The sequence below is a fragment of the Dermochelys coriacea genome, chromosome 4 (genome assembly GCF_009764565.3).
Source record: "Dermochelys coriacea isolate rDerCor1 chromosome 4, rDerCor1.pri.v4, whole genome shotgun sequence".
NCBI lineage: Eukaryota > Metazoa > Chordata > Testudines > Dermochelyidae > Dermochelys > Dermochelys coriacea.
The window spans coordinates 92,327,984-92,460,463 of NC_050071.1; the positions used below are offsets into that span (position 1 = coordinate 92,327,984).

General features: G+C 41.0%; 1 protein-coding gene and 2 long non-coding RNA genes across 7 annotated transcripts; 1 reads left to right on the forward strand and 2 right to left on the reverse strand.

Moving 5' to 3' along the window:
* Nucleotides 1-2,009: 2,009 nt before the first annotated feature.
* LOC122460033 lies at nucleotides 2,010-6,479 on the reverse strand. 2 transcript variants are annotated; one of them, XR_006281076.1, is made up of 3 exons: nucleotides 5,393-6,479; nucleotides 4,404-4,557; nucleotides 2,010-4,147 (listed from the first exon to the last, which is right to left on the reverse strand). It is a non-coding gene; the product is annotated as an uncharacterized LOC122460033 (long non-coding RNA). The 2 variants fall into 2 exon arrangements; XR_006281075.1 differs by lacking the exon at nucleotides 5,393-6,479 and having other exon boundaries at nucleotides 4,404-4,861.
* Nucleotides 6,480-7,070: 591 nt separating this feature from the next.
* CHIC2 (cysteine rich hydrophobic domain 2) lies at nucleotides 7,071-55,349 on the forward strand. Of its 4 annotated transcripts, none has more exons than XM_043513827.1 (7): nucleotides 7,109-7,733; nucleotides 30,115-30,169; nucleotides 30,359-30,514; nucleotides 41,242-41,370; nucleotides 47,850-47,906; nucleotides 48,073-48,132; nucleotides 51,730-55,349. In XM_043513827.1, the coding sequence occupies exons 1-7, from the start codon at nucleotides 7,615-7,617 to the stop codon at nucleotides 51,778-51,780; spliced, it is 627 nt and encodes a 208-aa protein (XP_043369762.1). In that variant the 5' UTR covers nucleotides 7,109-7,614; the 3' UTR covers nucleotides 51,781-55,349. The 4 variants fall into 4 exon arrangements, 3 of the variants coding, with proteins under 3 accessions (XP_038254554.1, XP_043369762.1, XP_038254552.1); XR_006281073.1 differs by lacking the exon at nucleotides 51,730-55,349 and adding an exon at nucleotides 43,101-43,178 and having other exon boundaries at nucleotides 7,302-7,733; XM_038398624.2 differs by having other exon boundaries at nucleotides 7,319-7,733; nucleotides 41,248-41,370.
* Nucleotides 55,350-81,999: 26,650 nt separating this feature from the next.
* LOC119854371 lies at nucleotides 82,000-93,470 on the reverse strand. The gene is made up of 3 exons (XR_006281077.1): nucleotides 93,424-93,470; nucleotides 86,966-89,293; nucleotides 82,000-85,477 (listed from the first exon to the last, which is right to left on the reverse strand). It is a non-coding gene; the product is annotated as an uncharacterized LOC119854371 (long non-coding RNA).
* Between the last annotated feature and the right edge of the window lie 39,010 nt (nucleotides 93,471-132,480).

A 132,480-nucleotide genomic window follows, 5' to 3' on the forward strand; every position in this document is an offset into this window, starting at 1 on the left:
CTGTGCAGTGCATCTAAAGGTTCCAAATCAGCTGATGAACCATATGGGTGTCAACATGATGCCACATGACAGAAGTTCTGTTTTGTTTTTTTTAAAACAGAAGAAATTACACAGAAATTGTGTTAAAAGAACATTAAGTTTGTAAAGTGAAGCATTCAAAAGTTAGGAAATGTCAGAAATGAGGTTGCCTGCCTCATTTGCTCCAGAAGTTGGAAGGTACCTCCATAACCCACTAGTGGAGATGTAGCCTACGGCAAGAAAAGCATTTTTTATGTCAGTGGAAGACCACCACCTCCCCAAATTAAGTTAGCTAAATAGACAAACATTCTTCATTGACACAGCAGCATCTATACTCTGGGCTAGATCAGCATAAATGTGTCAGTCAGAGGCAGGCTTTTTCACACCCTTGACCAACATATCTATGTCGACCTAACTTATAAGTGTAGACCAAGCCTTAGATTCCTTGCTGGTCTTGCATGTGGCCTGTGTTTTGAGCAGTATCTTCTACCATCAAAGCTATATATTCTGTAAAGAAGCTTGATCACTTTTTATATTTACTCTGAATGAAAGGCAGCTGTGTTACACCTACCACTTTACCAAGGTTTCATGCAACCCCAAGAACAACAATATAATCAGGTTTTACAGTAGAACTTATGTCACACCCCAGTGTATCCTTTGGACAGCAGCCAACACATAAAGAACATTTTTTATCAGTGATTATCATAAATGCTGTTGAAAACAGTAGGTGAAATCCACTTTTGTGAGATACAGGCAGCAAACTGGCAATCAATATTCTCAATCAATTCACCCTTTCATGGCAGCCTACTACACAAAGGCTATAGACCCATCACCTAAGCACAGGATCTAAACATTTCTGCACAATAGTTTACTCTGTCCAAACCAAAGATAATTCTCCCTTTCTAAAATGCCATCCTGTTCCCACTAAATCCCACACCAGCACGGTCTATGCTTTGTTGTCACAATAGCCAACATTCTGTTACTAAAAGCCTTATTATATTGCTAGAATTTTGTACCCTTTACATTAACTTCCAATTTTGACAAGTGTTAATGGTGCAAAAAACCAAAAGCTTTTTTTAAAAACAAAAAAACAACAAATGTATAGAGTCCTAAATGTTGTGGGGAATGGGGAAGGTCTTCTAATTGTTTGGGGGGGTTTTTTAAGCACATTATAAATGCAAGTCTTATCACTAGTGTTCTTCCTGGAAGACACTATGTAGTATTGAAGAACTGGTAAGATTATGACATCACCAGTACCAAGAAAGTGAAATCTAAATAACTGAGTATGGAAGAGATTTTCTGTCAAATTGTATTTAGTTTGCTTTTTTTCAGGCAACTATTTAATTCAAAACCTGAGTAAGAAGTTGGGAGAAAGTTTAAAGTTGTTTAATTCATTGTTTAAAGTTGAAGTAGAAGGCTGCTGAATGATGGTTAACAAAGCTCCAGTTCCATTTCTCTGCTCCTCCAACAAGAACTCCAGCAAAACCAGTGAAGGCAAAAAAACGTAATATTTTAAAGGTAAAAAGCAAACAGGAAACCCTCTGCCCTGTTTTATAACTCATAAAGAAGAAAAAGAAGGGTGCAAACTGGGCCATTCACCTTTAAAAGAAAAAATGGTGCTTAAAAAAAGGCCTCTTATCAATGTTGCCTTGTGGATGATGAAATGGTCCCAAGGTTGCTATAGATAGCTAAAGGGCATGGCAGAGGCCGATTAAGATTTACTGGCGCCCTGGGAACAAAAACACCTGAGATCCCTCCACCCCATTAAAAACACAAATGTATCAAAACACATTAATACAAAGATGCATGCCCTTAAAATTTCACATTTCTTTTAAAGAGCTTACGTGTTGGTGTCATTTTGATTCTGTGACTTGTATCCCATCTGTTGAACTGAGAGTAGCTTAGGAAACTAATTACAGCCAGACTTTCATTGCGTATCATTCCCAGTAACATCAGTACATAGCAATGGAAAAAACGTCCTACAAGTAATGTACTATAAATGTCTCTCTTTAATGTACCCATTACATTTACATTTTAATAATACTATCACATTGTGTACCCAAAAATACACATACAAAACATATCATAAGAATGTACAGTCTTTCCTTTTAAATGATTGTTTGCTTCCGAGTTTTGAGGGAAGAAAACAATCATGTATAATGTCAAAGTCCATTTGTCGAACCAGTTCTGACTCAACAGCCATTAGAGACAAGTCATTCAGATGCCTTTGATGCATTGTTGATCTCAGTTCATTTTTTATCCTGGCCATCTTGGAAACCATACGTTCTCCTTCACAATATGTAACTGTAGGGTATGAAAATTCTGAGAGCAAGATACGTCTTAGAGAATGTTGACTGAAGGCCGCTTTGCTTTAAAACTTGCAGCAAATTGGCTGGAGATTTGTCAGACTCATCCTATACAAAGAATTTGAATTGTATGAGTCCATCAGGAAAATTCTGTTCCAAGTCATCAGGGTAAACTGCAGCAAGTTCAGCAGCATGCTTGTGAATGTTAGAAATGTCCAGCAAGTTGTTTTCAAATAGTACTCCAAAGTTGTCATTCAACAACTTACAGGCATCTTGTCGGTGATGAAGATAAGCTACATAAAAAGTCTCTGTGTGAAACTTTTGACTTCCCTCAAGTAAAACCTCAGGACCTTCCAATTCATCTGCTAACTGTTTTTTGTTTTCAGTAACAACTCAGATCAGTTTGATAATTCTATGAAAGAGTCTTGCATGTGTTTGTAGCAGCATTTTCAAAAATTTCGAATTAATCTCATAGAGAAGCTACAAATGATTGTAGTAATTGCAGTAAGTGAACTGCTGTATTCAGGTCGATGTCACCTTTCTGTAACGCAAGCTGGTCACTTTAAACCGTTGAAGAATGAGGTCCCAAAATTGTGCCATAAAGACTGTTTCCAAATGTTCCATTTTGCTCTGAAGTTACTAGTTCATATCTTTTGACATGCTTTCTAGGGCATGCTGAATTGTATTATAGTTCTGATACAGGGCCCTTGTAGAATCTGCCCAACTGCTCCATCATGTGTTAGACAGACTTTTGACTGTCAAGAATGAGTGGCTCCTAGCATCATGGAAAACCTGTTTCTATTGATATGTAGAGGCTGAACAGAAAACAAAGTGACTGCAGAAACCAGAAAAAATTAACTGCATTTAAACAACGGTTGTTAATACTGTTGACTCCCACTAAATTTAAAGAATGAGCAGCACACAGAATGTAGACAATAAGAGGGTTTAGTTGATTTAGATGCGCCTGCAGACCATTATATCATCCCAACATATTGCTGACATTGTCATGTTTGTCCAGGGCAATTAGATTTGTCCAAACGCAAACTGTTTGTCATTGCAAGTACACAATCAGCAAGGCTTGAACCTGTATAAGTCTCTAGCGGCTCAAATCCAATGAATCATTCTACAATTTGTCCCTCTCACTTGACAAATCTGCATACAAAAGTGAGCTGATCAACATGCAACATCAACTGTGTTGAATCCACAATAACTGAAAAATATTTGGCTTGTTGAAGTGCTGCAACTATTTTGTTTTAACTTTCTGGCCCATCAAATCAATGAATTCTTCACAAGTAGTCAATGACAGATAAGAGGTACTGCCTTTACCCTTCTGTCCTAATTTAGCAATATGATCTGCCAAAAATGAATCAAATTGAGCAATTAGCACCAAAATCCCCAAATAATTACCATTATGTGGTGAACCTAACAGCTCATTGTGGCCACAGAATGCGAGTCCACACTCACTTAAGAACTTAATAACTGCTACAACATGCTTAAAGACATCTCTCCAGTACTGATTCTCTGTCTGAAACTGCTGAGCTAGGCCTGGATCAACTCTACCTGTTGCCTTTGCATGCTGTATCCATGCCAGCATACCATTTCAGTGGTCCAAGCTTTTCTCATGTTTAGAAAGACATTCAGGATGTTTCCAATCACTGAATCCTTCAATAAAGGCACGGGTTTTGGTTGAAAGAAGTTTGTAGGCAAAACAGTAAACATTTCGAGAAGATGGTGAATAAATAAGCCAGTGCTCTGTAACACATTCACCTTTGTGCAGCCGAGAAGAGATCTTCAGACAGCAAACACGTCTTCCCTGGAACCACCTGAGCAGAAGCAGATAATTTTTTAATGTTTTTACTTTTAACAAGCAGCTGAATCCATAGCAATCAAAAAACTCCTAAAACTTTCATCAATCTTATTCCACAATGCAGGATCAAGGCTAAATTTATTTGCTTGTATGGCATTTGTCTGATCATCATAACTCAGTCCCAGCTTGTCTGCTTCCCGTAGATCCCAATCTGTACTCTCCTTCTGAAGGCCAAGGCCTACACTACCAACAAGAGTGTCTTCTGAACCAACCTTGTCGTCTTTGTCCGCTGTTTCTCCTTTCTCTCTCTCCTTGAAGTATTGATTTATTGTCAGTATCTTTTGTAGCAAAACAACTTCTTTAACCACCTTTGCTTGTTTCTGCTAGCTCTCTTGCTTAAGTAATGCAGAATCCATATTATGGGTTCTGTAAGCATATACAGCGTCAGTAAGTTGTTTTTTTTTTTTTTTTTTACACTGCCCTGGTCACTTCTGACACTGTTGGTGTCTGACCAGTCATGCAAGTCATTTGCATATTGCAACAGGCATTGTCAGGGGTGGCAGATTTGTAGAAATTTTGGTGGTGCCCAGAACTCCCAGAGCCTGCTCCTCCAAACTCCACCTCCCACCTGCCTAAAGCTCTGGGAGAGAGTTTGGGTGGGGGAGGAGGTCTGGGGTGCAGGCCCTGGGCTGGGGATAGGGGTGCAGGAGGGGTGCAGGCTCTGAGAGGGAGTTTGAATGCAGAAGGGGTGAGAGGTTGGGCTCTGGGAGGGTGTTTGGGTGAGGGGGGAGGTCTGGGGTGCAGGCTCCAGACTGGCACAGGGGGTGCAGGAGGGCGTGAGGGGTGCAGGTTTTGGGGGGGAGTTTGGATGTAGGCTCTAGGAGGGAGTGCAGAGGTGCAGGTTCTGGGAGGGAGTTTGGGGGCAGGAGGGGGTATGTGGGAAAGGGGTGGGGGTGCAAGCTCTGGGAAGTAATTTGGGTGCGGGGTGCAGGCTCCAGGCTGGGACAGAGGGTGGGGGTGCAGAAGGGGGTGAGGGGTGCAGGTTCTGGGAAGAAGTTTCAGTTCAGGCTCTGGACTGGGAGTGGGGGTGAAGGCTTTGGGAGAGAGTGTGGGGGCAGGAGGGGGAGTGTGGGAAAAGGGTGGGGGTGCAGGCTCTGGACTGGGAGTGGGGATGCAGGCTTTGGGAGGGAGTGTGGGGGCAGGAGGGGGAGTGTGGGAAAAGGGTGGGGGTGCAGGCTCTGGGAGGGGGTCTGACACTTACCTGGGCGGGCCAGGGGGGGCCTCTGCGTGCTGCTGTCCCCAGGCACTGTCCCCGCAGTTTCCTATTAGCCATAGGGGTGTTTGGGGCAGGAGCAGCAGACACAGACAGACCCTACCCAGGGGCCGCAGGGAAGGGCCAGCAGCCATGTGGAGCGAGCAGGCAGGAAGCTGCTCAGCTCTGCTGCGCTGCTAGTGGTCAGTGGGGGCTCTGGGCTGTTTTAAATCTCCTGGGGGATGCGGGAGTGCCCGGGAGTGGAAGGCGGGGCCGAGGGAGAGACCTAGCCTCAAACATTGCTGGAGCTGGGCCCCGAGCCAGGAATATTCCTGGTGTCCAGGCACCACGGGCCCATAGAACTTGCTGTTGTTTGAAAGGACACATTTCTGTTAAATGTTCCTGATGTAATTAGTGAGAGAAAGGGATGGCAAGGGTTTCTCTTGGATTTTTTATTTTCTTAGGCTTATTGATGTTATAACATCCTCAGTTGCATCTTCAAAGCATGCTCCACTCTCCCGCATCATGTGGGGACCTGGCATGTTGGAGATGAGTCACAATTTTACCCTATTCATCTTGGTGCAGTGCCAAGAATCTGTATGTTTCTGAGAGCCTGGTGGAAGGAATATCTAAATGGCTATGAACCTTCATGGTTTGGGGCATGAGTCAACCTCCAGCTGTTGACCCCACTTGGGAACCCCATAATTGCACCTTCCTCAAACCAGGGCACAGAAGGGGAATGGTCTGTGGAGCGAGGGGCTTGGGATGTGAAATCAGGGCACAGCAGGGTGGACAGGATTCCCCCCACCTTCCCTCAGCACTGTTCCCCATCTCCAGAGGTGGATTAAGAGGAGGCCCTGGACCCTCCACCTGCCCTGGGTGGGACACCATGGGCTGCTCTTGGGCTCCCCAGTCCCTCGCCCAGGGCAGGTGGAGGGTCTGGGCTCCCCAGTTGCCCAGGCTCCTGGGTGGCTCTTACCATAGCCTAGGACAGTGGTCAAAGTGTGGGGTGTGCCCCCTAGGGGAGCAGAATTTGGAGGGGGGTGTGGCAGGGCCCAAATCAGCCCCCACAAAGGGGGTGGGGAGGGAGCAAGACCCAGCCCTGTTCTGCCCCGAGTCCCACTCTGGCCCAATCCCAGCCCCACCCCCAGCCATGGTTTTGCTCCTGACCCTGCTCCTGGCCACCACCCCACTCCCAGCTCCACAGCAGCCCCTGGCTTCTGGGGGGCAGGGGGAGAGGGGCACAGAGCAGGCAAGGTGGGGACACAACCAAAAAAGTTTGGGGATCCCTGGCTGAGGGTAATCATACCTTCCCTTTTGGCTCCAGATGTCCCAACTTTTTTTGGCAAAACTGGGCATTCGCCTCATTTGCTCTGGCCAGCTGATCACCAGTTGACAAGGGCAAATGGTACAAATGCCCAGTTTTACCAAAAAGGGGCTGGGGAGGGGTGAGAGGTGGGGCTCAGTCCAGCCCTGTGGGGGGGGGACAAGGGGGCTTGGGCGAGTGGCTCAGGCCAGCTCCAGGGGGTGGCAGGGGACGGGAGAGGGGGCTTGTTCCAGCTCCAAACAGAGGATGGGGGGAAGGGAGCGGTGGCTCGGGCCAGCTCCATACGGGGGGAGGGGGGGAGGCAAATCTACTCGCTCTACCACAGGCTCCATCACCTTCCAGCCTGGCTGGGGGCGGAGCCTCAGGAGGAAGAGCGAGGAGGGAGCAGCCCGGGGGCGTGGCCAGAGCGTCAACGCTCCTGAGCAGCCCCCGCACTGGCCGGGCATTAACCCGCCGCTGAGCAAAGGCAACATTTGCCCCGCGGCCCTAATTACCGCCCCCTCCCCCCACCTTTGGCCCCTGACCCCTTCCCGAACTATCGCAGCCAGGAGACACGCCCCTCCGCTTTCCACCCAGCCACTCCCCCGCCCCCTACCTCCGCCCTCCCGCCTTGCTCCTAACCGCCGCCCCCAGCCGCGCGCTCGCGGCCCCCAGGTGAGCCGGGGCCGCGCGCAGGAAGCTCTCGCGAGGTTGCGGCGGCGGCGGCGCTGTTGCCGTGGTTCCCTCGGCTGAGGCGGAGCTAGCGCTGGCTCCGCGGCCCCGGCCCGGATGTTGTTGTTTCTCCCCCTCCCCGGATAATGACGGGCGCTTCCTGCCCCTGAGCCGCAACGACGCCGGCTCAGCCTCGCCGGTGGACTCCGGCCGCCGGCCTGCCCCTTATCCGGACACACAGCGCGGCGCGGCTATGGCGGATTTCGACGAGATCTACGAGGAGGAGGAGGACGAGGAGCGGGCGCTGGAGGAGCAGCTGCTGAAATACTCGCCCGACCCGGTGGTGGTGCGCGGCTCTGGCCATGTCACCGTGTAAGGGCCGCGCCGGGGGGAAGGGAGAGGGGCAGGCCGCGGGCACGCGATGGGGCCGGGGCGCGGGGAGAAGGTGGCGAGCCTGGGCTCCCGCGGGGGCGGGGGCCGAGTTGAGCCCTGTCCAGCCCCTGCTCTGGGAGCTGGATCGGCCCTGGCGGTGCCCCGTGGGGTGTGATGCGATTGGCGGTGCCGGCAGTCTACCATCTGGTTGGAAAGGACCTGGCGGAAAGCTCCGCTGCTGCAAGGAGCCAGCCGGCGAGCGTGGCTTTGAACTTCCAGCCCGAGTCGGGGGAGTGTGGCTCCTCCCTCCCTCCGCGCCGCCGACCGTGGGGGCACCTGTGGCGTTTCCCCTGCGCCGCATCGTGCGTTTTGTCGCGTTGTAAAGCGCTATAGATCGTTTATTGAGACAATAAGGAAATAAAGCTGACCTGGGTTGTGATTAACAGAGGTATGTAAAGTATGAAATCCAGCGATGAGCTGTCAGGAAGTGTGTGTGTGTGTGTGTGTGTGTGTGTGTGTATTTATTTATTTATTTTTACAACTACACGACCTGTAGTCCTTTTATGCTGCTGTTAGTCACACTCTCAGCCTCCTCTTTTATCAAGCCTCAACTTTCTGCTGTGGTCTGAAAAGTCTTAGTAGATGAGAGCAGCCAGCCAGTCTGACAAGCACACCCAAAACAATGTCATTAGCTGTTTGGCATTTGATGAGGGTGACCCACTGTGTTGTGGGGTTTTTTTGTTTTTTTGTTTTTTTGGCCAGGTATCTGAGGATCTGGTGGTGACTCTAAAATAAAAGTGTATTTAAGTTTTCAATAATTTCACAAGCTAGGTTATTTTCTGTGATCTATTCTATTGGGAACTCTGTTTTTAAAAAAAATCACTTAGTGCTCATGAATGGTACTGCACGTTCTTGGAAACTAAAAAAAAATGTGCAAAAGATAGAATAAGGAAAGCACAAGCTTCTTCGTGTTGTATTCACTACTGAACTGGGCTGGATTTGAGGCAGCAGCATAGAAGTTAAAGGCCCTGTATCCTATTATCAGATGTGATGCAGAGCTATCCAAGATATTTGGGTTAATTTTGACAGTAGTCTGGTAACTTTTCATTAATATTGTTTTACTATGTTGTTAAAGTCAGGGAAAGTATCAGTGCAGAAAGAGATTGATTTGCTCTCTGATGAGAAATCAGAAAGCTTCCATATGGCCTAGGTTTTCTTTGAGAGGGATGTTAGGGGCTGAGAAGATGATGAAAGAGAGGGAATGATTTGTTTGTAGGTCAGTTTGAATACAGATCTGGTTTGTAGTTGTTACCATCCAACTGCATATGTGAAATAGTTAATTTCTAGTGGACAGCTAATCATATATTATATTAAAATCATAATAGTCATTGGTCACTAGCTGGCAACCTTTTCACTGTTCTCATTAAAAAGGCAAAGGACTAAAGGAAATTAAGACACTTCTCTTTTCTCTTCCTTGGTTGTGGGTCCAGTGGGCCAAGATCAAGGCCCGTTGGTGGGAAAGCATGGAAAAGCCTTCACACTTGTGGCTCATAGAAGGAATTTGGCTCTGGGCTGCCAATCCTGCCAGTTGTTCATGTCAATTGTTTTAATAACAAAAAAAAAATCATCTCCTAATCTCTAGTACTTGATCTTTTGGATGGCGAAAAGAGTGCCTCCAGCAGTTATTTTGAGTGGTCTTCATCTGGTTTGTGTATCCCACCCTTTATTAAATATGCTCTGAATGTCCTCAGCCCCACCAATTTTCCCTCTCTTCACCTTAAATTACATCTATTTAATGTAATTCCATGACATCAGAGAAGACTTAAAATTCCTATTGAAGTCTTTCATCTCTTTCTTTCTAATGAAATAGCAACCCATTTGTAATTCCTACTTCTGTATCATCACGTTTCCTTAAATGAGGACTTTGAGACTAGAGATAAATTTCAAACATATTTGGGATAAGATCTAAAAGCTATTTTTTCATTTAGATTTTTGTTGTAGAAATTGCATGCAAAGCATCCTTCTTCCTTAATTGAAACATGCATTTTAGAAATCAGGAAAATTTTATCACAGATATAGCAAGCAAAAGGAATACTTATGGTCCTCTCACTAATTCTGCAGTTTAAAACAGTTGCTGACTATTTGTATTTAAATAAAGGCTTTCTCCTTCATAGTCTATTGTCTTATCCTTTCTGATCTTGCATTGAAGTCATAATGTTGAATTTATATTATCAGTCATTTTCATGACTACAGATTAATGTCACAAAGACAGAATTATTACTTGAACATCATCCACCAGGAGGAGAAAATGGCCTATGTGTTAGAGTCCTTAGTTAAAACTATTTTAAAAAATAACAAAGGGAATGCAGGTGAATATTGTGTAAATAAAACGTTTAATGCAGGAGTAATCAATTACTTTTTGTCAAGATCCAAATTTCATGGTCAAAATATAGTCAAGGTCCAGACTCCAGAGAAAATATTGTTGTTGTTTTTGTATTAATCAATAAAAAAAATTTTGTGGTCAAATCAAAAGTGTCTGGTGGTCCAGATTTGGCCTGCAGCCCACCTATTGACTGTCCCTGGTTTAATGTATAAAGACGGTTTTCCAAGTTTGCTTTCTAAACAGAGTTCGCCTTTAAAACAAGCTAGAACTATATGCAGAATGATCCAAATAGAGTAAGAGGTTAAAGTCTCTTGTCATTTTAAAAACTCCCCCCCCCCCATTTAATTCAGGTCTACAACTTTCAGACCACCAGATTCTACTTGGTATGGTACCAAAGTATGTTATCACTCCTACTATTTCATCCTGCTATACTAAGAGTCCCTCTTTTTTAAATATTACATGTTTCTCTAAAGTTCTAATATCTTTAAACTTGACAAATCATAAAAAGTGATTTAAATCGGGGAGTTAACTATTAAAGTACTTATTTTTATATCTGTAGGTCAGCTCGAGTTTTTAGTGGGGAGAGGGTGATAGGGATGACATTGCTAGCAAAATATGCATGCTGGAGCGTCTCACCAACTAGCAGCTGGGTGTTCTCCGTTGGGTATGAAAACTATGTATTTGGAAGAAAGAGGAGAAAAATTTATGTTTTCATTGACAAATTTGCTCAGTGTTCCTATTCTTTGATTATTTGAGGCATTTATAAAGCTCAAAGCTTATACATTATAAAATTGTTTGACTTTTTTTGTAAAATATGTGTTTTCAGGTTGTCTTTCAGTGAATGGATTTCATGTTGTTTGCCTCTTGTTCGTTGTATTTGAAATTGGTGTATATATCAATAACAAAGTATAGATGGTTAGGTGTATTAATTTAAAATGTGATTTAAATCAGCAAAAAAGCTTGATTTTAAACTTACTTTTGTGTTTCCAAAAGAAATGTTGGTTTTCACTGTTGACGAGTCAAAACATTTTCATTATCTATTTCATAGAATCATAGAATTGGAAGGGACCTGGAGAGGTCATCTAGTCCAGTCCCCTGCGCTCAAGGCAAGACTAAGTATTATCTAGACGATCTCTGACAGGTGTTTGTCCAACCTGCTCTTAAAAATCTCCAATGATGGAGATTCCACAACCTCTCTACGTAATTTATTCCAGTGCTTAACCAGTCTGACAGTTAGGAAGTTTTTCCTAATGTCCAACCTAAACCGCCCTTGCTGCAATTTAAGCCCATTGCTTCTTGTCCTATCCTCAGAGGTTAAGAAGAACAATTTTTCTCCCTGCTCCTTGTAACAACCTTTTATGTACTTTAAAACTGTTATCATGTCCCCTCTCAGTCTTCTGTTCTCCAGACTGAAAAAATTGGGTTTGTTTAATCTTCCCTCATAGGTCATGTTTTCTAGACCTTTAATCATTTTTGTTACTCTTCTATGGACTTTCTCCAATTTGTCCACTTCTTTCCTGAAATGTGGCTCCCAGAACTAGACACAACACTCCAGTTGAGGCCTAATCAGCACAGAGTAGAGCAGAAGAATTACTTCTCATGTCTTGATTACAATACTCCCGCTAATATATCCTAGAAGGATGTTTGCTTTTTTTGCAATAGCGTTATACTGTTGACTCATATTTAGCTTGTGATCTACTATGACCCCCAGATCCCTTTCCGCAGTACTCCTTCCTAGGCAGTCATTTCCCAATTTATATGTGTGCAGCTGACTGTTCCTTCCTAAGTGGAGTACTTTGCATTTGTCCTTATTGAATTTCATCCTATGTACTTCAGACCATTTCTCCAGTTTGTCCGGATCATTTTGAATTTTAATTCTGTCCTCCAAAGCACTTGCAACCCCTCCCAGCTTGGTATTGTCTGCAAACTTTGTAAGTGTTCTTCCTGTGCCATTATCTAAATCATTGATGAAGATATTGAACAGAACCAGACTCAGAACCGATCCCTGTGGGACCCCACTCATTATGCCCTTCCAACATGACGACTGAACCACTGATAACTACTCTCTGGGAACAATTTTCCAACCAGTTATGCACCCACCTTATAGTAGCTCCATCTAGGTTGTATTTGCTTAGTTTGTTTATGAGAAGGTCTTGCGAGACAATATCAAAAGCCTTATCAAGATATACCACATCTACCGCTCGCCCCATATCTGCAAGACTTGTTACCCTGTCAAAGAAAGCTATCAGGTTGGTTTGACATGATTTGTTCTTGACAGATCCATGCTTACTGTTATTATCACCTTATTATCTTCTAGGTGTTTGCAAATTGATTGCTTAATTTTGTGCTCCATTATCTTTCTGGGTACAGAAGTTAAGCTGACTGGCTTGTAATTCCCCGGGTTTCCTTTATTTCCCTTTTTATAGATAGGCACTATATTTGCCCTTTTCCAGTCTTCTGGAATGTCTCCCATCTTCCATGACTTTTCAAAGATAATTGCTAATGGCTCAGATATCTCCTCAGTCAGCTCCTTGAGTATTCTAGGATGCATTTCATCAGGCCCTGGTGATTTGAAGATGTATTGGAAGTGTAGGCTTATTCCCTCAAGGCCCCAGTGCTGCCAAGAGAATCGCAGACCTAATTTATTTTCTGTGGGTCTCTGCTTTGGTCTCAAGGGTCACCTGCATGCTTCACTTGGCAAGACAGGGGCCTAAAAGGTGAGAGTTTGTCTGATAATGCTTACATGCCTTGTACAAGCAGTGTCTTGTTTTAATAAATAAATTATATTTCTTCAGAGACTGTTAGTAAAAATTGGGGAATTATATATTTCCCATTTTCTTGAGAATAACTTATTCATGAAACTATTGCATATTTCCATCCCATAACACATTTGGGAATGCACCCAAACAACCTTAATTCTGCCTGTGATGCCAGGCAATAACCATTCAGCAATAATTAATGCAGTTGAATGTTGTGGTCCCAGATTAACTGGAATTGATTTAAAAAGACACCTTAAGGTTGTTGCAGAAGTGGGGGTTCATATTTTCCCCCACCATATCACTACAGGACACTGTAGACTACTTAAGTTCCTTATTTTCATATTTCCATACCTTGATATGTTTGCATTTCTTTTAAGTTTAACTTTAATTCTGAATTTCCTGGGTATTTAATGCTTGTTTTGTAGATAGATACAATATCCTTGTGGTATTAACCCTTAAATTACTGAGACATATGCTCAACTTCAACTTAATTTTAAAGTAGGTTTATTTTTCCCTCTGGAAATGTTAGATGATTTTTTTAATTACAAATAATTAATTTACATATGAACATGAAACAAAAAACCCGTAAAATTTTGCTACAAGGTGATATTTCTAACAATTTGAAAGATGTGTAGTTTTCACTTTCAATAAAAGTTAAAATATTTTTTTTAACGAGGGCCAGATTCAGCAATACATTGTCTGCTTCGAACTGCTCTGAAGCAGCGCAACAGCATTCAAAGTGTACTGGCCAGTTAAACTGGGTTTACAGCTGCTTTGCAAAGCAGCTGGAGTGTACAGCTGAATGTGTCTCTGTGTCCCTGTCTCTCCGACCGCTAGCAACGCCAGCATCCTGCCAGAGATCCCGCCCCAGCACCCAACCGATGGGAATCCTGAGCCACGAGATAGACGGCAGGCCAACCATGCAGGCTTTGAGCCTGCACCAGACGAGGTTGAGAACCATGAGGGCCAGCAGCCAGTGGTGAGGGCTGCCACCCCGTGGCAGACTGCCTGGACCGAGGAGCTGCAAGCGACAGCTTCCTTTGACGACATTGACCTCCTCGTAGACAGGCTCACCCAAGAACTGTCTGCTGAAACTGCTCCCAGGAGAAGTTTGAACCAGGAGAACGCCCCGCCTGCTCACAGAGTGCCTGCTCCAAACCTCAACCCCACCACGAGGGGAGCTAGAAGTAGAGACGCCAGCCGCCGCTACGATTCAGCAGCGGCTTCAAGGATCCAAAAGCTGTACCGGACAAACCGCTCCAAAGCCATGAGGGAGATCCTAGACAGGCCCTCGCCCTACTGCATGATCCCATCTGAGCATCTCTACAACTACTTCAAGGATGTATTCGACCGCATAGCCCAGAATGACGTGTATGCCCAGAGTGTCTCCGCCCCCGCCCCGTGTTGACGAAACACATGTCCTGGAAACTGACTTTACACCCAAGGAAGTGGTGGCCAGACTCTCAAAAACAAAAAACACAGCTCCTGGGAAAGACTGCATCCCCTACAGCCTCCTGAAAAAGCAAGATCCCGGCTGCCTGGTCCTTGCCATGCTCTTCAACCAGTGCAATTCTGCTGGACTCCCAGCTCCTGGAAGAAGGCCATGATGGTACTGGTATACAAGAAGGGTGAGCGGGACGACTCCAGCAACTGGAGGCCCATCTCCCTCTGCTCCACGATGTACAAGCTCTATGCCAGCTGCCTGGTGTCGAGGATCACGGAGTGGTCAGTGAGTGGGGGAGCCATCAGCTCCACCCAGAAGGGCTACATGCCCTGTGAGGGCTGCTATGAACACAACTTTGTCCTCCAAATCACCATTGAAATGGCCAGAAGGGCGCGGAGGTAGTGCACAGTAGCATGGCTCAACCTGGCTAATGCCTTTGGGTCCATGCCCCACCACCACATCTTTGTCACGCTCCAGGAGTTTGGGATGCCAGAGAACTTCCTCCGTGTGATCCGAGAGGTGTACGAGGGATGCAGCACAACCATTCACTCGGTCGAAGGGGAGACCGCCGAGATCCCGACCCGGAGTGGAGTTAAGCAGGGCTGTCCCCTCAGCCCCATCATCTTTAACCTCGCCATGGAGCCGTTGCTGTGAGCGATCTCCAACGACACAGATGGCTTCAACCTCCACGGCGAGATGGTGAGCGTCCTGGCTTATGCGGATGACCTGGTCTTGACCGCAGACGACCCAGAGAACCTCCAATGTATGCTAGATGCCACCAGTTGAGCTGCCGATTTGATGGTGCTTCGCTTCAATGCAAAGAAGTGCGCATCTCTCCACGTTGACGGCAGCAAAAGGGACTTGGTGCAGGCGACAGGGTTCCAGATCCAGGGCGAGCCCATCATCCCCCTGGCAGAGGGGCAGGCATACCGGCACCTCGGCACGCCGACGGGTTTCCATGTCCGACAGACACCCGAGGACACCATCCAGGAGATCTTACAGGATGCCGCCAAGATCGACGCCTCCCTGCTAGCACCGTGGCAGAAGATAAATGCCCTGAACACCTTTCTGATCCTCTGCATCTCTTTCGCTCTAAGGGGATCCGCCGTGGCAAAGGTACCCCTCAACAAGGCAGACAAGATTGTCCAGCAGCTGGTGAAGAAGTGGCTGTTCCTTCCCCAGAGAGCCAGCAACGAGCTGGTCTATATCGCCAACAGGCATGACGGTGCCAATGTCCCCCGCACGGGTGACCTGTGTGACATCGCGGTGATCACCCACCGCCTTCCGCCTGCTGACATGTCCCGACGCCATGGTAAGGAACATCGCAGCAAACGCCCTCCATGACGCAACAAAGAAGTGAATCAGCAGAGCCCCCTCCAACCAAGACACCGCCAGATTCCTGAGCTGTTCTCTGGATGGCAAATTTGGATGGGACAGTGGCAACATCGCTTCACTGTGGTCCCGCGCTCACAATGCCATGCGTCGCCTGGGGAAGCGCATTGGTTGCTGCTGGGAGTGGTGCAAGGAGCGCCAGGAGCTGGGAGTCCTAGTGCTGCAGATCAGGTCTGACGACAACACCATTGTCACCCTGAGCACCAGGGCATGCTGGAGAGGACCCTGAAGGCGGTCATCCACTCGTTGTACATGGAAACCCTGAAGCGTAAATCAGACCAGGGTAAGGTCTTTGAACTTACCAGCAAGTGGGATGCCAGCAACCACTTCCTCACCGGGGGCAGCTTCACCCATTTCGCTGACTGGCGGTTCATCCACCGCGCCCAGCTCAACTGCGTCCCGCTCAACGGAGCCTTCCGCCACGGGAACCGAGACAAGCATTGCAGGAAGTGTCGCTACTCCAACGAGACCCTGCCCCATGTCCTGTGCAGCTGCAAGCCCCACTCCAGAGCCTGGCAGCTGCGCCACATCGCCATCCAGAATCGCCTGGTGAAAGCCATCGCACCGTGCCTGGGGGAGGTCGCCGGGAACTCCACCATCCCTGGGACGGACAGCCAGTTGCGACCTGACGTGGTAGTCACCGAGGAGGACCAGAAAAAGATCATCCTCATCGACATCACGGTCTCTTTGAGAACAGGACCTTGGCCTTCCGTGAATCCCGAGCTCGTAAGCTGGAAAATACGCCCCCCTGGCCGACACCCTGAGAGTGAAGGGCTACGAGGTGCAGATGGATGCCCTGATTGTCGGAGCCCTGGGCGCTTGGGACCCCTGCAACGAGCGTGTGCTGCGGACCTGCGGGATTGGTCGATGGTACGCACGGCTCATGCGGCGCCTCATGGTCTCGGACACAATCTGATGGTCCAGGGACATCTACATTGAACACATCACCGGCCTCCGACAGTACCAGGAGGTGTGAGCCGGTACAACATCATGCATCGACCATGGGAAAGGGACGGAGAGACTTTTTTTTTTTTTTTCCATTGGACCATATGAATTGGAACCATAAACTCACTGAACGTTAAATCCCATCAAATGAGGGTAGATCCATCCTCATCATCGTATCCACTCATTATACTCCACACCTGAACATAGCCATTACATGGACAACATACCCCCATATCTCAATGTCGGTACTTTGGGAGTAAAAGTTTTACGGGTCAATCGGGAAGATTGCAGATTATGTATTCCTTACGCCACCCGCTCCTAAACTGAACTTCGCACCCTTTGATAATCTGTACCTTATTCCCTGATAACCAGAAACTTCTATGCCTAAACTCTGTACCATTTCCTTTTTTACTTCAACATTATCTTAATAAAATTATTAATTATATTGTCTTCTTGGTTTATCTTCTGGGATTCAGGGTAACTTGCAAAAAAATATGTGAGAATTTAACAAGTAAATTTCCAGAATATGAAACTGTTGAATATGACTGTAATGGTTGAAAAGAAATAGCTATTCACTTGAAAAAAATTAAGCTGTGAAAACATGGAAGCTCACTGGGTAGCAAGGGGCATGACGTGGAGGAGAGCAAGACAGTGTGGGAATTACAGAGGGACTGTGATGGGGGATTATGAGGAAATTGGAGGGAGGAAGCATTCAGTGAGGGGTTTCAGTGGAGGAGCAGGACCCAGGGATTCAGGGACAATGTTGAGGGTAGTGAGGACTAGCCAGGTATGTACATGCTCATGGTGGAACCTCTCCCCGACCGCATCCCAGGCAGGGTCTTTCTCAGTACTGTGAGTAACCAGCACTGGCTGGTTGAAGTGAAGGGAGTCTTGGGTGAAGTGAGTCTTGTGCTGAGGCAGGGCCACGGCCCCTCACTGGACTAGCCCCCTGGCCACCTCCCTGTGTGCAGTCATTGTTTCATGCTCTTTGTATTTGTTTTTTGTTTTATTTCATCCTGTGATTACACTGGAGTTTAGTATGGGGCACCCATTGAATCGGGAGGGTACTTCCACCATTATCAGAATGTGAGGTGGTTAGGGGAACAGAGCATGGGTGGGAGCAGAGAGGGAAGCAGGGATGTGTGCAGACCTGCAGGGATGTAGGTTATGTCTATTTAGGCAGGACTGATAGCACCACCTGTTGATAAGGTTACCAGGCACTTCTCATTTTAACACCCTGGTCTCAGTTGCTCATAAGTTTTCCAGACTTTAACCATTTGGGATGAATTTTCCATACTGGATGTTTAACTTTAGGTCTTTTTTTTTTTTTTTTTTTTTTTTTTTTTGAAAAGTTCAGCCAAAATGCTTCTGCCTTTCCAAGAACGAGGACTGGGGGAAAATACACTGTTTTACTGATGCTAAAAGTCTGCCAACCTTTTCTTTTAAAAGCTCTAGTCCCCCTGCTGTGATTTGGAGCAGGGACTTAACATTTGGAAGGCAGGTGACCTTTGAGTCAGGGATGTGCTTTATACCATCCCTGTAAAAATTTTGCCAGTGTCTAAATTTTTGATAAATCTTAATTCACATAGTCTCAGTAGTGACTTGGTATAGATCACAGCTAACTTCTCCTTAAGATTACATTTTCATGGGGCTGAGCAGGACTTCACTCCCAATTCACACTTTTCAAACAAGGGTCAGTCCTTGGGCCGTTTTTGTGATCTGCAGGATGGCATGGATTGCACCCTCAGCAAGTTTGCAGATGATACTAAACTGGGAGGAGAGATAGATATGCTGGATGGTAGGGATAGGATACAGAGGGACCTAGACAAATTAGAGGATTGGGCCAAAAGAAATCTGATGAGGTTCAACAAGGACAAGTGCGGAGTCCTGCACTTAGGACGGAAGAATCCCATGCACCGCTAAGACTAGGGACCGAATGGCTAGGCAGCAGTTCTACAGAAAAGGACCTAGGGGTTACAGTGGATGAGAAGCTGGATATGAGTCAACAGTGTGCCCTTGTTGCCAAGAAAGCCACCGGCATTTTGGGCTGTATAAGTAGGGACATTGCCAGCAGATCGAGGGACGTGATCGTTCCCCTGTATTCAACATTAGTGAGGCCTCATCTGGAGTAATGTGTCCAGTTTTAGGCCCCACACTACAAGAAGGATGTGAAAAAATTGGAAAACATCCAGCGGAGGGCAACAAAAATGATTAAGGGACTGGAACGTATGACTTATGAAGAGAGGCTGAGGGAACTGGGATTGTTTAGTCTGCAGAAGAGAAGAATGAGGGGGGATTTGATAGCTGCTTTCAACTACCTGAAAGGGGTTTCCAAAAAGAATGGATTTAGACTGTTCTCAGTGGTAGCAGATGACAGAACGAGGAGTAATGGTCTCAAGTTGCAGTGGGGGAGGTTTAGGTTGGATATTAGGAAAAACTTTTTCACTAAGAGGGTGGTGAAGCACTGGAATGCGTTACCTAGGAAGGTCGTGGAATCTCCTTCCTTTGAAGTTTTTAAGGTCAGGCTTGACAAAGCCCTGGCTGGGATGATTTAGTTGGGAATTGGTCCTGCTTTGAGCAGGGGATTGGACAAGATGACCTCCTGAGGTCCCTTCCAACCCTGACATTCTATGATTCAATGCATTTGCAGTTCTGAGCTGCTCTGGGCCATGCTGCTTTTGGGCACCTGGACTGAGAGCAGGGAGACTGTGCTCTCAGTGTCCTCCCTGCTGGAACCAGACAGTGCCCATGAGGAAGTTGCCTGATTTGAATGTCAAGAGGATAAGAACTGTACCTGGGTGGGGGAGTATATTGGGACAAGGAGCCTGGAGGTGGGACTGGAGGCTGGAAAACAAGGGAAGGGAAACAGGGACATGGATTCAGGGGAATGGGACTGGCTGGGCAAGAAGACAGGAACTGGGAGTCAAGGAGGGAAATAGGGAATGGGGACTGGCAGCAAGTAGGAGTGGGAGACTGAGATTGGGTGAAGATCAGAGTAGGAGACTGAAACTGGCCTGGGAAGGATACTGGAACTAGGACTCAGTGAGGTGGGGTGAGGGGATGCAGATCTGAGCTACAGTGCTGGGGGAGAAATCCGATTGCTGCACAAGGAAACAGGGACACCCAGCCTGGAGGTGGGGGAACACTGAGATTGGACGAGGAGCCTGGGGAGGGAGATTGAGACTGGGAGCCAGTTGGGATGGGGAATGTGGAGGCTGAACAAACTGTTTGGACAAGGACCAGGAAAATTGGGACTGGGTGGGAAAGGAGTCTGGGGGTAAGGAGTAGGGGGCAGAGGGGATGTGGAATGGCTGGGCAAGGAGACTGCGACTGAGATGAAGAGACGGGATTGGGACTGGCTCAGAGAATTAGACTGGGACAAGGAGCTAAATGTGGAAAAGAGACAGGACTGGGACAGGTTGGAGAGGATGGGGTAGAAGGGATCAAGCTTAAGAGAAATTGGCTGAAGAGAAGTGACTACTAGAGCCTGGAATGGAATGCAAGATTCCTGAGTCTCACCATTCCTTTGCTGTCAACAGCTGTTTGTAAATCCCACTAGCAAAGTGGGTGTCTTATCCACCTTTAGTGCTGGGCATTTAGAGGGTAACTTATTACTGCTATCATTTACTCAGTCTGCTCAAGTAGCAGAGATCTGTACAGTGGAGCTAAAGGTTCCAAACCTGTTGAAGGCAATATGATGTTACATGATGGAATTTCTGGTTTTACAGTTTGCTTTTTAAAAACTTAGGAAATTACACAGAAAAAAACCTACATTTAAAGAACATTAAGGTTGCAAAGTCAAGTGCTCAGAAGTTAGGAAATGCAGAATTAGAGTTGCCCGTATAATGTTAATTCACCCTCCCCCTTTTTGCATATGCACTATGGTACAGTCTCTAATTATATGATCACATACCATTTTTTCCACAGAACCGAGCCTCACTCAGTGCAGATGATGGAGGTAGCTCATCAAATGAGCTGCTATTGAATATTTTGTTCAGTGTGTGGCCATTGTTGGATTGAGGTTGATGTAGGAACACTACCTAACAGTTTTACTACCAATGGTCTAAGGCTACAAGTAAGGTTCCCCTACTCCTAGGGGAGCATATCATACAGGAGGCTTTGGAATTCATTATGCAGTTAGATTATGGTAGGGGAGAGAATCAAGATTACATCTGAGATTCAGAAAGTTCTTCCTTCTTGTAGAATGTCAAGTATTTCAATGCTTAGTAATTGATAGGTACCATCTTTTTGTTTTTTGTTTGTACAGCACCTTGCACCATGACTAGGGCTCCCACGTACTATAGTAATACAAATAATAAATAAGTTGAAAACAGATTGATTTAATTCCGAATATTGTTTCAGAGTTTTATTTTTAATCTTTGAGACTGAAACATAGTTTAGAGGATCTCTTCCTTTTATATGTTTCTTAACATAGGTGCTAAAACGGAATCACCATGCAGCCACTTTAAGGATGGATTATTTAAAAAAAGTGAGTCTAAATGGAATATTTTAGTTTTTAAAAATACATTACATTTGTTGTAAAATTAACTTTAAGGTTAAACTCACTAATTTATAGTTATTTAAATAAATTGAGAATGAAAGCTTAGCGAGTTGAAGTGGATTGATATTTTGTAGTATCTAGATGTAAAAAGAGCATTTTCAAAATTTGAACAAGTTTATTTTAATTTTGAGAAGCTGATCACTATGGGGAAAGCAGGAAAACTAGTTTTTCTTTGCCAATCAGTGAACAAAAAACAGATCTCTCAATCCCAGTTTCTCTGTTTATATAATCAGTTTACCGAAATTTGGTTTTTCTTTTGTTTTATTTGTTTTTTATTATATACCACATCAGCAAGTTTGAGTACAATGAGGTGTTTTGTTTTTAACTGCAGCTAATGAAAATAATATTCTGAGGAAGGCAAAGTCAACTAGTAATGTGTACTGACATGAATGCAGTTTAGTTATAGTTCTTTCATTATAGATGAAAAGAATTAACCATTTAAAAACAAAACAAAAAACAGGCATGTGACAAAGCAAGACTGGAGTATTATGTTGAATAATGTAACTCTAATAAAAGCAAGAAACTTTTTTTGATAGTTGTACCTTTTTGATTTAATATGATGATAAAGCGTCCGTTACAGAGCACCAGTCATGGCTCCATAGTTAAGATTGAATTTAGTTTTGCACTTAAAGGAGGTATTCATACCTCTAGGAAGAATACAGGATATCCTCCCTAAAACACAGCACTTGCTCTTCAACCTTTCCTATTTTCATTCCCAATCAAGTTCATTTGGTATTTGTTTTCCTCTACTAATCTATGAATAAAAATCAAGTGTGAGAGGATGAGGTCTACTAGATCTATAATCTTGTATGTCATAGTGACCAGAAACAATCAGTTCAATACACCAACTACAGCTAATACTGCCTTTGTTTGATAAATCAGTTAGTTTTAAATGCAAAACCTGTTCTGATAAATTTACTTTTTTTCTTGTGTCCAGCACATTTAAAAGAGCTTTATTTCATTAACAAAAAGCAGTTTTAAAATGCTATTTTGTGAATTTAACTGAATTCAAATTTCCATCCAAATGCAGCTTGACGCAAATCAGAAATAAAAAAAAAATTTAGTAAATAAGCAATGTGTAATTCACCATTTTCTAACACAAAAAAGTTGCAAAGTCAAGTGCTCAAAAGTTACGAAAAGCCAAAATTAAGGTTGCCTGTGCAACCTTGATTCAGCCCCCTTGTGTGTATGTATTATGAGAATCTTTAATTACATGATCACAAACTACTTTTTCCACAGGACTCCTATCTCATTCTTTGTACATAATGGACCTGCTTTTGGGATGAATCAGGGTTATGTAGATTAAGAGACTTATTTGTAGGATCCCAGCCTCCTTTATTGCAGAAGTTGGAAAGTGTTTAGTGAATGAGATAGGACTGCAGGAAGAGAGAGGATGAACTCGTGATTAAAACAGTTGAATGCTTCCCTGGATAACTGGATTCTATCCTTGCCTCGGCCACAGTCCCTGTGGGTATGTCTACACTACAGCCTCCATGCCCAGGTAGATACAGTTGCAATAGTGGGGCTTGAGCACACTAAAAACAGCAGTGTGGATGTTGCTACAGCGGCAGAGGCTCAGTCTAGTCATCCAGCTGCAGTGTAGACATACCTTATGTGATGCTAGGAAAGTCGCTGAAACCAAACTTTTCACAAGTGGTCACTAATTGTGGGTATGAGAGAGATGGCAATTTCTGCAAGATCTTTGAAAAACCTTATTGAATTAAATTTAAGTATCTTTGGAGACCACTTTATTAAATGTGCAAATCAGGGTGGATTTGATTTAAATCATGATTTAAATTGCTAGTCAGGAAGACTCGATTTAATCATGGATTTCTACATAAAAGTGCGTGCTTGTTGGTTGTTATGACCTTAGTACATATTCTTCACAACTCAGAGATAGATGTAAGTTTAATTTTTAGAAAGTACACACTATGCATTTTTAAAGTGATTTATTTTGAAAACTTTTCAGATTAGTTTTACAGCTATATCAGAAAATGAATGATTGTTGGTTATTTCATTTACCAAAGGTAATTGAAGCAGATATTTATGATGGCATTGGGAAGTGAACTATCTCCAGTTCAACAGGTTAAATCATTAATATTTGGAGGATTTTCTTGCCATGCTGTATTAGGAGGAGAACATCACCAGAGAGACATTTAAATTGTTGTATTTAACTAAAACAACAACGTTATGTATTCTGGATTTTTTTTCTTCAACAGCAAGCATATAATATTTTAACAAAACAAGCATATGAATTTTTGAATGTAGTTAAACATTCAAGATTTTTAAAATCAGGTTTGTTTTTGTTCAAATTGTTTTTAACTAAAATAGTTAAATGAAATATTTAAAAACAACAACAACAAAAATTAAATTGACTATGTCAACCAGGTCAACATGAGAAACTTAAAATATTGGCTTCTGCAGCTAACTCAGTCGTCTTCACCTTCATTTTCCTGTTTCTTCATAATCTGGAAAAGAAAAACAAGCTTTCCTGCTTTTTCAAGTCCCAAACTATTTCTCAATTTGAAATGAATTAGTCCAAAGGAAGAAAATATTCTTTCTATACTGGCAGAAGAAGCTACTGCTGTTAAAAGTGAGATTATCACTTCAACAGTCTCTGAATCCAAGTGCTTAAGTGACTTTCACCAGTTCACTGGTGTGACTTTCTTTAAAACATCATCAGCAAACACATAGTTTTTGAATGGTTCACCCTTAGATCTGAAGTTTATTATAGTTGTCATTATGGAGGGATGATTGCTGGATGTCCATGTCCTAGCCAGCTCCTCTTCTTCAGCAGTTAAGGTTTGACCCTGGTACTGAGTATTGAGAATATTTGGAAGAAAATGAGCTGGAGATAGTGTTTGTCCCATTTGGTTTTTTTTAATGCTTGTAATTTAACTCTGTCATTGCATATTTCTCTTTTTAAGATCTCTCTCAGTTCCTTCCAAATTTCAACAGCATCAGCAATAAAACAGCTGTTTCCCTGCATTTTGTTCAAGGTTACAGAAATAGGCTTCAGGGTACTCAGCATGTGTTCAACATTTCTCTCTTCTCCAATGTTGAGAACTTTGGCTGTGACAGTGCCATCTTTTTTTTCACGAACTGTCATCAGATTAGGCCAGTTCTTGATCTAGTGCTCAAAACAGTCCACTACTGAGTTCCATTGCACGTGTTGTGGGAGAGTTAGCTTGGTTCCTCCCACTTTTTTCAGAGCAGCTGCTGCAAAGTGGTTGTTACAGAAGTATTTTGCCATTTCAACAACATTAGCCTTTATTTCTGGAACACTGAAGTCTTTGGCTAGGAGGTGCATCAAATGAGCACTGCAGCTGCATGTTGTTAGCTTGGGACTCTCTTCACTCTCTTCTATATAATTTCTTCTCATCTTGGAGACATTTGCAGCATTATCTGTGACCAAGCTGCGTACAAAACATTTGAATTTTTTTTCAGTTTGTTATAGCTTTTATTGTTACTTCTTGTAAGTATTATGGTATGTGTGCATTTCCTGATGTATCAATTTTTTTCTGTAAGGAAGACATTCCCTTTTTCTGTTGTCACACAAGCACATACAACAGTATCATTGCTCCACCCATCAAGACTAAGGTACAGTTTTACCCTCTAGACCTTTTGCACACTGCTCAATTTCTCTTTCATACACTTTATCCAGCAATTTGCCTGCAACATCTGCTCTGTTGCGTGGACTGTATCCTGGTGTTAATGACTGAACCATATTAATGAAGTGTGGGTTCTCAATCATATGGAAAGGAAAGTTTGTTGAATAAACAAATCAGGCAATTTTTTCATCAATTACCTCTTTTTGTATTCTGCTGGTTCTTATCACAAACTTGTCTATGGTTGTTTCTGGATGATGGAGATTTTTTTTTCTTTTTGCTACAGGTGATCTACTGTCGCTATGTGACATTCCTGATATGACTGAAACACTATCATTGGCAGATAACTCTGAAATTATAGAAAATGATGGTGATCTTGAAGGTGGATAGTTTTGAGAATCCTGTATATTGAGGATGGATTCTCTTAAACAAAATAAGTCAATGCAGTTATTTTATTATTATTACCATATTGCTCATTTAGTATTACTCATTGCATTCACTGACATTCACCCGCAGTACTATTTTAAAGGTGAAATTGTACAAGGACGATTTGCCTATTTCCTCTATTTATTTTTTTATCACAATTGCATCTAAAATGATAGTACCATAGAGTAACAACTATATTTTTTGCTCAAACATGAGAATTTAAGAATAGTCCAGAAGGAAGACAGGCAGTCCTTAAGACAGAAGTATGAAATAAAAAAAGTTTACCAACCTGAAGATCCTGCATGTTCAGACATGTTTCTTTCATCATCTTCAGCACAGCTTCCTCCTGAGAAGGAACACTTCTCATGATGTTGTTTCATTCTGGCAGCCATACCTTGCATTTCTTTGTTGCACTGTTTGCATTTTGCACACATGCCTGTCTTACTCACAGGTAGAGGAACTTCATTAAAATATTCCCAAACTGGGTCTCTTTTATGGCATGCTGCCATTATAGGTTTTCCCTTCCAGTGAGAGAATGGTATGGTAGATCTCAAATCAATGAAGGCTACACTAAGACTTCTAGAATATGCTGCTCAAACAGTTTCACTTTTGTTTGTACTGCCTGTCCTTCCCTTCTCACACTTATCTCCAGCCTACTTCTCCTTGTCCAGATCTATTCTGCCCCCAACAATCTTCTATTCATTGAACTTTTTGAAACTTTGCACTTTTAGAGAGAGGTAAGGGATTGACTGTGTACACCAATTTGCAGAGGGACAATAGGGTTGACACCTGTTATTTCTCACTTCTATATATTTCTTTATTTATTTGAAACCATTTTTGCTGTTAACAAGCATGTTATCTCTGGAGACACAAATCCACAGTTTGAGAACTGCAAAACTAAGCATCTCTGATGGTATCTTCTTGACTGAGCACTGAGTCCTGTTGAGTAGATAGAAAGATTAACCTAAATATTCTATACAGAAGCCCCTGGAACCCCATAAAATTGGGCCCCTAATCCATGAACTATTGGAACTCATTTACAAAACTTTTCTTAAACATTACATGAATATATTGTCTCATAGTATAGAATTAGAATTTATAATCCCTGTTCTATGATGAGATATCTTTGAGCTATAATGTATCTTAATTAAAACTATCTTTAGATAGGTTTTTTCCTCAAAAAGCATTTTATCAAAAAAATTCGATTGAAAGAAATCATTGATTTTTATCCACCCTGATCCCAACCAATACCACTGTAGAACAAGAGCCTAGGTTAGAGAACAGCAGACCAAAGGAAATTTTGAGTATGGATTTCCAGCTGGGTTATGTATAGTAAGACTTCTCGATCAAGGTACAGACCTTTTCTTAAGCACCTTGTTCTATTCCAGGGATCTCAAACTCAAATTATCACGAGGGCCACATGAGGACTAGTACATTGGCCCGAGGGTCGCATCACTGACACCGCTCCCCCTGCTGCCCCCGCCCCCACTCCACCCCTTCCATGAGGCCCCACCCCATCCTGGCTCTTCCTACCCCTTCCGTACCCCCATTCCAACCCCTTCCCCAAATCCCCGCCCCTGCCCAGCCTCCTCCTCCCTTCCTCTGGCTCCCCGCTCCTCCCTCTCCCTCCTGGAAACGCTAAGTGCCGCCAAACAGCTGTTTGGTGGCGGGAAGCGCCTGGAGGTAGGCAGAGGAGCGGGGTAGGGGGCGGCGGGGGAGGGGAGCTTGGTGGCTGCAGGAAATAACTCTGGGGGGAGCTTGGTGGGCCGCAGCAAATAGCTCCGCAGGCCATGTGTTTGAGACCCCTATTCTATTCTGTATCTCTTCGTAAACATTTTTTTTTCTGTATTATTTGTGTAATCCTCTGGCCATTTCAATTCGCTTAGTAGGGATGTTAATCATGTGAAGTAGCAGCCATTGAGCAGCTGTACTGTCACAAAGTGACCTCCATAGGGGGATGATTTCTTTAACACCTTCCCTTAATCTCAAACCTCAGGGGAACTTTTCTGCACACAGTCCAACTGCTCAAGCTTTTCCTTGGGGTCAATATTTGTGTCCTGGACAATTTAACTTCAGTTTCAGGCTGTCTGTAGATTCAGTTCAATAATACTATGTAGTTTGGAAGTGTATCATAATTATAAGGGCTAGAAATGTATCTTTATAAAAATAAAAGCTTAAATTCTACACAGGCTTCTGGGAAAGGCCACCATTTGCCAAGTAAAGTTTCCTACAGGATATTGTTGAGTGGATTTGTCAGGTTTTGTATATTATATTCTGGAATTTCTTCTACAACATTACATTATGTACAGTCTTCAGATTTGCCTCAAGTTCACAGGAAATCTGTTTAGAAGTTTAAAGTTGACAAGTTGAAACTTTCCTCATCTAGTTCATATGATCTGTTCAAAGCTAGACTAGTTTACAGTGCTCGACCACCCCATGTCAAACATTAAACATTAATAACTTAAAAACTATCCAGTCAGTTTTCTTTGGAGTTGGCTGGCTTTGTAGAACTCAATGAGGATTAACAATCAACTCAAGAGGGAAGACTTAGGCCTCAGTCCTACAACCGTCCGTGTGGGAGAACACTTCAAAGAGCCAAATGAAGTCTGTAGGGCTCCGTATAGCACAGGGCTTCCCCTACATGGAATAAGTTGCCGAACTTGAACTTTGTATAGTATAGCTATGTGTTCATTTTTAGAATGACAGAACTTTCTAAGAAACACCAATGCAATATTTTTTCCTAAAATATAGCACAGCAGCGCATACCAAGTAGGACATATTAATATGTAATTGTCATATTTATGTATTGCTGTGTAATCTAATTCTGTTGCCAATGCACAGTTGCTCATAAGATGTATTACTGACTTGATTCATGCAGCTTTGGCTGTAATATTTGTGGACTTAGCTTGACTTTACATATTTTGTGGGGGTTTTTTTAAACTTAAGTGTTGACCGTTAAAAGGACACTGTCAACTTTAATTTCTTTCAAATTGACTTTAAAAAAAAAAAGGTTTCTGATAGTGTCCTTTAATTATGTCGTAAAATAATTATTTGAAAAATTAACTCTGGTTTTGCTCCCTTGCTTATGCATAGAACAGTGATGTGGCTGGGCCTCAATATAAAAACCCTGAACGTGCTCCCCTTCCTTTCTTTTCAAGGTGCATCCACACTAGGGGGGAAAAGGATGTTTTTACCACTTGGTATGAAAAGACACTTTTTTTTCTAGTGAAGACAAAGCTTCAGTGCATACAACTGCCTGTTCAGCATCAGTTTTGCCCCAACTGTTACTGGTAAACACCCTGTTGCAGGGTTTGGGAAAGGGTTGGCACTATCAACAAACAGTAAGGTCTTGTCTGCATTTAAAGCCTATACCAGCAAATCTGTCGGTCAGGAGTGTGAAAAATCCCACACCCCGACTTAACATAGCTGTGGCAACAAAACCCCAGTGCAGATGCAGCTGTACCGATATAAAAGTGCACAGGTGCTGACTTTCAGCTTTCCTGGGGGTGCTCCACACCTGCTGTGCCCCGAGGCCCCACTCCCACTCCGCCCCTCCTCCAAGGCTCCACCCTGCCCACCTCTTCTCGACCCTGCCCCGCCCTTCCCCAAGGCTCTGCTCTGCCCTGCCTTTCCCTGCTCCCGCTCCTCCTCCTCTCCCCCCAGCACCTCCCCCCTGCTGCCGAACAGCTAATTGGTAGTGGACGGGAGGCGCTGAAGGGTCCTGCTGAACAACTGATCGTTGTAGCCCACTGAACAGCTGATCGGCGGGGGACTGGTGAGTACTCCTGGAGCACCCACAGAGTCAGTGATTATGTAAGAGTGCTTCTGTTGGCATAACTAATGTGGTTCAGGAAGGTAGTGTTTCTACACCAGCAGAAAAACTCCTGTAGGCGTATGCTGCATCTACACTGGAGGGTTATGCTGACATAGGCTCTGTAGTGTAGACATAGCCAAAAGTACATTACATAAAGCAGTGGTTCTCAAACTTTTTTTTTGTGGACCATTTGAAAATTCCTGAGGATCTCGGCAGACCACTTAATAATCTTTTGAAATGTTGTTTGTACTGTTAGCTAACAATTGTAAAGAGCTTTGGATAAAATCGCTATCTAAAAAAACCCAGTTAATAATAATTGTTTTTTTGTTCTACAAATAAAAGCACACAACTTATATTTTAATATCAGTAGTCTTACCTTTCCAATGTGATGTGCCCTCTCTTCCCTGCCATGGCAGCCCCCCAGCTGGGGCTGGGAAGGAGGGGGGTCTCTCCCTCTCTCTTGCACCACAGCAGCCACAGAGCTGAGGCTAGGAAGGAGGGCCATCTCTCCCTGGCAGCCGCAGCCCTGGAGCTGAGGAAAGTCGCCTCTTTCTCTGGCCGCCAGAGCCATGCATGTCCCAAATTTCCCCCCAAGGCCACCACTTCATGTTACATGTGCTTCTTCTCCAGGGTCCAGGCACCTAATTAGTGGAGCCACGCCTGCACAGCTCCACTAATTAGGTGGGTGACCCTTCATTCTCTCTGCCCAGGCATGCACCTTAGAGGGAACTATCCGGGGACCACTTGAATGGAGCTCATGGATCACCAGTGGTCTGTGGAACACAGTTTGAGAACTTCTGACATAAAAAGTGTATGTCAGAGTAAACAAGCTGAAAAAGACAGATTTTTTTTCTCTAAACTTTTTCAGTTATGGTAATCTTAGAAGTTGCTTTTAAGAATAATAGGTACAACATTTTCAGATGGAAATGTGATTTTTTTTTTTAAAGTTTGTTTGCTTTTGCAAAGGAACCTTCATGATGAGGTATTCATTAATCTCTTCATTGAATGATTGTGTTTCTAGTATGATCTACTTTTTTTTTTTCCCCCAGATTTGGACTGAGCAACAAATTTGAAGCAGAATTCCCTTCTTCATTAACTGGAAAGGTGAGCATCTATGGATAAGACTCAATTAGAAATGTACTACAACGGTCTCTAAAACTTAGAATTTGGGTAACAAGATTTTGCTATTAGAAAAGCTTTGTATTTGGGTTTCTACATATAGTTGAGCTTTGCAGGAATACTCATTAATTTACATGAATTTGCAGTAGTACTGGATTATTTTTTTCTTCACAGGTTGCACCTGAGGAATTTAAAGCCAGCATCAGCAGAGTTAACAGTTGTCTTAAGAAGAACCTTCCAGTTAATGTTCGATGGCTACTTTGTGGATGCCTTTGTTGCTGCTGTACATTAGGTTGTAGTATGTGGCCAGTTATTTGCCTCAGTAAAAGAGTAAGTTGGACTATATTATCATTTGGCATTCTCTGCTATAAATCTGGAAATTGTGATTGGGTTCATTTGTGTATTTTTTTTTTTGTTAATTTTCAAAACTCTGTATGTTAGGTCTGGTCCACGGAGAAGCAAAATGAAAAAAGGTGTGATTTTAAACTTATTTAGTTATTTCAGTGCAAGTTGTGTGCAGATCAGTTTTTAATATTACAGTGGAAACTAAACAGAACCAGTTAGTATACTTAAGCAAGTATATGCTATTTTGAATGTTTCAGGTAGCATGGCTATACGTATACATTTTTATTAGGGCTGTCAATTAATTGCAGTTAACTTACATGATTAACTCAAAAAAATTAATCGCAATTAATTGCACTTATAACAATAGAATACCAATTGAAATTTATTAAATATTTGTGGGTATTTTTCTACATTTTCAATATTGATTTCAATTACAACACAGAATACAAACTGCACAGTGCTCACTTTATATTATTATTTTTTATTATAAATATATGCACTGTAAAATGATAAACAAAAGAAGTAATATTTTTCAGTTCACCTCATACAGGTACTGAAGTGCAATCTCTTTATCGTGAAAGTGTAACTTACAAATGTAGAATTATGTACAAAAAAAACTGCACTCAAAAACAAAACAATGTAGCACTTTAGAGCCTACAAGTCCACTCAGTCCTACTTCTTATTCTGCCAATCGCTAAGACAAACAAGTTAGTGTTTACATTGACGGGAGATAATGCTGCCTGCTTCTTATTTACAATGTCACCTGAAAGCGAGAACTGACATTCGCATGGCACTTTTGTAGCCAGCGTTGCAAGGTATTCACATGCCAGATATGCTAAACGTTCGTATGACCCTTACATGCTTTGGCCACCATTCCAGAGTACATGGTTCCATGCTGATGATGCTAGTGAAAAAAATAATTAGTCAATTAAATTTGTGTCTGCACTCTTTGGGGGGAAGAATTGTATATCTCTAGCTCTGTTTTACCCGCATTCTGCATATATTTCATGTTATAGCAGTCTCGGATGCTTGTTTGTTTTAAGAACACTTTCAAAGCAGATTTGACAAAACTCAAAGAAGGTACCGATGTGAGATTTCTAAAAATAGCTACAGGACTCCTCCCAAGGTTTAAGAATCTGAAGTGCCTTCCAAAATCTGAGAGGGACGAGGTGTGGAGTGTGCTTTTAGAAGTCTTAAAAGAGTAACACCCTGATGCGGAAACGACAGAACCCAAAAAAGAAAATCAGCCTTCTGCTGGTGGCATCCGACTCAGATGAAGAAAATGAACATGTCAATCCACACTGCGTTGGATCGTTATCCAGCAGAACCCATCATCAGCATGGAAGTATGTCCTCTGGAATGGTGGTTGAAGCATGAAGGGACATATGAATCTTTAGCGCATCTGACTCGTAAATATCTTGCAATGCCATCTACAACAGTGCCATGAGAATACCTGTTCTCACTTTCAGATGATATTGTAAACAAGAAGCAGTCAGCATTATCTCCTGCAAATTGTACCCAACCTTTTTTGCCTGAGTGATTGGCTGACCAAGAAGTAGGACTGAGTGGACTTGTAGGCTCTAAAGTTTTACATTGTTTTATTTCTGAATGCAGTTTTTTTTGTACACAATTCTACATTTGTAAGTTCAACTTTCATGATAAATTTCAGAGTAGCAGCCGTGTTAGTCTGTATTCGCAAAAAGAAAAGCAGTACTTGTGGCACCTTAGAGACTAACAAATTTATTAGAGCATAAGCTTTCGTAAGCTACAGCTCACTTCATCGGATGCATTTGGTGGGAAAAACAGAGGAGAGATTTATATACACACACAGAGAACATGAAACAATCATAGGGCCTAATCACATCAGCCACACTATCAGAGGCTCGTTCACCTGCGCATCTGCCAATGTGATATATGCCATCATGTGCCAGCAATGCCCCTGTGCCATGTACATTGACCAAACTGGACAGTCTCTACGTAAAAGAATGAATGGACACAAATCAGACGTCAAGAATTATAACATTCAAAAACCAGTTGGAGAACACTTCAATCTCTCTGGTCACTCGATCACAGACCTAAGAGTGGCTATCCTTCAACAAAAAAGCTTCAAAAACAGACTCCAACGAGAGACTGCTGAATTGGAATTAATTTGCAAACTGGATACAATTAACTTAGGCTTGAATAGAGACTGGGAATGGATGAGTCATTACACAAAGTAGAACTATTTCCCCATGTTATTTCTCCCCCCCATACCACCCCCCACTGTTCCTCTGATATTCTTGTTAACTGCTGGAATTGGCCTACCTTGCTTTGTCACCATGAAAGGTTTTCCTCCTTTCCCCCCCCCTGCTGCTGGTGATGGCTTATCTTAAGTGATCACTCTCCTTACAAAAAGAAAAGGAGTACTTGTGGCACCTTAGAGACTAACAAATTTATTAGAGCATAAGCTTTCGTGAGCTACAGCTCACTTCATCGGATGCATTTGGTGGGGTTTTTTTTTCCACCAAATGCATCCGATGAAGTGAGCTGTAGCTCACGAAAGCTTATGCTCTAATAAATTTGTTAGTCTCTAAGGTGCCACAAGTACTGCTTTTCTTTTTTCATGCACTACAGTACTTATGAGGTGAATTGAAAAATATTTTGTTTTTTTCAGTGCAAATATTTGTAATAAAAAATAAATATAAAGTGAGCACTGTACACTTCGTGTTGTGTTGTAATTGAAATTAATATATTTGAAAATGTAGTAAACATCAAAAATATTTTAAAATAAATGGTATTCTATTGTTTAACAATACGATTAATTGCGATTCATTTTTTTAATCGCACGATTAATCGCGATTAATTTTTTTAATCTCTTGACAGCCCTAATTTTTATACATACAAGAATAATAATTTTACTTCAGAAAATAACTTTCAACAATACAAATAAATACAAAAACTTCTGTTACTTCAGCTTTTCCATAATATCCTGTTTGTTCTTGTCAAAATATTAGACAGTTGTTATTTAAAGATATTGGTTGAAATGAGTTTTAAGTTTTAAAGAGCTATTGATTATACTGACAAACTGATTACAGTCCTAATGATTAAAGATGTTTTTAGTGTCTCTCATTTCAAAAGACCTTTTTTAAAGATATAAGTCAAATGAAGTGATCTGTGATCAGAGTATTGGATCTTCTTTCCAGATTCTAAATGAGGAAAATACTTTAGTGTGTTAATATCTAGACTTTGTGCTGGGATCCACACTTCATTGGTTCTGTAGGCCGAGTATATTGCATATACCAGGGGCTCCTTGTATTCCTTCCTATCTAGCTGTCTGTGGCACTTTCCCATTCCCTTCTATTTCAGGGACTCCATACAAACCTCCGTTCCCATGCCAGGGACTCTGGGTAGCCCCCATGTCTCTTTTCACCCATTCTACTCACCCATGCCAGTTGCTCTGTGTGCCTCTTATTTCCCTTCTCCTCCCCCAGGTCCTTTGGGTCTCCATACCCGGGTCCCCTATTACCCACAGCATGCAAAGATTTTAATATTACAGACAGACAAATGGAGAAATGCCTTCGAGCTGAGCATAAGACCTCATTTCTCTCAGATGGTAAATCAAGACTGAGCTCTTAAATTGCAGTAAGGCTGTTTTTTTGTTTGTGATTTAAGATTAAAACCAAAATAATTTAAAATGAGTTCTTCCACTTATCTTTTAAAATAGTTCAGGGTCTTGAGGTTTTTTTTTTCTGTGCTATGGTTGATGACATCACTAAAACAGTTAAAGGAGCTTGCTTGGAATTAGCTGTTAGTGATATCCTCAAATATTGCGGAAGCTATGCAGGCACTTGAGACCCACATGTATTGGTAGGTAAAAAGCATTTTTAAAACAGCTTCTCTTACCAGCATTCTTAGAATGTATGTTGGTGGACATAATGAAGACTGAAGAAGAGACTCTCTTTATTAGGCAACTTTCTGTCTTAAGAAGCCTCCCCAAAGTGTCTCCATTTCTGCTCTTTTATTAGTTAAGCAGTGACTTTTTGTCAGTCCCCTGAGTGATTGCTTAAGACCAGTTTTACTATATGCGAAATAAAATTAAGGTACATTAACCTTCATTAGAACTGATCTTGCTTCTGTTGGAGTCAACTGAAAACTCCAGTTGACTTCAGTGGGAAAAGGGTTAAACCTTTGGCTTTTGTCAGGGCTTGAAACTGTCACCAGCTACCATGGCTCCTTTCTGTTAGACTAGTTCAAGATGGTCATATGTCCAAGCCCCCAAATCACTGTTACAGTTGATAGTGATTAAACAAATCTTAAAGTGATTAACCACTTGGATGGCAGTCTCAGTAGAGGTGCCATGGACTGAATGTGCTTGAACTGTCTTCTCAGTCCAAAATGTTCTTTTGCAATTATGCTTGTGGTGCAATGGAAGGGAAATTTGCACTGCTACTACTGAGGCTGAACTTGTTTGTGGATAAACAGATGCATGGCATGCTGATCCTGTAGTTTTGCTCTAACCCATTTCTTCTCCACATTGGATCAACTTTAGTGTGCTGTTGCAGCAGGAAGTCATTAGCAACACGTAATAGGGTGGTAGGCTATAAGATTCTGAACAAGGATGCAAGTTTCCTTGTAATTATCCTAATGTGAAGTGCTTCCACCCTGCATAAAGAGGCAAAAAATTATAGCTGATTTATTCTGACAGATGCATCTTATCTCCAGTCAGGACAGAAGAGGTTGGAGTATCTGAGACTGAGGGAAGTAGGGTTTGGGAGGAAAAGGAGTCCTGCCGGGAAATCCTAGAAACTGACAAGTTTGTGGAAAGTTGCACCTCTGGTTTGTTCTGTTTGCTGTTGTTTGAGTTACCAATAAAAGCAAGGTGTACCAAGGGGATAAGTTTGGGGTGTGTGTGTGTATGTCTCTCTCCCCCCTCCCTCGGGGGGGGGAGAGACACACACACACACACACACACCCCAAATATATTCTCTCTCTCTCTCGGGGGGGCGGGTGGGGGTGAGAGAAAATATATTCTGTTCAGAGCAGGATGGTAGCTATGCGTTTGATGATGGTGTCAATGGTAGAATAAACCACTTTGCACAAGGAGGGAAAATGAGTAGCTCTGTGAAATGGATACTTAACAGAAACAATGACAGCAAGCCTGGGTTGCAACGCCCACAGGCGTGGCTGCCGCAGTTCCGGGGTTTGCCCACATACACCACTCATGCTGCCAGTAAATCCAGTCTCTTTCTTAGCAAAACTGGAACCAGAAGATAACTCAGAAACATATCTGGTTACATGAAGAGGGTTCAGCCAGGTATCTCTATCTTACACCTGATAAGCAAAGTGATGCATTAGCTCAGGCTTGAGACCCAGAAAATAGGGACATAGATGGACCTAATAATGGATCTTTACTTACAAAGTCTGCCTGCAAGAGAGAAGATGTGGCAGAACAATGTGTTCACACTGGCTGCACAGTGCAGCAAACGGAGAGCATCTTGGAGGCTGATCCATCAGAGACACCACAGCCGCAATGTAGAACTGAGAGAGCTTGATTGTTTGTCCAAATGACTGTCATAGAGAAGAATAAAAAGACTTAGGGCCTCAGAGAGAAACTGGAAAGGACAAGGATGCTCCTCAAAACTGAGATCCTTAATCCCAGATCTGGCTGGGGGAGAATTCAGGAATTGAGGAAGACAACCACAGGCTGTCTTCCAAGAACTGCCTTGCAAACCCTGATGTAAGTTACGTGAAAGAAAGGTGATGGGTGGGGCATGCTGGGGGCATGAGGGGCTGGAGCCACAGGGTGTAGAGATTCTGGGCAGTGCTGCTTCCCGTAGATGTTTGGTAACAGACTGTGATAGCTTAGGCAGCCCTCCAAGATGAAGATGTGCTGTGGTCCACACTGACCCCCTGAGCAGCCCTGAATCTGGAAGGTACACTTTAGGTTCCCTCTTTTCCCCTAGGTTGTGAGTGTTGCACCTTTTTAGAGGTTCAACACAGTATCTTGACCCCAGACTCTAGAAGAAAACCACCAAGTCCCTCCTTTTCTTTTTCACTTGTGATCAACAGAGACGCATACAAATATATATTCTGACCACTGATGGAGCACGAGCATGAGGAAACGTAATCTTGCTGTGGTAATAGGATCCGAAAGCTTTTAGCTTGTGTGTAATGTACCTATGCAACTAGGTGTGAGGGATGTTATCGTTATAGATGTGGACTGTGTCCAAACATTAGTGAGGGAGGATTTGGTCAGAACTGAGCTACTGCAGGCAGCACAACCCATTCAGGTCATCTTTGTCCATTGGAACTTGTATACCCATTTCTCATTGTGTAATCCCTCTACAAGGAGTAAAATAAATGGGCTTCAGAGTGAGATATCCTGCTTATTACCCTAACTGGTTGTTTTGGGTGGTCCCACTGGTCCATTAGATGCTAAAATAGTTACCAATTAATGCTATTAAAATTTGGAGGAAGCTTGGCAGGGATATTTTGAGGGAAAGGGATAGAAGACAGGAGCATTGCAAGAAGGAGGTGGTCGTAAGAAGGAAGGCACTAAGATGCACAGTAAAAGATAGCAGAGGAAAAACAGAAGATAAATGTATCCTTTGCCAGAGATAGCACCTCTCTTGTCAGTTGACAAAAAAAATCTAGCTTCAAGAAAAGCTGGTTCAACCACCAAGAAATAGCAGGAACAATAGGGGTTTACTAATTCACCTGTTGGAAGGCAAGCTTGTTAGCTTTTTTTTTTTTTGTTTATGACCCTTCTTTCTAAAATGTATTCACTACTTTTCACATTTTGTTTTTGGTGGGATATGTTCCCACTTACACAAACTTAGGAATTAAACCCTGCAGAAGACTTCAATCTTCAGGGGTCTCAATCCCCCAGAATTCTGTGGAGTACTAAATTTACCTTAAAACATGTTAAAAATGGGAGTGGACTGGATTCCACTAACCCTTCTGTGCTGGGGACTGGTTGTAGACTAGCCTTGCTGGTTCAACTGCTCATCATAGTAGTAATAATCAAGATGTGTATGCTAGATTGTAAATTCTTTGGAGCACAGACTTTCTTTTTATGTATTTGTATAGCACCTAGCACAAAGGGATCTCAAAAAACTGACTGGGCAACAAAATAGTGATGAAATTCAATGTTGATAAATGCAAAGTAATGCACATTGGAAAACATAATCTCAACTATGCATGCAAAATGATGGAGTCCAAGTGACTGCACATGTCCATTCCTCTCTAGGGGTGTGTGTGTAGTGGCGTGAGGCACCAGAAGGTGCTTGCACTGCCCTGACTGGTACTGCTGAGAGAAAAAGCTCCAACCACTGTGCATAAGGTGCGCACACACACACTTACAGTGGAATGGTATGCGCTACATATCTTGAAGATCAACAGTTATGGAAAGTAACCATTTTACCACTCAAGAAAGAGATCATGGAATCCTCATGGACAGTTCTCTGAAAATATCTATTCACTGGGCAGTGGCAGTCAAAAAAGCTAACAGAATGTTAGGAACCATTACAAAAAGGATAGATAAGAAAATATCATAATGCCACTGTATAAATACATGATACATCCTACCTTGTATACTGTATGCAGTTCTGGTCACCCCATCTCAAAAAAGATATGAGAGTTGGAAAAAGTACAGAGGAGGGCAACAAAAATGATTAGGGGTATGGAACAGCTTCCATATGAGGATAAATTAAAAAGAATGGGAGAGTTCAGCTTAGAAAAGAGATGACTAAAGGGGGGATATGATAGAGGTCTGTAAAGTCAGGAATGGTGTGGAGAAGTGACTAAGGAAGTGTTATTTATCCCTTCGCAGAACTAGGGCCCTACCAAATTCATGACAATGAAAAATGCATCACGGACCGTGAAATCTGGTCTTCTGTATACTTTTTCCTTATACTATACAGATTTAATGGGGAGACGAGCATTTCTCAAACTGGGAGTCTGGCCCCAAAAGGGGCTGAGGGAGGTGGTGTTGCAATGTTATTGTAGGGGGTCATGGTATTGCTACCCTTAGTTCTGCACTGCCTTCAGAGCTGGGTGGCTGGAGAACAGTGGCTGCTGGCCAGGCACCCAGCTCTGAAGGCCATGCCCCACAAGCAGCAGCAAAAAAATAAGGGTGGCAATACCATACTTTGCCACCTTTACTTTTGTACTGCCTTCAGAGCTGGGCAGCTGGAGAATGGTGGCTGCTGGCCAAGGTTCCAGCTCTGAAGGCAGCACAGAAGTAAGGGTGGCAATACTGCAACCCCCCTGGGACACACACACACACACACACACACCCTACCTCTTTTGGGTTAGGACTCCTACAGTTACAACACCATGACATTTCTGATTTTTAAAAATCCTATGACTGAAATTGACCGAAATGGACCATGAATCTGGTAGGGCCCTTCGCATAACATAAGAACCAGGGGTCGCCAAATGAAATTAATAGGCAGCAGGCTTAAACAAAAGGAAGTATTTCTTCACACAATGCACAGTCAACCTGTGGAATTTATTGCCAGGAGATGTTGTGAGGCCAAAAGTATAACTAGGTTCACAAAAGAATTAGATAGGTTCATGGAGAATAGGTCCATCAATGGCCATTAGCCAAGATGGTCAGGGATTCAAGCCCATGCTTTGGATGTCCCTAAACCTCTGACTGCCAGAATCTGGGACTGGATGACAGGAGATGGATCAGTCGATAATTGCTCTGTTTGTTGATTCTCTCTGAAGCATCTAGCACTGGCCACTGTTTGAAAGCAGGGTACTGGGCTAGATGGACAATTGGTCTGATCCAGTATGGCCATTCATATGTTCTCATTGTGTCTCTCTCCATGAATGTTAAAATATTATTTTAGGACTTTCTGGAGATTACTGACACATTTCACTTGTCAAAAGTTAACGAGGAAGGTTTATTTTCAATTGTCCATATGTACCTAAAACTTACAATTGGAGATGCACTGATATTTTCATGAATCATTTGGAAAAATGATATAATATGCCAGTATGTATCATCTATAAACTAATGAGATTAATGTCAACTTCTAGTGACTTGGTTTTGGTATTTTATCTTGATCAGATTTTCATGATTCCCCAGAGGTAAAACAGTAAGAATAGTGAAAGAAGCTTGGAAAACTGTTTTGGATTTCTCCGGCTTTATCTCAGCCAGATAAACACACTTGTGTGGCTTTACTGGTTTTCATTGTCTTACAATACAGCTGATATTTATCAGAATATAGATTCATCACTATCTGCTTGTTCTGTCTACAACTATCTTAAAGCATCTCCAGATTTTTCAATATTCTCAGTGGTATATTGTATTTTTCTTTAATGTCCTATAAAGCCCTAAATGTTTTTTTTGAGTCTTACTGAGTCTCTGTTCTTTATATTTCATGGTAGCTGCCATCAACAGTCATGTGAACTAACAGTCCTCTGACTTTTTAAAAGAGTGTAAAGCTGGCAGGGCATTTTAGTAGTGGGTCCTTGGCTCAGGAAATCACTACTCCACCTTTGTAGTATCAAAGCCCAGTTTTAATAAACTGCAGGGCACTCTGCAAAGACCCTGTCTATTTTTTACCAGGCTTTTTTGGGAAGTAGAAAAGTGAGTGAAGTTTTGGAGTAAGTGGCTGAGTCGGTGTCTTTTTATTTTTGCGACCTTTTTTTCTTAAATATTATTTTTTTGGCATGAAAGAGCATCTATATGAATATGAAGTAAATTGCAAGATATTCAGTGATATATAACTTTAATACACAAAAGTTCATTTTTCTCATATTTCAAAAATGTTTTAAAGTTGATTCAAAATTCAACATACTAGAAAGTCTATAAGGAATGCTATTTATGTGAACATTAGATCATAATTTTATGTATTCTGAATAAAGTGATGTTTACATTTCAATTTAGGTGTAGGATACGCATTTTAAATATAAGTGCAGTCATTTTTTGAAAACGTTATAGTGCATATTTTGAATGCTGACTTACTGATCTTTCTGAAGTAATTGCATTTGTATGTTGGAATTATGCCTTTGAACACTTAGCAGTAATCCATAAAGGATATACATATCTACATATCATGGCAATTTTTGAAATGTTTTAGATATAAACAAACTACAATATGTAGTACATGGAAAAAATAAACCAAACAAGTTTTGTTGACCCTAACATTAACTTAAAATCAATAAACATTTAAATAGTGATGTGGACCTAGTAGATTATAGTCAAAATGTTCACTACTTATGGTGATGGCTATAATCCCAGCAAAGTGCAATTAACCAGTCTGAAACTGAAAGTACAGAAAAGGTGAGCAAATATACAGTAATACAGAGAAGCAGAGATTGTAAAAACATGAGATTAATAAATTACATGGAATGATTTATGTTTGAATGAAGTAAGTCTGGTATATTGTCCACTGGCATAAAAGGAAATGTCCTCTTTTGGCCCTAATGACAAGGAAGCAAAAAAAAATATATTGGTGAAAGCAGAAAAGAAACAAACTGGACCCATCCTAGAGGCATTGTAGCTAGAGCTGTGAAAATAACCTGATTTTTTTTTTTGGTTCATTATCAGTTCTGAAAAATTGGCAGGAGGGGTAAAATTAGTTTGACCCAAACTGAAAATGACCGTTCTTAGCATTTTTGGGAAATTGAAAAAGTTGGGAACAATTTGTTTCTGGTTGAATTAAATGTTTTGTTTTGGGGGCACTTTTAACTTTTTTTTTTTCTGTGTTTAAAAAAAAAAAAAGACTAGATTGACAAAACCTGTGGTGCTGGTACAGCCCCTATTCCCCTTCTTTATGATTGCAGTCACCTGGGATGTGTGGCACCCTTCGGAGCAGAGACTTGAACCCAAATTTGCCCCCTCCCAGGTGAGTGCCTGACTATAGGGTATTCGTTGGTAGGTCTCGCTCAATCTCTGCTGTGAAAATTGTTCCACTTTGTATGAAATTGTTAAGTAGTCATTGGCGCAGGGACTGGAATCCTGCCAGCTCAGTGTCCTAGCCACCAGGCTATAGAGTCATTCAGTCTCACTGTGGCCCAGTGACTGTGGTTCACCAGAGGGGAGTTGTGGGCTAACAGGCCAGAGTTGCGGAGGATTAAAACCTTTCATATTGCTTAGAGAGAGGAAGATCATAAATGGCTTTTTTGTCCTCATCTTTGCATGTACATCCCAAATGCCTCTCACCAGTACACCTTCCATGGGACAGCACAACTGCCTTGGTAGGCAGCAGGCTCCTTTTCATGTCAGTCACCTCCCATGGTCCCATATACATCCCTACTTCTTCTCCCTAACTCCACACAACCCATCTCACTTCTACCAAAGCACCAGGCTGTAGCCCCTGGGACATTTGCATTGGTGGAGCAGGGATGCGAAGTGGTAGGGAGAGCACAGTTTTGTAAGGGGTGCATGGAGAGTGCGTAGAACCCTATGCCCTTACCAATCAAGCTTTTAGGTATTCACATATATTTTGATGATAGATGAGGGTTGTGGTTGACGGTGACACTCATTGGCAGAAGTGTGTTAAGGAACACAGCTGTCGGAGACGATGGGAGGAGTCAGCTGAATGCAAGACCAGTAGGAGAAGTGGAACAGGAGGGTGGGGGTGGGAGTGGGGTGGGGGGTCCAGCATCGGAAAGATGTTAGAAAATCTGTAAGATTTCTCCAGACATACACTTGCTTAGCTTACAGTTAAGGTTGCTCAAGTGCACAGCCTCTCAACACAAACAATAAAACCAAAGGAAATCACAAGTACATAATCCAACTGCACACTTCAGTTGCGCATTCAATTTACCTATCACGCCACCTATATTACCCCATAACTACACAGACCTCCTTAGATTCAAATGTACGACATTGTGTTGATATACAACAATGCTAAACACTAACAATTAACTCTCTACAATGACATTTTCAGATGATTACAAAATCAAATCTCTTTTCATAACTCTTAACTGCATTACAGTCTCACAAATTTCCTGCACAAATATAATCCCTCCGTTGTTTTACTTCTCTCACTGTATTACCACCATACCATAGTTTAGATATAAGAACTATGTGTTAACTGTTCCCACAATCTCAACCTAAACACATTTCTCTAACTAATTTGGTAAGAATTGAGGTAAGCATTTGGTTGTAAAAAGGAGAAGGTCCATGTGGTTTTTTTTGTAATCTGGGATGGTGAGGTATGTTGAAAAGTGGGGGTGAAATTTATTTAACTTGTGACTTCCTTGGCTTTCATTGTGTTGGTAGAATGTGTACCCGAGCAACTTTAACTGGAAGCTAACACATATTTGTATGGAGATAAACAAGAAGTTATGTGTGTAAAATTTCCTTTTTAGGATGAAAGAAGCCTAGGTCAGGGTACAGATAAGATAAGGAGCCTTTCTGTCTCGATATTTAGTACAACTCCTGTTCAGATGCATAACCACAAAGGCCCCACTGTTGCAAAGTCTCAACTAAGAAGTCAAGCACACGCATAAGTCTTTGCAGGATCAGGGCAAAAATCATCATTTGATTGTGTAAAGGCTTATATAAAATAAATGGTGATCTTGATGCAATTCTTATTGGGCATGTTAGCAGCCTTGTCTGCAATTTCAGGAAAGAAGCCAAAGATCGAATGGACATGAAGAATGAACCTCCCTATCAACCCCAGAGGAATGTGAACAAAATTAATGGGTAGGGTGAGAAAGCCATATTACTACTGGTCTTGTCCCTGTTCTGTTTGTTGAATGGAGGGCTTCATTCTCCAGGACTGTCACTGTTACCATTTATGAACAATACAGTCCTTTAAATATTTACAAAAATGTAGTATGATTAATCCTTAGGAATCCACACCTTAAAGTATAGGGAGGTACTCAAATAGCATTATGGTGGGTGCCAGGTTATTATAATTTAATATTTGCATTGCAGTAGCATCTAGAGGCTTCCATCAGGATTTGGGTCCCCATTCAGCTAGATGCTGTAAACATGTACATGGAGAAGGGAGTAGGTTAACTTGAAATTGAATGATACGAGATGTTATAGGATAAGTGTTAAGCAAAATTGTAGGATGGGGTATGTTGTGTTCTTTTTGGTCTTCGTCCTACAGAGACATAGAGGCTTGGACTCGTGGACAGAAGCTCCACCCAGACTGCCCATTTGGAACTTTGAGGGGGTTGAATTTTTGAAGGATCATTGTTTGGCTCCTTTGAGGTGGGGGGGGTCTAGATTTTGATCAGCAAGGGAAGCACTGCTGAGGTTTTACAAGATTATGCTTTCCCTAGTGGAGTAAGAAGTAGAAGGGTTACTGAATTCAACTGTTATGTATGTTATGTTTTACTCTGGCTAAATAAGTTTAGTGGTTTTTCAAACCCAGTAGTTGGAGGCATAGTCAATCAGTGGGTTTTGAAGAGATCTTCAATAAAACAGTTATGAAAAGCAGCCAGAATCATCCGGTATTTACTGACAAGAGGGGTAAAAGGGCTATTCTTATGATCCAGAGACACCAGTGTTGAATAAGGTACGTGCCCAGGAAGAAACAGGTTGTTGCCTCATATAACAGAAAGCTCTTACAATCTAAGTAATTTTGATAGATAACACTTCATTGGTGGCTGATAATGACTTGTCACACTCGTATTGCACCTGAAAAAACCACACAAATTAAATAACTAAAGAAACGCAATATAGCTTTTTAGCTAAAGGGCTCAACTTTGCTCCCTTTGCAGACCATGGCAAAACTCCCATTGACTTAAATGGGAGCAATATCAGGCTGAAAGTGTTTATTTTGGCTTTAGATTTCCTGGTGGTTGGCGGAATAATTTTTCAAAGGAGGCCATCAGGCATGCACATTTTAGAAGCTAAGTCAAATCTAACTGCATGTAGGAATTTAAGCTGCTATGGTTTCATTTTACTGGAAATGTCTCATTAAATTCTACATCCAGTCAGTTAATTGAAGATGAATTTATGTTATGCCACTTTTTTTTAATGGAGAGTAAAGGTCATCTGATTTGTCACATCATCTGTCCTTTAACAATTTTTTTTTTTAAAAAATCGTAATCAATTTGAATTGGTAGTTTAGTTTTGTTACAATACTGATTTTAATTTTTTTTTAAATGTGGACAGTATGAAATCTTCCTAATAACTAAAGCTTTCTTCCACTTAATTTGTGCTTTTGTTGCTACTAACAAATAATTTGCAGTATGGGTTTTTCTGTACACCATTGATAGAATCTATGTGCTTGTCATCCCAATATACTGGAAATGTTACTCTCAAATCAAGGGTGAGCTGTAGCTCACGAAAGCTTATGCTCTAATAAATTTGTTAGTCTCTAAGGTGCCACAAGTACTCATTTTCTTTTTGCGAATACAGACTAACACGGCTGCTACTCTGAAACTTCTGGTTTTGTATGTCCTCACCTGCTCCTCACTGTAAATCATTGAGATGTCAAGTATAGTGATTAATTAAGCTGCACGTGCAAGTACTTTTTTTCACCTGTCAAGTAGGAAAGAAGACTTGCTATAGAGAATTGTGTGATGCTGTTTAATTCACTTCTTTTTCCCCAAGCTGTGGAGTTTGCAGTAATGTTTTACATTTAAATTTTCATTCACATTTTTATAGCTGTAATTCAGTGTTGGTTTACGAATTTTAAATCTTACATGGCATATTTACAGGGGGATATAAAGTATTATAGTAGCAGTTTTACATAAGTGAGCAAGACCAACTGTATAATATAGTGTTATCAAATGTTATATAGTCAAAATCTTACTAGTTAGAGTAGTTCTAATTGGATACAATAGATTAGTTTTTAAACAAATTGCTTAAACCTACATTAGTAGCCTAACAGGTTTAATAGTTGTGGTGATATTTTTACTGTAACGAAGGATCTTTTAATATTTTATGGAAAGTACGTTTGGTCCATTCTGTATGCAAGATTTTAATATTGTATGTTCAGTTTCTTGTGTGTCTGTATTATATGCCTTATATAGTACACTATGTATACATATGTGTGTGTATGTGTACACGTGTGTGTGTGTGTGTGTGTGTGTGTGTGTGTACACAATTTTATTGGAATTTGGAAAGCTTGAATGTTTGTTTCACTCTTTTTAAGGCAAATAGTAAAATTAAATTGTATTGTGATCTTAATCTATTATTAAAAGGTCCGGGAAAGGAAGATTACTAGGTAGATTCAGGTTTTGAATCAGTTTTGCCATTGGTTTAGCAGCGGGTGGGCAGGCAGATGCCTGCTCAGAGTAGAACCTATTGCCATTTTTCACCATTGATAGAGTAGCCTTTCAGAGTCAATGAGCTCTGTCAATGTGAGCTTGTCAAGGCTACAACTTCATAGACCTGAGAGGCGGTTTGAGAGGTCAGCCCTTTTCAGGTTTGCTGTGATGCAAATGAACTTTAATGCTTAAACAACTATTGGAATTTTTATGTCTGCTCCTTGTTCTTTTTTCTTCACAAAGTCATTGACGAGACATTCAGTGCTTTTTAAATTGGAAGTTGCATTGTGCTAAAGACCTAGTACAGATTTACGGAGGGCTGAAAGCAGTTAGATCATGTTCTTTTCATGGTGCGATTAGAATCAAATCGATTTCCCTACAGCCTTCAGCATTCAGATGGCAATTTTAACAAAGCTTGGGGGCTAGACAAGGGACAAAACGACTGAACTGAATGTTAATTACACTCTGCAGCCTTATTTTCTTTTGATTTGGAGCTGACTGGCAACTAAATTAACAAAAGTGTGACCATAACTGCTGCCCTATTTTCATTTAAAAGGAGAGCAGACTCTAAAAGGCTATCTTTACAAAGAAACAAGTTAGGTCTGCTGATCATTGTTAAAGGACACTGTCTTAAAAAAATAGTAGTAGTTGTAATAATAATAATAATTAATAATAATAAACAAAAAGAAACCCTGAATTCCAAAAACTGATTAAATAAATTTAGTCACTGACAAAGCCACCTTTTAAAGTTCTTGTAATGTCTTCTTTTAAAATATAATGTAGTAGAAACACAACCCAATAATGATTATTCATAGATTATAATTAATTTATTTTTAATCATATGACCATAGCTCAGGCTTAAACGTGTTTGGTGTTGAAAGTTGTTGGTAACTAGAGAGCAAGTAGCTGATTTTAAATAAATATGAACATTTTGCATTTGAAATGCCAAGCCAATTATTTGAAAACAGTTGTTTAATTTTTATTTTATTCAGCTCATACTTGTTCGACACACAGATTTCTAGTTTGTGATTATTAGTGTTTGTTTATACTATCTCTGTTATTTTACAATAATAACAGCAAGATGCTTCCCCCCTTCATCCCCATTGCTTAGTGCAGCTGCAGCTTCCTTACAAAGTTGCAGTTGATCCTTGTCAAAACTGCGTCCTTTTGCACCTGCAGCTCTGTTGGTCTCATCTTAACACCTGGCATCATGAATTATCCTCTTTTATTCGTACTTGCTAGCAAATCCCATTAAGGGCTGAGCAGTACACATTGCGGCAGTCCAATGACCATAAATGTCAGAGTACATTTCTAAAATGTAAGTATAACTAAATTATTATACTCAAAATATCTCTAGGCATGAAGCTGTACTTCAGAAAGTTTGCTGTTTTTCATTACATTTTCCATACATGAAGATTGATAAGTTATTAGAATTGCATACATGCAAAATTTTAGTTGTAAAGATTTATCAAGGTTTAGATTTCAAAATGTCAGAATTCTTTGCATGAAATGTCAAATGTAAAAGCACAAATGTCCAAATCTTGAGAATCTGAAATATTGGTATTGCACTGCATTTTTGTGTAAATCCTAGATTTTTTTTAACCATTTAGCATTTGTGCAAGTTCCCATCTTAACTTTCTGTATTTGGATTTTCCTGGCTAGTTTTCAGAGCTAAAGATATAAAAGATTTTCTTTACGGTATTGGTTAGATAGAATATTCGATATTTATACTTGACCTCTTGCATTACAAAATAAAGTTTACAGCATCTTTCAGCTGTTCAGTGATGTTTTGGAAGCAGTATATTCACATTAATATTTTTGTGTAACATTCTTACTGAGACTTAAAAATTGTCTGAAAATTGCTGTTGAGTACTCTTAGGAGTCCAAGCAATTAAAACATATGTATAAACCATTGTGCTCAAAGGTTGTAATTCTTTTTTCACATTGTCCCTTAGTTTTTACTTTTTAAAAAAGGTCATTTCTGCTCTAGTTACTGTTTAATACTACAGAAGGTTTGAGAGTATTGCAGACCACCCTGTACTCAGTCACTATCCTATACCTCTCCCCTTTTCACACAAAAGCAGCTGCAAAACAAAGTTTTTCTAAAACCAGTCAAGAGTAAAATTCTTTCTCATTTGTCTTCCAGACACGAAGATCGATTGAGAAGTTATTAGAATGGGAAAACAATAGGTTATACCACAAGGTGAGTGCCGCAGGGAGCAGCTTCGTACTGTTGGAGTCTGAATTGCACAGTATGGAAACAGATGCTTTTGTTGAACGAAAAATATGAAAGGTGGACAAATGGGCTAGTCTGTGTGCTGCAATAAAATACAGCTCATTTTTCTTCTTTTTCTTTCCTCCTTGTCTAGCTGTGCTTGCATTGGAGACTGAGCAAAAGGAAATGTGAAACGAATAACATGATGGAATATGTAAGTTAAAGGGCTGTTTTGTGAGTTTCTCTATTAAATGATCATTTATTTTGCTTCTGATCTTATTCTTTTCATGATTATTAATCAGTAAAGGTGTCAGGAACTTAATCGCCTGAGTGCAAGGATTTTCTACGGTTCACAGATGCATGGTTTCATGTGCAGGACTGATTTATAAAGTTATGAATGACTTGAAAACAAGGCTTCACTGTGTTCTGAAAAATAATAAATTAATTGCCAAGATAAAATAGCTTGAACGTGTGTTGATGGAGTGTGAAATTTTAGATGCTGTATAAAGAATAACCACAACTTTGGTTACGCAGCAAGTCAGATATGGCTGTTTTATATAATGCTAATCAAGTCTAAAAGTATGGAAGAAGACCTTTCAGCTAAACTGTTGGAGCTTAAGAAACCTTTAGCCTTTATAGATATTAACTGCCCCATATCTCAACTCTCTTGAAAGTATCTTTATCTTTAATAGGGTCACTAAAATATTTTTAAAGTCAGTCTTATAAGTAAGCTACAAAAGACATTTCGGTTTGGTTATTATTCCCTAAAAAGTTCTCAAGTTATAGAAATATATATGCTGAAAAGTTGCATGCCTTCTTCAGTCAGTCAGTCTATGGGATTTCAGTTTTCTCACCTAGCTGCCTTCTTGCTCTTTTATTTGTTTTCTGTTTTATTACTGTTTACAAAAACTTTTGAGTGCAGTCAAGGGAGAGTGAGTGTGGTGAGATGAGTCTGTTAAATTGATTACATCACTGAAATATGTAGGATTTTCTTAATAGGAGAAGTGAGTGGGCCAGGAAGGGGTTAACTATTGAAAATGAAGACCAACCTTGGAGAAATGCTTCTTAAATATGCATGGTCTTTTGTTATGTGATATTTCGTATATTCTTTGAAACAAAAAGAAAAGGAGTACTTGTGGCACCTTAGAGACTAACAAATTTATTAGAGCATAAGCTTTCATGAGCTACAGCTCACTTCATCGGATGCATCCGATAAGCTTATGCTCTAATAAATTTGTTAGTCTCTAAGGTGCCACAAGTACTCCTTTTCTTTTTGCGAATACAGACTAACACGGCTGCTACTCTGAAACCTGTCATTATGCAAGTCTTTGAAACAATAAAGCCATCATAGATGCATATATAAAGATTGATTAAAATAGTGTTTAAATAATTAGAAATTATCTTAAAATCATCTTTTCACTGCTAGCATTCCCCTTTCTTCCATTTTCACACTAAATCTTATTTCTAGCCTGAAACGTAAAAGATTTTTAATGTCTCTTTTCACAAACTAGCTCTGTTCACTAAACTGAATAAGTAGATTTTTGTATCATTATCTATTATATAAAACATATTTATGATGAGATGCATGATATTTCACTATAAGCAGGAAAAATAGCAAATTTCAGTAAGCTGTTTTGAGCTTGACCTATATGAAGATGTCCTGTTTTTTCATCATGGAATGCTTCTGTTTTTCTACATAAGTAGTTAGTATTGTCACCTCAAATCCTTTGCAGACTAAACTGAAACTAAGCAAAAGAGGCTACAGTTTTTTTTAAATTAATTTTGGAGGGTGGCTTATTAGAGCTTAAACAAATGTTCATCTTTTTTTAGGTGAACTTGTATGAAATTGTAAAAGGAGTACTTGTGGCATCTTAGAGACTAACAAATTTATTTGAGCATAAGCTTTCGTGAGCTACGGATGAAGTGAGCTGTAGCTCACAAAAGCTTATGCTCAAATAAATGTGTTAGTCTCTAAGGTGCCACAAGTACTCCTTTTTTTTTTGCGAATACAGACTAACACGGCTGCTGCTCTGAAACCTATGAAATTATAGTCACTTTTATATAGTGGACATTCTGTTAACTAAAGATTTTTAAATATATTGGTCTACTTATAGGACTAAAGTTAAGCTTGTGCATAAGTGTTCGCAAGATCAAGATCGAAGAGTGAGAAATATTTTTAAAAGCTTCTAACAAGTTAGCTGTCGAAATATTTAATATAGTTAGTTTAATCCGACATTGATTTTCCACAGAACTTGTGTTCCATTCTTTTGTCTGTAGCTAGTTAAGATGCTGGTTGTATTAAAGCTGTCTTAAATTTTCCATTTATAAGTTAACTTTAAAAAGAAATGGGGTGGAAAAATGAAGCTAAGACTTTCAAAAATAAATGTGGAAAGTGAGGCTTCCATATCCATATTTTGGCACCTAAATAGGGCTTGTCTACAGGAAGGTTTTATCTGTTGGTCTTGATGCTAAACAGTGTACAAGTTGTTTCACTTCACCAGTAGAAAAAATGACTTGCACCTCTTTAGTTTATTCTAGTTTGAAACATGGCCTGAATTTCAAAAGCACTCAGCACCCAGTAGTCCACTGAGGTCAGTGGTGCTCAGCATTTTTGAAAATCAAACTACTTACTGAGTTGCCTAAATTTATATTTAGAATCCTAAGTTTAAGGCTTTGAAAATCTTGGCCTCAGTGATCAAATCCATGGATTAAACACCCCCTTCCCCCCCGAACTCATACACACCTTTTTATAAAAGACAAATGAGGCATTTATCCTTTAAACAGCCAGCTAGTTTTTTCTATGCACCCAAATGTACCTACTGAGAGTCAGCTTTTTGTCTGTTTCAGGTAATAGGCTTTTTATACGATAGGTTTTTGATGATGAAACGTATTATTTTAAAAAACTTTTAGGAATGCAATTTTAATTGATTCTAAGAAAGGCTACCTCCTTTTACCAGTGTGCTTTGAATTGCACAGTTAGAAACCAATAAAATTCAATTACATTTCTTTGTTGAACAGAGTAGAGTGTTAGGAGTCCCAATCTTACTGATGTGTCAGTAATTTTATGGACAATTTTATGGAGGAGGAAAGTTTTGAAAGAGTAGTTTTTCTTAAGATGCCCTTCAACACACACTAAGGGGTAGATTATATTCAGATATTCAGATATGTTATATTGATGGCCTCCGATAGCAAAATGACTCATACATTAGAATCTAGCTCTGAATATTCATGTTGAAACATAAGTCAAGTTTCCTGTTGCCTACCTGAGAATTTGTTTGATATGGAGATGGGCCTTGAAATTAGTGGAATAGTAATTAGTACTTTTTATGGAAAATCATTAAACTATAAGCATTTTTTTTATTTTCAATTGATTGCAAAACTGATCTGAACTGAGAACAAGCATTTATAGTTTAGTTATAAAGTTATTCTTACATGTATTCATTTTCTCTTTTTAACATCCATATCTTTACATTTTGTTAGAAAAAAATTGAGCCAGTTAGCTGAGTTTGTCAATGAATAATTAGCTGGTGGCTTATTTTAACATGATCCGTAAGCCATATGTTTCTCTATCCCATATGATACTCTGGCTGTTAAGGTTTACTGCCCTTAGATTGGCACATGATGTGTATCGTCATTTCCTAGTGGTCCCTTACCTAAAAAGGGTAACATGGCCCTTGATTGTTCATTCCTTCCTCTCCCCACATTTTTAGATAAATGTAAACAAATGTTGAGAGTGGTTGCTGTGATGAACTTCAGTTAATGGATAAGACTGATGCCAAGTTTCATTAAATTTGTTTTTCTTTTTATACAGGTCATTCTGATAGAATTTTTACCAAAGACACCGATTTTTCGACCAGATTAGCATTTGCTTTATTTATAGAGACTTATCCAAGTATGTTATCTTTCCAACGGTGCCTTGCTTGGTGCTCTCCTGGTGGTGATATAGCATTGGTTCTACAGATTATTGTGGTGGTTTTTGTTATTTTTGTTTTTTAATAACAGCATGTTCTAAGTGCATTTTGTCAAAATTTGCAAAAGTCATTTCATGCAAATGTTAAGTACTACTTAAGTTATTACTTGTACTTCCTATGTTTGTTAATGTATCTTGATTTTCAGAATCTTTTGTGTGTGTGTGTGTGTGTGTGTGTGTGTGTATACATAACATAAATATACAGCTGAAAATAGCCTACAAGCGAGCAGATATTTTTTTAACCCATAATACACATAATGAGTTGATTGTAAATTGTGGAAGTTTTTAATATTTAACCTGTATAACTAAGTAACTTCTATGACCCTCTCCAGATTTTGCCTGTGACATTCTAGTTGTATATTTTTATTCCCCCCCCTTTTTTTTTTGGCCTGGGGGGGAAAAATAGGGAATATCAGCCAGCCACCTCTACTGAGATAAAAAGATATGCTTTTTTGAAACTGTCCATTTTGGACAGTTGTCCAAATGTCAATGCACCATTAGAAGTGTCTGTGCTCTTTTGTGAAGACATCTATCAGCTGGTTCTGAAGAAGTTCTATCTTAAAGGTTAATAAACCAGAATTTGAAGTATTTTACTCAGACTAGAAAAATCATGGAAAGATTTGCATGCATCTAACGATTACTAGAGCTCAGGATCACAAAAATACATTAGTATTGCAACTTATAATGTATATATCTTAATTCAGGTTAATGCCATGTAACCGCTTAACTCTTTACTTCTTATTGTTTAACAGAGCTTGTACACAAGGGTGCAGAAATATTTGTTTTGGTAAATTTATTGTCCCAAGAAAATATTTTTCAGGTTTTTTAGGGCTTTTAAAAATGCATTTATAACCTTACATAGGCAGTTGTTTGAGAGAAACCTTGAAAAATACAGTTCCAGACATAAATGGAGATGGATGCCATGTATCACAAAATTAGTCAAAGCAGAGTACACTGGACAATAGTGAGAACTTAAGAAATGTGCTGGATAAATATTTATTGCACCCTGATTTCTTCCCATTTAGGTTTACAAGGTTTATTTTCTGCACAAATATGATTTTAAAAAACCTGGATATGTGATGTATGCTTGGGTCAGGCCAGTCCTATTTCATTCTGTTACTTATCTCACTTGGTTGTACATATCTTCATATATGTTTGTTTTTAACAGCTACTCAGTAATCTTATTTTTAAGTTTGTTGTTTGTATGTCTGGAATTACTGTACATGAACATTATTGTATGCTAAGAAACTGTTATTCATACATCTGTGGTAGCAAGCAATAATGTGAATAACTATAACAAACAAATATACTCTGCTTAATATTCGTATGAATGAAAAGTTGATATCATGACACAAATACCTTTCTCTTTTTACTCCTTTTTACTCTTTTAAATACAAGGTTCATTTCTCATTAATATATACAAGTACTTGGATGTTATGAACTATTTTTGTATTCTTCTTCAAAATAGTTATTCTCTATAAATCTTCACTAGTGAATCTCATATTCATTGTTTGATATTGGAAGCTGTCTAGAAAGGTCAAGGGCTTTCTCTGAATTATCTTAATCTGTGTTCTCTATATATGCCCCAGAATAGAGATCTTCCATTACTCAGCTTTTATCTATTGATTCCTACTCTCTGCTTTGAAGAAAGGAGCTCTTGTGCTTTCTGTGTAAGCTGCAGGTATGTTTTACTGTTATCAAAGTTCTCAATGGACTGTATAAAATAGCTCTTTCATGGACATATTGTTGACTATCTGTTATCCCTTCCAGTTCCCCATTGGTATTTTATTAATGAAGAAGTGTCTGAGTGGTTTAAAGATTTTCACTTGGGGCATATCTCTTGTAAAGTTCCTATATGTGGTACTACCCTGTGTTAACACAAGCCATGACTGCTCAAGGTCTCAAATTTGTATTAGCCAAATGGATGTCAGTCTCATTTTATCAGACTTTACAGCTCATTTTTGAAACTTCTGTATCACCCTTTGGATATCTGTTGTAGAAGTCCAAATTAGAGCTTTTGTAGATCAAAAACTTTGGAAATTCCTTGATATGAAGGACAAGTCAAAATATCTGAAATGCTCTAAGAAGCAATTCTCAATGTCTCTGACTTGGGATGGCTCCAGAGAGACTCAGGATTTTGGGATCATTGAGGCAGTTATGGTTGGCCAAGATTCTTAAATCCTCATGGTTTCTCCTGTCAAAGTAGACCATTCATCCAGTAGTAGTTATAAAACTTCTTTACACAAATCCCTTAACTTCTGAACAAAAATCATAGGAATTGGAGATGGAAAAGACCTTAAAAAATCATCAAGTTAATCTCCATTGCAGCCAGTAGGGATTTTTTTTAACATAATTTGTAGTGTTTTGTCCAATCGGCAGTAGGTTTACATGTCTCTAGCAATGGTTTCATTTCCTACAAGTCCAACTACCAAAATAAAACAATTTATAGTTTGGGCAGGCCACAAGACGGTGGTAAAGAGAAAAGGGAATCAAAATGCTTCTCTCTATTGCAGGATATTTTCAGGCTGCCCTTTTATAAATGAAAAGCAGTTAACACACTAGACTAGTCTATGTGTTAACTGCTTTACAATTATAAAGGATAGCCTGAAAATATCCTACAAAAGAAAGTAATCTTTCTGATTCCCTTTAACTAGTTAACTCATCAATCTTTGCTTGAACTGTGAAGGCTGGATATACACTTAATTAAAAAGAATACTAATGAGAAATCTTAACACAGTATCTAGTTATGCCTATTTAACCTTTAGTGTGAAAAACTGGTGCTAAGGGCATCAGTGACTGTATTTGAAAGTTATTTTAGATAGTTGATTTATAAATGCAGTTGCCTTTAATTGTTTGGCCAGGATTTCTCTTTCTTTCCATAGTATAAGCAAAGAAAATCAGTTTCTCCATCATCAAAAGATGCACTGTAGTAATTGGGGAAAGGCTCCCATTCCGGAGGGCTTTGAATCAGGCCCTACATGAGAAGTCCTGATGGTATAATATATCTGCAAGAACCCTTAACAGTTGGCCATTGGTTAAGGTTTGAAACTTCCAGTGGGATTTGCAGAGTTTGTAGTGAGCTGTTAATTAGAGGAGGGAATCTTTATAGGTAAAAGTTACATAAAGCTAGTAAGCATTTCAAAATCCGTTTGGTAAGGGTACTTTTTAATAAATTTTACAAGTAAATCCAAGAGTCCCAGTTACACTCATCAGAATAACTGAATTTTTCATTACAATATGCTGTGGATTCTGAGGCCTTGTACTAGTAGAGTTCTAAATATCATAGGAAAGGGTCTAAAAACTGTTTTTCCCCAAATAGTTACCAATTTCAGTGTTGCCAACTCATGATTTTTATCACAAGCTCCTGGAGGCACGTGATTAGGTTAGAGTCTCAGCTTTTTTTTTTTTAAGTAAATTTGTAGCCCTCGTGTTTGCAGGTAAAAGCTTGAATACATGAACCCTAAAGGCTCAGAAACTAGAAGGAAAAGGAAAAGAACCCCCAAATTTATTTATTTATTTAAAATCAAGAGACACTTAAACACATCTAACTTTGACGGGGAGTGACTCATGATTTTGCAATAGTTGAGGTTGGTAATCCTGCAGATTGCTGATCCAGAAAGCTTAATACTGAACAATTTAAAGAGATACATAAATGGGACAAGTACCTCTTAAATCCAGTAACCTGTGCCTGCAGGAAAAAACAGTGATGGGAAGGACTTTAGCAAAAAAAAAAAAAAAAAATGTATATATATTGGCAGCTCTAGTATACACTTCAAAGCACTGCATTTTTATAGATAAGGGCCTTCTACCTCTCTGAGGTCAAATTTTTTAATGTGAAGGATACTTAAAATCAATCAAGGATGCATCCTAGTCTCAAAAGATGTCTTGGATTCATTGTAGGAACCCAGTAGTATGGATGGTGCCTTCAGCCTGGCTGGCTTTGGATCCATGACTAAAACCAAGTTCTTGCTTAGATAATTTGCTATTGAAAGGACGGTGTTTCAGAATAGAAATCTGTATTCATCATCATTACTAATTCGCTCCAATTTCTGTGATTCTTTCCCTAAAACCATCCTTCCCATCCTGTTAAGTGTACACTATATACTGATTTTGTTGGCCACACTTAGGCGAAAATATAATTCCTGAGGCATTAATAGGAAAGATGATAACAGAGCTAATAGGCTGAATGGGCCTGTCTACATGGAAGCTTATTTTACAAATTGCTTCCCAGAAGGTTACTTGGACTTTAGTATGCATGACCATTTAAAATGTAATCAGCCTGTGGCCAAGGCAGCCCACTCCACTGTGTGGTGTGAGGATGTTAAACACAATGAGCATTTTAGATCACCAGATAAGGATAGATGAATTCCCTTGTAGTAAATGCAGAACCTGAATGTTTCCAAGGAAGACTAGTTCCACATTGAAATGCTTTCCATATGCTTCCCCTTTCTATGACAGGTGTGTCTGCAACCTGGGTGAGCCAGGATTTTCTGGTAATGATAAATGCAAATGTTCTTTTTGCTGGGAGACTTAATCAGCGGGTGCCAGTGGAAAAAAGTGCAGTGGAAGCAAATGCTCTTGCTACTGTGTGATGTGGCTCATGTATGCCATATCCTCAGTTATTGCAGTGCTCTAGTTCACTGCCAGATTAATATATTCAGTTTTGCTAGTAACAGCGTGTCAAACTTTGGACTTTGTTATTGACCACTGATACAGATAGCATCATTCTTTACCACTGGAATCTCCTGGAAAAATGGTAGTCAGTGATTTGGTATGTTTTGAGACTAGTTGTTAAAAAAGACTCCTCTAACTGAGTTATGTGTAAATTTAATTTTGTCAGTGTATATCCCCACCACATCACAGCTGGATGAAACAGATTTTTTGTAACCTAGATTGTTTTGTTTAATTGGAAGACACTCTTTTAAAAGTTCATCCAGGCTTATTTCCTACTGCTTCATTAAAATCAGCTTGTCTGGGAGAAAATGAAGTTACACACTCCCATTTGCCCTCAGGAGTCAAGCATTTGTGAAAGTTACAATAAGGCAATGGTGCAATCAAGGTAATTGTAATAAATTTTAGTTAGGAAGGCAAGGTGCAAAAGGCTGAACATAGAGCTTGGTAACAGAACTCTCTGAGTGTACTTAAAAATGAGTTTCTTTCTGTATCAAACGGTATTGAAGGATGAAGGTTATGTCAAGGCTAATTGAATCCCTTTCCTGAGCTTTTGTAGACAATGTTCTAATTCCCACTACATTTTGGGTCTCCAGTAAGTGCCTCATTAACCTTTTTGGCTGTGCCCTAATTGATAGAGATTTCTCCAGCTATGTTATTTATGAGAAACACTTCCACCATAGAGATAAAACAGCTTCTACCTTTCTGTTAAACTAGTTTAAAACTTAAGATATCTAGCTCAAATAGGAATCATGGATAAAAGTGGGATAGCCTTAATTACACACCAATCTCTTCCAAAGCTAGAGCCTGTAATGCATGGTTAATTGTATTGAAAGAAAAATCTTAACTTGTCCATACAGCTCTTGTCATGTGACAACATATATAAGACCCAAGAGTTAGGATCCAGTGAGGATAGCTTAAATTCAGGTAAATGAAGTAGATTTTGTAGCTGGGTGTCTTTTATTGAAATGGAACTGTTAAATGTTCACCTTTAAGGGGCAGATATAACATTTTTTAATGGTTCTTGCAGTTTAATTTTCTCTTTGTAACAAACTTTGAAAATTACTTTGCTTCAAATGTCAAAAAGTAGGATCAATCATTGTAATCTAAAAATTTTGTTTCAATCATTTTTATTTTGTAAAAATGGGGTTGTTAATCCATTTTATAGACGATGCTTTAGCAACCTTTTATAAATCAAAATATGCTGGTGCAGTGTAATCCTAAAATACTTTAAGGTGGGTCTGCATATGGAGGAACTTTCTTAAGGAGCTTTAAAAGTTAGTTTGTGATCTCTTATGGTTACAACACACTTCCTAATCCATCAGGATATGCTTTGTATATATTTTAAAATAGAAAGCTTTTTTCAGAGTAAATTGTTTCAAGGAAATTAGAGTTGTTCAGCATTAAAATGTGTAACTTATTAGATTTCCCTAAAAGACCTGAATTTTGCAGTGAAAATGCTGACCTAGGTTCAACTAAAATAAGGACAATTTACTGCAGATTGTATGGGCTAAATTAATCTCTCTATAACTCATCTGATTAAGTGAAGTTACAGAAAGATACTGTTGGCTGTATATGGTTAGTAAAATCCTGTGAAACACGTTATAAATCAGTAATCCTAAAAATGACCTAAGAGATCTGTTAAACTGGCCAAATAAACAAACTTGTTAAAATAACCATACTGCATCAATCTATGTTTTAAAAATAAATAAATAAATAAATAAATAAATTTACTTTCCATTAAGATTTAGTATCAGCCTCCCAAATACCTAAATTCAAAAGTAATCATGTGACTTAAGGGTATCCTGGTAATAAACAGTTGAGAATATTAGAAGGATTGGAATGCTGTGACTTGATGATATTAACGTTACTCTTCAGATATTTTAAATCCAGGATGAGTGACTGAAAGCTTAAAGGCCAGTACTATGTAAATGCGGAAGGGAGGGAAATGAGTGAGGAGAGGATAATTTTAAAACTGTGCAATTGTAAATATGCACATTTAACAGTATTTTACCATGTCTGCTACTATTACTGAAGTTAATCTCTTGTTGAATTTTACAACTTTATTTAATGCATCAACCTTCTGTTATTTTTTTCTGACCTGACCCAGGATTGGAATGGATTCCAATACAAAACCTTTTTAAAGCATTTAAGTTGTATGTATTATAAACTAATAAAATAATTGTGAAGCTATTTACTCAGGCTTATTTTCTTTTATAAAGCATTGAAAGCTGTTTTATGGCATAATAGCTTATTTTAAGTGTTGAGAGACAAGGTGGGCGAGGTAAGAGCTTTTATTGGACCAACTTCTGACAGTGAAAGACAAATTTTCCTTCTTACACAGAGCTCCTCCTCAGGTATGTTTTAAATCATATCAAGTTAATACTTTAAATCTGATTTCGATAGAATGAAAAATCAATTTTGAGTGATTTACTGTTCATAAACTCTCTAGAACTGCAGCATTCAAACTGGATAGTCTTGCCTACACTGAATTTTTCAAACTAGCTTTTATTTAACTCTGTGGCTAAAGTTCTTAAGTATTTCATACCAGAGTGCTATTGGTATTGGTATATATTACCATTATGGTGGAGTAAATAATACCATTGTTAAGGCTGTGTATCAATTTTGTTTTATATATTACTTACTTACACAGTTAATATATTATTTCCATCCAATTGACAAAGTCACCAGCTTATTCCCATCAGAATCATTATTGTTTCATTACTTCATATTAGGCAAATCTACCAGACTGTCTTACAAAACCTAGTAATGTTCCTTAAACTGAACCTTAATAAGCAATATTAACTTCACTTCTATCCAGTGCTGTGAGGAGAGCATTGAATTTAATCAGCCAACTTATTTCTTTATGTGTGAAACATTTTACCCTCTTGGGTTACTCTGTTTAGGAAATCCCTAACAGCCTCTTTTTAGATATATTTAAAAAAACGCCCTGGAACTATTCTGAAGCATGCAGGGTGTTGCAATTTCAGTTTGCAAAGCGGTATGATACAATGTCGCTGAGCAGAAAAGCGCACGATAGATTTAATGTAGCCAATTGTGTACTTCTGAAAAAAAGAGTAACTGTTCGGTGCGAGTTAATTTTGGATTTTTTCAGCATCTCTCTTTTAGGCTTTGTGGTGCATTCTTCTAGACAAATGCGTATTCCATGTGGGCCACTGTTCTGCTAAATGCTCTCAGTTCTCCCTTTGCAATCAAGATTATGTTGCTAAGGAGATTTTGCTTTTATTGGTGCCATTGATTTGTGTTAATACGTTTTGAATACCTCTCGGTATTCTTCCCTAGACAAGGCCAAAAGAAAAACTTCCCCGAGTTTCCCGATTTACATTACAAATGGAGCGGTGGTGTAATGAAGCCGATATAAAGTGGGCAGTTGAAAGGGAACTAAAGAAGGGCACTCAAGTGAGAAATGAAGAAATGTGCCGAGTGCAGTCTGCGGGCCGCCTTCGGCCCAGCTGCAGGAACTGGCTGCTCCGGCCCGAGGGGGACGAGCGAGCGCCTCCCTCCGTACAGACCACCCACTCGCCGCTCTCCGGGGATTACCTCACTGCGCGCAAAGCCGCTCTGCCGGCCGGGGCACGCTCGCGCAGCGCCGCGGCTTCCCCTGGGGGTGCCCCAGGCCAGGCCGCTCTGCTCGCCGGGCTTTTCCCGGGAACCCGCCCGAGCGCTGCCTGAGGCCGTTTGTCTTGGCGGGCGGGAGCTCCCCATCGGACCCCTCCGTGCTGCGGGGACCTTCCTGGGGGGACCTCCGTGCCCGCTCGGGTGGGGCGCGAAGGATCGGCTGTGGCCGGCATGGCACACTTCCCTGCCCGGAAGCAAACGGGGAGAGCGGCTACCGCGGGGTGCCGGCGCTTTCCGTTAGAAAACATGGATTCGTGTCCGAGCCCCCCCCCCCCCCCCCGGCCAGCCAAACCCCACTGCCCCGGGCCTAATAAACAGTGAGCTGACTCACTACTGCAGCCGCCGTGCTACAAAGCAGCGCTAACAAATGTACTTGAGCATAAGCTTCCGTGAGCTACAGCTCACTTCATCGGATGCATTCAATGCATCCGATGAAGTGAGCTGTAGCTCACGAAAGCTTATGCTCTAATAAATTTGTTAGTCTCTCAGGTGCCACAAGCCCTCCTTTTCTTTTTGCGAATACAGACTAACACGGCTGCTACTCTGAAAAGCAGCTCTAGTTGACACAGCTCCTCTGACGCCTGCAAAATCAGGAGCCGGCGCAGGGCCCCACCGGCTCCCATTCCTCCCAAGAGGAGTTTTGTCAGAGACTTGAGCAATTTGAAGGCAAGTGCTCATCGGCACGTGACGAACTGGGGGCTCTTTAATGTTTGCACGGAACCAGCAATCCCCCCAGGCGAGTCGGTTTTGGAAAAGAAACGGTGGTCGCAACTCGTTCCTGTGCCAGCAGGATCGGTGCACGGTGTCCGGCATCGCTGCAAAGGTAGGACCTGGTCAGATCAGGGACAGAGGGTGGTTTCCCCCCTACCTCCCTTCAGCCTTATGGTTCTCTTTAAAAGACCTGCTGGGCGAAGCGGGAGTTGGTTGGGGTGGTGGCGCTGCCAGGCAGCACTGCTAAAGGAGGACCAGGCACGTGTGAAAACTAACACGGTAAACACCGCATTGGCGGACAGGCACGAGGTATGTCGTCAGGATCTAAGCCGTCAGCGCAGTTTCTAACCCGATGCAACCAGAGGACTGAACATAGATGTTTAGTATTGATGTTGTTTGTCCCATCAGGTCTCCAGGCATTTTCACTCCCTTCCTTCCTTGTCCCTCGTCACATCAACTTGTTTGTTTTTTCTCCTTCCAAAATGTGCACAGCTGAGGAGCGATTTGACCCTTTTTAAATATTTGACCATCATTACACAGTTGGCTTGCTCATCTTTTTTAGGACTATGGGCTATTAGCAGTGAGTATCTCACTGCCTTTGCTTCTGCCAAGACATTCATACAAAAATGCAATTAATTAGCAATTCGCTTTGTAGACATTCACCAGGCAAACTGTTCGTTCTGCTACGGAAAGCGCAAGGCTCAAGCTCCGGGTTAGGTTTTGGTTTATTGTTTTGAAGGGGGGTTTCAAAGGAAGGAAACAAAATGTAACCCCGCTTTCCAAGAAAATGAGCCATGCTTGCTTCTACTAACCCTCCTCTAACAAAGGAGTTTGATACAACCAGATCAGAGAACCAGAGTCAATAATACCCTGTGAGCAGCCACAGCCCAAGAGCTCATGCTAGGCTAGAAAAATGTCCTTGTTTTTTCAAATGTACAATTGTTTACATTGTGTTAGATGTCTTACAAACTGAAAAAATGAGCATTTTCACCCTGAATATCAATCCCTCTCTTTAGGGATATCATAAGTGCAATAAAGCAGTGAATATGTGCTGGCTGAGTGACTTCATTACCTTTCACTTCCTTATGAAGGCGATGATAGCCATAGCACTGATGGTGTCTGTGTCTGTAGTTAAAGAGAGGGTAATTTAGCTCTAGTCCATTCCATTTCCATGCGTTCCACTTTTTCAGAAGGCCGTAGAAAGGATTAAAAATAAAACTTACCCTCCTTTTGAAGATTTGGTACTAACGTATCAGATCTTCAACTGTTGAAGTGAAAACATTTTTGTAACAAGCGTATTTCATTCCCAAATTAATGGGAGCAGGTAGGAAATTCAGTAGCCAAGCCTAGTAGTAGATGTTACAGCATTCTATATAATAGAACACCTTTTCTTCTTCCCTACCTCTTATAGCAAAGGAAGCTTTTAAAATTATTTATGCCTTTCTGCACAATTCAGAGAAAAAAGCCCAGTTTCAAAAAGGGAAATCACAGCGGCTGTATAGCGGTAGCACTGTGAAATCTCCTTTAACAGATCCCTTCCCCCCTCCCCCCAATTAGTAACACTTGAACAATATTTTGCACTTTCATTTAAGAAAGTCAAAACACTTAATAACATAACAACGGCCATACTGGGTCAGACCAAAGGTCCATCTAGCCCAGTATCTTGTCTTCCGACAGTGGCCCGTGCCAGGTGCTTCAGAGGGAATGAACAGAACAGGTAATCATCAAGTGACCCGTTCCTAGTTTCTGGCAAACAGAGGCTAGGGACACCATCCCTGCCCATCCTAGCTAATAGCCATTGATGGACCTATCCTCCATGAATTTATCTAGTTCTTTTTAGAACCCTGTAATAGTCTTGGCCTTCACAACAGGAGGACATTTAGGTATTTGGGACAAAAATGGGGGATTGGTCCTGCTTTGAGCAGGGGGTTGGACTAGATGACCTCCTGAGGTCCCTTCCAACTGTGATATTCTGTGAACCTCAACAAATGTGAATGAAGCCTCACTTCAACTCTGTTATGCCCAATATACTGTTGGGTTAGCTGAAGCCAAGTGATGTTAAGTGAGTTGTGGGCACAAAGGACATCAGTAGCAGAGCCAGGAAGGAAAACCCAGCTCTCCTGAATCTTAGTCCCACATTCTAGTCACTAGATCAATTCCTTCCCAGAATAATTCAGATGAGCAGTTTTTCTGTTTTTAAGCTTACTAATTATTTTATAAAGTCCAATAATTGTTGCTTAATTTGAACTAAACTAGCTAAGAGGCTTAAAAACAGTGTAGTCTTAACAAATACGAATTTTTCCAGTATAAGTTGTATTTCATATACAGTTTTACAGATCACAGGTGACTCACTTCATGGCACTGTTCCCTCTAAGCTGTGCGCGTGCGCACATAGACCCTAAACCCCGCGCACATGGCGAAACTCTGTGCACACAAAACTTTGCACAGAAGCACAACAATTTGCACAAAAGAAATTTTTTGCACACACAGTCTGTCAAAAATTTACACAGAAGAAATTTTTTGCACACACAGCCTGTCAAAAATTAGAGGGAACATTGCTTCACAGTATGTTGTGCCAAAAAGGAAATAGAGAACAATTGGATTCTCTTTCTTTTAAATCTTGCACTTGTAGTGCACCAGAGTGCTTATGTACTGCTTATTCCATGTACATGGTTTGTTTTGGGATTGCCAAAGGGCTCATGGATTTTTGAGACCTTTTAAAGAGCAGTGAATAAAACTCACTTTTTTCAAAAAAGGGAACACTGGGAACTTTCTTTTTAAATTCCAGAAGACAGTTAAAAGAACTTAGTACTGGCTATATATTTAACTTGTGCTTATACTGTCTATGGCTATACAATATACATTATAATCTAAACCAAGAATTACTCTTTTCATGGCATAGTGTAAATAGCTATAATAAAAGGCTTTAAACATCAGCAGGAGAAATGTAGGTTATTTTTTTTTCCTATCCAAGACCTTTAATCTGATGCTTTCAAAGCTTTTTACAAATAGTAGTTAAGCTTTTATCTTACCCTTTGAGGTGAATACTAGATCTATTTTACAGATAAATAAACAGAGGAATGGTCCTTTTGCTGTGTAGCAGCTCAAGCAAGGAGCTGTCACAGAGCCCCCTACTAGTCGTGCAGCCAGGAGAGAGAGTTACACCAGAACCCCATAATATGTAGGACCTTCCTCTCTACTAGTCACTCTTCCTGCGTGTGCTTGAGACCTGCATAGCCACTAAAATATACGTAGAATAAGCACTCAATCCCTTTGGGAAAGGGCATGGCAATTGTGATGAAGCAGAGAAACTGCCCACCAGCACAGCAGGGGTTAAAGAGAACCTTTTGGGCCCAGCTAGCCCAGCCCCATTATACCTGCAGCCAATGCCAGGTCTGGAGGGGGGAAGAAAAGGAGAATACCTGGCTCAGTTTTGTGCTGAATGGCAGAGGCAAGAGCTAGCTGTCTCCATACCTGAGAGGAAGGGTCACTAGCCTGCCAGCCAATGCAGCCACCTGGAAGTAAGTATTGTCTCTCCAGCCAAGGAGGAGACCTAGGAGCCTCCTGCACCTGAGGAACTGGTGAGTGAAGCCCAGGGACATTGTGGGGTTCAGCCTCACCATCTCATGGCTGCCCCACTTGAAGGAGCCTAGGACCGTGGCAAGGTGCCGGCAAGATCCATGTGAAGGCACTATGAGAGGCAAGTCACCCAGCAAATTGGACTAGAGGGGTAACACCCCGAACTGAAGAGACAGTGATAGGAAGAAGCCCAGGGCAGTAGATTTAGACTCTTTTCTGGGAGGCTGCTCCCCCCACACCCTGTTCAAGGGTCGATGCACACAGGGCCAAGGGCCGGAAGCCTTTGGAGAGAGATGGTCTGGGTCTCCTTCCCTCCCTTCCTTAAAGACTGAGGCTCCTCAACCAAGCAGTGGGCTAAAAGTCAAACGTTCCAACCACTAGCCTGCCCGGCACCCCAAGCCCCCTGATACAGCAACCTTCAAGAAGAAACTGATGAAGATAATTTGCCTGTAATCCCTGTAGATTAGATCTAGTGAAAAATCAGATCTCAGCCAAAATATTTAAATATGTGGTGTGCAGACCGATAAAGAACACCAGGAACTTAGAGAGAATATATGGAAACAGATAATCTTGGGTTCACACATGTTGAAAATCCCAAAGAATGTTCACATAATCCAGGAATGCCATCACTTGGCCTCGAGTGCTCTCTGTTGCAGTGGTCAAATCTCTCGCACACAGTTTGACTTCTGAAAGTTACAAAATAAAGACCTAAGACCAATTACACAATATAGGAAAATTTCCTTGATGTTTGTGCTGTAGCATGTGCACCTGCCAGTTAATGTAGAGATACACGATATATATTTGGAGATGCACAAACTTCTACCTAATTAATGAATCAAATAAAAACAGTATTCCAGTTTTCAAAAGTGTTGCTTCCTTAAATAAGAATTGCCCTGTCATGACATTTAATAGTGTTTATCAATATCTTAGTACTCTCAGAGGATATCGGTACTTTACACACATCTTAATTATTGTACACCATCTCTGTGAGTCAGGTAAAGATTATTATAGCTATGTTCCCCACTAGTGGGTAAATGAGGCTTGCCCCAAGATTACAGAACTGGTAAAAGAAGCAAAAAGCATCTTGACTCCCTGCACTAGAGAACCCTATATTCTCATATAAAAGAGGGCTGTTTATCACTTACATTATGAATGCCTGAGTAGTCTTTTTGTGGCTGGAGCTCAGACTGTTCTCACTGATATAAGTGTTATTGCAGTTATTTCATATTAAACTTGTTTTGATTTTCAGTTTGTTCCATATTGTGCAAATAATTCATTTTAAGGTTTAATGACAGCTGGACACATTGCAACCTCTCTCTTCGCCCACTGCTTTCTCCAGTGCAATGCAATGGGAATGCTAATAGTAGAAAGACCAATGCCTCTTAGGGTTGGACCTTGAGTTTGTAATATAAACACACTTAGCAATTTTTTAAAGTTGTAAGTACTACTTTTCATGATTGGGTACTTAAAGACAAGAAGGTAAAACTTTCATTAAAAATTTTGCCAACATTATTTTACCGTTCGACCTTATTCACCGCATATTATACTATTTGAGTGTAACTTTATTAGTCTCTCAAATTAAATCTTTCCATAAACATTCACAAGTCTGTGCCTGGGTATCAGATGCTTGGTATGTAAAGTTCTTCACATACATTAAAGCTTTAACCTTTCCAATATGCTCCAGATAAATCCTGCTCCCGGAGAAGACAATGAGAGTTTTGCCCATTACGTCAGTGGGAGCAGGATGAGGCCCAAAGCTCCTACTGTATTGCGCTCCATTGCGTACAGCGTACATCTTTTAAAATCCTCTTTTTTGTTTATATATTTAGCATTCAGAATGCAACCCAGTTGCATGTTCAGCTGATTTTAAGAGTATCCTCTAATCAGTTAAATGGGAATGTGTGGAAAACTTGAAGAGTTACTTCATATCTGCAGAGAACGTCTGTTTACATTGTTGTGCCTCGGCTCAGAGGATACTTGGCATGTACAATGCATCTAAAAGAAAAATGTGGAAAGCCAAAGAAACCTTGAAGAGGATTGGATCCAATTCTGCTTCTCCCCCACTCCACAATACAAGCTCTGATGACTTAGTATTTTAATTAATGTCAACCCTTACCATCAAGGCTCATGGGAGCAATCATTAAACCAACACAAAAACATTTTAGATGGTTGGCAACCTACCAGATACTGAGCTAAGCATTCCCATGGTAGACTGGATTGCTTCATCTCCAACTCTGCATCAGATTAAATACGTTCTCTGTTAGCACAGACTCTAAAGCGTATTATTTTCATACTAAATAGTGCAATATGGTTTCAAAGTTTTCTATTTTAGAATGTTTTTATATTGACTTTCCAATATGAGTCCATGATATTTATATGGATGTGGTTTACTTTATTTTTTGTTGTTCCTAAAAGTTATTTTCTCTTTCATATTCTTTTTTCCACTTCCTCTCCACTAAACAAAAACATTTTCTCTTAAGAAACTCACATGATCATCGGACAAAGTATAAACCAATGATGGTTGTGTATGTAGGTTCTAAAAATTGCTGGCTGAATAGATTTTAAAATTAGACAAATTTTATGCCTCTGGCACCTGGTTTCACATTATTTCACAATAAGATCATGTTGGTGTCCTCCGCTATCTATCCTGGTCTGTATGTGACCCTCATCACTGTAATATCTGAGCACATGTTCTTTCTCATCCCTCCCAGTCTTTTTTCCTCCCACCTTCTGTATTTGCTGTTAGCTCAAATTGTTTTAACATGATGCTCAGTGACTGGCTATTAGTGCTTGTCAGAGCCACACATAATGTAGCCATATTTTGTGTAAGCTTCACAACTTAACTGTTAAGTCACCTCAGTTCTGACCTGAAATACCTCTTCTATTCCAATCTGTGGACCACTTCCTGAGCAGATACTGTCACCCATTCTAAGTTATGATGAACTGGTGAAATCGGATATTGGGCCAAATTCTGCTTGGCTTTCTCACATGGGTAGCCCCAGTGCATTCAGTGAGTCTGCTTTGGTAAGGAGAGCAGGATCTAACCCTTTGTCAAAAATGTTGTAGAAAAGAGAGAGAGAGACCTGTTCTCTTTCACGTGGGATATCTCTCTCCTCAGGTGACGTAACAGTCTAATCTATTGTGGTGCTTAAAGGCCTGAGGACATACAGTATACATTTAGTTTTTGATTTGGCAGTCATGTAAACAGATGGCAAAGGCATTGACTGCGTGTTAGGCAGTTAATTAAAAAGAAAATGACTTCCAAGACCTGGGTGACAGCAGAAGACGGCAGAGGGAATCTTCTTGATGATTCTGCCTGCGTTGAGATCAAATGAAGCAAAAGAGGAGCAGGATAAGAGAGGCAAGCTGATCTTGGTGGAGTGAATGTAAAGGGGTTTGGTTCACAAAGCACTGCTCTCCCTTTTGTGGGGTGTGATAGGGTGACCACCCCACTCAGGACTGAAGGGGGTTAAGGTGGCCAGGGAGGCTAATTTAACCCTACAGGCTGCACCTGGAGCAAGAGCCAGGGAGCTAATCAGTGTTCAAGAACAGGCAGGACCTGTATAAAGCCAGGTAGCTAACATCAGATAGCAGCTGCTGGTAAAGGCTGCAGGAAAGCAGGCAGCAGTCGCTCCCTTGGAAGAGGGTTTGGAGTTAGTACACCCAGAGAGAGAAGGGGAACCAGGTGTGGCAAGAAGTGGTCCAAGGAAGGAGCAGTGAGGGAAAGCCCAGAACTGCTGAGCTGAGGGGCCCTGGACTGGAACCCAGAGTAGAGGGTGGGCCTGGGTTCCTCTAGCAGCTACTAAGGGAGTGGCACTAAAGCATTGGAAGGGAAGACTGCCTAGAACTGGTAGGGAGAGGGGACTTTGTTACCCTGGAAGGGAGGAACACTAAGTCACCTGAACGGAGGGCTGAGTCACGAAGAGACACTGCGGTTCCTGGGATGAAAGAGTAGCTGCAGCCCTGAGTGAGAGACAGTGACTGCATGGAAAGGGAAGTCGACCTCAAGAGCTAATCCCCAGAGTGACCAGGAAGAGGTGCCAGACCAACAGTGAGTGGTGCACCCCATGTCAGGGGATCAGAGAATGAATGGGTCCAACTGGAGCTAAGGGATGGGAATTGTGGACAATCAAATGGCTACATTACTACATAAGGAGCTGTGGCTCACAGGATCCATTTGCTGGGAAGAGGGCACTGGGTACTAAGGGACAGGGGATGAATTGGATTAGTAGGGTTTTTTTTGGAGAGAGGGCTGAGGCCAGAGAAAGTTTAAATGAGAAGGAGGTTGGGGTCAGAAATGCAATTGGCTGGAGGGAAGGCCTGCAGGACAGAGGATGGCTTGATTAGAAACTGGTGGGGACACAAGCTCAATGGAGCTGTAGGGGCAACGGGCTTGATGAATTGATGTGGATGAAGTGTGCATGGAAATAAAGGGAGGAACAGAACAAGAAGGCTATGGGGGCTCCAGCAACAGTGGATGGTAAGAGAGAAACAGTTTATGGAAACTTGAGAAAAAAGAAAAGATAGGGAAGTGATGGGAGCAGCTCAGCAGAACATAGGGAAGCCATTGGTGGAGTGGGGCATAGACTGGCAAGAACATGAGAGAGTAAACCGAAGCAGAAGTCAGAAGATTACTAGCAAAGGAAAGCAGATAATGTGGGAAGGGTGAATAAAAAGAAAGAGCTGCTGGAAGGGCAATGGCAGAGACAGATAACTAGAAAAGGAAAGATTTGGAGGAGGAGGGGGGATATGGAAAATAGACAGGGAAAGGAGACAGCCGTGGAAAGAAAGTCAAATGAAGATAGAGGAGACATACCTCTCTACCCTATCTCCTCTCAGAAGAAAGACAAACACATACTTCATTTATTATTATTTGTATTGCCATAGCACCTAGGAGCGCATTGTACTAGGCACTGTACAAAAACAACAGAAAGACAATCCCTGCTCCCAAGAGTTTACAATCTCCATAGAAGACAAGAAACAACAGATGGATGCAGGCAAATGGGGGCGTACAAGAAAACAATGAGACAGTATTAGTCAGTGTAACAGGCAGTGGTCGCACCAGCAGGCTAACCATTGTCATGGGTTTTGTAGGTATGAGAACAAAAGAGATTTGTGAGAAGAGATTTGAAGGGGAACAATGAAGTGGACATGAGAAGCTCCATTCAAGCAAAATGACAGAAGGTGCATCTCTCTCACATTTTTTTAAATAAATAAGCTGCCCCAGTGTTCTCCCTACATCCATTGTCTAGGACTGACCCAGCCAGCTCCTTCCACCATTGCTGCCCAAATGTGTCACCCTTATTTCAGCCTGCTCACTTGTTGGGGGAGGAAGTCTGATTTTTTTTTTTATAAATTCCCAGAAACCTTCATATTTCCTGACTCCCTTTCCTTCAGAGAGGCAGTTGTCTTTCTCAGTTTGTGTGACTAAAAAGAGGGAGTAAAACATCTTTAGATATCATAGAAGAGCTGTATGTTCTCAACCCTTTGTGTTGCTCCAAATGTTGCAGTCAGGACAATGGGGTCATCATCATTCCTGCCACATTTTGCCTCCCGCCAATGGCAAGCACATGGTTGTTTTTTTCCCCTCAGATTAGTTTAATGTGCAGGGTAAACTTGATTTGAAAAAGACTTCTGTTGCACTAGTCAGCACAGAACTGATTCAGTAGCTCCAATAACAAAGCATTTAGAGCAATCACTACTTTTGAAAATGTTGATTCAACTCTTTGAGTGACCATGGCAACAAAGATAGGATGGAGACCTTTGAAGAAAACTTTGAAGACTATTTAAAAGAGGAAGAATGGATGGGGGTGACAGAGGGAAAGAGAATAGGATTCATTTGCTTCTTAGTGATACTATCATTTTAAGAGGCTGTACTAATTCCTATAATAGATTTCACTCCTGGGCAAACAATGCTACCGAAAAGCCTAGCATGAGTGCCACTTCCCATTGAGATAACGTCTAGAACTGTAGTCAGGTTTTTTGCTATATTTGTTTTGACAAGTAGATTCCTTTGCTTTATCTCTCTTAAACAAGAGAAGTTTTAAGGCTTAAAGATTTGAGCCCTCTGAGAAATCAAAACTTCAGTCTTTGAGGTTGTGCTAAGTATATTTACTCAAGATTTATGACAAATCCCACAGAAGTAAGGAGAATGCTTAATACAATTCAAATAGGCTGGAATTTACCATCTAAATAAGTACTAATCTACTGCCTGCCTGTGCTTCCCTGGTAAGAGACACCACTACTCTCAATGTAAAACAAAAGAGGACTTTAGGGAACTAGAAGGTCTGAAAATCCTCATCTTCAATTCATGGGATATTCCCTTTTAACTGAAATTTCAAAGGTTATGCCTTTTCATGACAAAGGCATTTTTCAGGTTTTGCAGCAGTTTTATTCTTTACCATTTTTAGTCTGTGTTAAGAAAATCCCATCCCTTAGTTCTGTATCATGTTCCTGCTATAAATTAGTAAGTTTCTTGATCAGCAAACCTTCTGCACTTCTAACAGCTATCTTTCACTGCACTGTGTTTTCTTGTCAGTTTCATCTATGTGTTTTGAAGACGTACAGAGGTCTTCTCAGATTTGGGGTGAGATACAGTGGAATACTTTCTCTTCTTGAGGCTTTATTTCAAAGCCCTGATGAGGCAATAAAAGGGGTGTCCTGCAGCAGGAGCCTTTAACTTAGTTTAAAGGAGGGATAACAATGGATTCTGCTTTTGCATTTTCCTTAGCATTCCCCAACTGCCATGTCCAGCCATCCTGAAATGGAACTTTGTTTCCTATGAACAAATATGGACAGGCATTAGTTACAAGTGAAGGGGTTTCAGCCCTCCTCTTTCTCTAAAAGCAGAAGGAGACGTCCCCTCCTCCTGCCTTTTCACTGGCTGGTAAAGAGACAACTCATTAGGCAAGACAAGCAGCAGGAGGAGCTGGTACCTGAGTGGGGAGCCTTCTCATCAGTAGGTGGAGTAGCAGCAGTACTCACATTGTCCCAACCCAGTCACTTCTATGTCTACTCTCTGTAGAAAGATTTGTTGTCCCACTGCCTTCTTCACTTCCTTTAGAATAGTCTGTTTCAGTGAGTAATCCTTGTGCTGCTGTTGAATAGATTCAAAGTGCATATTACCCCAGCAGCATTCTAGTCTTAGGCCTTTGTATTTTATCTGTTGAAGTTCACTGATCAGCTATGGAGATGTTGGGGAAAGAGGTAATTTGGGGCCATGGCATCATGGTTGATGCTACCACATGATTATATTGCTCCACCAGTTCATCCATACATTGGTCATGGTGTTAAATAGGTTCCCTGTAAGTTCTTGGTTCACTGGATTCTGAAAATCTCAAAATTCATTGACTCAGTAGACTTTAAGAAGGAACCATTCTAGTCAGTTTGCCACCCAAGAAAGATAGTGGGAAAGCTGTGATTTTCACTTGAATGAGGTGATCATCTGACAGAGAGAAGTATGTTTTTTATGTTCCCAGTATCCACCCCTTGGCTAAAGATAGTCTAGTATATGTCTGGCTGACAGTAAAGATCTGGAGATAACTTGGGAGAAACCAAATATTTACCATGCAGGTCAGGATACAAGGTTGTTGATAGAATTGTCTAGGTGGTATTTAAGTCTCCAAAGACCTAAATAAATAAATAAAATCTAGAGGACTCCCAAACCATACCTGGCTCCCTCTGGTAATTCCTCTAAGGCTTAAAACAGTAGAAGTCCCATGTTTCTTGTCCTTTTCTATAAAATAGAGTACTCCAGACATCCTTTATTACTTATAAAGCTGGCCACTGAAGAGATTTCTGTTTTGCAAGAAATGTACAGGTTGTTGGTGTTTCATTTTGTTCCATATCAGCATGAAACATTGACAGCACAGTATTTCTGGAAAAACGGAACAATCAATTTCAGGGCCCACCATCCGAGGAGCTAGCGAGCTGGCTGGCTTGTTGACTGTCTAGCAAACAAGCAAGCAAGCTGAGACAGCCCAGGGAGCTCACCAGCAGGGAAGCCAAGGAGCTAGCTGGATAGCAGGTGATACTGGGTTCCTACCAGCCCAATGGCTGGCTGGTGGGCGGATTGTTAGAAAATCAGGTTGAGAGGGTGGCCACGAGGCAAGCAGCCTGGCCAGTCCACCAGTTAGTTTGTCTGCCTGACTGGTTTCCCTCTAAACTTTTGATGGAATTGTCATGTTCCCATAAAATGTTTAAATTCCACTGAAAATTCCAAAGGAAAACTGTTCCATCAGAAACTCTTTTATCAACTGTTGTCACGCATACACGTGTTGTTTTTTGCATACAGGTCTGAGTTACATTTCAGCTAATTATGTAAAGTAACATTGATTTACACATATAAAACCTTACTTTTTATTTAGTGTAAATTACATTATATTAGAATTTTGAAGTATCTGAGGAGGGAGAGTTTGGTGGATTATTTTATTTACATCAGAACCACAGGGTAGCTAAGTGAAGTCCACAGGATAATTGCAGCTGGCAGAGTTCTAAATGTTGGCCTTTCGGAATCAACATAGTGCATTGCATTCTATGAACTGTAGTTTCCATGGCCATGCCATTGGATCAAAATGGCTGCTCCAATTTATGGAAATGAGGTATGATCATTGGTCTTTGGCATATAAATGACCTGCCTGTGACTTGCTGAAGGTCATTAAATGCATAAACTTCTAACCCTATCAGGTCTCCTCCAACAGAAAATCTTCTTTCAAATGTTGCTTGCTTCAATCAATTCAGTAACACTGTTTGCTTTTTTCTGTGTTGACATGATGGCTTAGCCTTAGCTTCATCATGACTGTTTTATTGTGTGCTAGATCTCTATTTTCCTTTCCAAACTTCCTGTGAACAAACCAATTGTACTTCATCAGATTCAAATTTTGACTGTCTGCCAATTGCTTTCAAATCTAAAAACAATTAACCAAATTTAAGATCATTCAGAAAACAGTCAGAGATGAGCACTTCCACTTCACAAAGGTTAACCAAATGTTTGGTCTGGGTTTTTTTTAAACCTTGTAAGGATGGTTTTTCAGCATCTCGCCTTTATTTATATGTCAATTCTCAACACTATGCCTGACTTTCCCTACTATACATGCACACAAACACTCTGCTGTTCAGCTCATCATTCAAATTCTGTCCAGTGCAGACTACAGATTCCAGTCTTATCAGCAATTGCCAAGAGAGATGCTTTTTGAATACATGTGGAGGATATCTGCTTTCACTGTTGCTGATTATTATAAATCACATGACTAGAAAAATAGAAGGACTGTTGCATCCTTTCACAGACAACTAATTTTGCTTATTTTAAAGAACTAAAGAAAAGATGTCTATAATAACATTTTTTTTAGTCAGATTCCAATCAGTTGTGTATCTTGGAAGCAAAGAACACACCTAGCTCATACAAGTATCAGGGCTAAATGCAATTTAGTTAATCAGAGCAAAACTCATTCCAGTTCTAACACCACTAAAGTTAATGGAGTTTCACTATGGATATACTTGGCCCCAAAGTTTTATTTAAACCTTAAGAACTCCAACCGAAGAAATACGACACAGTGTAATAACCTACAATTGTCCCTCGGTGTGTAGCTTTTTCATGAGTTACTGCATGTAGAGCCCAAAGTTTCGCCCTTTATCCTCTATGTGGATCCATGTTAATAGCCATTGCATCTGCACAGTCCCATTGACTACAAAGGGGCTCCATGTGTGTGCAAAGGGCCACTCATTTGCATCTAACTGCAGGATTGAGTGTAGATTTGTACACAATATGTACTGATCTCCTGATTTGTGTACTTCCCCAAACTGTGTTCTTCTGCGGATTTGAAAAATAAGTACTTCACTATAATAGTTTTTGAATATTTTATTTTTTCTTAAAAACAAAACAATAGAAAACAGTGCAAAAAAACCCTTGGGTTATCTATTCAATTTCCAAATGCTTTTTTGCATCTGAGATGGTCATATTGAAAGCTAAAGGGAGGGGGCTAAATTCTGCTGTTACATCAAAGTCACTCCATTGACTTAAATGAAAATATGCTATATTTACATCACTGTACTTGGGAGGGGAACAAAAGCTGGCCCAAGAACCTATATTTTCTACAATACTACATAATTTCCATTCAATCCTTGTGCCACAGAATTAGGTTACAGAATATAACCTTCCTTTAAAAAGTGTCTAGGCCTCATATTTGTGAAGAAAATCTTCTAAATATAAAATGTTGCAGTGTTGCATATCAGTTTGCAGACATGCAGCAAAACAATATATTTGAGAGGCATCAACTGCTACATTCTTCTCAAGGGGGTATTAACTCTAAAACACAATTATGACAATTTAAATGTCATTTCAAACTACTGATCATTTTAGCAGAAATATATAGATAATGTTCTAATCCATCACTGCTGAATGCAGTAACAAATACTGTTGGAGTGAAACAGGGCAAATGGTTGTTCTTAAAGGTTACAGGGGGCAGAGAAAGAATGGTTACTTACAATTACTGTGAGTCTTCCTAAGATGTCGTCCACATAGTTTCCTCTTGGTGCATATGCATCCAAGATTGGATTCTTTTGGACAGCAGCGTACAGTGGTCTACACTGCCTCTTTGTTAGACTATTCATTGCCTTTTGACTATTGAACCCAAAACAACTCAGACACTTGCTGATTCTTGTGTCTCAGGTAGGCACTAGAAAGAGTTCCTTCCTGCTGCTCTCTTGCTCTCCAGGATGCAGGCAGACAACTGGGGACTCTTGTTTGACATATCAAAGGACCTTGGGCTAGAATCTCTTGGCTCACTGGGACTCTTACAGCGAGGAACTGACCAAGGTCTGAGGTTTAAATATTGTTCTTCCTGTTGATGTCTACCAAGGCTTGTATAAGTGTCTGCCATAGGAAGAATTTTAAGAAGGCCACTCTACCTTTTTGAGTCTACTTAAAGAAGGAGAATTGCTCAGGAAAATCATCTTCTACTGAACAAACAAGGCACCTTTAGTGCCTGTCATTAAGCAGCACTGAAGCTTCAAACAAGGGTCAGGTTTGATCCCCAGGGATTTCACTTATGCCATACTGCTAGAGCCCCTGTACAGAGGGTATGGGCTAATCTATACATTAATATCTAACTAAAATGTTTGGCGGGTTTTGTGCCAACAGGCAAAAAGACTAACGCTACTAATTAATTAACAATACTACTAACTAACACTAATGCTAACACAGTGCTCAAAGAAGCAGGCAGACACTACAGGGATTCTGTCTCACTGCCATGATTGGTAGGGAACTGGGGGATGGTTGAGCCTATTCTGCCTTTTACACCTTTGGGTGGTCCAAGCACGAGTTGCAGGTACTGGCCAAAAATATAATCCATGTGGACAATCACTTGAGGAACTGAGTTTAAGCCCTGCTAAAAATGTCAAATTATCTCCACCCAGGTCCAATTGGGGGAGGAAAAGAAGAGATGCATCCCTTCTCCAGTGCCAACAACATACTTCTCAAGTATCAAAAACAAGTTGTCTTCTACCAACAATCCAAGATTCCTCCCCAGTGTTCAGATCCAGCTATTGTCTGTATTTTTGTTTTTGTTTTATTTTTGAACACTTCCCCAGAAATGATCACACTAGGTTACTTTAAGAAGTCTTAATAACAGCTTCAAAGAGGTGTGACAATTTTTCAGAAAAGATTTTTGGAGTTTAATGTCCCCACCTTAAGCACACCCACGTAATATGTCATTTGAAAGCTTATTTTATGTATGGTTAGATAAGGTATGATGTGGAACTGTCAAGTGATGCCATAAGTCTGTAGGCAAGGTGAAACAATGATAACCCAAATGAGTCTTTTTGTTGTTGGTGCTGCACACTTCCAGAAATACTGCAACATGACTATGACTACAGTTTTCACCATTTGAATTAATTTCAACACCTTAATGTGGTATTTATTGATCAAAGCTATCACACAACAATGTATTAAATTTTTTTAATTGGTTTTGCATGGGCAAGTATTTTTGTATTGTATTGTATTGCCACACTATTGGCATATGGCAAATATTGCAAAATCTTGATATACAAACAAGAAAACATGTTTTCACATCGTATATTCTTAATTGTCAAAGTATCTCAAATGATAATAGTTTTCAATTGAAATTTGCTGACCAAATATGTGTCTCACTGAAGGCTGTGCATCAGTAGCAGTAGATTGCATGTACTGCATAGTGGGTAGATAGGAATTTGCATACATTTATAATGTAATGCTTCTCTCTTTGTAAGCTTTTGTACGTACCATCTAGCATGTAGTCTGCCTGTAGAAGGTTTTAATTTGTAACTGCCTACCCATGCAGTACTAGCCTTTTGAAACATTCTAGAAACTAGCTTTTTAATTCAGTGACACTTATGCACAGGTCAGTATTAGTGTTAGAGATGGCAAATCATAGCTTCATATTATGAATATGCAAAAGCAATGAGAGAAAGAAGTGTTCTAAACAAAAAGTGTGAAGACAAAGTTCACAAACAGGTCCTTGCCTCTGCTTGTTGACATGCTTGTTGACCCCCCTCAAAGAATTCTAGGAGATTGGTGAGGCATGATTTCCCTTTACAAAAAACATGTTGACTATTCCCCAACAAATTATGTTCATCTGTGTGTCTGACAATTTTGTTCTTAACTATAGTTTCAACCAATTTACTTTACTATAGTTTCAACCAGTCAACCACTTCAACCGGTACTGAAGTAAGGCTTACTGACCTGTAGTTGCCGGGGTCTTCTCTGGAGCTCTTTTTTTAAAAATTGGCATAACATTAGCTATCCTCCAGTCATTTGGTACAGAAGCTGATTTAAATGATAGGTTACAGACAACAGTTAGTAGTCCTGCAATTTCACATTTGAATTCCTTCAGAACACTTGGGTGAATACCATCTGGTCCAGGTGACTTATTATTGTTTAGTTTATTAATTTGTTCCAAAACCTCCTTTAGTGACACCTCAGTCTGGGACAGTTCCTCAGATTTGTCACCTAAAAAGAATGGCTCAGGTTTGGGAATCTCCCTCACAACTGTAACTGTGAAGACCGATGCAAAGAATTCATTTAGTTTCTCCGCAATGGCCTTATTGTCCTTGAGTGCTCTTTTATCATCTTGATCATCCAGTGGCCCCACAGGTTGTTTAGCAGGGCTTCCTGCTTCTGATGTACTTAAACATTTTTTTGCTATTACTTTTTGAGTCTTTGGCTAGCTGTTCTTCAAATTCTTTTTTGGCCTTCCTAATTATATTTTTACACTTCATTTGCCAGAGTTTATTCTCCTTTCTATTTTCCTCATTAGGATTTAACTTCCACTTTTTAAAGGATGCCTTTTTGCCTCTCACTGCTTCTTGACAACTGTTCTTAGTCACACAATAGGACCTATGCCTATGTCCCTCATCTATGTCTATGGAACAGTGAGAAAAACAGAGAAAGCTGAATTAGAGCATCAGCTGGAACCTCAAGCAGGAAGACTTTGAGCTAAGAACATGCCACGAAGAAACCACAGTGTACATCAGAGATGACATGCCTGTCATGCAAATGATGACTGGAGGCAAATTCTACACATTCAATATATTGGCTGCTGAGTACTTGAGGCAGGTACTAAAATTATTTGACAAAGCTAATTCTGTAATCCAAGTCTTTGCCAGTCTATGACAACAGGAATTCTGTGAAAACTGCAGAAAGACAGGACCAAACAGGATCTAAGATAGACACAAAAAGTACCTGATGATTGGTAGATTCTCTGTTCCTCCATGGAAAGAGTTTCTAAATGTGGCATCCAACAAGAAGCCACTTGTAAAATTCTTCTATGAATATATGGTTTAACATGCACCCTAGACTGTAAGAGCATTCCCAATACAAACACTTCTTCTTGACAGAGGCTTTTCGAATGGTGAAATAGTAAAGACCATCATCAGTAGAGGTGTTGAGTACTGTATAAATTAGGGCTGTCGATTAATCAAGTTAAGTCATGCGATTAACTCAAAAAGATTAATTGTGATTAAAAAAAATGAATCGCAATCAATTGCAGTTTTAATTGCACAGTTAAACAATAGAATACAAATTTAAATTTATTAAATATTTTGGATGTTTTTCTACATTTTCATATATATTGTGTTGTAATTGAAATCAGTGTATATTATTTTTTATTACAAATATTTGCACTGTAAAAATGATAAACAAAAGAAATAGTATTTTTCAATTCACCTCATATAAGTACTGTAGTGCAATCTCTTCGTTGAGAAAGTGCAACTTACAAATGTAGATTTTTCTTGTTACATAACTGCACTCAAAAACAAAATAATATAAAACTTCAGAGCCTACAAATCCACTCAGTCCTACTTCTTGTTCAGCCAATTGCTAAGACAAACAAGTGTGTTTACATTTACAGGAGATAATGCTGCCCTCTTCTTATTTACAATGGCATCAGAACTTGAGAACAGGCATTTGCATGGCACTTTTGTAGCCAGCATTGCAAGGTATTTATGTGCCAGATATGCTAAACATTCGTATGCCCCTTCATGCTTTGGCTACCATTCTAGAGGACATGCTTCCTTGCTGATGATGCTCGTTAAAAAAATAATGCGTTAATTAAATTTGTGACTGAACTTTTTGGGGGAGAATTGTATGTCCCCTGCTCTGTTTTACCCACTTTCTGCCATGTATTTCATGTTATAGCAGTATCAGATGATGACCCAGCACATATTGTTCGTTTTAAGAATACTTTCACTGCAGATTTCACGAAACACAAAGAAGGTACCAATGTGATATTTCTAAAGATAGTTAGAGCACTCAACCCGTGGTTTAAGAATCTGAAGTGCCTTCAAAAATCTGAGAGGGAAAGGTGTGAAGCATGCTTTCAGAAGTCTTAAAAGAGCAACACTCCGATGCAGAAACTACAGAACCTGAACCATCAAAAAAGAAAATCAACCTTCTGCTGGTGGCATCTGATTCAGATAATGAAAATGAACATGTGTCGGTCCACACTGCTTTGGATTGTTATCAAGCAGAATCCATCATCAGCATGGATGCATGTCTCCTGGAATGGTGGTTGAAGCATGAAGGGACATATGAATCTTTAGGGCATCTGGCACATAAATATCTTGCGACGCTGGCTACAACAGTGCCATGAGAACACCTGTTCTCATTTACAGGTGATATAGTAAACAAGAAGCGGGCAGCATTATCTCCTACCAATGTAAATAAACTTGTTTGTCTGAGCAATTTGCTGAATAAGAAGTAGGACTGAGTGGATTTGCAGGCTCTAAAATTTTACATTGTTCTGTTTTTAAGTGCAGTAATGTAACAAAAAAAAATCTAAATTTCTAAGTTGCACTTTCACAACAAAGAGATTGCTACAGTACTTGTAGGTGAATTGAAAAATATTTTTTTTTACAGTGCAAATACTTGTAATAAAAAATAAGTAAAGTGAGCACTGTACATTTTGTATTCTGTGTTGTAATTGAAATAAATATTTGAAAATGTAGAAAACATCCAAAAATATTTAAATAAATGGTATTCTATTATTATGTAACAGTGGGATTATGAAAATATTTAAACAGATAATGAACTGCAGTTTAGATAACACCTGGACTGTTATGCTGGAGAAAGACATAAATGAAATAAGCGGAGTCAAAAGAATAATATGTCGCATGTGTCAATAGGATGCATTGAAAAATGTAAAGACTACAATTTGTGAATGTGTTCATATTAGAATGAAGTGGAAGCTTTTTATTGCACGTAAGGAAATGATGAATGCTCAGTCTAAAGAACTGTTGCAAATTTCTCTGGAAAGCATTGGACAGCTCCATCTACTACTTCAGGCAACTTTCTGTACCACATTAATATCTCTTATTTTTTTAATAGACAGTCTCAGTTTTCAGTTTATACAACCTGAATGATATGCAGTGTCATCTGTGTGTGGGGATTTTAGTTTTATGAGCATACATAAATTAAGATGAAATTATGATGCTGCATTGTATGCTCTAGTGAATCCTACATGTACAACTTCAAGTTAAAACTCCCAGATTTACAGGCACTTTGCTCTCACTTCTCAGAATGTGCTATAACCACAGAATATCCACAGCCATGAATTTATGGAGCACACAGCAATGAAATACCAGTAAGCAGATATTATTACCTTGAGTTGTGGAGAAAGGAAATATTCTGTTGAGATAAAGGATGGGAAAGCTACCTGCAACTATTCAGTTGACCTTCAGCTTTCTCTTCCTTGTTAGGTTGCACTGTTACCATGAGATATTTGAAACTGCCTCTTGAGACACACTCCCTCAAAGTCATTGGTGTACATCCAAAACTTTGCGGAGTCAGTTTTCTGCAGAGATGCAGAATTTTCTCGATCAGACCAAGACATCCCACACAGCAGTGAGCAGTCCTGCATTGCTTCTCAGGCTACTCAGCTTCTTCACTCCCTGCTTACCTATTGTGAAATTAATGCATTCCAGAAAAAGGTGGAATTACTTCAGCTTCTGCCTTGCGGCTGGGAGGATGGAGGTAAAGCATTCCTTGATTTTCTTGACACTACAAATGATGCAAAACCCAACATGCTTATGTATGAGGGACATATAGGTCGGAATGTGACTACTGTTCCATTTACCTCCTTCAGGAATTAATCATTAGGGCATGCAAAGGTTTTCTTCCATCCATCTGTTGGCCATAAGACAACTTTTCATCATCCATCTAATATTGAGAAAATTGTTTATCCTTTACCCCTCACTCATTGTCACTTGCAATGTTAGATAGCTCTCTAAAGACTGATGCTACTTATGACAACATATCTGGACTACTAAAGATGTTGAGTACACATTTACCAGTAGTAAAAAAAAATCAGGGTAATTCAAAGTTGTTCAGAAACAATTCAGAAAATATAAGGGAGAAAGCTTGTCACATTTGTAACAGGGAAAAGCCAGCACAACCAGCTAATTATGATATAAAAGTCTCTTGGGTGGGCTGTAATGATATGTGCTCTCGGTGGTTTCACTGTTGTCTGCCAGCTGCCGTACAGAAGTCTACATATATATGCAAATGGTGTTTAGTGGCTAATTTAGAATTAGTTGTGCTGTACAAGCAAGGTGACTTCCAGAGGGGGCTTAATAGAATGGGAAGGACGGCATGAAAATAGAATTCATAACATGCTGGTTGGCTACTCTTTTCATCTTAACTTATTTTCTTTCTTATAAGCTCTGTTGCTCGTGTTTATGTGTGTTAACTTTGGACACATGACATTCTAGTGTGAGAATGAGGGGAAAGTAGAAACAGTTCCTTTGGTCTTCTTCCTCTCACAGCTTCTCTGCCGAGCGCGCAGGTATGGTGTATAGAATAAGCTAACTATGAGTAGGCTAGCAGGTTCACTTATAGAATTGTTCTGAAGCATGAGTGTCTTAGCTACTGAGCCTGGGTCAGCGGGGAGGACCTGACCATACCCGACCATAGATGTGGTAGAGGATAAAGGAAACCAGAGATGTAGCAGCAGCTTTTTAAAAAGACAACATTTATTTCACCAGATTTTACAGTCACTTTCAGTCCTGTTTCCCCATGATCATTGTGCTTCAAGTGTGATCAAAGTCATTGCTTTCTGGGAAGTCCAAAGTTTCTATAGGGAGACAGGTCCCACGCAGTGTTTCAAAATTCAGTACCTTCTTCTGTAACTTTTTCAAGCAAGAGAATCTCTTCAGGCCTCTACCGAAGTGTCCCCACAGGTTTAATCTTCTCAGGATCCTTGGAACTGCATTTCTTACCCTGAATGTTATTCTTAATACACCTCTACCCCAGTATAATGCGATCCAATATAACAAGAATTCAGATATAATGCGGTAAAGCAAAAATGGTTTTCTGTCTTATCTACAACATTGGTTCTCAAACTGGGGGTCACAACCCGGTTATGTGGGGGGGGTCATGAGCCTCGACCCCAGCGTGCGGCTGCTAGTTGTGAGCCCCGACCCGAGTGCCGGGCTGTGAGCCCCGACTCCTATGTGGATCTGTGGGGCTACGAGCACCGACTCTGGCACGTGGCTGTGAGTCCTGACCCCGACCCCTGTGCCAGGCTGTGAGCCCCAATCCCGACAGGGACGTGTGGCTGTGAGCCCCGACCCTGGTGCCAGGCTGCGAGCCCCAAACCCGACAGGGACACGTGGCTGCAAGCCCTGACCCTGGTGCACGGCTGCGAGCCCTAACCCCTGCACTGGGCTGTGAGCCCTGACCCCAACAGGGACGCGTGGCTGCAAGCCCCGATCCCGGGCATGATGTGAAGGACGACATCAGATGCGCCCTTTCTAAAATACCAAGAATAAAACTTTTTGTGTCAAATACTGTATTAATAACAGAAATGCTCGAGGCCAAAGCAAGTCTGATATAACGCGTTTTCACCTATACCGCGGTAAGATTTTTTGGCTCCCGAGGACCGTGTTATATCGGGGTAGAGGTGTATTCTCTTAAGAGCCTGCCTTTACTTGGCATTGTTTCTCCTCCTGCCAAGCCTATATTGCAAAGGCCCCAGAACCCTCCTACTCCCAGCAGGCTTTGCTGAGGATTAATGACCTATTGAAGCCAGATAGACCACATCCTAGTTCTAATTCCTGTGGTAGTCACAAACTATCTACAGTCTGCTTCTTGGTAAGTCTCACTTCTTAAAGGGCTGGGGTTTTTTTTCCTTCCTTTTTCCCCTGTGACAGTTTACTCTGTTACAATGAGATTCTGGCCTCCCACATAGATGCCTATTGACAAAATAAACTCCAGCTGGGAGGACTGAGTCATGTAAAACTTCCATGATCCCAAACAGCACTTACTGTGGTGCTTCAGAAAGTGGCAAGAGACTTCACAGTTGTGGCAAAGGTTTTAAGGTACCAGTGGTTTCTTGATATGTGTATGCCAATAGAGTTCAGTTTTCTTTCCTTTATTGGGAAGTTTTATTCACTCCTGTATTATGACCAAGACTAGGCAGATATTAGTTGTGATGATATAAATCTTTGGCGTGATGAACTAAAGAATAAACATGTAGGATGTGGTTGAGCAGGACCATAAGGATAATATGGACTGTTCATCACTAGGCAGTAAATTCTGTACAGACACACATACACACAAACAGAAACTATGTTAAAAGAATATGAACATTGCAAAATCAAGCACTGAAAAGCTAGGAAATGCCAAAATTAAGGTTGCCTGTGCAACCTTAATTCAGCCCCCTTGTGCATCTGCATTAAGACAAAGTCTTTAATTACATGATCACATACTATTTTTTTCCATAGTACTCCTGCTTCATTGAGTGGTCAGGATGGAGCTTTCTCTGGTGAGGCATAAGGATTGTGGTCAAGGAGACTTGTCCATAGTACCCCTGCTTCATTTGTTGCAGAAGATGAAACATGTTATTGAATGAGACACAGAACTGCAGGAAGAATGAGGATGATTAATTGCCACCCTGGAGAACTAGATTCTATTTCTACCTCTTCCAGAGTTTGTATGGGATGTGAGGCATGACACTTGGACCAAACTTTGCACAGGTGGTCACTAACTATATTCCTCATTTTCTGGGTGCATGACTTGAGACCTGTGGGTTTAACTTGCAGAAGTGCTGAGCACTCACAGCTGTAACTGTGTCAACAGGAGCTGTGCTTTGAATGTATTGCTATATACTTTGAAGAAAATCAGGTCCTAGGTGTTTCAACAGGGGCACCCAAAATTAATGGATTTTTTTAACCTTAAACTCTGTGCCTCAGTACCTCATCTGTAAAATAGGGATAATACTCGCTCACCTCACAGGGGTGTTGTGAAGATAAATTCATTAATGTTTGTGAAGCACGCAGATAATATAGAGATTAGTGCCATGGAAAAGCCCATGAAGAGATTAATATTTCTGTCTTCAGAGCAGGGTCTGAATACAGTGCACTAAATTAGACATGGAGTCACATATTGAACAATGAGGAGAAAACAAAACATTGAATAGCTCCCCATAAGTGAGCACTGTCCATTCTGTGCACTGAATGAGGCAGGGGGCTGTGGAAAAAATGGTATATGATCATGTAATTAAAGACTATATCCCACTGAATACACTGGAGATGGGGGAGAGGACAAATTAAGGATGCCCGCCCCTGTAAATTATATGCACAAACGCTAACTGTAAAAATACAAATTCCATCAAGTGGCATCACAATGACAGATGGGCACAGATTATTTTGCCCATTTCCCCCCAAGCTTGACTACTTCTGCCCCATCCCCTCAAACCCCCTGGCTTCTTGTCCCAGTCCTGTTCTCCTTACCTAGCCAGTACCAGTCTCCACTCTTCAGACTCCTCATTCCACTCACCCAAGCAAATCTCCTTGCCCAACAAGTCTTAGTTTCTCCCCAACACCCAGTTTCCCTCTTTCCCCACAAGGCTCCTTGTTCAAATCTACTCCCACTAGTCCACCCCTCCCAGTACAGCTCTTGTCCCCTTTACATTCAAACTGGGCAGCTTTCTCCATGGTGCCTGGGCCCAGAATGGTGGACATTCAGAACACAGGAAACAAAGGCATCCTGCTGTTAGTTTTGGTAGTAGGCCCACAGCAGCCCGGAACTGTAATTGTAGGGGGAAAGTCCTGCATACCCAATGCAGATGGAATCTTCACGGAATTTAGGTGCAAAACTGTAGCAAAATTCTAGAGTGCAAGCTGCAATTTTTCAAAGCCTTCTAATTCAGCCAGATTTTGGCGGATTTTCACGGGGATGGCAATCTGACACAAAAGTCACTTCCTGCCAAATTTCATATCCCTGCTCCAAAATAAGGGGGCACTAGAGCTCAGAAAACAGGTTGCCAGAATTTTTTTTTAAAATGGGCAAAATCAGTGTATTTTCCCTTATCCTCATTCTTGGAAACAGTATAACCATTTTAATTTAAATTTTCCCGTTTCTCCCAATGGCTTCATTGGGAGTTGAGGGTGCTGAGCTCACAGGTTCAAACCAAAAGGGATTCAGTTGACTCCAGTTATCTCCATGGAAGATGGGTTCCTGCTAAAGAGTACAACAAGATTATTTAGAAATTTTTGAGGATAGGAAGGGACCACAGATTTGTTTGCTTTTTTAATGATATAATATAGGGCTGTACATCTTAGAAGGGAGAAGAGGAAAGTGAAGTTGGCTGCATTCTCCTACTTAAAGGTTCCCATATTTCAAAGAAGAGGGTCCTAAATGGAACAATTTTCTTTGCGATATACAGTACTGCCACAGTATGTGCTAAAACAAGTAGTTTACTTAATATTCAATACAGAATTAAAGTACTCCTGCAATTATACTAACTAGTATTAAAAATGCTCTAATACTAATACTAAATAGTATTAAAAATATTATATTAAAAATATAAAAAACGCTCTTGCCATAATTCTTCAGTGCATATATTTGACTGGGATTAGAAATGAGGTTTTTCTCTATATCCATAAATAAGCAAGTGTACTATATGTTCATGGGTTTTTTTGTCTGTCCGTGGAGTAGTAGGTGTAGGATATAAGATGCTAAATCAATGGCAACAGAGACAGGATGCTTATGCTATCTCTGCAAGCAAGCACTTGGGTAACTTAGTCACTAGCTCTCTCTTTCCAAAGGCACTCCAGCTGGTTATGTACATTGGGATCTTCCTGAACTAATGGTTAGGTACAGAAGGGAATAAGTGATCTGGACAGGTACCCTCCCCTGTCTTGTAAAAAAAAAATAATAAAAAAATTGGAATTGTGAGGGGCCAGTAACAGGACTTGGATAAGGTTTCTTTTCCTCTTTCTTCCCTTTTCAGAGTAGCAGCCATGTTAGTTTGTATTCGCAAAAAGAAAAGGAGTACTTGTGGCACCTTAGAGACTAACAAATTTATTTGAGTATAAGCTTTCGTGAGCTACAGCTCACTTCATCGGATGCATTCATCCGATGAAGTGAGCTGTAGCTCACGAAAGCTTATGCTCAAATAAATTTGTTAGTCTCTAAGGTGCCACAAGTACTTCTTTTCTTTCTTCCCTTGTAACTCATACTGCTGTTTCCAATAATTTAAAAAATAATATGGTCTTTATTTAATGATTTTTTTTAATCTGCTGTGTAAATAAACTATTCTTTTTCTTGACAAACATTTTTGTGTAATGTTTAGCGAGATGAGAAAAGTAAAATCCTTCAATGGTTAAGTGACTTTTACACCAAATATTTGGACAACTTTCCTCTGTACATGTGTTCAATTAAATACAAAAGTCCATTCATTTCATGTCTTTAAAGTAATGTAAGGATATGGCAATTTCACTATGATATGCTGTGTATCTGAATCAGATCCTTCCAACATAGTTCAGCACTCAAGATGCTCTTCTAATTGGTGTTGTACAAATACCATAGACAATCCAAAGACTCATGGATTACTACTTTCAAGTGTGTGTTTAATGGTCCTTTGTTTCACTTCTAGGCAAGGCAAAACATGCAAAGTGGGTAGTAATACTATAGAAAATAATGTTCATTAAATAGGATTTCTCCTACCTGTTAGCATATGCAAAAAAGACAATTCTTAGGAAGGAATGCTCTAGCTCAGTTTACCACCTGAATGAGCCAATCTGCCAGAAATAAAAGAGTGTTTTTTTTCTTTCAGAAAAATTCACCACCAATTGCTAAATGAGAATTATACACCAATGCTAGGAGCCTGCAAAATAAACAAGAGGAACTGGAATTGTTCATTTATGAGCATAAATTCAATCTAGTTGGTATTACTGAAACCTGATGGGATGATTCACACAATTGGAATGTTAACATTAATTATTATAACCTATTTAGAAAGGAACAAGTGGGCAAAAGGGCAGGAGGGGAATGGAACTCTGCATCAAAAATGACATTACCTGTTTCAAGTCACTGATACTTGAAAGAAACTGAATGCTTAGAGTGTTGTTCCATAACAGATAAAGCACAAGATGGGGTACTAGTTGGTATCTGTTACAGACCACCAAATCACACTATGGAACAGAATGACCACTTACTTCCTTACGCATGTATCTACAACGTGTAGGGGAAAAAGCTGTGTGGTCATGGGAGGATATTAATTTGGGTGACATATGCTGGAGGTTTCATGCTGTCAGTACTAAAAGGTCCTTAGAATTTCTAAACATAATAGATGACAATTTCCCAAATCAACAAATGTTGCAGCCAACATGGAGGAATTCTATATTAGACCTTGTCTTAGAAGAGGAACTGATCTCAGAACTAAAAGTTAATGGTAGCATAGGTACTTGGTGCTTTAATAGGGGCAATTTCACAGAGCGAGAAAACAATTTTGAGGCAGATCAGCTGGGAGAAAGAATTTAATCAGAAAAATGTAAATGATAATTTGGAATCATTTAAGAACACCTTAATTAGATGGCCCAAAAGCCACAACTGAGGAATAAGGCTGTGTTGGTTTAAAAAACAGCCTAGTTAAGACAGGAAGTGAAAGCAGCTGTAATATATATAAGCAAAGGGAAGAAAGGGGGAGTTGATTGCAATGAATATAAATCAGAAGTTAGGAACTGAGATGTGTTAGTATGTGATGCAAAGCTTACTGACATCAATGAAGACATCCATTGACAGTAGTGGGCTTTGGCTCAGGCTCTGAGTTGGGTACAGAAAAATCTCGATTGTAAGAAACATCAAAAGAGAACTTTTCATGCGCCATTCACAAAAGGAGACTGAAGCAGGAAATGACAATCTTCCCGGATCACAAAATGGCAACTCCGGCAACTAAAAGACCATAGTCCTTGAAAGCCCAGAATGGGGCTCTTTATGGACACAGTAGCAATATAGAAAATTGCATCTGTAAGAAAAATAAGGAATGGGAGGAATACAGCTGCCATACTGCACACCAGCTTTGGTCTCTTCTCTAGCTCCATAGTTCTTTCCACATAAAGCTGAAGCTCCAGGTTTTTATTTGTAAGGCTTTGCCTTCCCTATAACTTTCCTCCTGTTACTCCTAATCCTATGCTCCACAGTCTACCCCATTCTTCCTGCCTTGTTCACATTGTCTCTTTCCACTTTTGCCTTTTTGCAGTTCCCTGAAATTACATCCTTCTCTCTGACAGGTTTCAGAGTAGCAGCCGTGTTAGTCTGTATCCGCAAAAAGAAAAGGAGGACTTGTGGCACCTTAGAGACTAACAAATTTATTTGAGCATAAGTTTTCATGAGCTACAGCTCACTTCATCGGATGCAGCTGTAGCTCATGAAAGCTTATGCTCAAATAAATTTGTTAGTCTCTAAGGTGCCACAAGTACTCCTATCCTTCTCTCTGTGCACAAACTTCCTTCCAAACCCATTCCTTTCTCCTTCTTCTCTACTCCTGTGTTATCTGTGGCTCACTCTTTTTAAACTAAAGAAATATTTAACTCTTATATTATAAATGAACTCCTGTCTTTTTGTTTTAACCCTAGTCACTCCTTTCCCTATTACTTCCTTGGGATATTACCTTCATTTTCAGTGTTTGTCTTATGTTGATTGTAAGCTCTTTGGGGCAGGGACCATGGGTTTTGTGTTTTGCTTTTTAAAAACCTTGGCAGCACTATCTAAAGTTAATATTTACTTAGTGTCATAATGGAATTCACCAGTACATCACTGAGCCACTTCTGAAAAATTCTGAACTTCTTGCTGAGGAAAATACATAGAAAATGAAAACTTACAATAGAAACATGGCTCTTATCCCTCTCCTGTTCTGTGATGGGCCTGGCACAAGTGCAGGTAGGTGGTAGCCAGTTTCTTCATTTGTCTGTCTTTACCTTTTACTTCTTTTGGAAGTAGCAGCAGCTGGGAACCTCTGTCTGAGGTGCCGTCTTGTATCTTCTGTTTCAAGGTCTGAATTAATATAGAACAAAAACAGTAAAAAAGATAAACAAAATGTAGAGAGAAAGTGTTCTGTTTGCACATCAATCACCCAAACTGGGCCAGTTCTCTAGGACGTCTTGTAGACGTCCACCCCTCCACCCCCCACAGCCTTGTGTGGACCAACTACTGTTGGCTTGGCTTAGTGGAATTTATGCAATATCTTTGTCTTTCTTCTCTGGGGTCCTTTCCTCCCACGCAATTCATAGGAGGTCAGCATAGGTCAGAAAAGGAATCATAGAATATCAGGGTTGGAAGGAACCTCAGGAGGTCATCTAGTTCAAGTCCCTGCTCAAAGCAGGACCAGTCCCCAACTAAACCATCCTAGCCAGGGCTTTGTCATGGCTGACCTTAAAAACTTCAAAGGAAGGAGATTCCACCACCTCCCTAGGTAACGCATTCCAGTGCTTCACCACCCTCGTGGTGAAAAAGTTTTTCCTAATATCCAACCTAAACCTCCCCCACTGCAACTTGAGACCATTATTCCTTGTTCTGTCATCTGCTACAACTGAGAACACTGAGAACAGTCTAGATCCATCCTCTTTGGAACACCTTTTCAGGTAGTTGAAAACAGCTATCAAATCCCCCCTCATTCTTCTCTTCCGCAGACTAAACAATCCCAGTTCCCTCAGCCTCTCCTCATAAGTCATGTTTTCCAGTCCCCTAATCATTTTTGTTGCCCTCCCCTGGACGTTTTCCAATTTTTTCACATCCTTCTTGTAGTGTGGGGCCCAAAACTGGACACAGTTGAGGCCTCCAGATGAGGCCTCACCAATGTCGAATACAGGGGAACGATCATGTCACTCGATCTGCTGGCAATGCCCCTACTTATACAGCCCAAAATGCTGGTGGCCTTTTTGGCAACAAGGGCACACTGTTGGCTCATATCCAGCTTCTCGTCCACTGTAACCCCTAGGTCCTTTTCTGCAGAACTGCTGCCTAGCCATTCAGACCCTAATCTGTAGCGGTGCATGGGATTCTTCTGTCCTAAGTGCAGGACTCTGCACTTGTCCTTGTTGAACCTCATCAGATTTCTTTTGGCCCAATCCTCTAATTTGTCTAGGTCCCTCTGTATCCTATCCCTACCCTCCAGCGTATCTAGCTCTCCTCCCAGTTTAGTGTAATCTGCAAACTTGCTGAGGGTGCAATCCGTGCCATGCTCTAGATCATTAATGAAGATATTGAACAAAACCGGCCCCAAGGCTGACCCTTGGGGCACTCCACTTGATACTGGCTGCCAACTAGACATGGAGCTATTGATCATTACCCGTTGAGCCCAACAATCTAGCCAGCTTTCTATGCACCTTATAGTCCATTCATACAGCCCATTCTTTAACTTGCTGTCAAGAATACTGTGGGAGACCATGTCAAAAGCTTTCCGAAAGTCAAGGAATAACACATCCACTTCTTTCCCCTCATCCACAGAGCCAGTTATCTCATCACAGAAGGCAATTAGAATAGTCAGACATGACTTGCCCTTGGTGAATTCATGCTGACTGTTCATGATCACTTTCCTCTCCTCTAAGTGCTTCAGAATTGATTCCTTGAGGACTTGCTCCATGATTTTTCCAGGGACTTAGGTGAGGCTGACTGGCTTGTAGTTCCCCGGATCCTCCTCCTTCCCTTTTTTAAAGATGGGCACTACATTAGCCTTTTTTCAGTCATCCGGGACCTCCCCCGATCGCCATGAGTTTTCAAAGACATTGGGCTCAATGGCTCTGCAATCACATCCGCCAACTCCTTTAGCACTCTCGGATGCAGCACATCCAGCTCCATGGACTTGTGCTCGTCCAGCTTTTCTAAATAGTCCCGAACCACTTCTTTCTCCACAGAGGGCTGGTCACCTCCTCCCCATGCTGTGCTGCCCAGTGCAGTAGTCTGGGAGCTGACCTTGTTCATGAAAACAGAGGCAAAAAAAGCATTGAGTACATTAGCTTTTTCCACATTCTCTGTCACTAGGTTACTTCCCGCATTCAGTAAGGGGCCCCACTTTCCTTGACTTTCTTCTTGTTGCTAATATACCTGAAGAAACCCTTCTTGTTACTCTTAACATCTCTTGCTAGCTCCAACTCCAAGTATGATTTGGCCTTCCTGATTTCACTCCTGCATGCCTGAGCAATATTTTTATACTCTTCCCTGGTCATTAGTCCAATCTTCCACTTCTTGTAAGCTTCTTTTTTGTGTTTAAGATCAGCAAGGATTTCACTGTTAAGCCAAGCTGGTCGCCTGCCATATTTACTATTCTTTCTACACATTGGGATGGTTTGTCCCTGTAACCTCAGTAAGAATTCTTTAAAATACAGCCTGCTCTCCTGGACTCCTTTCTCCCTCATGTTATTCTCCCAGGGGATCCTGCCCATCAGTTCCCTGAGGGAATCAAAGTCTGCTTTTCTGAAGTCCAGGGTCCATATCCTGGTTTCAGAGTAGCAGCCGTGTTAGTCTGTATTCGCAAAAAGAAAAGGAGTACTTGTGGCACCTTAGAGACTAACAAATTTATTAGAGCATAAGCTTTCGTGAGCTACAGCTCACTTCATCGGATGAAGCTCCGATGAAGTGAGCTGTAGCTCACGAAAGCTTATGCTCTAATAAATTTGTTAGTCTCTAAAGTGCCACAAGTACTCCTTTTCTTTTGGTCCATATCCTGCTGCTCTCCTTTCTTCCTTGTGTCAGGATTCTGAACTCAATCATCTCATGGTCACTGCCTCCCAGGTTCCCATCCCCTTTTGCTTCCCCTACTAATTCTTCCCGGTTAGTGAGCAGCAGGTCAAGAAGAGCTCTGCCCCTAGTTGGTTCCTCCAGCACTTGGACCAGGAAATTGTCCCCTACACATTCCAAAAATGTCCTGGATTGTCTGTGCACCGCTGTATCGCTCTCCCAGCAGATATCAGGGTGATTGAAGTCTCCCATTAGAACCAGGGCCTGCTATCTAGTAACTTCCATTAGTTGCCAGAAGAAAGCCTCATCCCCCTGGTCCGGTGGTCTGTAGCAGACTCCCACCACGACATCACCCTTGTTGCTCACACTTCTAAACTTAATCCAGAGACTCTCAGGTTTTTCTGCAGTTTCATACTTGAGCTCTGAGCAGTCAAACTGCTCCCTTACATACAATGCAACTCCCCCACCTTTTCTGCCCTGCCTGTCCTTCCTGAACAGTTTATATCCATCCATGACAGTACTCCAGTCATGTGAGTTATCCCACCAAGTCTCTGTTATTCCAATCACATCATAATTCCTTGACTGTTCCAGTTCTCCCTGTTTGTTTCCCAGGCTTCTTGCATTTGTGTATAGGCACTTGAGATAACTCGCTGATCGTCCCTCTTTCTCAGTATGAGGCAGGAGCCCTCCCCTTTCGTGCTCTCCTGATCATGCTTCCTCCCGGTATCCCATGTCCCCACTTACCTCAGGGCTTTGGTCTCCTTCCCCCTGTGATTCTAGTTTAAAGCCTTGCTCACTAGGTTAGCCAGCCTGCTTGCAAAGATGCTCTTCCCTCTCTTCTTTAGATGGAGCCTGTCTCTGCCTAGCACTCCTCCTTCTTGGAACACCATCCCATGGTCAAAGAATCCAAAGCCTTCTCTCCGACACCACCTGCGTAGCCATTCATTGACTTCCACGATTCGACGGTCTCTACCCAGGCCTTTTCCTTCCACGGGGAGGGTGGATGAGAACACCACTTGCATCTCAAACTCCTTTATCCTTCTTCCCAGAGCCACGTAGTCTACAGTGATCCGCTCAAGGTCATTCTTGGCAGTATCATTGGTGCCCACGTGGAGAAGCAGGAAGGGGTAGCGATCCGAGGGCTTGATGAGTCTTGGCAGTCTCTTCGTCACATTGTGAATCCTAGCTCCTGGCAAGCAGCAGATTTATCGGTTTTCCCGGAGGGGGCGGCAGATAGATGACTCAGTCCCCCTGCGGAGAGAGTCCCCGACCACCATCACCCGCCAACTCCTCTTGGAAGCGGTGGTCGTGGAACCCCCATCTCTAGGACAGTGCATCTTATGCCTTCCAATCGGCGGAGTCTCCTTCTGTTCCCTTCCCTCAGATGTATCATTTAGTCCACTCTCCGCATTAGTACCTGTGGAGAGAACATGAAAACGGTTGCTTACCTGTATCTGCATTGCTGGTACATGGACGCTCCCCTTCCTTCTTCTGGAGGTCACATGCTGCCAAATTTCTTCACCGTCCTTCTGTCCCCGCTGCGCAGCCTGCTCTGAATCTTCAGAATGTTGTGTCTGTAGAAGCGTATCCTGACGTCTGTCCAAGAAACCTTCAGTTTCTCTTATGCAACGCAGGGTCAATACTTGTTTCTCCAGACCTTGAACCTTCTCTTCCAATATGGAGACCAGCTTGCACTTTGTACAGACAAAGGAATGAGAAGTAGAACACATAATTATCATCAGAACATTAGGAAGACCAAATGACTTATGTAGACTGGAGTAATTACGTACAGAAATCACATAAATATAAGAATAGATGCAGAGAAGGGCAAATTCAGTAGAAGGTTAGTAGGCTGATGGGCACCCTGTAAACACCGCAGAGCTATGACTCCAAAGGACTTGAAGGGGTTTTTAGACAAGTTTTGGATTTCTATAAATCCCCTGTGTCTGTTAGGGCTTCCAAAGAAGGACATGGAAATGAGACCAAACAAATGGAGAAAAATTACTTAAATATACACGTGTCAACCAATGTACAATCATGATGGTTGATGGATGGTTCATGGTTATACTTTAAAATGGACAAAAGGACATATGGTATGATGGATTTATAGAAAAAGCTGTTCAAATCTAATCCAGAATTAAAAATAATGCAGTGTGACTTTTTTTGGCGGGGGGGGGGGGGAGCACGTGATTTTATTGAAAACACCTTTATTTTTGCAAAATGTTCAAATGACTATTTTCTTTCTTGTGGTTATTTCTGTGTTTAATAAGCGTAGAGTAGATAAATGGGGAAATAGTGAATCCATGTCCCAATTATGAGGAAGTATTTTCAACTAATTAATTTACCTATAAAGACTGAAAGTGCATTTGCTTTAGTCATGCTATGCTGCATAAGAAGAAAGTTACAGGGGGAAAATAACTTAGCTCCTGTCTTGAAGAACCCTATCAAAGGCCTGAAACGTAATAAAATACATCAGAAATTACTGATGAATCACATTAACCACTGGATTATTTTTTTTCCAACCAGGATGTATAAGGAACTGAGTGTGATGAAGTGGGGGATTTTCTTAGTGCTTTGCATGAACACTGTGTGTGTCTGTTTCCCTTGTGTGTTGTGTGTTTAACGAGGTGGTGGGAGAGGGTGTTTGTTGTTGCAGAGGACCAGGTGTGATCTTGCTTAGCAGCCAGACCCGGACAAGGGCCTGGAGATCTAGCAACTTGTGACTGGGAGGCCCAGCCCAGCTCTGAAGTCAGCTGGACCTGGCCAGTGGTAGGATCCTGTTGGCCTGACCTGCCGGTTCCAGCCAGTGGGGGACAAAGGATGGAAGAGAGGAGGTCCAGGCAGCCTGTTTACCTGGGACCTAGGACAGAGGACTGGCTTTCGGGAAGGTGATATAGGATGATCAGCAAAAAGGAGGGGGCTGCTGAACTGGGATGAGACAGAGCAGTCAGAGCCCACCTGGGTGCCAAGAGGAGAGCTAGATGGACCGTGCTGAGGAATGCTAGGCCTGAGGGCCCTGAGAAGTGCCTGAGCTGTGTTCAGACGTTCAATAAACCCTTCTGTTTTACACTGGCTGAGAATTACTCCAGTCTAGAGAACAGTGTTGCATTGTTCCCTCTGTGTGTGGAGGCCCTGCGGGTCCAGAGCGAGTGAACTCCCTGAGGGGCCCCATTGTGAGAGATGAGTGTGCAGCAAGCTCAGAGGTAGGGTCCCAGGAGATGGTGGGGCCAGAGGGCCAAGCCCCAGCGAGAGAGTGCAACCTTCACTAAAGCTGTCACACTGAAGGGGGTTACTCCCAGGGGCCACATGGAGACAAGGAGCATGAGCCCTGTGAGTCCATGACACCGAGCAATAAAAGTGTGGCACACAGGAAGGTATTTATTTCCTAGCCCATCACATGATATGGGTTAGAGCTCCTCCCCCCACCACTGAAAAAATAATATTCATGTCACAAAGTAGTAGTATCCAGTGATGAGCTGCCAAAATCTTAACTGGTTCCCTCCTCACCCCACAAGGAGTCGTGGTGCACCCCAGCCCCCCGGGACTCCTACCCCATCCAACCCCTGTCCCCTGCTTGCCCTCAGAACTGGGCAGGAGGGTCTCGTGGGCCACTGTAGTGGGTGCCCACCCCGCCCTGCCCTTAAGAGCCAGAGGGACCTGCTGGGGGGCGAGGTGGGGATTCCCGGAGGTGCTTACCTGGGGCGGCTCCTGGGAAGCATCCGGCAGGTCCCTCTGGCTCCTAGGGGCAGGGGAGCATAGCTAGGCAGGGAGCAGGGGAAGTGGCCGCTCCCCCCACTGATCACATCAAAAGTGGCGCCTTAGGCACCGACTCCCTGCGTGCTCCGGGGCTGGAGCACCCACGGGGAAAATTTGGTGGGTGCAGAGCACCCACCGGCAGCCCCCCTCCCCACCCCGCCCCTGGCCTCAGCTCATCTCCACTCCGCCTCTGTCCCTGAATGCACCGCCCTACTCTGCTTCTCCGCCCCACCCCCCAGGTTTCCTGTGAATCAGCTGTTTGCGTGGGAAGCTGGGGAGGGCTGAGAAGCAGGCGGTGGCTTCACGCTCAGGCCTGCTGGGGCGGGGAGCGGTTCCCCTGCACGCCCCCCGAGTTACCTGCTGGGGCGCGGGCAGCCCTCCTCGTGCCTCCCTGCCCCAGCTCGCCTCCGCCTCCACCTCCCTGGGCCTGAGTGCGAAGCTGCTGCCTGCTTCTCAGCCCTCCCCGGCTTCCCGCACGAACAGCTGATTCGTGGGAAGCCGGGGAGGGGGCGGCAAAGCAGAGCGGGGCGGCGCTTTCAGGGGTGGAGGCAGAGGTGGAGCGGAGGTGAGGTGAGCTGGGGCCGGGCGGGAAGCTGCCGGCGGGTGCTCTGCCTCCACCAAATTTTCTCTGTGGGTGCTCCAGCCCCAGAGCACCATGGAGTCGGTGACTAAGGCATCACTTTTGGCCGGTTGTTAAATTTAGAAGCCAGTTCTAAAAAAAGGTTTCTAAATTTAACAACCGGCTCCAGCTCACCATTGGTATTATCCACCTACTCCAATGGCTTGTTACATTTTTTCCTTTTTAAAAAAGAATGCAAATATAACAGCCACAAATTCATATACTAATTAATAAAAATACAAAGAGAAACAGCCAGGATGCAAGGAAATGTAATAGACAGCTGTTAGTGTTAGGTGACCAGGTCATAGGAAGTCAGGCCTTCTGGTCAGAGCAGGAGTCATGCCTAGTGGTCAGAGTCAAAATGGCAGCCCCACGTGTTGAGACAGATGCAGTAATCAGAGTCAAGATCAGAATCAGATTTCCCAGAGTCAGGAAAGGCAGGAGCAGGGCTGGGTGCAGGGCAGAGTCTAGACTAGAGTAAGGCTGGGTGCAAGGTAGGGTCCAGGCAGGAGCAGGACGTGGAATGAGGCAAACACAGGCAGATAGAATTCACAGGCATGTACACTGAACAGCTACTGATCCTCTGCAGTTGCTGGGCTAAAGAGCAAGCCACCAGACAGCTTTAGCCAATCAGGTGGTTCTGTTGTGGCTCAGCTGCGCTCTTTGGCTGCCCAATGACTGGGTAGGTGCAGCTGCAGGCCCTTATTCCTGATAGTCAGTAACTATCATTTTTGAACCTCTTTTTGTTCTCAAAACAGTTGCTTCTGCAGAGGCTGTACAGACACTGAGCCTGTGTTTTCTGCTTTTGGTGTCTTGTATTATCAATGAGTGGATGAACACGTATTACTTCAGTCAAAGAAATGCTGATAGTGTTCTGGATGTTCTCAATAAACAGAGGGTATGTCTTTTGTGATTTTGTTTAGATTTCTTGGGTTGTTCCTGAAGGACAGACCCTCTGGGGTGATTATAATATGTGACCTTTTGTGGAGGGTATAGCTAGTCCCTTACCACGTTGCTATCCACTTTGTTTTGAAATCTAATCCTTTCCTACTTGTGGGGGGGAAGTCTTTGGTTTTCTTGTCATAGTATTTCTTCTGTTCTAGTTCCTAGCAGATAACTCTCTTGTAAGCAATTCAGTGTAAATTTGAAGCATTCTATTAGAGTACTAATACTTTTGTTCTTCTGCCTATGATTTGCTGAGAAGTTTATCCTAAAAATAAAATTGAGATTTTCTAACAGTGGTGATTATTAATCTTTGAAATCTGCATGGTTTCTCTTTCAAATTCTTTGTTGTTTCCTTTAACTCTTATCCACTTTTCTGGGCATAGTTAGGTGCTTGATGTTAGAACATGCATCTCAAAGAAAATCGCCAAAATGAGCCTCTCCTGAATTTTGGGTCATTATTTATTAACTCATCTAGAATCCCATGAAGTAATTTATGATACTGCTATTTGATGTGTTGTATGATATCTTAGCTTTTAAGAGAGTAGTTCATTGCAGACAGTGGAATAAATAATTTTGTTTCCCCTTATTGGCTCCACTCTACAACAGAAACACTTTATGTAATCAGTATTGATATCTATACTGTGAATTATTTAAGTCTGATTCCTGTGCAGCTAAGGGCCTAGCTTTCTATGAGGAAAAAGCAAGGCCTGTGAAGTAGGGATCTTGCAATGGGGGGGGGGGGGAAAGGACAACCCAATGGAAATTCCAGGCATGGGATTTATTAGAGATAATGTCCCCTATACACAGGGAAAATGGATAGGGGACAATCTGGTGCTCACTAACTTTTCCTGGATAACTTACTGACTTTCAATTAATGCTGCTTAATGTTTCAAATGAGTTTATAATATGATCATGTATTAAACATTACAACTTTTTCATTACAAAATATATTTTATTTGTGTGTATATTTAATGCACTTCCCACATAGCAACCTGCTTGAATTTAGACACTTTCTGTTTATGTTAAGATGAATAAAGTACACTAACGGTGAGCTACACCTGGAATAGATTTACAGTCTTTTAAAATAAGTACAGGTTAACATTCTTCCAAAAGTGAGCTCTATTGTTACATAATATCTCTCATGACGATAAAAAATAAATTTTAATCGACCAGAAGGCTGTTGATCTGACACTTTTAGGAACAGTTTAAACATGCAACTGAGAATACTAAATTTATTTATGTAAACCCAATAAAAGATTATTGCAATTAAATGAAAACCACTAGCAATAAATGTAATCTAGCCTCAAAACTGTACTAATGCTTATCATAATTACAATGACAAGAAGCCATTTTGTTTTGTTTCTTTGTAAGTAACCTATCCTACAAAGATGATAAATCTAACTGCATGACTACCAGGTGCAAGAATTCTATTTGTGTACTAATCCCTCACTAGCTCTTTACTGTGTGGCAGTTAAGTATTTCCTGGTGTGCACTGTAATAACAGGCAGCTGTCCTGTCAGCTCCACTGAAAAATGAGATAATAAGGCAGGCAAATGATGTCCTTTTAAATCACAAATCCTCTGTTTCCTGCAGCTTTCCTTTAAGAGGGTTCAAGCAACTTTTACCAGTTTTTCTTCTTTAAAATTCATTCCAATTGCATGTGAATAACAGTACTGAATATCTCCCGAAGAAGAGACAGCATGCTAAATAGCTTAAACTTCTAAAGAGACAAACCAGTTGACTGGAAACATGACACTAAAAGTCACTAAGGTTAGAAGATCTGTAGACTCCAAAACTGCTTCTGTTGAAGTTTTGCCATTAACTTCAGCTGGGAGCAGGGTCAGGCTGATAATGAGCATCCCATCCTTTAGCTGCTTGTCTTCTGGTTCACACACATTACTGGGAGTCAGGTGATCAGTATTCTAAGTTCCCACCTGTGTCACGACTTCTCTTGTGACATTGGGCAAGGCAATGGTAATGAAAAATACTGTGTGCCCAGAAACTGAGGTTGCTTCTGGGTATCTCCTGTGAAGTGCTGAGCCACTGCAGCAGTTATTGATAGAATCAGCTCCTCTAGCCTTTGCCATGGAACTAAACCTTGAGGCCTATGGCCTTGTGGAGTCCTCAGCACTGGATGCTTTTCACCTTTAATTTCTCCATGCCTCAGTTTCCCCATCTATAGCATTAGGCTATTGGGGTGTCTCAGATTAAATTAATATTTTGAGCTCCTCAGCTAGAAGGTGCTATGAAAGTGCCAGGTGCTATCATTTATTATGATATGTTTTGAAGATTTCAGTTATCCTGGATTTGATGTCCCATGATCTGTCCTCTGTTCTTACAGATATGAACCAGGCTAATTCCAGGCACAAAACAATTTCTAAAATTAGCAGAGCTGTCAGGAAGGGAAACATGTTTAATTCACTTAATTGAGAGCTCTTAATTGAGGGACCAATAACTGTGGAATAATCTGTCCATAGAGGAAGTTTCCTTTTAATCCTTATCCATTAGTAAACGACTTACGCCCTAAAACAAAAGAGTTTACCCCTGCCCTGAGGGATATAATCGATTATTTTTTTTAAGGTCCAAATTTCTTGGTCAAGGTATAGGCAAGGTTCAGACTCCAGAGAAAATAATACAAAAATATTAATGAATAATATATAAATGAATTTCACAGTCAATTCAAAAGCATCTGGTGGCAGGGGTTCTGGAACAATTTGTATAGTGGGGATGCTGAGAGCCATTGAACCAAACCATAAACCCTGTATTTAATGGAAACCATTACAAGCCAGAGGTGCAGCAGCACCCCTATTCCAGCATCTATGTCTGGCAGCCCAGATTTGGCTTGTGGTCTGCCTGTTGACTACCCTGCCTTAGGATAAGTTTTATTTATCTTGTCTCCCTATACATGTGTACTTTTAAAATCCTGTTAGAACCTTGGATTCTATGTCATGATGATGTGTTCTATAGATGGATCATATGGTGGGGGTTTTTAATATTTCAAATTTATTGTCTTTCAGAGTTATTGGCTGTCCCCTTGTTCTTGTATTAGGAAATAGGGTAAATTGGAGCATCAGAATTACCTTCTTTGTACCACTCAGTATTATGTGTATCTCATGTCCTCTTTTATTCAACTCCTCTTTTAAACCAAACAGTCCCAATCTTTTTTTTATCTTTCCTCAAATGGAAGCCTCTTATTTACACTCACTCAGTTTTGTTGCTTGTCTCTTGGCTCTACCTATTTCTGCTCTCTCTTTTAATACAGTCTAAAATGTCTCTTTTTAAGGTGATGGTGAACCATTGATCTTTCTAATGGTATTGCAATATTTTCAGTATTGGTGGGGTTTTTTTTTTAACCCCATTTTTTATGTCCTAACATTTTGTTTGGGTGTGGCTTTTTGAACCACTGCACCTTGAGCAGAAGTCTGCATTTTGTGACCCCACAGTGTTAACCAACATTTTTTTGTTGGAGATTACAGCTAATGGAGGAACAACTAGTGTGTATGAGTAGTTTGAATTATTCCTTTCAATGTGCATTAAATTCCATTTATTAACACTGATTTTCAGCACTCATCATGCTGCTCATTCATTAGTTTTCACAGGTGCCTCAGCAGTTCCTCAGAGTCTTCTTTAGTCTTGATTCTCTTCTGTATAGGTTCTTATACCATGCTTCTCACCATCACATCTCAGCACCTTCTGGTAACACATTAAGCAATGTTACTAACATTCACACATCATTTGTTCTCTCACCATCTCCCCAGGGGTAGAATTGTGCTTCCAGTTGCTTTTTGGGGTGCGGGGTTGTGACCTTAACAACATCCTAATGCAAGAGGTTCATGATAATCTGGTAGTGAATTTCAGCTGGCCTGACCAGTTCAGTTTGCACCAGTTCATTAATGCCCATCTTTATCTGATACGAGGCATGTAAGGTATCATTGGAAAAGTAATAACACGCTGATCATTAATTTTCTTGCCTGGTGTGTATATAGTAAATGCCCAAGAGACCATACAAATATTAAAAATGTGGAATTAGAAGGTGTTTATCAGACAAGTCTGGGAAGTGGGTAAATAGGTTTCTTCTAGACAAAGGGCAGGCCAAAACCTCCAGCCAGGTGTCATCAGTTAGGTAGCAATCACATGGCAAGTGGCCATTTATCTGCATTTTAGGAAACACCAGTGGGGGAAGAAACCAGCATGGAATTTCCTTCATCAGCAGATTCCATGTCTCCTTCCTCACAACTTGAATTAACATTTCTTAGGTGGGGAGGGAGGAGGTAACCTTCGGAAGAATCCATTTCAAAGGCTCACTTGAACAAAGAGGGGCAAAGAACCCCAAGGGATCTTTCACGTAAGAAACCAAAGCAACTGAGCACTTTGGACTCTGTAGAAGATCCTGACCAGAGATGTGGTCAGCCTTCTTGCTGGAAGGTAGATTGGTAAGGAAACTACCTTGAACAAAGACTGTAGCTTGTCGTTGTCTGAAGTTTTAGTCACTGAAAGTATTTTTTTGCTGTTAGCCATTTTTAACACTTCCTTTATACTTTGAACTCTATTAACAAAAGAAGATAGGATTTTAAGTGAGTTTTACTTTCAATATAAACCAGCACAGTGCTATGTTTAATTTGAAGTTATTGTTAATACCAGTTAAACTGATAAGCTGTGCATGCTGTCTCTTTAGGGGACCAAACAAACATGATTATTCCTCTGAATTCTCCAGGAAAGGGTTGGCCATTGCAGAGCGCATGCTTTTGGGAAAATTGGGGACTGATTAGTGTTGGGGTCCTCTTGCCCGGTGCAACCAGAGCTGATGTATACCAGAGTGTGGCTGGGGCATAACAAGCAGCCTGCTGGAATCAGAATTGCTTGTTCAGGGCTGCTTATCATACAGACTCTCAGTGTGCTTATCTGCTGATTGTCAGTGTTCAGGCAGTGAGCCACAGCACTAGAACTTTGACTGACCTGTAATCCTGGGTGTCTTAATCACAACCCCTCACTGGTCTGGATTGCATCACAAAATGGGACAGGGGTGCTTGGGGTTTTGTTGGAGTTTCTATGCATTAGGGCTGTTGATTAATCACAGTTAACTCATGCAATTAACTCAAAAAAATTACTCGCAATTAATTGCAGTTTTAACTGCATTGTTAAAAAATAGAACACCAATTGAAATTTATTAAATATTTTGGATGTCTTTCTACATTTTCATATATGTTGTAATTGAAATCAGTGTGTATATTTTTATTACAAATATTTGCACTGTAAAAATGGCAAACAAAAGAAATAGTATTTTTCAATTCACCTCATATAAGTACTGTAGTGAAATCTTTGTTGTGAAAGTGCAATTTACAAATGTAAAGGTGTTTTTTTCTTTTAGTTACATAACTGCACTCAAAAACAAAACAATGTAAAACTTCAGCGCCTACAAATCCACACAGTCCTACTTCTTGTTCAGCCAATCGCTAAGACAAACAAGTTTGTTTACATTTACAGGAGGTAATGCTGGCCTCTTCTTATTTACAATGGCACCAGAAAGTGAGAACAGGCATTTGGTTGGCACTTCTGTAGCTGGCGTTGCAAGGTATTTATGTGCCAATATGCTAAACATTCGTATGCCCCTTCATGCTTTGGCCACCATTCCAGAGGACATGCTTCCATGCTGATGGCACTCGTTAAAAATGTAATGTGTTAATTAAATTTGTGACTGAACTCCTTGGGGAGAACTGTATGTCTCCTGCTCTGTGTTACCTGCATTCTGCCATATATTTCATGTTATAGCAGTCTCGGCTGATGACCCAGCACGTGTTGTTTATTTTTAAGAACATTTTCACTGCAGACCCCAGGAGTGCTGCAGCATGCCTGTAACAAGGCGATCTGGTTCCCTGCCGCCCTGGAGAGTGATGAGCCCCTCTGGATGCCAAAGTGGGCGGAGCTAGTGAACCCTGCGCACGCCCCTTAGAGGTCAAGGCACAGGACAGGAAGTATAAAAGCCCGAGCTCAGTTAAAAGACAGCCACCGGAGAGGCCAGATGCCTGTGGCAGAGCTTCTAGCTGGGAAACCACAGCAAGTGGCAGCCGCCCTGAGGACTGGCCAGACCAGCCAATGCCTGATGCTAGCCTGAGCCCAGAGATGCAGCCAAGCTTGCCGCTCGCCAGTTACCCCAAGGAGCTGCCAAGCCACCCATATGCTAGTTACCCTGAGGTGTGTGACCCCCCTTGAAGGATGTCCTCCAGGTGCCTCTAGAGGGGGATGTAGAAAGTAGCCAGGGGGCAGCCGACCCTAGTAAGGTAGCAACACTGCCAGAGCCAATGTCAGTGTATTGCGGCCAGGAACCCCACTGATACAGCAGTGGGTCTTCTGCTGCTGCTAGGGCCCCAGGCTGAGACGCAGTGGAGTGGGTGGGCCTGCATCCCCCCCGCTACCCATCTCACGGGTGGCAGTCTCCCCATCTCCCAGGCCACTCGGAGCCAAGAGCCTGGGTTTGCTATTGAACTCTTTGCTCAGTCCCTTCCTGAGGACCTGAGCCACTGACTGTTTGTTGACCCGCCCTGACACAGGGCCTGGGCCGTGCTAATAGTGAACTGTTTTGCTCAGCCCCTGCCTGAGCTACTAACTGTTGGCCCTGCAGCCAGGCTAATTCCCCCAGCACACCTAACAGAAGTAGTGAGGCGGTCTGGTTCCCCACGCCCCGGAGAGTGACGAGCCCCGGCCGAACTCGCTTACAATGCCCCTGCACCCTTAGTTCCTGTGCCTATGCTGATGTGTCCCAGGCCCTGTACCCCCCTAAGGACAGACCTGGCCCTCAGTTATCAAAACTTTCTTCCCCATGTGCATATTTAGGCCTGGATCCACAAAAGGACTTAGGTGAGCCCCCTCTGGGAACTCCTCTCATGAAGTCAAATGCTTTAGGCTCCTAAACCATCTCTTGTGAGAACGGCTTAGCTGCCTGTCTGCCCCACATACAATGGTGGGCAGAAGAGGATAAGATTTGTGGCTTTTGAGGCATCTAGTGTCTTGCAACTGATTTAGCTCATAATTTGGTTTCAGTTTTTTGAAATCGGCCTTTTTAAAGCATCAAGTGTAAATATATTACAGTTTGGACTTCATTCTGTTTGCATGTAACAAATGTGATCAAGTCATGATCGCTTGTACCTATGCTACCACTAGTTTTTAGTTCTGTGAAGACTTCCTTTCCATCTGTCAAGATGAGGTCTAAGTCCCCTGTATTGGATACAAGATTTTTGAGTTAGGAATTTGTCATATATAATTTTCAGAAATTCTAGGGACTTTTTAGTACTGGCAGAATGAAACTTCCAGCATATATCACTTGGATTGAAGTCTCCCATGGTCATGCTGCTTTTTCCACCCTACACATTATAGATAGGTGCTTGAGGAGCTGGGTCATCTTGTTCTTTAGTATAATTTGGTGGTCTGTACCAGACATCAGATAATAACTAATACAGCACAAAATAGGGTAATACTGTAATCCATAATCATTCAAGACAATTTGCTTCTGAGTTGTCAGTGACTCAGAAACAGGAAGTACCAGTTGAACATTATTCCTGAACCAAGATTGCAACCACTATGTTGAAGTCTCTTTAAGATTTAAAAAGAACTACTTTTTTTTTTTTTTTTTTTTTTTTGGTGTAACATCAACAGGCCCAAATAGACTTCTCAGCATTTAATTATATTAGCTTGTCTTTTGTTCAACTAGGGAAGAGTCCAGAAGACACATTAAACAAACAAGTAGCATACAGTGCATAAAGTCGTATGTGTTTGTGATCCGATATGAATTGGTGGACTGGGAAAGCACTGAAGATTTTTCCAGCCACTGAAGTCCCTGGAGCTGATTTAATCGTAATGTCAGTCCGTTTTTAAGTGTGGGCAAAAAGCCACAATGTAAGCTCTAGAGATGAAGCTGAAATTGTTGGTCACTTGCATGTTTTGCGGCACAGAAGCAAACTTGTGGTTAAAGCTTCTGTCAAGGATTATGAAGGTCTAAAGTTGAGAGCAGTGATCTCCAACAGGGGGGAAAAACAAATAAACACAAAGTGCTCTTAGTTAGAAAACTTAGCTGCTCGACTAAAAACTGGTGAATGTGATTAGGAACAATACATATAATCACCTTCTTATTAGTAATGAGGCAGGTCTTCTGCTTGTATAAATTGACATGGCTCCATTGAAGCCAATGGAGCAAAGTCAGTTTGCATCACTTGAGAATATGGTCTATTGTGTACTGCTGAATGTAGGCCAGGGAAGAAGCTTAATCTTTCTACTAAAGTACAGTGGGCTGTACTTAATATTATAAATCTTTCTGACTGAAAGAAAACCTGCTCTGCCCCTAGTTGCAGGAGATGAAAGAATCTTACAGTTTGACATTGGTCTCCACAATTATCGCTATTTGCAGCACAGCCTAGAGGATAGGGCACTGGGTAGTAGACCTGGGATGAAATACTGATTCCACTGAAGTCAATGAGGCCAGTATTCACCACAAATTCTATTTCTGACTCCAGTATGAACTTGAGTAACTTGGATCCAGTTTCTCAAAAGTTTACTTCAGTTTGTGTGCTCAACTTGAAATTCTGATGGCCAAATTTTCAGAGAGGTTGAAACCCATAACGCATGAGGACTGCATGGGGCTCAGCCACTCTGAAAAAATCAAGTCTCAGGTGAGTGGAGATGTATGGTTGAAAAGTGCAATGTACCAGTAAGCACTAAGTAGTATTACTGACCCCACCTACCTCTGAACAAACAAGGAACAACCCTGATAGGGCTCCCAATCATTCCTTACCAGCTGGGCAGATGGCAACTGTGATGACAGTAGGTTTTGAGGGATTGCAAACTTTAGATGGAAGAAAGGAAAGCAATTCCTTTTTTTTTCCCATTTAAAGGATATAATTCAGTATACAGTATTTATGATTGAATTAACCAGAGTGAATTCCCATTTAAAATCTAGGGTGTTATGACACAAGTCAAGCATGATGCTGAATGTTTAACGCTGTCTCAAACCAGCCCCTGTGAGTTTGCTTGGAAGTGTGAGTTCCCACCCAGCAACTCTTTCCCAGTCAAGTTCTCCCTTCCCCTCTAACCAGCCGTAAAGGCCCCTTCTTATCTACATTTTGGGAGTTGTTTGTTGGGAGAAGGGGCAGGTATTGAGGTTGAAGCATGGAAGACCAGTTAGTGGAAGCAGAGCTCCCCTCAGGGAGACTTCAGTAACCCATGTAGTACAAACGTATAAAGCCATATTTATTGCCACAGACTCCATTGTACTAAGCTTTTAGTGACTTATCTTCTCCTAGCACTGCTTGGCACTTCTCATTATTCCAGAACCAGTTAATTTGTCCAGTATCCACTTGTAGATTCACAGATTTTTGGACAACAGAGCTCAGCTCAGCCTGAATTGAACAATCCTCTCCAATCAGGATCAAGGTCTGCACATTAGCCTCATCCCAAGTGGCTAATAAATCCACCAGTCTGTATGAGTATGGCTTAGCAATCTGATAGTAAAGAAGGACAGAAGGTGTGTGGTGAAGCAGTCTGTTGGGATGTAAATTCCAGTATGCACAGTGTTTGTTTTGTTTTAATGCAGCCTGCATTGCCCTAACTAATGCTTTGGGCAGGGTTCACTGAGGGAGAGCTCTCCAGGTAATACCCTGGATCTTGGGATTGCCAGCTGCAGAACAAAGTTGGAGTTAGGGCACATCTATGCAGGGATACTTAGGGTGTGTCTACATGGGAATGTTCAGGAAAATTAAGATGAAGTAACTAAAGGTGTAAAGTTAAAGCATATTAAACCCCTAGGTAGATGCACGCATTCAGAAATGAAGTGGCCTTAGTTCACTATAACTTTAATTCCCCTCACACTTTGATGACTGGTCTATATATGTAGACAAAGCTACAGTGCTCACGGGTGCAAAAAAAAAATCCTGAGTGTCATAGCTATGCTGACCTAACCCTGGTGTAGATGCAGCTAGGTTGATGAAAGACTGCTTCTATTGATCTAGCTGACCTCACCCAAAGAGGTGGTGTTCCTACAGCGATGGGAAAATGCCTTTTGTCACTGTAGACTGCCTCCATGCTACAGAGTTTTGCTGGCATGGCTATAACTGTACCTACTGTAGCTATGCTGATATAGTCCCCATAGTGTAGAGATGATGTTAACTTTCCTGAGTGTCTCCATGTAGACAAGCCCTTAGGAAGACTAGCTAAACAATTCCACAAACACAGAGCAAGCTAACCCGAGCATGACTTGGCAAGTTTTTCTTGCTGCAGCTTCTGAAAGCACGTTGTGTAGATGTGAAAAAAAAAAAGTCTCAACCTATAGCAAATTTAGAACTCTAGCTTGACTTTGAGACTCTGGTTTTTGTGTGGAGAGATGCTTTTCATCAGGGAGCTAGGTAGCAGCAGCTGCTAGCGGGTGTACATTGAGTTCCTTATCTATAAGGAGTAGTAGATGGTTAAGCCTCCAAGATCACAGCAAGAATAGGAGGGAATAGTTGGGAGCTGAAAGGAGTTGCTGACATAATAGAGGTCCCAAGAGTTTAGGCTTCTCTTATAGGGCTGCTTACATAGCTCAAAGCTAGAGCCATCTGTGGAGCTGGGGAGGTTTGGTGATTCCCCAGCTCTGTGAACAACCCCATTCTATAGTCCCCAAACTCTTGCAAGCAAGGGTTGAGGTTTGATATTAGAGCTGTGTGAAATAGCCATATTTGTTCCACTCAAAACAAGTATTTACCAGAGAAGACAAAGTCATTCTAGGAATTTCAGAGGTTGTGTCTTGTTATATAACCCTGGATCTGATCACCACACTGACTTTGGAGAAGTTCAGATCTGCATCCGAGTGTTTTAGTTTGTGCTTATCTCTGCTTTAAGACCATGAAATCAATCCAGTTGCCATCCTTGTGCAATATGTCTGCACTAGAAATCCTTGAGGAAACTGATATGGGAGAAAAGGGATCAAGAGTGAAATTTATTTCCAACCAAATCAGTTTTTATGATTCTATTATAAACCCCTGAAATTCATGATTTATCAAATAAATTCTGACACAACCCTATCCAGAGCAGCATGTATACATGTAATCTGACTACTGAAAAAAAATTAAGTCACAAAACATTACTAAACTGTTTGTTAATAATATCCAGTCCCTAAGGGGGACTAGAGCTTCATTTTCATTTAATAATAAGCTATTGTGAAGTATAAAAGAAAATACAGTGCTATGCATAGTAAATTGGCCTGTGTTTTCTTTGACAGAGTGCCAGTTCCTCAGCTGCAGCATTACAATACTATTCATCTTCATAAAGGGCTCTTTTGAAAACGTTATTAAACAGCAGGAAGGGATGGAGTATGAGAGTTTCATTAGTCATTGGAGGTAAACCTGGCCAATCTCTTCTGTAAATTATTAGCACATTCCTAAACATCCCTGGCTTGATGGCATCTAAAAAGAACTGTTTCAAGCTTCTGGAGTGTATACAAATCTCCATTTTGAAACCCCTTTGGTCACAGTTTAGCAATTTGTTCATCTCAGTGTTCAAGTAGGATCTGTCTGGTTAGGGACTATGGACTCCCCCCAGATTATAGACAAACCTTGGACAGGAATTTTTACACTAGTGTAACTATACCAATTGATTTGGAATTGGGATGGACTGGACTAGTGCTGGTCATTTTGTACACTGCTGCAGCACTTCTACACTAAAAATGTACACTGGCAGCGTAGCTACACCAGTGCAACCCTCCCACCCCCACCGCTCGGTAGGCTAGCCCAAAGTATCTGATCAAATGAATCAAAAATTCTTCCACACCGGTTTACAAAAATGTGCAAAATAAAGAAATGCGTCTGTACAGAGCCTAGCACAATAGGGTCCTGGAGCATGGCTGGAGCCCCTAGCCCCCTGATGATACATATATATTAATAATATATAAATGGATAACAGGCAAAGTGCCCAGCACTAATAACACACTCAATCCCCATAGCCCATATTTCCTGGTGCAAACTATCATATTTCATAACTCAAGTGCTGCATGTTTCTAGATTGTAAGGCCGTGGTTTAGAGACCATTCGTGTGCTTAAAGTTAGGCACTTGCTTATGTACGTTGCTTAGTGAGGGCCTAAGTTGTAGGATACACACTTTATGATATGATTTTTATAGGCAGCAGGTCATCTGATTTAAAATGCCTCCCAAAACATCAAGGTAACTTGTAAAATGTAGTAATTTTAGTCTAGGATGAGCCTGTGAAAATTCTGCTGTTTTGTGAGCATTATACTTAGGCTTTGATTCAAGTACAAACATAATCTAAAATCTTTCCTTTAAGGGCTAGGACAGTATTATCCCTATAAATTAACCCTTCTACAGAAAACAGGAGTGAACTAAATCTCGTGTTGGCTGGGATCTTCTTAGATATATAAAGTAAATAATAAAATATTTGCAAAGCAATGACCTACGCTAGAAAATGATGATCAGTCTGTGTTGTTTTCTTCAGAAGCTTTTTGCCCCATACAAGAATATAGTGTCATATATATGTGCCTTGTCTGGTATAATGACAGGTTTCAGAGTAGCAGCCCTGTTAGTCTGTATCAGCAAAAAGAAAAGGAGTGCATGGCACCTTAGAGACTAACAAATTTATTAGAGCGTAAGCTTTCGTGAGCTACAGCTCACTTCATCGGATGCACCGATTATGCCACAAGTACTCCTTTTCTTTTTGTCTGGTATAGTTACCTAAGGGATGATAGAAATCTATGAGGTGGCTTTTTGTCTACAAAATTTTTTAAATATTTCTGTAGAATTATTGCAGGATGTATGTTTTGGTTTCTATTTTATTTGGCCTCTGTCTTATTTTTAAGGATTAATACCAGGAATCATTCTCGGGTAAGAAAGATGGACATTCAGAAATATTTATCACCCTATTAATTTAACTATTACTGGGGCTTGGCAAAATTGTATATTCAAGATGCAAAGGGTGAAATTCACTTACTTCATTTAGAGCCTGAGTAATCTGGTAGTACGTGGGTGAAGTACTCCAGATGTGGGAGGGTGAAATCCAATGCAGGCCTGCAGCAGCTACGTAGCCCCAATGCACTGGATCTGCATAATATCAGATCCTAAGGTTCCTTGTGGAGCCCTCTTCAAAGACCTCTTCAATGGCAGTCTATGCAGGGCTAGCACAGAGGGGAGACAGATGCCCCCTGGAAGGCTGTTCCCCAGCAGCATCCACATACTATAACACGCTGGGATTTAAGTAGCATGGAACACCTGGTCCGTGGTGAATTCTACCCATAATACTTCAATACTCAGTAGATCCCATAAGCCACACTCGAGTCCAAGGAGGAATGTGCACAGAGAGCTCTGTTGCTGCTCACCTCTAAGAAGTGACAAGGTCAACATATACCTGCTAGGTTTCTGTCAGACCACGGTATTGAAGCCAGGCCCAGTAGTTCTTAGGAAATATCCTTGGCTGCTGTGCCACAGGATCACGCTGAACGACCATCTCTGACCAACAGCCTTAGTACTAAGGGCCCACAGGCAGCCCTCTCATGTACCTGAACCTCAATAGGAAGAGGAAGCTGTCTGAGCAACAAACCACTGATTGCTGCCTAGACTACCTTGCTGCCTCACCTCCCCAACCCGATGACCTGGCCCCTTGGATTGGATCTTCTGGCTACTGACCCCGTGAGAACTCTGATCATTGCCCCAGACTGCCTCTGATACTGATTGACTTGCTGGCTACCCAATCACCCGTGCATGCTTGACTATGGCTCTGGACTGTCCCCTAGCCTGTGTTGGCTGCTGGGCATTACAGTTTGCTCAGACCGCTTCAATCTCCTCTTAGGCTCATCCTACCCAAAAAGGGCATAGAACCCACAGGTACAGCACCACAGGTGCTCCATGGGATACTGAGCCTCCAGGAGCAGATTGCTTGCCTTTAGGCAAAAACCCAAATCTTGCAGGTTGGCTTGGACAAAAAACTGCACCTTATCAGAACAGACCACAGAACTGCAAGCAGGAATGTCTCCTGCATCCCCATGGCCCATGTTGCCTTCAGGACCTGAACCTGTGGTACCTGTACCAGGGCATTAAAACGGGACCCATAGCAGATTTTGTGAACCATTGCTGTGTCTACTACTACAGCCCGACTCCTACCAGACAGATCTGGTGAAGACTGGTCATCAGCCTTCTAACAGGTAAGGCTCTGGACTGGGGATCCCCTCTACTAGAGCAGGATCACCCCATACTGGCCAGCTGGGACACCTTCCTGAGGGTCTTTGTGACAATCTTTGATGGGCCACACCCAGCTTGCACTGTAGAGGTGACCCTACAGATACAGGTGCAGGACTCATCTCTCCTCAGAAGTTTCTTGCCTCCTATTATACCTCAATATAGATCAGCAGAATCTTTTTTTCTCTATATTGCCATGTACCATTCTGAAAATGTCTCTGGACTTCTATAAAAATGCAGGGATCTTTATACACTAGACAAAATGTATTCTAGATTGCTTCATCCACTGAAATTATGGTGCACAAAGCAATTCCGACTGCCCCCTTTAAAAAACACTTACTCCCCTTTCATTCTGAGGCTTTCCTATCTGCCCCTGCATACGACATAGCAGCTGCTACTTTCTCCTATAGCTTGGCTTCCTCAAAGGCTGTCCCCAGTTCTAAACACTAATAATTGAATGTTTCCCCAAAGGTTTGCTGTTCCCCATAAACAATGCAGAGAAAAATCTGCTTCTCTCATATGGATCTCATAATTTTTGCTTTGGGTTTCATCCATTACTGCATGGAAGAGTGATGCCTCCCAGCATCAGAGACCTGACTATGAGGGACATCGCTGACAATAGTCAATGCCTCTGTTTGTAGCTGATTTTGGAGAGAGGGAAAGGATGGGTAGGAAGAAGAGTTCTTATGATTTGTTTCACTCTGAGCCTTGCCACACATGCTTCACTCTCTAAACTTCAGGCAGATCAACCCTTTCAAATACATAGTGGTTGTTATTTAAATTTTCAATAGTACTCAGAGGCCCCAGTCAGCATTAGGGTGACATTTTGTTGGGCCCTGTAGAAATATATAGGTTCAGATTACTCATGGTCATGTGCAGCTGTGAAGAGGCAAGAAAAAAGCTTTCCTCCTCCACCACCACTCCTGCATTCCCTTGATAGCAGTTCCTGCACTCTGGGGAGTAGGATGCGGAGGAGTCAAGATCATGATCCTGTCCTACTCTACACCAGCTTTTGGAGCTGGGATGATGTGCAAGAGGGAGCAATCAGCACTTTCATCATGGATGGGACAGATTGGCGGCTCCTCTCACATGCAAAGAATAGCCCCGGAAGAGAGTGAGACTGAACCTCACAGGCACAGTCTCTGATACTCTTCCTGAGGCAGTGCCTCTCCTTCAGGGTATGGCTTAAAAATCACATTTTAGCTCATAGTAAGAGACAGTCCCTGCCACGAAGAGTAAATCTAGATTAAAATGAGATACAAGAGGTGGGTGTAGCAGATAATAGTGTGGCAGACAATAGTGTGGGTGGGACTGGGGGAGGGAAGATGAGGTAACAGTAATGGGAACACAAAGTTGGAAATAACATGTCTAAAAACCCTTAAATAAGTGCCTTCCAGATGCTGGTTTTGGGTTTTGATTTTTTAAAAAAATCTATGATACCTCCAAGCATTGTAATTCACTAACTAGAAAAACAGATTCCCACAGCCACATTCTTCCCTCACTTAAATCCTCAAACCCCACTCAATTCAGTGGGGTTAAACAGATAGGGCAGACTGTCATTCAGTTTTTCTGAATTGGTAGCATTTTCTGGTAGTTAAAGCATGGAGCTTAGAGCCTTGTGTCTCATTTTGGATGCTAGCATGTTTTAGTATCCAGGAAAAATTAATGTATTGATGCCTTCGCCTTTGATCGTTTTATAGAAGGGAATACTGTTTAGTGACCTTATAAAAAAAAATAGTGAGACTTAGTGCAGGTCTACATTACAAACTTGCATCAGCACAAGTGATGCTTCTGGTTGAAGACACTCTAAACCAAAGGGAGAGAACTCTCCTGTCAGTTTATCTACTGCCTCTCTCAGAGGTGGAATTATGTTGGTGGGAGAATCTCTCCTGCCAACGTAATGCTGTCTATGTGGGGGGTGGGGGTGGGGGGTGAGTAGGTTAGGTCGATATAACTACATCGTTCAGGGTGTGGATTTTTCACATCCCTGAGCGACGTAGTCATACCGAAGGAAGTGTGTAGTGTAGACCTGGCCTTTGGTTTCGTAACACTGTTTTTTGGATCGTTGTCTCTGAGGAGGAAGGAACTGGATTTATTTATGTTTTGCACAACTCCGAGTGCACTGTCAGCCCTTAACAAATTATCAAAATTATAGTAATTTCCTCATGTGAGAGGTTCAACGTGTGTGCTAAGTATTATTGCTCTATGTTAGCTTGAGGCATCATATATCTTTTTGGCTTTTGATTGCTATGATCCACACCCTTCCCTTGTGTTTGTAGTAATCTGTTACATATGTAGGTTTGTTTTTGTATGTGTTCTGACCTCAAATAGGAACAGCAAAGATTCTCTTTGGGAATACTAGTGATGAGGTACATATCCTTTCTATCCGTGTTGGTTTCTCTCTTCCTCCCCCCCCCTTGCTGATATGGTCTTCCCCAGACTTTGGATTATTATTATTATTTTTTTAATTTTATTTTTCTGCTTTTCAACCTGCTCTTTTGTTGGCTGTTTCTTTGTCCATGTGTTTGGGTGTTTCCACATCCTGATGTGTCAAAATAACACCAGTTCTTTCACTAAAGGAATGCATATAGAGAAAATGACCTAAAGAAGAGCCCTGTGTAGCTTGAAAGCTTGTCTCTTCCACCAACAGAAGTTGGTCCAATAAAAGATATTACGTCACCTACCTTGTCTCACTTCCTCTTTCAATAGTCCAACAAGGGAAACATGACGCCCCATCAGGGAGAAAACCTGGAATATTATAAAGACTGGGTTGAGTGAAAACTAATTATATTTCCCAGAAACCTTCAATATTTTAAAAGGTATATCTTTCTCTTCCCCCTTTGCCCTGGTGCCCCCATTTTAATCCCTCTCGTTTATGCCCACATACCTCTCCTCTATCCCCCCCCCCAAAAGGAAAATAATGACCCTAATTGCAATGGGTCATTAGCCTGATTGGCCTGATGACACAAAAATAAATATTCCCTTCACCCTGTCCCAGCCCCTTGATAAGAGTTCAGTCTGAGCAATGACTGAAGATCAGACTGTAGTGGGAGAAGGGAATAATATAAACATCCATATGTTGTTCTGGGATATCCTTACTCTGGTTTTGCATAGCTTAAAACTGAGGTGCCAAGTTGCAGTCAGAGGCTGCAGGTAAGTTAATATTTATAGGGTCAGAGGGATATCTGATAGCATAGGAGGAGAAACTGATTAGATTGTTACCAATCTACTTTTTTAGCATGAAAAGAGCAAGATTTCCTATTAATATTTTGATTCAAATAAAGATCTATTTTGTGTACCGTAAAATAGAGAGGAAGGATAGTCCTGTGATTAGGCACTAGCCTAGGACTTGGATTCAAGTCCCTGCAGTGCCCCACACTTCCTTGTGAACTTGGGCAAATCATTTAACCCCTTCTGTGCCTCAGTTTCCCCATCTGTAAAATGGGACTATACTACTACTCTACCTCACAGGGTTGTTGTGAGGATAAATACATTAGCCTATGAGGCACTTAGATTACAATGATGATGCGGGGGAGGTTGTATACGTCCCTAAAGTAGGTAGAATATAGCATCAAAACTTTTTTGTATTGGTTTATTTTTGTAGGATGTACGGTTTTCTTTTTTTTTAAAAAAAATTGAACTGTGCATGGAGAGCTCATTGGCACATTTCAAAAAACACAAATAAAAATTATCTCCAGATAGATCCCTAGAGATGTATAGTCCAGGGAAAAGTGCTGCTTCAGTGTCTTGCTTTCTCCATATGTGGTAGTTTTTTGAGGAGAGTAGGAGAAGGCTGTTGGGGGAAGGGCAGCGGCTATATTCTGCATGAAGTGTTTTTCCTACTGCTTTCAAAATTCATATTCTCCATCAGGCCCCGAATTAGCAGTCTATCCCTGTAAGTCAAACATCTAAACATGTGCTTAAGCATGTGCTTAACATTAAGTTTTTACGGTTATGTGCTTTGTGGAATAAAAGTGGATTTAAGAAGGCGCTTAACTGCGTTATTGAATTGGGGCCTCAAATCTGACTCTTTAAAACTCCAGTCTTGCACGCACTGCAGTCAAAGGCAAAAATTCCTTTGTCCTCAGGGGTGCAGGACTGGGCCCTACATTTTCAAACCCACAGTGTGAATACTGGTGATAATGCATTTTGTGTGCACAGATGTCAACATGTGGAAAATCTAGTGTCATCAACTGCACATCCACTGTCTTTCTCCATATCTGTCCTTTCTGATGTCTGCTCATTCGTTTTCTAACTCGCACCATTTAGTTGTCACAAGAAGAATTTAGTCATTGACTGTTCATTTGTTTGATTCCAGGTTTTTCAAATCTGGTGAAAAAAATAAGTCACTGTTCCTGGGCTTCCCTCTGTCAGGCAAATCCTACTGCCAGCTGTGTTGTTGTGGCCCCTCTACCTCTCTATCCTTTGCCAGAATAGTCTGTCAGGAAAAAACCTGGCTTTACAAGGGTGTAGCATGCCATGTACTGTGTGTTCTCTATCTGCCCCCAATTTCTGCTGTAATCCCACCTCACAACAGCACTCTTGTGGAAATGCTGTATGTGTCTTTGCTGTGGCTGTACTGCAGCATATCCATGATTTGGAACATACTACTTAGGTTGGTTACACCCATGCAATGCGTATGTGGTCTGTTTTAGGTATAAGTAAATACAAGTAGCTCCCCACATGGCATATAAAGCATGTGCCTCCTATGTAATTGGGTTATTAAAAATGTAGATATAGGGGACCAAATGGTACAGTTTTACCTAGACCTTATTCAGGCAATATCCTCTGGCTTGAGTAAAGATGGGATAATGACTACATGGTTACTTATGGCCAGATGTTGCACTCAGCTGTACATGAATTACTTCCAGTTAATGGGTTCTAATCACCCTGTTATCCTCTGGGAAAGAATGTTCTCCTAAGTATTTCTTTCTTTCTTTCTGATAATGAACAGAGAACTATAAAAAGGTGACTTTTTAATGTGTATAATTAGTGAAAGAGAGAAAATCTGCAACTGTATTAGTACGAAAAGGGAAGGATTTTTTTGAAAGATTTTTCTTTTTTCTTTTGGATTTTTTGTTTTTGTTTTTTGGTAACAGCAGAGGTCAATATCTAATCTTCTATAGTCTACATAATCGCTATTTCCTGTATTATGAAATGCTGGATGCTGCTCTGAACTGCAACTGCACTGTAGTTGAAACAAAGCTGCCTTTTGTGAGATAAGATGTAGCAAAACAGCGCCCTCTTTTGTCCATTATTTGTTGTTCTGCTGCCTGTCCCAATCATGAGTATTTGGGTTAAAAAATAGAACAAAATTGAGTTTAAGTTGCATCAGATTGAAGTTTATAGTGTTCTGCTTTGTCTCAGTTTGATTCAAATGTCTGAAACACTGATAAATAGTTTTATGAGCATTAATATTATGCATAAATTTGAAGACAAGACAACTATTTTTTGTTAAAGCACTAAAGTATTGATTCTGAAACCTATTTAATGATAACAATAAGGAAATTAAGGAAAACATAGTTTTTTTATTATATTTTATCATCAGTTTGGGTTACCAGACTATTTTTTTTGTGTGTGTGTATTTAATTTCATAAAAATGAAAATCTTACTAATCTTCACTTTCTAAAGGCAAACTGAGCTAAATGATTTTCCTGGTAACTCCATAGATGTCAAGAATTTTTACTGAGGATGAATTGAGACCTATAAGTTTTCATAGAATCATAGAAAGGTAGGGATGGATGGGACCTGAAGAAGTCATCAAGTCCGGCCCCCTGCAGTGTGGCACGACCAGGTAAACGTAGACCATCCCTGACAGCTGTTTGTCCAACCTGTTTTTTAAAACTTCCAATGATAGGGATTCGACAACCTCCCTTGGAAGTCTATTCCAGAACTTAACTACCCTTATAGTTAGGGTTTTTCCCCCCCAATATCTAATCTAAATCTCCCTTGCTGCAGATTAAGCCCATTACTTCTTGTCCTAACTTCAGTGGACATGAAGAAGAATTGAACAGCCCTTAACATATTTGAAGACTATCCGATTCTCGCCCCCCGTCCCCCATTGTTTCTTCTCAAGACTAAACATGCTCAGTTTTTTTTAAAAGCCTTTCCTCATAGGTCAGATTTTCTAAACCTTTGATTTCTTTTTATTGCACTTCTCTAGACTCTGTCCTGTTTGTCCACATCTTTCCTAAAGTTTGGTGCCCAGAATTGGACACACAACTCCAACTGAAGCTTCACAAGTGTTGAGCAGAGTGGGACAATTACCTCTCATGTCTTACATATGACACCCCAGAATTATATTAGCCTTTTGCACTACTGCATCACATTGCTGACTCTGATTCAATTTGTGATCCACCATAACCCCCAGATTGTTTTCAGCAGTACTACCACCTAGCCAGTTAATCTCTATTTTATAACTGTGTGCCTTTGCTTTTTTTTCTTTTTAAATGAATACTTTGCACTTGTCTTTATTAAATTTCATCTAGTTGAATTCAATAAATTCTTTGATTTGTCAGCGTCTTTTTGAATTCTAATCCTGTACTCCACGGTGCTTGCCGAGGATACCAGCAGAGGGTTTGCAAATTTTCTAAGCATACTCTCTACTCCATTATCTAAGTCATTAATGAAAATATTGAATAACACCAGACTCAAGACTGAGCCCTGTGTGACCCCAGTTTGACAGTGAACCATTGAGTACGGCCTTTCAACCAGTTGTGCACCCACCTTATAGTAATTTCATCTAGACCACATTTCCTTAGTTTGCTGATGAGAATGTCATGGGGGATTTGTCAAAAACCTTATTAAAATCAAGATCGATCATATCTACTGTTCCCTCCGCCCCATCCACTAGGCCAGTGGCCCTGTGAAAGAAGGAAATTAGGTTGGATTGGCATGAGTTGTTCTTGAGAAATCCAATCTGGCTGTTTCTAATCACCCGGTTATCCTCTGGGTGCTTGCAAATTGATTATTTTGTAATTTGTTGCAGTGTCTTTCAAGGTATCTATAATTCCCTGGGTCCTCTTTATTCCACTTTTTAAAGATGGGTACCATGTTTGCCTTTCTCCAGTCTCCTGGGATCTCACCTGTCCTCCCAGAGTTCCCAAAGATAACTGCTAATGGTTTTCAGAATAGCAGCCCTGTTAGTCTGTATTCACAAAAAGAAAAGGAGGACTTGTGGCACCTTGGAGACTAACAAATTTATTTGAGCATAAGCTTTCGTGAGCTACAGCTCACTTCATTGGATGCATTTGGTGGAAAATACAGTGGGGAGATTTATATACACACACAGAGAACATGAAACAATGGGTTTTATCATACACACTGTAAGGAGAGTGATCACTTAAGATGAGCCATCACCAGCAGCCGGGGGAGGGGGGGGGAAGGAGGAAAACCTTTCATGGTGATAAGCAAGGTAGGCTATTTCCAGCAGGTTTCAGAGTAGCAGCCGTGTTAGTCTGTATTCGCAAAAAGAAAAGGAGTACTTGTGGCACCTTAGAGACTAACAAATTTATTAGAGCATAATGCATCCGATGAAGTGAGCTGTAGCTCACAAAAGCTTATGCTCTAATAAATTTGTTAGTCTCTAAGGTGCCACAAGTACTCCTTTTCTTATTTCCAGCAGTTAACAAGAACATCTGAGGAACAGTGGGGGGTGGGGTGGGGGGGAGAAATAACATGGGGAAATAGTTTTACTTTGTGTAATGACTCATCCATTCCCAGTCACTATTCAAGCCTAAGTTAATTGTATCCAGTTTGCAAATTAATTCCAATTCAGCAGTCTCATCCGATGAAGTGAGCTGTAGCTCACGAAAGCTTATGCTCAAATAAATTTGTTAGTCTCTAAGGTGCCACAAGTACTCCTTTTCTTTTTGCGAATACAGACTAACACGGCTGCTACTCTGAAACCAGTCCTTGGAGTCTGTTTTTGAAGTCCTTGCTTACAGACAGCCCCCCAACCTGAAGCAAATACTCACCAGCAACCACACACCACACAACAGAACCACTAACGCAGGAATCTATCCTTGCAACAAAGCCTGTTGCCAACTCTGTCCACATATCTATTCAGGGGACACCATCATAGGGCCTAATCACATCAGCCACACTATCAGAGGCTCGTTCACCTGCGCATCTACCAATGGGATATATGCCATCATGTGCCAGCAATGCCCCTCTGCCGTGTACATTGGTCATGTTTTGAGATTGCTTCAGCTAGTTCTTTAAGTATCCTAGGATGACTTCATCAGGCCCTGCTGACTTGAAAACATCTAATCTAAATATCCTTCAATCTGTTCTTTCCCTGTTTTGGTTTGCATATCTTCCCTCTTGTTGTTGTTTAATATTGTATTGAGCATCTGTTCACCATCAACCTTTTAGTGAAGACTGAAGCAAAATAGGCATTAAATACCTCAGTCGTCTTGATGTCGTTTCTTAGCTCTCCTTCCCCACTAAATAGAGGACCTACACTCTCCTCTGACTTGCTCCTAATGAATTCAAAGAACCTCTTCTTCTTGCCTTTTATAGTTCCTTTCCTGGTGTAACTCATTTTGTGTCTTTAGCCTTTCTGATTTTGTTTCTACATGCTTGTGTTGTTCTTCTGTACTCCTCCTTAGCAATGTGTCCAAGTTTCCACTTTTGTAGGATTCCTTTTTGATTTTCTAATTAAAGAGCTACTGATGGAGACATATTGGCTTCTTAGGAAGAATGCTATCTTTCCTTTGCATTGGGATAGCTTACAATTATGCTTTTAATATTTCTTTGAGAAACTGCATGAATGCCTTTTTCTTTTAGATCTTTTTTCCCCATGCGACTTTACATTGCCAGTTGTGAGTTTAAAGTCTGCCTTTTTGAGTCCATTGTCCTTGTTCTACTGCTCTCACTCCTTCCTTTCCTTAGAATCTTGCAATCTATCACTTGGTGATCACTTTTACCAAAATTGCCTTCCACCTGTCAATTCATTACCAATTCCTCTGTGTTGATCAGAATCAAGTCTAAAATGGCTATCCCCCTGGTTATTCCTCCACTTTCTGAAACAAAAAGTTGTCCCTGGTATATTCCAAGAACTTACTGGAAAGTTTGTGTTTTGCTGTATTACTTTTCCAAAGGATGTCTGGGTATTTAAAGTCCCCCATACTACCAGGTCTTGTGTTTTGGATATTTGATATTTCAGCAGCTAATTTATTGTCTAGATCTAAACTAATAATTTGGAATACATTACTGTTTTCTAAGTATTTTAACAATCTGCACACATCATGATATGATTCTCTGGACAGAAATGTAATGAGATACAGCACAAAAGGCTCCACTTGGTTTGTGACATATCTTGTAAAATCAAGTTACTATAGTTCCTTGCTTAGTTTTCCAGTTGTCCACTTAGAAGTAGGCATTTAATAGCTTAATACTAAAAGGGTATTTAATGATACATCCAAAACTGTAAATGTTTGTGTATTTTTACCTTGTGAAATATTTTCACTGTAGGTTTATGTTCTGAATAATTGTATCACCAGTTTGGTTATTTTACTTTTTTTTTATTGTTTTGAGAACATTATTTGGCGTTACAACTTTCAAATATACACAAATAATCCCCATTAATTTTTGAATATGGAATGCTATACTGCCACTTCATAGCATAATGCCTACTAAAGCTTTGCAGAAAAAGGTATTTCTGTTTTTGTTCACAAGGTTACACATGACAAGTGATTTTGTTGACTGCCTGTCTGACACAACAAGATAAAGCAATCATAATAGTGCAGCCTGGTAACTTAAGTCCTGCTATATACAAAAGTTGATAAACAGTGTTATGATGGCATGTATTACTGTACATATATCAAAGTATGAGGGTCAATTTACCACTAAAATGTCTTTAAAAATCCATATGGTGCTGTCCTAGCATTCCCTGTAGGGTTTTCTTTGATTTCCCTCTCTTGAGTATACAGTTACACTTGTGATGGCATTGGCAGATTTCAGCCAGATCCCAGATTGTTAAATCTTATCAATGGTGGTGGGGTGTGTGTGTGTGTGTGTGTGTGTGTGTACAGACCTTGCAAAAGAGTTGGATATTGTGGAAGACCATTAACTGGGTATCTAGTACTCAAGATAAATGATGTTGCCGTAAAACAGTTGTCAGAAAAGTCTTCAAGGTCTGAGATTGGGATTAATTAAAGAAGGAAAACGGATCTGCCTAGCAGTTTGTGTTTGGTTGTTTTTCATTAAGTGTTTCTAAGGCAACAATATTTAGCTTAAATCTTAAGGTAAAATCTCAAACCTCACTAATTTAAATATTTCCAGCAATTTCAAATCCCCCCGTCACCTAGACAATGAGACCAGATGGTGCAGGTAGGGGTATGTGGGAGTGTACACACTTCATTTATCATCTTCAATGTATAATCATAGTTTCTGGAAGGGTATATACATTGGCTGTTTAAAAGTTATATGGTAAATTCTATTGCCTTTTTAAAATTCCTGTTATGGAAGCTGGGACAGAACTAAAAGCTCTTCCATTAATTAATGTATTCTTGTGCCCCGTGGCCAAATGTACACCTTACAAGGAACTCCTTGCCTGCTTATCCAGACGCCCCTCAACTTATGCAATCGTTCCGGTCCGGAAAGCTTTGTGTAACTTGAATTTTGCATAAGTCGGAAATGTATACCTGTACATTACACAAAGATTTCTGTAATTTGAAAATCCTATTTCTGGCTTATGGAACTTTTCCCATAAGTGTGAATTTGGGTAAGTCGTGTCTTGCATAAGCCGGGGAGTGTCTATATGTCAGTAAACATAGAGTTAGCAAAACACAGACACTCCTAGATCTCTCTAGTCACATAAAAAGGAAAGCTACCCTAATCTTTAAAATGAAAACGAGTGGAGTTTTAAAACTTCTTAGTAGTCATCCCACTGCTATAGGTCCCCAGATGCTTAATTTGATCTTGTCTTATCAAACCTTAAAACTGTCTAATCTTGTATATGGGCCATAGATGTGCTGCAAACTAAGCAATAAACGAGAGAAAATAGTCAAGTAGTTAACTGCGTTAGCCCCTATAAGGATGATCAGAGACTTCAGTTGAAATGGGACGTTTTCCCTTCCCGTGGTGGTGGTCTGCCCTGCTGCAAATTGTCACAGACACTGGGGTAGTTAGGTAAGACACAAGCTTTTCGATTCAGGATTTCTGTCTCCTCCTTTCATCCCCTACCATCCTCCCTTGGCCATTGTTCGAACACATTTCAATCACCACCAGTCCCAGCAGGGCATGGCTGCCACATGGCTGTTAATAGTCTCCCAAATGCAGTGTGTGTGTGTGTGTGTGGGGGGGGGGGGTTCATCCAGGAAGCTCAATTTTACTTCAACAAATTACCGTATTTATCTTGAAACTGACACCTAGCACATTTGGGTCTGCCCTGCTGAATGGCAGGCTACTGTTTTGTACCAACTTTAACACTCTTGTGTCCTGCTGATGTATCAAAACAAAATTAATAAAACTAAAACAGATGTCTATTTTTTTTTAAAGGACACTTGTTTAGCTGACCTTCTCAAAGAAATACAGAATCTGCCAGTCTTAACTACTGATTCTTAGCTGGGATCTGAATACCTTTACTCCTGAGTTCTGAATATTTTTCTTTATTCACTGCAATATCCATGAACTGCTTTAGATGCAAATGAAAAGTACAAAGTTGTAGTGTCCCTGGAAAACAACATTACACACGGCAAAATTTAACATGCTAACTCACTGGAAACCTCTTGGAACAACTAACAGCAAGTCACTCCATCTGACCAACCAGATTTTCTAGTCAGGCTTCGAACATGTCAGCAGACAGAAAAGTGAGAAAACGTTTACATAAGGTGTGACTTGCAAATCCAGTCAGGACCTGGCTCATGTATTTTCTTCAATGCCTCACCAATCTCTGTTTTCAGCATTTAAAGTTTCCAAGGGGTTGCACATGTAGCAATTATGGTGTTGGGTTCAGATTGTTTTGTCTTTCATCTTTAAATAATTTAAACTAAAGAAACAGAGGGGACTGTGGTCAAAGCTGTTGGGTTTTGCACTAGTGGAGAGCCAGACTGAAAACAATTCATGATATGATGGTTGTGAAATCTGAGGAAATCCAGTCCAAGACTTCGAAGGCTATAATCCATATCATAAAACACATTACATATTAGGCAGACTCAGTGGTCCTTGATGAAAAGCCAGTCAGAATGCTGGTACAATAATGGGCAATGGCACACAGCAAGATCAGTCAGTGAACAGTTACTGGGCCATATGCTTTACAAGGAATGTTGATAGGTCTGTCTTAACTCTGTGTGTCATCACCTCCATCCTTCATTTCACTTACAAAAAACAACTTCTGAAATGTTTAGTATCATCTTCTGAGCCACTATAGTTTCTTATTTCATCCTGTGCTTGTCTGCCTGAAAGACCCTGGTCACAATTCTCCAATGCTTTCCTGGTGTTTTGATATTACATTGAGGAAAGGGCCATTTTTCACTTTCTACAGCATTGCACTCTGGTATACTGTCCTTTAATAATCAGTCAGCAAGCAAGTCACCTGCTGCTGACATCTGAAGCTAGAAGCTTAGAAATGATGGCACAATAAAGCATGCAAGCCAATAAACCAACACTTGATTTGTCTTGCCCCTCTGCTTCCTGCTACATCCAACCCCATTTTCATCCCCAGACTGAAAGCAACCTTAATTTCCTCAAGCATTTCCACAACAATGTCACATTAGTTCCAGGTATAAACCTAGGTTCTGTGGTAGTTGCCATTCCACAGTTGTCCAATGGAATTGAGTAGCAGAGAGCACTGTATATTTCAGGGAAGTCTTAGATACATGGTTCAAAATGTATTGTTAAGATGACTTGTCTCCTGGGCTGTGTCTGCACTGGCAAAAATGGTACATATAATTTGCCACCCATGCAACTCCTGCCATGAAAACAACTGTTGAAGCTGTGTGAAGATAGGACTCTGACAAGCTTAGGTGGTTGGTGGGTTTTTTTGTTTTGTTTACAATCCCACCTACTGTTTGGCAACAATTACCTTATAGCTGATCAAATCGCTTTTCCAAAGAAAAAATCATTAAGTCGACCACGGGGTGGTGGTTTTATGTGGCTGTGAGGGGAAAATGAGGAATTCGCAAAATTCTTTAGAGTTCCTACTCTCCACTAACAGCAAGCTATATGGCCTTCCTTCCCATTGCCAGCCTGGCAGGTTTAAGAAGTTGGTTCTGCCCAATGTTGGCTATCATACTCACAGAGGTTGATATAGACTGCAATGGCTCATATTCTCTGCTGCACTGCACCTATTTTGTGCCTGTTTACCACCACTTTGTGCAGATCAACCTGGCACATCTGCAGTTTGAAGGATTCCCTTGTGCAGAGGGAATCCTTCAGTAGCGTAGAGCCATTCTAGCAGCGCCTACGCTGTTTTCCCCCCCCCCCCATTCCCCCAGTTTCCAGATTATAGGTGTGGCCATGGGAAGGGGAGTGTAGTTGCCGCATTGCTGCTTCTGGAATAACCCTTTAAAGACTATTGACTGCAAGTGAAGAGTAGAGCAGCCCTGAGGCTGTTCCACTTAATACTGGAGATTGGATTGGTGCCTAAACAGCCCCGGGGCTTAAAGCCATCTTTTCTCCTTTTTGTGCTGTGAACTGTATGAAGTGCACGGTCCAGGATCTGGTCCAGTATGCTCATCCACTGCTCAGGATTTATTTTCCCACCCGTTCTTTCTAAGATCAAATTTATGCATTCCAAGGTAGTATCTTATTTTGTAGAGTTTTGTGTAAAGGGATACAGATCTGTGTATGAGCTCTTGAAGAGCTGTGTTGTGCAATGACAGCTCTTATTAAATATTTTAATGTACTATTGTATTTTAATGTACTAATGGAAAATACAATCCTGCCAGAAGCTGGGAATGGGTAACAGGGGATGGATCACTTGATGATTTACCTGTTCTGTTGATTCCCTCTAGGGCACCTGGCATTGGCCACTTTTGGAAGACAGGATCCTGGGCTAGAGGGACCTTCAGTCTGACCCAGTATGGCTGTTCTTATGATGTTTGCATCTTTAAAGCTGTTCAAGTCTCCAAATCTGTTTCCACTTTTTCCCATTTTCTTCCTAACCCAAACACATGTACTTGGTTTGACATACAGTATAGTCATTTGTGACCTTGGTAACACTGTGCATGAAAGGCAAAGACCTATTGGTCTGGTGGGTTACATGGAAAGTTGGTAAAACTATGCTAATAGTTATGTGAGAAATAGCCTGCATATAGAGTTAGAATAGTACTAGAGCATTAGGGCAGCATTGTGCCCAATCCTGAGTGACTGCCCTGAATGTCTGTGTCTTAAAAGTATTCATTTGCATGATTCACAAGGTATATTTAAATAATGGATCTCTGAATATTGATGATACATTATTTACTTCTTTAATTGTGTAACTTAAAATGTGTATCATAGCAGTGCAATGGTTACTTACAATCAGAGCATTAAATCTGTATTTGAAATTGTAATATTATTTTACTGCTCTTGGGGAAAATACTCTGCTATTGAGACAGAATAGCACAGGGATTATATTTAAAATACTCCTTTTTATACTGTTGCAAAACTGCCACACTCATAAAATGCACTCATTTTGTGGAATAAGATTTTTTTTTTCTTCTGTGACATTTTATGACAGTTTTGTAATGTCAAGAGTCACATATCAGCGCTATACGCTGCCTGATATGTAAGAGCAGAGTCGCAGCTAGATCAATGGCTTTGACATAACTGTTAGCCCTCTCTGACGTGCTTCTGGGAGCACTGAAAATAAAATCCGCTTTATCACATCAAAGTTCAGAGGCTCTGCACTTCAGTGCATCCGTTTTCTAGAGTGACTTTGTAAAGTGAGGCTTTGCTAGGCTACTGAAAGCAAGAAGATGAACATGCAGGAGCCTGATCTTAGTTCCAGAACATATAAAGAGGAGCAGGTGTAGTCTGAGAGTGGCAATTGGGGGCGGGAGAGAGCGAAACCTGTCCAGGTGGAAGAAACTGCCTGTGAGAAAATGGACCATAAAATAGCCGAAGAAACAAACTCCTTTCCTGGAAAAAGTGGAACTGAGTTTATTCCACAGATGAAACATTGAGGGGGCCTGTAGCATCAGAAGAAAGGAGAAAATAGACATGGGCTACATCTTATGGTCAGCATAGAGTTTGATTATTGAAACAAAGAACTGTATATCATGAGGTAAATCTTTAGATTCTGTATGTACATAAAATTGCACGCTTTGCAGGAGCAGCCATTGAGTGTATGCTTTTAATAGTCCAGCACATGACTGATTATAAGCATTAGTGTTTGGACCAGAAAGGAAGTGCAGGCACATGCAAGCATATGCTCAACTTTTTGGGCACACAAAAGTAGAGTCCTCAAAGAGGCTCTCGAAAATTTACCCCTCTGATTGTTAATAGGTAATTTTAATGATATGTTTTTATTTTGGCATTAGGGGTGTGTGGGGGAGGTGGGGGCATTAAATCTATAAGCACCACTACCATTCTGTTGTAATAGGGATATATTCTTTATGAACACTCGTAATAGGTATGATATATGCTTTGTTTTTATTGAAGCTATTTGTTTACTGGCATTTTAGTAATTCTGTCAAACAAGCCACTTTAAACCTGTAAACTTTAGCAGATTAGCTCCCTGCTGATTGCTGGCTGAGCTCACACTATAGCACTTAATTGGTGTCAGCAATGTACATTTTATACCTGAGTTTGTCACAGAGGGAGACAGCAGGCATCAGTAGGGAATGAGCAAGACTGGCTGAGAAATAGGTGGCAGGACTGCTGCAGCTACTCAATCTGGGGATCCTGATGGCTCAATTTCTATTAGCTGAAACCTTTTGCCCCCACAAACTTTGTTGCCGTTGTCCCTTTGTGGTGCTGAAACAAGGGATAAGGGGAACAATCTGGCTCTTCATGTGCCAAGATTCAGATACTTTAGCCTGGACCAATGAGGAATTGTAATACTGTTCAGAATGGGCAACAATGCAACTAGTAAAAGAACAGGAGTACTTGTGGCATCTTGGAGACTAACAAATTTATTAGAGCATAAGCTTTCATGGGCTACAGTCCACTTCATCAGATGCATAGAATGGAAGATACAGTGTTTCTCAGAAACAATGATGCTGTCCAGAAGCGTTTTAAAAATAAGACAAATGTGAAGTGGAGACTACATTCCAGCATACCGCGAGATTCTTTGGATCAGTGTGTTCCAAATTTTTTTTTTTTTTTTTTTTTTTTGAAAGCGGAGTCCCCCTTTCAGGAAAATGAATCCAATCATGCCATCCTTCCGCCTTACCATGCGTTGTTAAAGATCTTCCTATCTTAATTTATACATCTTCTTTGCCTCCCCATGCTCCCTGACTGCTCCTGTGTTCCCCCTCTCCCACTTTGGGAAATGTTGCTGTAGGTGTACCGTCAGTGGAGCTGAGGACTAAAGGAGACTGCCTGGGTACAGAGAAATAAAGGAGTGTCACATTGCCAGAACTGCACTGAAAGGAAATTCCCAGCAGTGAGTGAACTGGCCTGTAACGGCCTCAACCCCTGAGGTTATATGGATTCTTTTTCTCTGCCATGTTGACTTAACTTTGAAAGAATCCATTTTGACCATAGTTGAGCATCCCTGTGGAGTTTTCTCATCATTAGCGTTGTCTTACCAATTAAAGAGCTTTGACAACCTTAATTTCTTTTGCTGCATTTGTTAAGGGTCTTTTGATACTTTTTACTGATTGGGAATGGTTCCTATCCATGCCAGTCCATTGTTTGGCCTACAGATCATGATGATTTTGGGGTTTTAGGTGTGTATGGAAATTTGCCTCTTCCTAATCCAGAGCCTCCATGTGAGGGTGTATAGATTCTTAGAGAGGGGGAGATTAGCTCTAATTGCACCTTCTTCACCACTGAAGAACTACAGAGTATTACTTTTAAAAAGAAAAGGAGTACTTGTGGCACCTTAGAGACTAACAAATTTATTTGAGCATTACTTTAATCATCTTGACTTGCATCTGAAATGACGGCAGTGGCTTGCTTTCTTCACGTTGTCATTAACATTCTGTCACACTGTGCTGCGTGGAAGCAAGGCTTCCTAAGCAGTAGGCAAACTATGACAAGGAGCAACTAATGCCTCTTGATTTCTGTGGGAGGAAAGCACTTGGCTTGAATGCTGATTGGAAGTCACTTGCAACATATATCTAATTCAGTTTGTTTGTATGTTTGTTTACTTGACAAAGAAGTGGGCTCTAGCTTTAACAGAAGAGAGAAAACTCTCCTTCTCTTGAGAACTGATGTTTTTTCATCTCTGTCCCTCGCATACATTTTTCTGATTCCACCCTCAACTTTTAACATACCACATCTCCTCCCCAATCCAGACCTCAGCAAACCGTCTCCCACTATCAGCCATGTAGTCTGGCCTTGCACCCGAGCTATTCTCCCTGTCTGACCTCTGCCCTGGATCCTGTTAAGTTTCCAAGTCATGAGAGGAGAGAGGGAGGGATGATGCAGAAGTCATTCTTCCTTGATTCTGATTTTGCCCAAAATCTGCAAAGGCTGCTATGCAGGCCCTCTTCAGCAGGAGCAACATACACACAAAGATTTGTGCTCCCTGAAAGAATAACCTAGTTAAGATTTAGGTGAGATTAGTAATATAAATTAATGCTGCTTTGGCACTGTTCCATGTACCAGTTTGTATAGTGGGTGACGTAATATCAAATTTTTGGCATATAAACTAGAAATCAGGGGAGAAGATCAAGGTTTTGGGAAATGAGACTGCAAGTTTATGTGTACCTGAGATCTTCAATTATGTTGTAATTTACACCATAGCTTTTGTCAATCACCTTACTACTTTCAGTGGGTATTGAGCGCTTTATTCATGCTTGTCCATATGCAATAACTAACTGCAAGAAAGTTTTTACCCAAAAGGAAACTGACCAGTATGAAGTGGACTGCAAAAAGCAATCGGAGAAGGATTGATACTAAAACATTAGTAATGGAATTTGATGTTTGAGGTATCTGCACACATTTACCTGTTTGTGATGTATCTTGTAGTAATTCTAATTGACAGGCTGCTGCATTATTAATAGTTTGTTCATCTAGGGAAAAGTCTCCAAATATATATTAATTTTTGTAATATGGTCCTGTGCTGCCATAATAGCTTTGATATAAGCCTCTTTCTCCCCAAGAAGTCAATTTTATCTTTATAGACATTATGCTCAGAATGAAACAGTACACTGAAAATGTTTTTAATAGGGCTGTCAGTCGCAAAAAAACCAGGAGTACTTGTGGCACCTTTAGAGACTAACAAATTTATTAGAGCATAAGCTTTCGTGGGCTACAGCCCACTTCATCGGATGCATTGAATGGAACATATAGTAAGAAAAAAAAATACACACACACAAAGACACACACAGAAGATGGAATTTGCCATACAAACTGTAAGAGGCTAATTAATTATGATGAGCTATTATCAGCAGGAGAAAAAAAACTTTTGTAGTGATAATCAAAATGGCCCATTTAGAGAGTTGACAAGAAGGTGTGAGGATACTTAACTTAGGGAAATAGATTCAATATGTGTAATGACCCAGCCACTCCCAGTCTCTATTCAAACCCAAGTTGATGGTATCTAGTTTGCATATTAATTCAAGCTCAGCAGTTTCTCATTGGAGTCTGTTTTTGAAGCTTTTCTGTTGCAGAATTGCCACCCTTAAGTCTTTTACTGAGTGGCCAGAGAGGTTGAAGTGTTCTCCTACCGGTTTTTGAATGTTATGATTCCTGATGTCAGATTTGTGTCCATTTATTCTTTTGCATAGAGATTGGTCCGGTTTGGTCAATGTACATGACAGAGGGGCATTGCTGGCACATGATGGCATATATCATAGTTAATTGCAGTTAACTCGCATGCTTTACTCAAAAAAATTAATTGCGATTAAAAATATTAATCGCGATTAATCGCACTGTTAAACAATAGAATACTAATTGAAATGTATTACATATTTTGGATGTTTTTTCTGCATTTCCATATTTACGGTTTTAAATTACAACACAATTCAGTGTATAATTTTATTACAAATATTTGCACTATAAAAATAAATAAAACAAATATTATTTTTAAATTTGCTTCATACTAGTTACGGTAGTGCGGTCTTTGTCGTGTAAGTGCAATTTACAAATGTAGGTGTGTGTGTTGTGGTTTTTTTTTTTGGTTGTTTTTGTAGTGCATTTATATAACAATGTCATCAGAAAGTGAGAACATGGCACTTTTGTAGCTGGCATTGCACAGTATTTACTTGCCAGATATTCTAAACATTCGCATGCCCCTTCATGTTTTGGGCACCATTCCAGAGGACATGCTTCCATGCTGATTATGCTTGTTTAAAAAAATGCATTAATTAAATTTGTGACCAAACTCCTTGGGAGAGAATTGTATGTTCCCTGCTCTGTTTTACGTACATTCTGCCATATATTTCATGTTATAGTAGTCTTGGATGATGACATGTTCTGCAGAGAAAGTGTTCTTAAAATGAAGATTTGACAAAATGCAAAGAAGGTACCAATGTGAGATTTCTAAAGATACAGCACTCGACCCAAGGTTTAAGAACCTGAAGTGCCTTCCAAAATCTAAGAGGGATGAAGTGTGAAGCATGCTTTCAGAAGTCTTAAAAGAACAATACTCTGATGTGGAAACTACAGAACCTAAACTATCTATCAAAAAAGAAAATCAACCTTCTGTTGATGGCATCTGATTCGGATGATAAAAATGAACATGTGTTGGGCTGCACTGCTTTGGATCGTTATCGAGCTGAACCTGCCACTTGCATGGATGCATTTCCTCTGGAATGGTGGTTGAAGCATGAAGGGACATATGAATCTTTAGTGCATCTGGCACGTAAATATCTTGTGACACTGACTACAATAGTGCCATGCGAATGCCTGTTCTCACTTTTCAGGTGATGTAAACAAGAAGTGGGCAGCATTATCTCCTGCAAGTGTAAAAAACTTGTTTGAGCGATTGGCTGAACAAGAAGTAGGACTGAGTGGACTTGTAGGCTCTAAAGTTTTACATTGTTTTGGTTTTGAGTGCAGTTATGTAACAAAAAAACCTACACTTGTAAGTTGTAATTTCACAGTAAGGAGATTGCACTATAGTACTTGTATTAGGTGAATTGAAATATACTATGTCTTTTGTTTTTTTTTTTTCAGTGGAAATAATTGTAATCAAAAATAAATATGAGCATTGTACACTTTGTATTCTTTGTTGTAATTGAAATCAATATATTCAAAAATATTTAAATAGATGGTATTCTATTATTGTGTAACAGTCTGATTTAATCAGGCGATTAATCCAGATTTTTTTTTAATCGCTTGACAGCCCTAGTTTTTAAGGATCTAAAAGATTTACAACAAAAGTGTAGTGACCTACAATAGAGCTGGTAATTCTTACTGCTGGAGTATCTTATCCACTTATCTGGTCTTAGACAATGGTTGATCTGAGATGGGACTGGCCACTTTTATACCTCACTTTTCTTGTGGACCCTGCAGTTTCTGAAAAACTTCAGCTTTCATTTTCAAACTGACAGATGTTTCTCACTCTGATTGTGAAACAAGCTTCAGAGTATGAATGGATACAGTGTTATTTCCAACTGACTGTAGACAGGTAGCCTGAAAGAATAATTCTGAGATGTAAGAACCACCACATCACCTAAATTGGGTGGTAACATTGCAGCCTAACTAGGACCACTTAAACATCAACATTAGAAGCTGTTTCTCTGTTGATAATTTTAAACGCTCATGTTCAGCTACACTGGGATTGTGAACATCTTGATTCTGTGGGTGGAGCCTGAGCAGTCCACTGCTCTTTTTCCCCTCCCCCCCACCTGACCCTTGGTTTTAGGGAAAAGTAAACTTCCACTGTAGATAGATCACTTCCAGAATGCTGATATTAACAATAACATCATGGGTCAGA

Excerpts from the sequence above, each read along its gene's own strand:
- CHIC2 (XM_043513827.1), top strand. The coding sequence starts at position 7,615 with ATGGCGGATTTCGACGAGATCTACGAGGAGGAGGAGGACGAGGAGCGG. Across the intron at positions 7,734-30,114 it reads GGCTCTGGCCATGTCACCGT|ATTTGGACTGAGCAACAAAT; the intron begins GTAAGGGCCGCG and ends TTTTTCCCCCAG. Across the intron at positions 30,170-30,358 it reads CTTCTTCATTAACTGGAAAG|GTTGCACCTGAGGAATTTAA; the intron begins GTGAGCATCTAT and ends TTTTCTTCACAG.